This window comes from Prunus avium, chromosome 1, assembly GCF_965620075.1.
Source record: "Prunus avium chromosome 1, drPruAviu1.hap1.1, whole genome shotgun sequence".
Classification (NCBI taxonomy): domain Eukaryota; kingdom Viridiplantae; phylum Streptophyta; class Magnoliopsida; order Rosales; family Rosaceae; genus Prunus; species Prunus avium.
Genome location: NC_142284.1, coordinates 5,645,379 through 5,763,232, shown reverse-complemented (window position 1 = coordinate 5,763,232; position 117,854 = coordinate 5,645,379). Strand labels below are relative to the sequence as shown.

Sequence of the window (117,854 nt, the reverse complement as noted above, 5' to 3'; positions counted from 1 at the left end):
ACTCGTTTTTGAAAATGAGGTCAAGTTTATGTTTAGCCCGGCTTAATTAAAATTGAAAAATAATGAAGCACATGTAAATAAAAATTAATCATCAATATAAAGAAGGAAAAAGAAGAAGAATATTTTTTCAATACTAGCGATTTGATAAAACCAATTTTATAGTTGGATTTAAGTTTCTATGCCTTTTTATTTTTATTTTAAGATTAAACGTCTAACCTTTCTTATTTAAGAATGAATAAATTCATTATCCTCGTCTAAGTACAAAATTTTTAAACAGTATGATATGATCAAGTGATGGAGCTATAAGATTAAATTTGAACTCTAGTGCCCTATTCTTTTCAAGATAGCTATTAGCTAAGAGCATTTACAATCATGCTTCATATTTTTTTTATAGTCAAAATTTAGCTTAAAACACACAAAAGTTATTTTAGGAGCTCTCTATAAAATTTGAACTCCAATCATACTCCCTCCCTAGTTTAGGGAATCATAAATAATATAGTTATTTTTTAATTCAATATGATTAGTTCATCTCTATAAAAAAAAAATATATAAAAATAATAATTAATATTAATTAAAAGTTTAAACTATGCATAAAACAACATTAAATTATAGGAGAAATTATAGAATAGTACGGATGTACCATGTCAGCATGTGATACTTCCATTCAAATATTGCCATGTGTCCATTTTAAAATAGAAATTAAACTTTTTTTTACAGCTGGATTTATTTCTTAATTTTTATCTTATGAAATAAAATTAGAAAATTGAAAAACTTCAGAAAAAGGAAAAAAAAACATGCCATGACCGCCACCCATCTCCACACTACCTGCCATGACTGCCACCCATCTCCCTTCCTCTTCCTCTTCCTCTTCCTTTTTCCTTTTCCTTTTCAAACCTTATAGTAATTGTAGGTAATGGAGTTTAAAGAGAGGTAGAGAAAACTAGTATTGATGATTATGATGATGATGATGATGATGAAATGGAATAGTGGAAGCGGTGGTGTTTGTGTAAATGGTTGGGAAATGTTAGAGTGAATGCAAAATAGAGAGACCCTTTGAGAGAATTGTTGTATTGTATTGATTGAAGTAATTGTTACCAAGGAGTTACAGTATTGGATCTGGGTTTGGAAATACTATGATGATGCCAAAGGTTGTCATGATCAATTTCAGAGAAAGGGGAATTAAGGAAGATGAGGGTTTGGACGCCGGTGTGGTGAAAAGGAGAAGAGACGGGGAGGAAGAGGAAGAGAGAGGGATGGCATCCATGGAACGCAGTGGGGTTTTAGGGGAGGGGCGGTGGTTGTGAATAATTTGTTTTTTCTTTTTATGTTTTTCAAAATATAAGTCCAGCTGTAAATAAATATTTAATTTATGTTTTAAAATAGACACATGGCAATATTTGAATGGGAGTATCACATCCTGACGTGGTATATCCGTACTATTCTATAATTTCTCAAATTATAGGGAGCCACTAGAAGCCCTTTTTCTCTCCTCAGATTTATGAGCTCCTAGAGGTCTCCCTATTTTAAGAGGTAGATAGGGAGCATGGTTGGAGTTGTATTTTTCCAATTCCTCCCTAAAATTTGTCTAAGGAGATGGTTTAGGAAGCCCATTGTGGATGCTCTTAGCTAGATGTTTTGCAACTTCAAGGCTAATGTGGGCGACCCATCTGGCCTATCTTCCTTAAGAATTGAACTTCAGAGATGTGAAGAGCCTAGATGGATTTTGCTATAAAATAAATGAAAAGAGAATAGTTGGAGGCCGAACCATCTATATTATGGAAATGGCCATAATACACTCAGTACAATCACATGCCTAGGAGTGAGAATTTGGGATCATAAGGATTGTGCAATATGCCCATCCTTTATAAGTACATCCCCAATAGGGGCCTTAAAATGGGCCAACCACTATGGGGTTGCTACATATGGAGTCTAATGCAACAAAGGCATCCCAATGGGATGCATTTAGGTCTATAAATCTTAAAGCCCAAACGGAGCTAGCTGAATATATAGAGACCTTCATAGAGCTCAAGTGGGCCCTAATTGCTGCAAAATTGACACTTAAGTTAGTAGTATTGTTTTACTCACCCTCATCTACTGGAAGGGTGGATCTACATTAAAACATTCACACATGTTGGTTAACAGATCCACGAGAGTTCGGTCTAATGTGCTTCAAACTAAGCATGCATGTATGACACATTTACAAGACCACCAGCTCTGGCATGAAATACAGATGAAGAAACTTGTTCGATATTGTCTCTTGGTCATTACCCACCACACGCGCCTTTGGCGAGTCCTTAGGATAACTGAGTGTAACCCATATATTGATTGGGATATTGTAAACATCGCCTTTATAAAAGCATAAATTGTGAAATCAATCACCAAAACCACAAGTTCTCCTATTTGAAACCTACCTCTCGTCAGACCTAAGTAAAGGAACTGAACGAGCAAATAGAAGACATCGTTAATGATCATGGGCTTATGTTGTACGGGCTAACTTAATTCAGTAGTTGCATGCTCAATGAGCTTTAGCTAGCTAAGTTTGGCTCCGGAATAAGAGAGTGAAAAAATAATATTAACAGTTGGTCCGTAGGAAGAGCTAGCCAAAGGAGGAAGATAAGTTTGTTATGGTGACGATGAGAATATAGTGAAATGGCGAGAGATTTATGTTGTTTGAAGTTCTAGATGGATTCTTGGGAACTTTAGGAAGAGAAGCTTGTTATAGTGATGAGGAGAATATAATCAAATGGTGAACGAGTTATGTCACTAGAAGCTCTAAACACAAAGGCATGTAGAAGGCCAGTGAAATGTAGGGTTTTTGGCTGCCAAGACAACAATAATAATCGAAATGATAATGGGTGACTAGTGAGTTAAGTAATACCAACTTTTTCACAATCGTGTTAATTGCGGGTTAAGGACTCAAGAAATTACTCTAGTAAGGTCATCTCCAATGAGGGCCCTAAAAGGGTCTCAACCACCATTGGTTTACTACATATAAAGCCCAATGCGAAAAAGGCATCCCAAATGGATGAATTTGGGTCTCTAAAGCATAGAGCCCAACCGAAGCTAGTTGGATATACGGAGACCCTCATAGAGCCATATAGTAAGAATGAGCCATAGCTGCTGCAAAGCTGATGCAAAAGTCAGCATCATCGTTCCACTCACTTACCCCTGCCCCTTGCCGGAAGAGTTTGTTTACACTAAAACATTCACACATGTTATTTACCAGACCTAGAAGAGTTCGGTCCGAGTGTGCTTCAAACCAAGCATGCATGTACAACACATTTACAAGACCACCAGCTCGAGCATCGATATACAGATGACATAACTTGATTGACATTATAAACGGTGAGAATTATGCCATCGATTACCAAAACCACATGTTCTCATGTCTAAAACCTATCCCTTGTCAAACCTAAGGAAGGGAACTGAATGAGCAAATGGATGATATCGCTGATGATCGTGAGCCTACGTTTTTCAAGGTAAGGAATGTGGCCCTGAGCTATTTCAATAGTTCCATTCTCAATGAACTCTTGATGGAGGAATAAATTTGACTCTAGAATGAGAGAGCGAAAAAAAAATCTTGACGATCAAACCAAGGAAAGAGCTTGCCAAATGAGGAAGATACGCTTGTTATGCCGTTAGAAGTTCTAGAGGGATTCTTGGGAACTTTAGGAAGAGAAGTTTGTTATAATGATTAGGAGAATATAGTGAAATGGCGAATGAGTTATGTCGTTGGAAGCTCTACAAAGAAAGGTAGCTGGAATGTAGGTAAACTTTAGGGTTTTTTTGTTGCCAAGACAACCATAAGAATTCAAATGATAAAGGCTGACTGGTGGATAGTAATGAAGCAATACCAACCTTTTACTAACTTTGTTAAGGACGTGTTGGGGACTCTTGAAATTACTCTTGTAAGGCCATCCCAAATAAAGGCCTTAAAAGAACCTCAAACATCATGATGTTGCTACATATATAGAGCCCAATGTGAAAAAGGTATCCCAAAATTAAGGGCCCGTTTGGTATCTTATTTGGATCCAATTTGTTAAACTCAAAAATAGATTTTAAGTCCAAAGTCATAAAAACCCATTTGGTAGGCCCATTTTTAAAAACTCAAACTCAAGAAAAACTCAAAAACACCCCTATTAATAAAAACAAAAAAGAAGGTTAGGTTTTCCCTTTCTCTCTCTCTCTCTCTCTCTCTCTCTCTCTCTCTCTCTCTCTCTCTCATGCACGCTAGCCTTTGCTTTCTTATTGCCTCACTACTATTACTATAGGTTGTTTTGATTTTTTTTTTTCATGATAAATTTGGGCAGCACGTATCGCTCTATCCTTTCTCATCTCTCTCCTTCCTCTTTCAAATTTTTTTTTGTTAATTTCAATTTGGGAATCTACGGTTTTTATATATTTTAATTTCAAATTTTTTTTTGGATCTTAAAAATAGTTTGGAGTTCAATACCAAACAAGTTTTTAAATCTTAAAATTAGTATTTAAAAACTCATGTTTTAAAAATAAATCATAATTTTTTAGTATGAAATCAAACAGGCCCTAATGCATTTGCATTTCTCAATCTTAGAGCCCAACTTAAGCTAGCTCTGTTTATGCCTAATAAATCTCGGTCGTGAACTGACCGAAAGGACTTCCTCTCGGCCCTCGCACCAACCCATAGATTGAAACGTGGCGGTTCGTTAGGCATTTGCCTTCCTGAAAACAAAAGAAAAGCTGCGAATGCAGGATTCTCTTGGCCTTGCGACCGCGGTATTATAGGCCGAGGCTGAAGGGCGTAAAAGACACGGCTGAAGATATTAAAGTTAAATCACCACGTGGCAATAGGGTCCCACACTTCATTTAATGAAGTAACGCCTCTATTGTTGCAAAATCACTAACCGCAAAAAAGCATTTAATGCACGAGGGAAGATGGGAAGTGACTAAAGTCAAGGTTTGGTGATGGAAATCAGAGTGGTTAGGCGCAAACATTCTCACAAATATTCTTACAACTTGAGAGGTCAGATCACCAACCACTAGACCAGGGCATTAAATGCGTTCCCACGGCTAAAGGCGCAGAACCCAAGATCAGGGCAATGGCCGAGATTTACCGGGATTTAGGGGGGTCACACCACCATGCTTCATGATCCCAAATGCCGATTGGACTACCCACTTGCTTTGATCAGGCTCCACCACGCAGATCTTTCAGCCTCGATTGTCCCTCCAGGGCCTCTCCTATAAAAACCAAGTTCAAGCTACATTCAAAGGGTTCAAACACCAAACCAAAAGCCTCCCACGGAGCAATTTACATTTTCCTATCATTTATCTTCTTGTAATGCACTTTCAATACCTTTACTTGCTTTCCTAGGAGTAGTGATAGCTTGTAAGGAAAATCCATTCATCAAAATATCATACGACCCTTGATCTTCAAGGCGCCGGAGCACCATCTCTGTTACTCTCTCATCCACCCCATATATCATACGACCGTCGCTCTCTGAGCAACGCGTCGGAGCACTGCCCAAAACCCACCATCAACACCACCACCACTAAACGGCCTTGTAGCTCAGGCCGTGAACCTGACGGCCGAGATCAGTTCCTCTCTCGGCCACAATCGTTTGATTAGAAGTCGAACTCAAACAGGCGCACCACTTAACCATTTACCCAAACACATCACCCTCTCAACGCACGGTAGACCGTGCTGGCACGCCCGCGCACAACCGCACCGCATCCAAAAGAAGGACGTCACGTGTCGTCGCATATCCCCTCAGCCCGGAGCACCAGGCCGTGAGATTTGCGATAGCCAAACAAGCTCAATATATGGAGACCCTTATAGAGCCATTGAGCAAGAGTGGGCTCTAGTTGCTGCAAAGTTGATGCAAAAGCTAACATCATTATTCCACTTGCCCGCCACATGTCAATTACCATACCTACAAGAGTTTAGTTCGAGTGTGCTTCGAACCAGGCATGCATGTACTACACATTTACGAGACCACCAGCTCTAGAGTTGACATACGGATAATATAACTTGATCGACATTGTATATTGATCATTAGCCAACATGTGCGCCTTCGACGAGTCTATAGGATAAAAATGGAACCCATATAGTAACTGAGATGTTGTAAACACCGTCTTTATTAAAGGCGAATTGTGTCATCGATCGCAAAATGTACGACATTGCTGATGATCATGGGCCTATGTTGTTCGGGGTAAGGAATGTGGCCCTGACCTATTTGAGTAGTTGTATTCTCAATGAGCTCTTGTTTAAGGGCTAAGCTTTTCTTCGGAATAAGTGAGCAAAAAAGAATATTGTTAGAGCAAAAAGTTACCCAAAGAGAAAAGAGCTAGCCAAAAGAGGAAGATAAGCTTATTAGAGCAACTTTAATGGTTGTATGTATATGGCAATGTATGTTAAATTTAGCTCCAAGTTTACCAGAAAATCCTCCAATATGGAGATGTAAAGGGAATGCAAATATGCATATTCCCCAGAAGTTAAGATGCATAATCGCATCCGAGCTTGTCGGCCCAGCTTAATGGTGCAAAGAGAAAGAGGAGAGAAGAGTTAATAAATCTGGGCAATTGCATAGCACTCAAGCGATTTGACACGCAATAAATGATGTGGTGGTAGACAAAGCCAATGTGTGGGGCCTATTAGAGAAATCTTGTGGGCCTCTAACGTCAACCCATTGAGTGGGTCTTCAATGGCTCCTTTGACTCCCAAACGAGTATTTATCCAATAGTTGTAGTTCATCCAATTTCAAAACAAAAGGCCTAGATTTCTTCTCACTTTCCCTAAATTATAGAGGAAATATAGATTAAATGGCTTATATTTCTTCTTCCAATGGTTTATATTGGATGAAATCATATATTCTCCAAATATAAAATTTTTTTACATCAATTGTTTTTGAAAAAATAAAATAAGCCTACCACACAAAAAAATTTTTTAAAAGAAAAGTGGTCCCAAGTTAAATAGGTTTGAAACTTGCATCAACGAGCTATGTAAAACACTCAAATCCCCCTAGGCAGCACCTTGATTACCCAGATGAATATGTTCGCTTCTTCTAACTTTGGTCTCTGTCTCCTCAATTACCTCCTCATTAAATTCAATAGTAGTCCCATCTTTGGAAGTGTGAATCGGGGAAGCTCTGGGAGAAAAACAAATTTTCTTATCCATGAGATTATGAAGATAAGATCGGCCTGGAGAAAATTCATATGTGGCAGAAGTATCCCTTTGTATCAACTAGCGCCACTGCAGACCAACCACTTCCTTGAGTTTTGGTGCATCAGGGTGGACACTTGGTTCCCAGAGAGTGCCAAGCTCTTTGTATTTGACAGAAACGAACTTAGGTCCTTAAGGGGCTAACCATTGGACATTGGGTAAGTTTTCCATCTCTATTATTTTGGTGATAGTTGAGTAGTCTGTTGCCATAATTGACATTGGTTTCTTTTCATATGAACATGCAGCCTCACCAATCTTTTCTGATGGTGATTCTTATGATGAAAGGAGGAAAAAGAACCAGTAATTCAAACATCTACTTCCCAGCCCTCAACGTCGGGCTTAGCTTCCAAAGTTCCAGTGCAGCTTTCTTTTACCGAAGAGGAATTGGAAAAGGAAGGAGAAATTCCTCTTACTAGGAAACGAAAAGTTCCAGATGCTAAACTTCCATCCAATGACTCAATCGAGATAAGTCAGGATGTTGTAGAACAAGGGGCTGAAGGGGATCTCCCCTATCTTGTTCCAACGGCAGCTATGAAAATCTGCTTGCTTTGGCTTAATTATTTTACTGACAAACACAAAATGTTTTGATATTTGTTTTTGTTTTGTCAATAGAGGTGAGACCAGATAAAGGAAGAAAGCTGATGTTGCCTGCTGACGAAAGTGAAGTTGAAAACAACCAGGTTGTTCCTCCAATTCAGGTTTGTCTCCACCTCGATGAATTGTAGTTTTTGTCCACTTAGTTAGTTTAAAAAGAAACTAACAAAATCTCTTTGCAAACAAACATGTAGGTAATTGCACTGGCTGTAGATCCTATGGAGACTACAGAAGCCAGCACAGAAATACAGTCTCCTAGTGTAATTTTAATATTTGCCTTGAATTTAGTTTTGAAAATTCTTCTGCAAAAAATGACATAGGCTATCATATTTTGACATGTGAATAAAGAAATGGCTGATCAAGGGCCTTCCAAAGTTGGAGAATGACCGTGTTTGGCTCTTGCTACAACAACTGCTGTAGAAACTTCTACACTAACTAGCCAAACAACATGCGCCATCTTGAGCCAGGGAGAGGTTTCTTCAAAAGCGAGTGCCCCCAGTTCTAGTAGTGCATCTCAAGGAATCGCCATGCTTGTTGTTGAGAACAGTGCAGTTGGAAGAACAATCCTGCAAGTCCTCAGAAGTACTGATGAAGTCTGCAAGCCGAATGTGGCAGAATTGGAACAACTATTGACAGTACTAGAAACTCCAGGATTCAAAATTTTGCAGAATTTAGGCATGCTTTTCAAAATAAAGAGTTTGCTTTAACAAATCTATGAGATCAAGCCCTTTTAGGCCTCATCGGGTCATTTTCTGGTGCGGTGGTTAGATAAGATTTTGGACAAAGCTGCCATGGTCTAAAAGTTGCCCGAGAAGCCAAAACTGAACAAGCAAGGCCAAAGCCAAATGTCGATTTGATCGGGCTTCAGAGATGAATACCAAAAAAGCTTACCGGATGCCTCATCGACCTCAGACAGCTCGACTGGGCGAGGGAAGAGCTGATCTTGTTGTGGTCGTGAAGCAATATCGGGCTAAGAAAGCCAGACAAATGGACCTATATGGCAAGACACAAGAAAGCCTCAAGGAGCTAGAAGCCATAAAACAAGAGAAGCAAAGACTTCGGTCATAGATAGAGGCAGAAGAAGAGAACGAGAAGAGGAAGAGGAAGAGGACAACCCAATGAGACCTAAAAGGCTGGACTGGCGAAAATGGAAATGGCAGGGCAAAATCCTAGACTTTTTGGACTCAGATACTAACAGAAAATCAAATATTAAGAAGGCGGCTAAGGATAGCAAACTGAAGTGCAAGTTATATGCTACAGTGGACTCACTCAAGAAGTGAGTGGGCTAGTTAGGTTTGGGGGAGTAATATGTTGTAGATTTCTCTTTCTTGTACTATTGGATGTTTACCTTAGTTTGGTTGGTTTAGATTTGTATTTTCTTTTTCTTCTTAAGTTTTCAGTCTACTCAAGTTTGTATTTTCCTTTTCTCCTTAAGTTTATGTACGTTTGATTTGGTGGTACTAGCTACAATCCATATTTATATATCCATTATAATATATTCATATGGCAGTAATGATATGTTTGTTTTGTTTATGTACTTGAATTGAAACCTAGAAAAGAGATGTGAGAACATAACCAAGCCCAAGATATTAGTTAAAAATAAAAATTTGAGGGTTATAGATATAAGGACAAATATATTTTTTTTTAAAACTGAGTTTTTCTGAACTTGCATGTCAACTTCATTAAATTAATATGTAAGCTGCTTGTACTTAAAGTTGGAAGATATTTTCAATTAATTGTCTTGATTTGTTGACAGGCTAGACGTTATAATATTACAAAAACTTGGAGGTTTTTTGAAAGGAGAGGGTCTGCTAGGGTTTTTCCGAGTCGACTAGGGTTTGAGATTTTGACGGCGCTAGATTCTTGATGTGACCTATTCTTCTTCTGAACCAAAGTTCATGTGCGAGGGAGTCTGTGTGTGCAAGAAGAGAATGGAGGAACTTGAGAAATGTTTTGGCAACCATCTGCATGGATGGAAATTTCCTAATGACTCCACTAACAGGCCTTCTAGGGTCAAATCAAATAGTGATGCTCATAGGCGTAGCTATACCCTTACTAGGGGCTTGGTGGAGGGTACTGGGGGCAGTAGAGCATATTGTAGTAATTAGAGGATAAAACAAAGGAAAAGCGTGTGACTCTACCTTGGTTGAGTGAATTTGTGCATCGCTAGAAGAGGAAGAATGCCGCAAATAGGTTCGAGAGGCTACTTGAGAAGCTAGAATCTTGAAAAGACATGGTGATATTAAGTTTACGCATGCTGAATCTTCGTATATTCCCCAACGTGATGGTAGCGCAATTCAAGTTTTTGCTATAGAGCAGTAGAGCATATTGTAGTAATTAGAGGATAAAACAAAGGAAAAGCGTGTGACTCTACCTTGGCTGAGTGAATTTGTGCATCGCTAGAAGAGGAAGAATGCTGCAAATAGGTCCGAGAGGCTACTTGAGAAGCTGGAATCTTGAAAAGACATGGTGATATTAAGTTTTCGCATGCTGAATCTTCGTATATCCCCAACGTGATGGTAGCGCAATTCAAGTTTCTGCTATAATGAAAAAAAAAAAACTCGAAAACTAACTAATACACAAAATTGAATTTGCTTCTTAAGATTTACATCTCCTCTCATTAGAGGAAAAACCACATTTACATTCCCCGGAGGTGTAAAAGGGATGTAAATGTGGCTTTACATTCCAAATTTACATACAACCATTAAAATTGCTCTTAGAGCATCTCCATTGGACAGAGGTAAATTTGCGGATATAAAACCATCTTTACATCCCATTTATATTAAAAGAAATTATTTTACATCAAGTTAAGGCAAAATGATATTTATGGTACTTTAGTAGCGGTCTCACCTTTTATATGTGTGGAGCTCACCACTTTTCAGCATGAGGGGCCCAACAAATGGGGATGCAAAATCAAATGTAAATGTTCATTTTTTTTACATTTTCTGCCCAAATGCTATATTTTCATTCATTTTCACCTCATCATTGGATCAACTTCCGACAACTTTAGGTGTAAATATCATTTACATCTCCCTTTACAAAATCAAACAATTCTTATTATTATTTATTCGTTTCTTTTCTAACAATTTGGTTTAATATAATGCAAAGTTTGTATTGCCAATGCATATTGATTCACCTATTATTACTTACTTACCTAACTAATAGGTAGTAATTAGTTTTATATTGGTATTAAGGAATTTGCATGCAGAAATTCACTGAGAAAAATATACATTATTCAAATAAAGAAATAATATAATGTATTAAGAATGGAAATTACAACTAGCAGTCAAAATATTGTTACAACCAGTTCTACAACAAGTTAAACTTGTACAAAATCTAATTAGTAGCCATGATCTCATTCTCTATTGATGAGTATATATATGAATGGTTAGTCTGATCCATAAAGGATTTGGACCAGTAGTTCTCCCTACTTTCCCATTATCAACAGCACTGAGACCAGAAGTTGACAATGGCTCTTGTTGGCTTCTAGGGATCTTAGCTTCCTCTACTTCTCTAAATAACTCATCGATGTCAAAGAATAAATTTGTATCCTGATCCGAAGTAGATAAAGGCTCTTGTGCAGTTCCAGCAATCTTAGCTTCTTTTACTACTCCAAAAATTCATCGATGTCGAAGAATAAATTCGGACTCTGATAAGAAGTTGACATAGACTGTTGTTGGGTTCCGGTGATCTTAGCTTCTTCTATTTCTCCAAATAATTCATCAATGTCGAAGAATAAATTCGGATCTTGATCATAGGCATTCATATTATGTGACCATATTGATCCTGCTACTTGATTGCCATTATTCTCTACTGCTCCATAAAATTGGTCAACACATAGCCCAAAAGTTGGCAAAGCCACTTCTTGGTTTTCTTCAATTTGAGGCAGCTGTTGTGCTAGTAACAACGAAAACTCGTGTACTAGTTCTTCAAACAATTCATCAATGATGAAGCTTTGATAATCGGTATGGATCAAATAATCTTGATCATAAGTGGTACTTCTACAATTCTTGCAAGCCTTTTTGAAAATGTTGTATTCATCTAAGCCAGCCATTGTGGTCCTCGGAAGTCTTGCCGTTCTTGTAGTGAAATTTTCGTTTTCTCCCTATAAGATGAGGATTAGGCTTAGGGTTTCCGTTAATCTCATCCCTTACTTGATCATCTTCGTAAGTTTTGGTTTCGATCTAACCACTGTCACGACCAGCCTTGGTTGGATGCGCGAGCCGTTTCTCTGGAGGTGGGAGACGAAGTACTAGTCTTGGTCATAAAGTTGGTCGCCTCCATAATCTTTCGAAATCTGTGAGGGTTCACACATAAAATTCCAAGGCATTTTCACCATCTTGTATGGAAAGAATCTGATGATTTCTTGGGCTATGGGGCGGAATCGGAACTCGACGTCCACCTGTGGCACACCAAAATTAGCCGCTAGCTGGGGAGAGAGAGAGAGAGAGAGAGAGAGAGAAAGAAAATAGACTTTCGCTCTCGTTTAACTGAAGTGCACTATTTGTTTTGTTTCCTTATTTGATCAAATGTTTCGAACAAGTGAAATTAAGTGAACGTAAGAGCAACGAATGGTATATTTATAAGCCAACAGTCTTGGAAACAAAGAATAGTTGTTGGAGGTACTAATAGTCATCCATATCTCGTTTGGAAACTATAGAAATTTGTGAATTTCAACTTAGTCAACAACCATGAAGGAAGTCCTAATAGGCCCAGCCCCAGCCGTTAGATTTAATCTCATCCAACAAATGGGTGCTGTTCATTTTATTATTATGGGTTGATACATTGTTTGTTTAATGTACATTTTATAATTTTATCCCATCCACCCCTTGTTACCTTTCATCGTAGTCACAAATAAATTTCTTTTTGTTAATGTTGTTTTGGTTTACCATTGCTTGAACTAAAAAATGTTCTAGATATTTTTAATTACCATAAAAACCTACCTTGATACTTTTGTTTGTTTAATGTACATTTTATTATTTTATTGCATCCACCCCTTGTTATCTTTTATCGCAGTCACAAATAAATTTCTTTTTGTTAATGTTGTTTTGGCTTACCATTGCTTGAAATAAAAAATGTTCTAGATATTTTTAACTTTCATAAAAACTTACCTAGATACTTTTAAGAAGAGAAACTTGTTATGGTGATGAGAAGAATATTGTGAAATGGTGAACGAGTTAAGTCACTAGAAGCTTTAGAGACAAATGTAGCTAGAACTTTAGGGTTTTTTTTTGCTGCCAAGACAACCATAACAATAAAAATGATAAATGATCATTGGTGGTTAGTAATGAAGCAATACCAAAAATTTATCAGCTATGTTAAAGGCGAGTTGGGTGACTCTGGAAATTACTCTAGTAAGGCCATCCCCAATGAGGGCCTTTAGAGAGCCTTAACCACCATGGGTTTGCCACATATAGCTGGAACATGAATGGGCCCTAGCTGTTGCAAACTTGATGCAAAAGTTAGCATCATTGATCTACTCGCCCGCCCTTGCACCCTATTGGAAGGGTGTGAAGGAAACATGCATCTAATGCTTAGGAAATGAACTCTAGCCACATCCTATATAACAAAAACATTTTAAATGGTGAATTCATTTTATTTATATTAGTTGAGCTAAACCTTTTTCATTTTAAACCAAGTATCTTAGCCTAGTCTCTTTGAACACAAATAGAAAAGGGAATAAGAGAATAGATCTTTACCCTTGATGACATTTTCTTGATTTCTCAAGAATGAAAACCTTTGTTGGAAAGACCTTTTCTTTCTCTTGATTTTGACTCCTTCACCTTAAGGCTCCAAGATTGGAGTCCTCTACCTCACCACATCAAATGCTCCTAGAGATGAAGAGAAGGCAATCAAGAAGTATGGATGCTAGTCTACTTCTTGATTGGACCAATTTTTGGTTTATGGAAGATGAGATACAAAGATGATCACTCATCAACCAAAGTAGGAAACCAAAAACCCTAGCAAGGTTTTTTCCAACACTTAGCTTATATAGGACAATACAAAAAGCAATTGGGTGGGTATTTGGGGCTCCATTTGGTCCATGAGTCATGTCCTCATATGCCACTTATCCCTTGGGCCCAATAGCCTTTTTGGCTATTTTGTCCCTTTCCTTTTAAATCATATTTAAAAGCTCAATCTAATATTTCTATATGTCAGTTGAAACCTTTTAGGACATCCACAAACCATGGTTGTCGCCTAGCAGCAAGTTATGGTTATCCGAGCTAAATGAGACGTTGTGAAAGAACCTATTCAAATTGGAATGACCGTGCAATTGAATCCTTCTCTTATATCAATACTCCTTATTCACATTATTAGATCATGGAATCCGATTGCCAATATCCTAATGAGAATCATTCCTTTTTATATGATTATCCTGGTAAGATTTGAAGACTTCTTCTTTCAAGTCTTATCCACTACTCTGCGAGAGATTTGACTAATCATATGTTGGAGTATTCTCTCTCCTTTACTGAGAGTAGAGATTCTTTGTTGTACATTCATTTGCTTCCATGACTTTTATTGAGAATTCTGATGAGCACCTTTAAGGTGTGCCTAATTTAGCATGACCGTATAGTGCTCTCAAAGATTAATAACATAGCCACAAAACATCTATGATGTCTCAGGTATAAGGATTAGTTTGCACCATTGCAATTTATGAGTTCCAGCTTGACATGTGAGTAACGACTTCCATGCTATAACTCATGTGTTGGATCTTCTACAAGTGTACTTGTTCTTCTACAAGCACCTAGACACATATCGATGTGTCTCCACACTTAATAACTCGAGACCTTGCTATTCCCTACATATAAAGACGATACTGTGTGTATTGGTCTTTGAGGAATATGGACGCTCAATCAATATTCCTATGACCAGGAACATATTTAGGATTTAGGGATGATGAGAAGTCTTCGTGTATGCACTCTCATTACATAGGTCTCATATCCACTCGTGTATTCCTTGGACTATGGTTGTTTTACATATTAAAAGATAATATAGGATGATTTAATGTATAAAACAACCTTTCTTGCCCATTGATAACATAATATATTTTTTTTTGTAAAAAAAAAATCAAGGATTTCATTAACTCTAATTATTACATAATTAGTTGGCTTTAGGGGCATATTTCGAACAGGGTGGGTTTGCACTAAAACATACACATATGCTAGTTACTAGAACTAAAAGAGTTTGATCCGAGTGTGCTTCAAACTAGGTATGCATGTACGACATATCTACGAGACCACCAACTCTAGCGTCAACATACAAATGACTTAACTTGATTGACATTGTCTCTTCGTCATTGGACACCATGCGCGCCTTCAGCGAGTCTGTAGGGTAACCAAGTGGAACCCATATATCTATTGGGATGCCGTAAACATTGCCTTTATAAAAGGTAGGAATTGTTCCATCGATTACAAAAACCACAGGTTATCCTTTCTGAAACCTACCCCTAGTCATACCTAAGTATTAGAATTGAATGAGCAAATGGACATCATTGCTGATGATCATGGGCCTATATTGTTCGAGGTAAGGAATGTGGCCTTGAACTATTTTAGTAGTTGCATGCTCAATGAGCTTCATTGGAGGAATAAGTTTGTTTCCAACATGAGAGAGCAGAAAACAATTTTTACGAATGGTGGAAGAGCTAAGCAAAGGAGGAAGATAAGGTTGTTATGCTATGGTGAGAATATAGTGAAATGGTGAGAGATTTATGTCATTGGAAGTTCTAGAGGGATTCTTGAGAACTTTAGGAAGAGAGGCTTGTTATGGTAATAAGCAGAATATAGTGAAATGGTGAACGATTTATGTCGTTGTAAGCTCTAGACACCAAGGCAGGTAGATGGCCGATGAACTTTAGGATTTTTTTGCTACTAAGACATACGTAACAATTTAAATGATAAAGAGTGATTGGTGGGTAGTAATGAAGCAATATCAACTTTTTACGAACTTTGTTAAATGTGGATTGGGGACTCTTAAAATTACTTTAGTAAGGTCATCTCCAATAGGGGCCGTAAAAGGGCCTTAACCAGCATGGGATTGCTACAAATATAGCCTAATGCAAAAAATGCATCCCTCTAAAGCTTAGAGCCCAACCGTAGCTAGCTGGATATATGAAGACCTTCAAAGTGAAAATCCTAGAAAAGAATTGGAGTGATGTGGTGTTAGCAAAAAGTTATTTTAGAATGTGTTTAGAGTTCAAATGTGCATAATAAGTTTTGTAGCTTTGAGAATTGTCAAATAAGCTTATGTATAGAATTAGATAATCAATTCTCGTTGACTGACCTACGTGAATTTCTCCTTTTGCTCCTTAGTTTATAGGGAATTAGCAATCAATCATTGTTCCCTTCCGAAAGAGCATGTTCTTACACGTTACTTGATATGTTAGTAAAAGGATAGTTTCTCCTAACGAGATTGTCCCCAAATTTATTTAAGAAGGTACCAAAAGATATCAAATACACACTTGTTCGCGATCCTTGTATTTTCTTGTTATAAATTTTAAACATGCACGTACAACACAAATTGTTTCTTTTGATGGGGGTGCATATAGATAGCACATAGCAATTCACATAGAATTGGAAGTCTTGTCTTCTTGGTCTTGGAGTAGGAGAAGTGCGAGCTCACGTGCTCCCGCACGTGCCATCCATATTGATAGTCCATAGTCCAAACAACCGATAGTTTTGTTCTGCAACACCCAGCTGCAATCAGGCATCACTGTCCAATAAAACCTTTTACCCTAACGCCCCCCACCCCCCCTCTCTACAGAACATGGCCACCGCCCAGCCCACCGAGAACGGCTCCGCCAAGGCTACGGAACCCGACCCGCAACAACCCACATCCGAAACCACCACCGCCCCAATTACCGTACCCGAGTCCGACCAAACAGCCACCACCGCAACGGCAGATAACAGTCCGAACCAAAATCCCGAACCCGACTCGGGTCCCCAACCGGAGCCCGGTGCCCAGGAAACTACAACGACCGCTAGCGGCGATGCCACCTCAATCGCCGATAAAAGATGGCCTGGTTGGCCCGGGGACTGTGTGTTTCGGCTAATTGTGCCGGTTCTCAAGGTCGGTAGCATTATCGGCCGAAAAGGCGAGCTCATTAAGAAGATGTGTGAGGAGACCCGAGCTCGCATTCGGGTCCTCGACGGCGCCGTTGGAACTCCTGATCGCATCGTGAGTTGTGCCTGTTTTCTCTCTCTGTCTAGGGTTTACTCGTTTTGGTTCTTCTTGTTGTGTATTCTGAAACGTGCTCTCTTTTGCTGTTGTTGTTTTGAGCTCTAGGGTTTGTGCTTTTTAGCTTCCGTTGGTGCTAGAAATTGTGCTGTCGTCTGTGTAATTGTGGCTTTATGGTTATTTAGGGATTCTAGTTATGCTTCGGGGTTGCTAAAAGTGTTTGAGGAGATTAAAAATTGAAAATTTAAGTTTAAATCATGCAAATTCAATAGTATTTGTGTCATGAGGTAATAGAAACCGCTAAAGTCTAGTGCCTAGTATTTGGTTCTTAGGTGCTTAGGTGCTTAGGTTTTGTTGCTTACAAAATGCTATGAAAGGAATGGTCTTTTGGGAGTGGGGGTTTAAGTTTTGGTTTTTGGTTCTAAAAGACACCCCAAACAATCTGAAATCTGAGAATGGGGCTTAATTAGTATTGCGTATTCTGCTATTTGAAGATGATCCTTTCTCATAGTTTTATTCGAACACTCAATCTATTAGCAACGGGCGTAGGATGAGTAACTGTCTCGATTTTTTTTTTCTTTCAATAAACATCTAGTCTCTGATATCTGAGAATGAGACAATCTGTATCTGGCATTCTGCTATGTGAAGATGACCCATGTTTGAAAAATCCTTTGGATCTGTTTCATAGGCTTATAATGGGCATAAGACAAGTAACTGCCGTGAATATTTATTAAGATCTGGTTATACAATCTCAAATCTGAGAATAAGACTTCTTGAGTATTCTGCTAAGTGAAGATGACCCATTGTCAGCAAAATCCTTTGTATCCCTCTCATAGTTTTATTCAAACATTCAATTTGTTAGTAATGGGCATAAGATGAGTAACAGTCTTAAATTTTTATGAACATCTTGTTATAAAACACTGATTGAAGTGTTGGAACTTCGTTAATTTTTAGTCATGTTTAATGAATTATGCCTGTGGAGATTCGTTAATTTCTGTTGTATTAGTGTTGGATATGTTGTTCAAACTTCACTAGTACTCCATTCGGAGTAGAAGGTGTTTCTTTAATAGGAAACAAAATTTCACTAAGAAAGAGAAAGTACAAAAACAATGGACAAAGTGTCCACAGTAGCAAAGAACAAGAGAGCTCTAAAAAAACACCAAAAACTTTAAAAACAAAAGCGATCCAAGAATAAAAGCCCCCATAAACAGCTGCATATTTTTCAAAAAAATTGCACAGAAAGCAAACAGGGGGATTGAAGTTTCCTTTGCTTTCATTGCTTTCATGTTCTGCTTCTAATGTGACACAGTCCTCCAACCATTCCACACATGCATACCCCTTCAACCAGACATTATGTCTACAATTATCCCTTCACTAGACACGTGTCTACGGTGATACCATTCTATGCTAAAATCTTTCTAACACACTTTTCTTTTTAGGTGCTGATCTCCGGAAGGGAAGAGCCAGAGGCTCCTCTGTCCCCTGCAATGGATGCTGTAATAAGAATATTTAAACGTATCTCTGGCTTAGCTGATAGTGAGGGTGATGCAAAAGTGTCCGGTCCTGCTGGAGTTGCATTCTGTTCCATCCGCTTGTTGGTAGCATCCACACAAGCAATTAATTTAATTGGAAAACAAGGGTCATTAATCAAATCTATACAGGAGAGTACCGGGGCTTCTGTGCGAGTATTGTCTGGGGGTATGCTCTCATTGTTGCATAATACAACTTTTCTCTATTCAGTAGAATATCAATGGTTGGAAATATCTCCATCATCTTATCACCTTTTTCCCGATGCAAAGTATAATGTGTTTGTTGCTGTTTATGTGGTTTATAATGAAATTAAGTTCTCGTGTGTGGGTTTTCCTTTCCAGTTACTTTTATGATCTTACTTTTGGAGGCTTAGATTTTCTATTGGTAATCTAGGTTTAATGATCAAGCTAGTGAAGATAATTGTATTGATGTGCTTAATATAGTGTGTAATTTAGCTATCTCTTTCCTTTCTGGCATCTGAGTTCTAGGTCAGTTTTCCATGTTAGAGTCCTTTAACTTCGGAATGTATGATGGGTATGCAAAATATGTGATTCTAAATCACAGTATGTCTTCGTATCATGTTATGCAGCCACTCTTAAAATATTTGATATAGCTGTTACTTTGAAATACAAGCCTTGATTATATTCGTTATCCCTTTTAGAAATGCTCTACTCATCCTTCTTCAATCAGTGTATTCAGATTCTTTATAATTTGATGCGACTAATGTCTCTGTCCCTTTTTTCCTGTATTCACATTCGTTTTCTTTCTCAAGTGGCCTTACCTCTTTCCATTCTATAAACCTTTCTTCTTTCTCCAAAAAAGGCATCTGATACTTATTTTTGTTCTTGCAGATGAGGTTCCATTCTATGCTGCTGCAGACGAAAGGATTGTTGAATTGCAGGGAGAAGCTTTAAAGGTTCTCAAAGCTGTAGAAGCAGTAGTGGCTCACCTGAGGAAGTTTTTGGTTGATCATAGTGTTCTTCCACTTTTTGAGAAGACGGTAAGCTTAATTCCCATTCGTGTCTGGTGTAATTTTATTTCTTTGCATTGCTATGTATTGATTATTGGAACGTGCATCTTTAGTACAATGCAACCATCTCACAAGAGCGTCAACCAGATACCTGGGCTGACAAATCGTTGCTGCATACTGCTTCTCAAACTGGAGTTAGCACTAATTATTCTCTCTCAGCAAAAAGGGAATCTTTGTTTCTGGATCGTGAAACTCAATTAGAATCACAACTCCCTTCCGCTGGCATTTCACTTTATGGAAAAGATCCTTCTATCTATGGAAAAGATCATTCTATTTATGGAAAAGATCCATCTATTTATGGGCAAGATCCTTCTATTTATGGACAAGATCCTTCTCTTTCTTCTATCCGTTCTTCAGGGATTGGTCGGCCTGGTGCTCCTATTGTTACTCAGGTTGGTTGTTCTAACTTTTTCATATTTTTAGCTGAACTTCCTACCTAATGAGCTCATTTGGGTTTTCACATGCATGCTCAACACACAAAGGCAGTCTAGCTTGGTTGTAACTTGTAATTAAAATAAATGGGGCCAAGTGTGTTTTTTGCTTTGCTAGAAGGATGGCAGGGGATCCGTTACCATCTAGTCCTTGACTTAATTTACTTATAAACAGTAGGAATGTATACAGTTTGTTTAAGACTCTGAATAACTAAGGTTTTATGTCTTACCGACTGACTCGTCTATTTGAGAAATAAATTGTCTTGATGTATGACATATTGTGAAGATTTGTTGTCAATTGGAAACCTGAAGTGTAACAGATTGCATCAGGCCTGTGTTACGTACGTCAGTTTCTGCATGTATACTCTGATTGTTCTTGAAAACAAATTAGAGTGCAATATTCTGCTTCATATTGTTGTACTTTCTTTCTCTATTTATAGTTTTGGTAACAATATTTTCTCTGTTGCATTCTATAATCAGATTGCTCAAACAATGCAAATTCCTCTATCTTATGCCGAGGACATTATTGGGGTTGAAGGTTCGAATATTGCATTCATTCGCCGTAGTAGCGGAGCCATCTTAACTGTGCAAGAGAGCAGGGGACTACCTGATGAAATTACCGTAGAAATAAAAGGCACCTCATCACAGGTTCAAATGGCTCAGCAACTGATTCAGGTACGCTTACCAATGATCTTTCTTTTCCATTTATATATAGTAAAAGGAGGGATTAACAAATTTTTAAATTTATTTTATATAAAATTTCTGTTACATCACTTTGAGATAATTAAAGATGAAAGTTACATTTACCAAAAAAATAAAAAAATTATGAAGGCTTATATAACTACGATGTTTTAGTTATAGAAGGTGGGTGGTTTCCTGGTTTATATGTAAATTTCCCATTAGAAAAAAGTTTGCATATATTTGGCAAGCAAGCAAAAATGAAAAACTTGTGACTTCAATAGGGAAAAAGTGGAACCCCTGCTTGGAAAGTTTAAGCATGCTGGTTTTTTTTTTTTTCTTCTTTATTTTCAGGAAGTTATAAACAGTCGCAAGGAACCAGTTACAAGTAGCTATGGCAGGATAGATACGGGAATGAGGTCATCCTACAGTCAGTTAGGTGCTTCATCTTACCCTTCATCTTCATTACCGTCACAACCGTACGGTGGTGGGTATGGATCTTCTGGTCTAGGAGGAGGCTACAGCACTTTCAGGCTTTGATTTGATTGCTAACCAAAAGACTAATAGTGGCTTCTCTGCTTGGACCAACAAGTTATTTCCAATTAGTCCACATATTTGAGAAAAAATTGATGTCCGGAGTGTAGCATTTGTAAAGTTGCCAGAGGAAAGGGGTCTACAATATCATCTGATATCATCAGATTTGATCTGTTGGGTAGCCAAGCTTGAAAGGATATAGAAGAAGATTGTATTGAAATAGTAGTGATTTTCGTTTTCCTTCATGAATTTGTGCATTAAGCATTAATTTTGAAGTTAGATGAGGCTGTTGCATTTGGTTTTTTTATATTTATACTCTGTTAATTTTCTCAAACTTTGATGTGCAATAGTTTTGCTTTTCTTTAACTCTTGAATTTGTTTGTTACAATCGCAAAACTGATCCTTTCACCCAAATGCCCCCTTTTCATTCCCACAAATTTATCATCGCATAAGAAGAGATGTTAATCATTATCAAGAGAAAGAATTGAAGCATGCTGTTTCTACGAGAAGATGGTTTATAAAGATACTGATGTTAATGTTCTAAAGCATGTTTAGCAAAAGGGGAATGATCGCTACTAGCATAACATGCGTCATCTTGTTCTGTATATGCCAATGGCCATATGGTCTAGTGTCATTCCGTCTTCGTTTTACTAATTCCAAAATTCAAATCTTAGTAACATTCAGTCTTTATTTTGCTAGGTCCTAACCTAAATTCAAATCTTATAAACGATAGTTTGATTGTCGAAACAAGAAGATAAAGAAACATGTAATAACAATCATCCGATCGAGCTAAATTTGAACATTCGGTATTGTACTAAAATGTCTACTCAGAGTCATCCAATAATTTGACTCAATAACATAATCACACTTTGATACATATGTATAAATTATTATTATTTTCAATAATTTTTTTTTTTTTTTTCGGTTGGTTACATTGGAGGAAAGAAACCCCACTGGCGTTCGATCCTGGGTGCCATGGGGGAAGGGGGAATCCACCACCACTGTGGTGGGAACCCATTGGCTTATTTTCAATAATTTCAATATACGCGTCAAGTTTGATTTGCATGTGAGGAGGGATGAGCCCAACAAAGTTCAGGTTATTTATTTAGATTTGAGTGAAGTATGTGACTTATTTGGAAGGTCCTAGTTCAGCGGCACTTGGAGTTGAAATGAGAAGACAACATTCCTTGTCAAGTTGTCATACAACAAGACGATATAAACGGGCGTTATCTACAACCTTCTCTTTTTGAAACCACTCATCCTGGCATTCTAGGAAAGGAGAAAGGCCTTGTTCAAATCACCTGCTCTCAAATTCGACAGAAAAAAGAAATGCCGACGTTGAATTTGTTCACAAATCTGCCAGTGGATGCAGTGGTGGCCTCTGACATTCTCAAGGACGCCACCAAAGCCGTTTCTAAAATCATTGGCAAACCCGAGTCTGTTAAGTCTCTCCCTTTTCCCTCTTCTTGTCATCGTTTTGTTGATGTATTTGGTATGAACATAAACTGTTCGATGAAAATACTCAATGAAATAGTAAACTTTATCAATATGGTATTAGTGGCTTGCATTCTAAATTACATATTCACTTTGTTTTTTGGTTTCATATTCTTCAGTATGTGATGATTTTGCTGAACGGGTCAGTGCCTATGGCATTTGCGGGCACGGAAGAACCGGCAGCCTACGGAGAATTAATCTCCATTGGGGGCATTGGACCGAGTGTTAATGGAAAACTGAGTTCAACTATTGCAGAAATTCTGGAAACCAAGCTTTCCATCGATAGCTCCCGCTTCTATATCAAATTTTATGACGTTGAGGTGAGCCCAATTACTTGTTTGTTACATTAGATTGCCTAAATTTTGCAGCTTCAATCTACTTGTCGTATACTAGAAATGTAGAATATTACTCTTCATATTGCATAAAGCATAAATTACTTTTATCTGGCCTTCCAAGTATTACCCTTTTCTGTGGTACTTCTAGTTCTAGTGGTAGAGCACTTTATCTCCAAACCCGCGAGAACAGTTTGATTATTGTCCTAACCAGTGGTAGAATTAGCTTCCATTTCTTGGGAAGGAACAGAACAATACAGATCTATTGCTTGGGAAGTCAATGATATAGATTTTTCTATATTTTTCAAACAATTAAAGAAGCTTAATATAAATTTTGCATGAAATGCTAGAGTTTAGAAGGGTCACGGCCACTTCGGGCTGAAGTGTGGCTCCTCCCTTGGAGCTAACCCCCCTGTGCACTAACGGGGTGCGGAGATGCCATTTCTCTCAAAGTCCATTCACAACATTTCTCTAAGAAGCTTGGTTTGTCACAAAGCCACCAGCCTGCAAGACGGACCAACTCTAAGAAGCTTCTACCAAATAACTCATTCTATTCTAGTCTTTTGTCGTAGTGAACTCCTGTAGCAAGTATCCACTGAACCTATTGTATCTTCACCTCTCATTGATTTGCAAATTGGTCATAGCTAAAGTAGTTAAAGTTAGTTAAATCACTTTTCACAGAAATTGATGCTTTTATTAGCTCGTAACTTAATTCTTGTAAGCAAGCCTCTGTCATTTGAGAGATTATCGTTTGAGCATGATGTTATTAGTCAGATATGGGTGGTATATTTAAACCGATAATTCAATTAAAATGAATATTTATCTAATGTTGAAATGCTATTTGTAGCAATAATATGTTCATCAACTACTAACTAGTTTGTATAATCATCCCTTTCTGCTCCAGCGGCCCTTCTTTGGGTTTAACGGCTCAACATTTTGATCACCACTGTTCTTGGCTAATGTTTCTATGAAGTGTAGAAGGTGAGGCTGGCTAATGGCTTCTTCTCTCCCTCAGTTGTAATTTTCTTTTACGTAAAAAGAAAACTCTTTAGTCTGTATTCTCTGATGAAATTTGAACTGTTATTTAGATCAGAAATAGCCAGTTGTGTATTATGCCATACATGAAATTTAAACTGATTAAACCGTGATATAGAAGTTAGATGGTGCTTATATGTTATGAGCTCAAGGCTTTGCATTTTAGTAGTGGTCTAAAATTCTCAAGGCTTTTTGCTTTTAGCAGTCGTCTGTAGTTCTCTTTTACTTATTTTATTTATGGCAAGGAGCCATATGGTCCTGGTTAGTGGAGGCGAACCAATCTGGTTCCTCCTCCATTCCAGATCACTGTTGGAGATGGCATGGGCAAAATGAGTTAAATTTGTGAGCTGCTGTAGGGACAAAACTAAAAGGAAATAAATTGAAACCGGCACAGAAGAGAATGTATTTCTTCAACAAGCCCACCCAACAGCCAAGCAGTCATCATGTTGGAGAAGCTGCACCACCTCTTGAACACACCTTGAAAGGCCAAGGTCAATATCCCCAACTTCATCGTCAGATCGCCATGGCTAACGATTTTCTTGTCAGAGTTGTCGGAATTGGGCAAAGTTAGACATGAAAGTGAGGTTTTAGGATGATAAACGAGGCAAAATAAGTTTTGGGATGCAAAGTGAGACGCATTGTTTGTGGGCATGAGCATAATCAAGTCTATTTACATTATGTAATATGGGCTTTGATATATGAAGAAATGTGTACATATTAATTTTAATCTATTCGCGGTAAAGACTACTTTTTATAAAAAAAAATTATCAACAAGTGTCTTCTTGAGATTGGAACACATAACTTTCCTCAATGAATGTAAACTACTAGACTAAATTATACTCTTCGCACACTTTTTAACTTGTCAAACTTTTGTTTGTGTAATTGGACAACTTGCAATACTTTTTTTTTTTTTTTGGTCTGAACCATGAGGTGGTCCTGAATGGGCCTCAACTATGAGTGGCACCTTTAAGCCTTAACCACAACCCAGACTAATCCCCACTCACACCGGGTCAACCCGTAAGGGGTAAAGTGTTGGCCAAAGTGGTGACTCCGTACGAGAGCATGGATCGAACCCCTGACCTCTCTTAAGGAATGAGAGTGCCGAACCACTCACACCAATACTTTTAGTAAAGGAAGAACAACAAACTTATATATATATATATATATATATATATATATATATATATATATATATATATAAACTAGATAATCCCAACCATATGGAGCAATTTATAAAGGGGGACGTAGCCAAAAAAGAAAAGAAAATTACGTAATGACCATAATTAACAACCGGATAGGGGCGGGGACGGTATTGCCATACCCAACCTTGAACCCGTCTTGTACGCACACACATAGGGCTCGTTTGGTATGTCGGACTGTACTGACTAATTTCTATCGGATAATATTAATCTGTTCCGGAGAGTACTGACTGTTTATCCATAATATTATAAGGCGTTTGGTGCTGTTCCGGATAACTAGTCTGACTAAGTTATACTTTGTTTGGCGATGTTCCGGATAACATCATATCAGACTATTTTTTTAATTGACTAGATTGTTCACTCTCCATTCCTATAGCCAATATAGACAATATAATTTGCATATATATATAATTAAGAAGAAAAAAAGTTGGAAGATCAAATAAAATATCTATAGTCTGGAGGATATTTCTACATACGCATAGTTATAAAAAAGCACAGCTCTCATGCCTCGTCTGCCTTAAACAATTCTGTGTTCTTTTAAGCAGTAGCCATGGCAGCCCTATTCGCGAAACCTGTTAGGCTTTTTCTTACTAATTTTGTTATTTTCTTAAATTTGTTATGCTTAAATTCGATTAAAAAAATGTCAAAATAGAAAAATTCATAACCTGATTCCACAAAAATTTAATAAAAAATGAAATATATTAAGAATAGAGAAGAAGCAAGAAGAAGCATATTGGAGAGAGTATGAAAGAGAGAGAGAGTGAGAGATGGATACCTGAAGAAGAGTGAAGAGAATAACCTGTGGAGAAAATAGCAGAGAAGAACCCTAGGGAGAAGAAGATGAAAAGAGCGTCTGATTTTTCTCGTAGAAAGCGTGTTCTTTTTCCCTAGCCGTATAATTAAGCGTGTATTATCTAAACCGGGGTGTGTGGGTTGTATTAATTAGTCAGGTAAGGAGAGTATTAAATGCCCAACCCGTATAAAATAGTCAGGTAATTAAATAATACAAGTTGACACCAAACACCTGACATAGACTATTTACTCCTATCCAGAGTTTAATAGGTGTACCAAACAAGCCCTAGACACATACATGGCGGTTCTTTTGTTGTCAACTTGTTATATAAGACCCAAAGTTCAAACTCATAACAGAAGAGTACCAAACAAGCTTCAAAATGAGTGAGGAGACCAAGTTCAGCGTCCTATGCAGCCTCTTCAACTGGATGCAAAGAAGCAAAACCTCAACCCTAAAGCGCTCCAAATTCCGCAAATTTCTCGACACTTTCTGTAAACCTGCTGATTATTTCGATTCGATTCGCCTAATTCTTCCCAGCCTCGACCGCGAGCGCGGCAGCTATGGCCTTAAGGAGTCTGTGCTCGCCACCTGCCTCATTGACGCTCTCGGCATGGCCAGAGACTCCGAGGACGCTCTTCGCCTCATCAATTGGCGCAAGGGCGGCGCCAAGACTGGTGTCAATGCCGGCAACTTCTCGCTCGTGGCCGCCGAGGTACGCTTTTTGGCTTTTGGTTTTTGTTATTTGTTGTTTGATTTTTTCTGGGCTTGTTTTGGTTTTGTGGAATTTGGGAGTTTTTGGTATCTGGGTCAGTGAAAGTTTGTATTTTTGTGTTTGGAATTTGGCGGGGTATGCTTTTCTAAGCTTCTGAATTTTGTGTGCTTATAATGGTTTGTTGTAAATAAGAGTTCACTTGAATGGATTAGAAGAAATGAAACCAACCAATTTTTTTGAGGATTGATAATCACTTTTCCACACTAATGAAACATGAGACTGGGCCCTAACAACTCATTTGAAATGAATTACAAAAATGATTTTTGAAACGACTTAGTTGCAGTAAATTGTTATCAGTTGATTTTGGACATTAGTGATTCAAAGTCCTCTGGTCTAGTATAGATGCTTTTACTGTATGATTCCTTCGGTTTTATATGTTTATAACTGTTTGGCATTTGTTACTTGTGAACCAGGTGCTGCAACGTAGACAAGGAGTGAGTTCAGGTGGATTAACAATCAAGGAGTTAAATGACTTGCTTGATCGTTTAGCTTCAAGTGAAAATAGGTATATTACTGTAGTTTTCATTTCCTAATTCCTAAAAGGAGCTTGTAAATGCTTAACATCGATTATGAGGCATATTTTAATCAAGTTTTCATTGATATATGCTAAACACAAATCTAGAATTGGCTTTTTCTTCTTCCATTTCCTCTCTCTCTCTCTCTCTCTCTCTCTCTCTCTCTCTCTCTCTCTCTCTCTCTCTCTCACATATATATGTACGTGTGTGTGTACTCTTTGTTTTCAATAATGGTAAAAAATATGCCTCTGAGATAGTAAGTTAGGTTTGGGCAGTGATTGACATCCCTTGACAAACAGAACTTGGTTAACTATGAAATCCTTGTGTATCAAATATTTTTTATGAAAAGTTCTTGTTTGATCTAGATTAGAAATTGGGTTTACTTATTTGCTGTCATGAGGGTTGGCAAACTCAAGTGCACCATGGGAGCTCTAGCCTAATTATACCAGAAAGTCTCTGCCTTGCTTGTGAACATGATTCTCTACGCTGCCACCTTCTTTCTTTTGTCACCCTCACTTTTCTGTGTAGAAGGTCTAAGCTGGTGATGTCGTCTAATGTAACTTGTTATTTTAACTTTTACTAGAAAACATTAGTATAATTTATTTAGGTACTGTTTCTGTTGAGCTTAAGTTAAATAGCCTACTGGGGCAAATAAGTTAGGCCCTCTAGATTGAACCTAAGTGTAAATGTTTAAGTATATTTCTTCCACACTTATTTAGCTCCTTCTCAGTAATCTTTCTTGAAATTTTGTTTGAAGTGTTAATTTAAATTGCTTATATAATATATCTTCCCTGCGTGCTTTAAGTTTATTGTATGAAAACATTGTTTGGCTCTCAAGTCTGTTTATAACACCTAAAATGACACAAGGATGTCAACAGGGCAGAGAAGACTTCAGTTCTGTCTACGTTGATAAAGAAGACAAATGCACAGGAAATGAAGTGGATTGTCATGATTATTCTTAAAGGTGTTGTCTACTAAGGTCATGATATGAATTTTTTAATATCCATTCTGTTAAGCTTCAATTTTTCATGTTTTTATATCTCCTGTAGATCTGAAGCTGGGAACTAGTGAAAAGAGCATTTTTCATGAATTTCATCCAGATGCTGAAGACTTGTTTAATGTCACATGTGACTTGAAATTGGTTTGTGAAAAGCTGAGGGATAGAAATCAGCGTCATAAACGCCAGGTCTCTCATTAAGTCTGAAACAATTTTGTATATCTCTTTAATAATTTTATGGTGTAGCAACATTAATATGGTATTTTCCTAAAATTTACTACTCACTAATTGAAGCTACTACAGGGAAAATTATTTTAAGGTATTGTTGCATGCCAAAGATATGAAAACCTTTGGTCATTTTGGTGATTTGTTTGTGAAGAACATATCTTAAGAACTCGTTTATACAAAGAGCTCTTCTTGAAGTTAATGATCTCAAAATTGCAGTACCTACTAGAGAAGATTTGGTATTCTGGTGTATTGTGTGTGTTTTTAATTTTTTTTAAATTCTAAATTTGCTTATATGTGTGTAAACTACATAGCTTCTGAATTGATGACACTACATTGCATCAATTGCAGGACATTGAAGTTGGAAAAGCTGTACGCCCACAACTAGCTATGAGAGTTGGTGATGCAACTATTGCATGGAAAAAGGTTTTATATAGTAGATAGATACACAACTTATTCACACATATATGTTTGGTGATGCTATTTCATATGTCTAACTCCATTAATATCTCTCTTAATTTCTTTCCCCACATTCTCAGCTTCATGGTAAGGAAGTGTTGGTTGAGTGTAAATTTGATGGGGATCGCATCCAAATTCATAAGAACGGAACTGAAATACATTACTTCTCAAGGTAGAGGCAAATTTAATCAGTAATTGCAAACCTTCGTGGCAATTTTATTAATATTTTCAATCTTTATCTTTTAAGTGTTTCCTTTTATTCTCATGGGCATTATTTAATTTGATTACTAATTTAGGCTCACAATATGGCAGGATTACTCAATAAGAGAATTTGATTTAACCATTGACATTTATGTAAAGCTTGGGTCGTTGTCATATCAGTGGTTCCTTAGGCAAAATATTTTGAAAACTCATAAACTCAACAAATATTTTGGTCATAAGTTGTTTCCCTTGTGCAGGAATTTTCTTGATCACCCTGAATATGGACATGCAATGTCAGACATTGTTATACAAAATGTTCTGGCTGATAGGTAAATTTATCTACATCAAATTGTCATTTCTAGAATTTTGTTATTTTTGGTTTCCTTTATCGTAGCTCTACTATAATCTACACTAGTTATGACATGTCATGGTTTGTTGGCCTTTTCTGTTCTTTTCTTGCTTGGTTTGTGAATGTGAAGCAGGGGCGGAGGCACAGCAGACCCAGGAGGGGCACGTGCCCCTATCAACCCCGCCCTTGTTATTTCTGATTTTGTTTTTAAAAATCATATATATATATATATATTATTGCTTAATGGAGATTGATTACAAAATTGCTCCCAAAACTTGAATCTCATTTCCCTCTTTATTTTTTTCTCTCTCTGTGTCTCACTCACTATCAGCAATAACCCTTTCAACTCTCCCTCCCTTATAACCAGTCTAACACATGCTCTCTTATTTTGCTAGTATGAGTGATTGTTAAATTATTAATTTAACAAGCTACAAAATAGAGAAGATATGCCAAAACTTAGAATTTTGTAACAAGTTAAATTATCACAAAGAAAAAATAGCTTGTACTGTCTAAGGTGTTTCCCGTGTTGTGAAGTATCTTGATAAAGTACTCTGTTATGTGGATAATCCTTCTTTTATTTGTTTGCATAGTTTTGGTATAATTGTACAAAAGGATTTAGAGAAAGAGTGAGAAGAAAAGAATCATGGGGAAAATATGCTGGAGGTACTAGCCAAGAGATATCTTTTTATGCAAAAAACACATACATGCACCCCTGCATGCACACAAATGAGACTAGAAAGATGAATAACTCTTAAATCATTCACAACACATATAGGTTGTACTAATTTTTGTTATTTTGGTGAGGCATAGGTTACCAACTTTTGTCCTGCCATTGCAACCTTTTTAGGTGTCTTTGTATGTTTCTGGGGGAAAAGTACAATGACCATATTAAAATGAGTTCAATGGACATGCTGTCCTTAACATCCATTTGAGCAACCATCACAATCTCAATTTTAGAAAGCTTCGTTCTCTCAAAGGTGTTACAGTTTGTTTTGGTGAACACCAAGAGATGCCTATAAGGGCAACTTTAACAGTGCCCTTATTTGTTAACAGATCAATGTCTGAATACTATGTTTTGAAATTCTTATATGCCTGCAACCTGTGTAGTTTGCGAAGGCCTTTGGTTTAACAATCTGGGTATCATTTACAGTCAAAGCCCTCCCATACATGTTGGTGTGTGAAAATGCACACAGTTGCTTTTCACCTAATATTTTGCAATCAACTTAATCCATATTAATTCTACCCCTTGCAATGTTGGTAGGTGTATTCTTGATGGTGAGATGTTGGTCTGGGACACATCTTCCAATCGTTTTGCTGAGTTTGGTTCAAATCAAGAAATAGGTTTTCTTTTCTAATTAATTATTTTTTTCTTGATATGATCTGTTGACTGTTTGCATTTTTTGATTGTCACTAATAAATTTGTTTTCCTGTTTTATTTTACAGCCAAGGCAGCAAGGGATGGACTTGACAGTGATAGACAGGTTTTCTTTTCATGATATTCTTTTTCTGTTTTTAGAGACTACCAAGTTAGAGTCCAGCTTACACTTTATGCCCCCCTCCTCATGCAGTTGTGCTGTATCCTTTTTGTGTCTGACCTTGCTCAAAGTTGAGGTTGATGTCCGGCTTTGCAAGCACTTCAATGTTATTGGTGGTGGTGATAAATCATAGAAACTGAAAATTAAAAATGTGAAGGACAGTTGAAAAATGTTGACTTTGTGTACCTTGACATGAGATTGACTAGATGTTGCATTCGATATCCTCTATGGTGGAGATACTAGTGTAATTCACCAGAGCTTGAAGGAACGGCATGAGCTTCTCCAGAAAGTTGTGAAACCTTTGAAGGGTCGTTTAGAAATTTTAGTACCTAATGGTGGTCTTAACACTCACCGTTCTGAAGGTAAAAATATTTTTACAAATTTCAGAATTGGTTCCTATGTTTTTTTTCCAATTTAGTAAAAGAATTTATCCTGCGCATTGTGTTTGATTTAGTGGATTTTGTTGGTTTAGTTGGCATTTTTTATATTTTCATTTGCTTGCTAGTGGGTTGATTTAGTGTAGACGAGAACAAGTGATGTGTGCAACCTATGCTCTAGATTGCGTTCTAGGTGAAGCAAAGCTTTAGTCTAAGATATGCAGTTTTAAGGAACCAACCTAAACTAATCCAAATTCTGTTCATCATGACAGATGAGGATTGACACAACTCTGTTTATGATATATTGGACATTCAATGTTTTTTGGTTGTCGTAGTGAAGTCATGAAGTCCTGAGTCCTCACTAATATTTTGACTTCTGTGAAATCCAAATTGACATGTATGAAGTCCAAATCGACACATATGATCATTAGGAGGGTGGAGGTTTGGGGTGATGTGATGGTCAAACTTCTCTCGCGCTAGATTACTCTCATGTCACTGAAGCACAAACAAACATAACCTTATTTCTTTATTGTGACTTCTTATTCCAACTTATTTGATGGAATGCCAGTTTTAATTTTAATACACCATTATCAATTGTCACAACTCACCGCACGTTAACTGATTTGTTGCCTCTATCACTTAATTCACAAAGTAAGCACCCACATCTATTGATAGACTTAATCCTCTATGAAGTCTAGCGTGCGGTGATTGGACTGTCCCCTGCTCTTGCCAGTGAACTCCATCTAAATATCTATTGAATCCTATGGAGGTATAAAACCTCCTAACTATAATGTATCCAGCATTGAGAGAAGCTTGTGAGAATAATCTTTGATGAGAATATCTGTAACCTGTAGAAGTTATGTATGTAAACTTGCTATGTGATTCATCTGGGCTTTTTGGAAATTTTTCATCCAAGTAAAAGATATTTTCTATACGAGATAAAACATTTCACTAAAGAAGAAAGATGAAATACAGAATGAATGACAAGATGCCCATCATTATTGTCTGGTGTAGTACAATGATGGGTTATTATGTTCACCTCTCCACCTTTGGTAATTCCAGGCATATGAATATAGTGCTATTTATTCTTCTCGAAAGCTAATCCTGTCAAATAGTTTAACATTTACCAGTACATCAGTGTCTTACCTGTGTTGGTCATGCAGGGGAACCTTGTTGGTCGCTTATTGCTCGTAGTGTGGATGATGTCGAGAGGTTTTTCAAAGAAACCATCGAAAATAGGTTAGCATAGCTTCAGCATTCTTGTTAGTTTGAGTGGACTATGATTGTTGTTTATCACGTACATTCTTTGGGCATAATTTGTCTACTAAGATTGATGTTATTTTCCTAAACTGAAATTAGACTAATTTGTTGATCACAAAAATTAATCCAAAAATTTTAAATCACGTGTACCATTTTTGTCCGAATTCCACTTTTTACCCTGCAGAAACACCAAGAACTTTAAATTATCAGTTAAGATTCATGGTGATTTAATCCCACACTACTTGCAAATTACCTTCAAAATCATACAAGGATCATACCGATTGATGTCACTCAGGAGTAAAATCCAATACTATAACCTCTTTACCATATTGTAATAGCGTCTTAAAAGGATCATATCCATTGATGTACAGAATCATTGTTCTCTCCTATTCTATGTGTTGAATATACAGTTCTTTGACTAAAATGTCTTATTTGTACTTTATCAAATTGAGTTGTTCATGCATCATTTGGTCAGTTGTTTCCTTAAGCTTATATATCATTTTTATCCTGTTAGAGATGAGGGGATTGTTTTGAAGGACCTTGGTTCTAAATGGGAACCTAGTGATCGGAGTGGAAAGTGGTTAAAATTAAAGCCAGATTACATTCGTGCAGGCTCTGATTTGGATGTTCTTATCATAGGTTTGTAATTTCTTTTTCTTAAACTCTCTTATCTACCTCGAACCAACATATTTGTCATATCTGCTATCGTTTTTAATTAAATGTCTGCACACCTGTATTTAGGCGGATACTACGGTTCTGGACGTCGTGGAGGGGAGGTCAGTTTGCAATGCTTGCTCATATACTAGTTTATTTCCATTCCGACCCAAACATAGGTGTGCATGCGTGTACCAATAACTCTCTTGGGGTCCTCCAATAAGGTTATGTTTCTTGACCTTTTAGATCATGGGTAGACAACTGATATGCATGCACAAGGGTTGAGAAACACGACTCTATTTAAGGACCTTAGGAGAGAAGAATTGTGTGTGTGTGTGTGTGTGTGTGTGTGTGTGTGTGTGTGTGTGTGTGTATATACACACAGAGAGCTTCAGTTGAGGGATCTCTCAAATACTTATTTGAGGGACACCCTTGTGACCCACTCAATATTTTATTTCACTAATTCAAACCGTCTATTTTGTAGATATTCATTCAAAGATCATCTCTACAAAAAATCACTTGAATCCAATATCATTTGACCACTCAATTGAATTATTGAAATTTTAGTACTTTCTTGAAGCATTGCGTTCATTGATTTTGTAAGACACAATTAGATGTCGAAACGGTTTCCGATTTGTCTAATTTTTTGCAAGGATGATCTATGAATGTAGACTTAAGAAATAGATGGTTTGGATCGTTGAAAAAAGATTCGTTGGGTGACCCTAAAGGTGTCCCTCAAATAATATATATGTAGGTATATATGATGGACTTTTAGTACTAGTGATAAATTTATTATTGCAGGTAGCTCAATTCTTGGTGGGTCTTGCTGAACGTCCAGTACCAAATACATATCCTAGAAGGTAAGAATTTTTCAGTGGTTGATCTATACAGATTGGTTGGCTTCAATGAATGAAAATTTTGGAGTAGTAACTTGGATTATGTATTGTCTTATTTAAATGGCTAAATTGTAGCAATGGTCCCTGGACTAAGACCAAACTTTACTTTTCGTCCCTCATATTGTTAAATTGTTACGGTGGTACTTTAATTATGCCTCCACTTTCAGAAATTGTCTTTTCCGTCATCTCAGTCAACTTTTCTGTTAAAAATGATGACATGGCAATGACAAGTCCTACTTGGCATGGGCAAAAATGACTTTTCACACAAAAATTTAAAAATTAAATTAAATCTCTCTCCAGCCCCAATTTCTTCCCCCTGCGATTTCTTCTCCCCCCACCAATTTTTTCACCCACCCAAATTTCTTCCCAGTCCCGATTTCTCTCTCTCCCCCCCCCCCCCAAGGAACCCTGAACCAGAACCCCAACCCAGAAGCAAAAGAGAGAGAGAGAAATGATTAAAACGAACCAGAACCCCAACCCATAGCTACAATTTTGCCAATACACAAACACATAGCTAAAATTCAAGAGTGTATCCCGCCCAGCTTTACGGAAAGTATCAAACTATTCTTTTCTTGCTTGGTATCGTAAAGGAACAAAAAAAAGAAGAATAAGTAGAAATAGATAAGGTTTAGTAACCAAAAAAAATGAAAAACGAAATAAATATTAAGGTTTACAGATAAGTTTTACCATTTCCTCCAACAACCAAAACAGACTATCCTTATTTCACTGGAATTAAATTACTTTTCATTCCTACAATTTCTTATGAGTTTAATTCTAATTTTTATAGCTATATGAGGCTTCTGCAATTTGAGTTTAAAGAAAATACTTCTACTTGCTGGCAGACTATTAATTTGGGAAGAATGTCATTATGAACCATCAATATGTTCTCTACCTAAACGCATTGCTGGAACTGAAAGAACCGAATTACCATTTGGAGAGTGGGATTGGAGAGTGGGAAGGGTGCTGGGTTTCTTCTGAAGTGTGCTCCTCTTCTATTGATATTCAACCAGAGGAAAGAATGTCTTAACTTACTAATGTCATTTCAGCCATCCTCCAACCCTCTATCATTTCAGCCTCCTTCAAAGATTGAACCAATTTCTCTTCACAAATCCAGAAGCAAAAGAAAAGATGCCTCTGCTTCTCTGTTTTAATCAGATCTGGGTGGAGGATGGGGGCTGGGGTTTTGGGTTCGGGGGTGCTGGGTTTGGGGGAAGTGGGAGAGAGAGAGAGAGAGAGAGAGAGAGAGAGAGAGAGAATTATTTATTTTATTTATGAATTACCCAATTCGCCCTTAATTTTGACAGAAAATTTAACTTAGTTGACGGAAAGGCCAATGATACAACATGAGATCTAATTAAAGTACCACCGTAACATTTTAACAATATGAGGGACGAAAAGTAAAGTTTGGTCTTAGTCCTGGGACCATTGCTACAATTTTGCCTATTTAAATAAGGTTAGTCATATTTGTGAGTAAATCAATTATTTGGTAAGTTAGACAAAAAAATAATAAAATAGGCCATCTACGGGTTAATTAAATGCATTTTGTTGAAACTGATTGCCCAAACCATATCTTATGTGAAATGATGGCGCAAAATGACTTGTGGGCAGACGAGCAAAGAGTTAGTTGAATACTTTACAGAGAGAGAGAGAGAGAGAGAGAGAGAGAGAACAGTTAATTTTCTCATTATCTCTTTGACTTTTTTTAAACCCTGATCAAATTAAACACAATAACACTCATAATATATAATATAAAAAATTTGATGTTATTTTCATATTGTGGAATGATGGCGCAAAATGACTTGTTGGCAGAGGAGCAAAGAGTTAGTTGAATACTTTACACAGAGAGAGAGAACAGTTAATTTTCTCATTATCTCTTTGAATTTGTTTAAACCCTAATCAAATTAAACACAATAACACTCATAATATAAAATATAAAAAATTCGATGTTACCAACAATGTAACCATATTGTTTTCTTATGTTTCTCTTGACAGTAAACTTATTGAAGCCATGTTCTGGCTTAATGTGGAAGTTGTGACCTTGAGTTAACAAAATATAAGCAAGCACAAATAGATTACTTGAACCATCGTGAATAGATGATTTCAGTGGTGTATTTAACTATCAGAGTTGCCATGATTGATGCATATACTATTTGTTAATGTGATGGATTCAGATTGATATACATTTTTGGGTCTGTTAACAGATTTGGCTTTTGCGATCGATAATAACTTACAGGCTATGAACTAATATGGTTCTTCGACATGTTCATCCACCATTTTAAAGCCAACCTGATACGACTCTAAATTACTTAACTCTATTTTGGTCAAAAGAGCTTATTCTGAGTTCTAATTCCCCGAATTCTGTTAGCTTGCTTGGTCTACTTTGTTCTGATATCATTGTATTCCTCCGTATTCAGCACGGAATCTATCCAAGCCGGATACGGATAAGGTTTGGTGATCATGTGGTTGTCCTCTTTTAGTCTTTTTTGACCAACTGATTCTTCTTTCTCTATGAAGATTCAAACAAAAAGAAAAAGGGTCAAACCATATCTTACTGAATAATCGGACTGACTGAGGAAGAGCTCTTTATGTGGTCTCACTTTACCACCATCTGAAATGTGCGAAACTTCGATTGGTGGAAGCCAGTCTTTGAAGATTCAAAAGAGCTACTTCAGCGGATTCTCTGACAAATGTTTATCTTAGATTCGCTGCCTTTTGTCTCTTTTTTGTTGATTGACGCAAAGTAAAATCTTTCTAATTTTAATCCAATTTGTTTGTTCTAATCCATTCAATTGATCGCTTCCGTTCAGAATAGATTAGTTGGGAATTGGATGCTCTGCAGTGAAGGGCCTAGCTGCTAAAGCAGTTGATCCACTCGATAGGGCAGGAAAACCAATGAGTACAACTTTTAAACGGAAACTACGAACAAGATCTTAGAGCTTTCTCAATCATCCACAGCTCCAGAATTAATGTGCAGTTTTTTATGCTGGAGTCATGAATCGCCTCATGGCCAATTGCATCCCAACAACTTTCTTGATTGGCTAAAGTAGCGTGGAGAAGTTATCCAAGGTGTGCGAAGGTTAAATTCCTGAGTATGGGTCATGTGTCAATTTGGTGGGATCAAGTCCAAGCAAGGCGGCTCTTATTCTCAGCACATAGGGGGATTTCCCATCCATTTATCTTTCCATTCCTTCCCCTCATTCCAATCTTGAGGTGTACTACCATGATTCCGGGGCCTCTTCCTCTCATAATTCCAATTCTCCTCCAGGGTCAATTGTTTGTCTTCTTTCCTAGGATCCCATATCTGATTCACATCGAAAAGAAGCCCTTTCTAGGCCCTTCAGATTCACTTTCTAAGAGGTCATTCTTTGTCCCTCTCTTGGATTAACTGGGATGAGATCAGCATGTGTTATCCTAGCCTTGATTGCTTTTTTTTTTCTAATTATGTAATTTTGGTTGGTCTTATCTATTGGGTTGGATCAATGCCTGGGTCCTTTTATACTAGAGTGTGATATGAATTAAGCTGACTCTTACGTAGCTTACTGCTACTATCTCTTTAAAAATAAAAAACTTGATTGCTTTCTCTTGTCAACCTTTATCTCTTAGGTTGGATTCTTGCCTGGCCATTTTATAGTAGATTTTGAATATGACTTTGGCTGAATCAGAGTTAGCTTGCTGCTAATATATTGATGCTTAAACAATTAACAAGCCATTGGTTGCATGTGTGTGCCATATTGCTTGTTGGTGCTAATTTTTTGGTAGAGTAGTTTGATGCACCAGAGAGCCTAAATCCTCATTGGTGCTTATAATCCTTGTATCCACAACGGGTAAGTGAATGTTTCTGACTAGGTTTTCATATTGCAGATTTGTATCCTTTTGCAGAGTGGGCACTGGACTTTCTGATGAGGATCTAGAAGCTGTTGCAACCAAATTAAAGCCTTATTTGAGGTATTTTGTTTTATAACTTAACAACACTGTGGTAGCTCCTCAGGGGGGTTTATCAAGAAAATATCCAATGAGCAACATGAAATAGCCTTTAGGGCAACCAGAACAGTTTGTGCTGTGACCATTGCATTGATGGCCATGCAGCTTATGGTTTTGGACAAAAAAACTGTTAGCTTTAGTGATTGTTCAGCCTAGTTTTGTAATTCTAGGACGCATCAGTTTGATTTATTTTATCATGAATGAGAAATGCTTTGAAAACTTGAGATAATGCTTGGACCCAACACCCACATGGGACATGTTTTTACTGATTACTAATTTACTGGTACTGCGAAAATAAGTCTGTTTATATGGTCAAATACAGTACCTTATTAAGCCATTGGGTTTACCTTATTAGGTGCTATTCTTTCCTTATCTCTGCAAATATATGTTGATTTTCTCTCTGTTCTGTCAGGAAATATGAGTACCCAAAAAAGGCTCCACCAAGTTTTTATCAAGTAACAAACAATTCAAAAGAGAGACCAGATGTTTGGGTTGAAAGCCCCGAGAAGTTAGTATGATTTCCTGGATAGGTCTGTGATATATTAATTTTTAGCATATATATCAATTATCTTTTTTTTTCGTTTTGCCCCTTGTATTTTGCAGATCAATAATACTTTCTATAACGAGTGACATCAGAACTATAAGGTCTGAGGTGTGTCCTAACAGCTATAGTATCATTTGTGATTCATTTATTAATCAGATATTTACATGTAGATCTACTAGGGTGTCACAGTATAAGTTGTATTTGTTTGACTTGATGACTTTATTGATTCGTTGGCTGTTGTGTTCGTGCAGGTTTTTTCTGCACCATACAGCCTGAGATTTCCACGTATTGATCGAGTTAGATATGATAAACCTTGGCATGAATGTCTTGATGTGGAATGTAAGAGGATTAAATTTATTCCAAACACATCCTAGGATTCTAGCTCTACATATCAGTGACCAGCATATTTCTAATTTTATAAACTAGGATTCCTCTCTATTTCCTTAGTTTCAGTATTCAAAGATGGGGTAAGCTCTTAACTATCACGTGCTTTAAATTTTGGTTATTTGATTTTCTTCTTTTGCAGCGTTTATAGAGCTTGTACATTCTAGCAATGGGACCACACAAAGGGGAACGGATTACGGTGCTCTGCAGGATACTAAAACGAAACACAAGAAATCCTCTAGAAAGGAAGAAAAAAGAAATCTTTCTGTTGTTCCCTCTCATTTAGTTCAGACTGATGTTTCCAGCATCAAGGAGGACACATTACTATTTTCAAAAATGATGTTTTGTATCCTGTGAGGTTTTCTCAGAGTTACTTGCTTAATATCTGAGTCAATTCATTTACAAAATTGCTTGATCTTTCAATCTGCATTTTGCATCAGATAATAATACTAATAATGTTTTTTTTTCTTCTTCTGGTGTATGTATTATTTCCAACAGTCATACTTTCTGCATTTTGTACTTGTCTCCTTTTTTTGTAAGGGGTTTGGGGTCGTGTATTAGCTGGATGAGAGATGACATGCGTGTGTTTAATAACCTGAAGAAATTTTTGTTTAACATCTTTCCTCAAGGTGTTCACTGTAGATAATCCCCGCAAATACAAACTGAATACAAGAAAAAGGCAATACTATAAGGATGCATTCAGAACCAACAAAATTGGATATTTTGAGCATACTAGTGACCATATAATTGCATCTATTTATTCTGCTTTACCATGTTTTCCTTGACACATCCAGACTTTGTTAATGTGCCTCCCACTAATTCTCTTGATTCCTTGCACAAACTTGTTGTTGAGAATGGGGGTACTTTCTCTATGAATTTGAATAACGCAGTTACACACTGTGTTGCAGCTGATAGCAAAGGTCTCTCTCTCTCTCTCTATTTTTATGTAACTCAGTTACACACACACACACACACACACAATTTCGATTGGCTGTAATAATAATGTTATTTGACAGGGATTAAATATCAGGCAGCAAAGCGTCATGGAGATATAATTCATTTCTCATGGGTATTGGATTGTTGTTCTCAAAAGAGACTTCTTGCTTTACAGCCAAAGTTAGTGACACTATCTAATCTATTCGTATTGAAAAGACATTGTAAAATGTGACTCCTTTTTTTATTGTAAAATGCTTCAAATATTTTTCTCGTGAAGGTACTATCTCTTCATATCTGAATCTTCAAAAAAGAAGTTACAAGAAGAAATTGATGAATTTTCTGACTCGTACTACTGGGATCTTGACCTTGCAGACATCAAGCAGGTAAATGTACATAGCATTCTTAGTTGCTCTCCAAACAGTGAATTTGCTTTATTATATATCGAAGCATATAAGAAAGGAAAAGAAGCAAGTTTTAAGTACTATGTTTACCAGTGAACTATTTAATACTGGTTCTATTGGAGGTAACACAGAGAACTTTTGATAGGCAATGAGGTAATTTGTTTATTTCATTCTTTTCAGCTTTTAAGCAACATGTATGGATCCGAGGATTCCAAAACTATCGACCATTACAAGAAAAAATACTGTCCAATGGAGAAATGGTCTCGCTTTCACGGCTGCTGCATTTACTTTAACCCATCAACTCATTCCTTGTAAGATCTGTTGGCTATATTAGGCTTTCTCAGGACACGGATTATATTAGGCTTTCTTTGTTTTTCACATTCTAAATTTATTATTTATGGATTTCTGATTAACCTTTGCTTAAAGGAAACCGGATTGGGAAGTCCTTTTACGATTCACACTCAGAAGGTTGAAGATTCAAGTTCTCCTAAGTGGTGGCAGAGTCACTGACAGTATTGCTCATGCGACTCATTTGGTAGTCTTGTCAGTGCAGGGTCTTGATGTCGATTTCGAAACTTTATTGCAAAGGTAACCTATAGTTCATAATGTTGTGAGTTACATGAATAATTATTCCCAGTCTCTAATGGAGCATAAGTGCTTGCATCTACTGATCAATAAGATATGTGGAATCATTATTGACGATTAAATCATCACATGATTGTTTTGATTTTTTGTCAAATATCTGACCATACATTCATTGATATGCTTTCCATTGAAGTTGGCAGAGGTGCATTTTCTGGCATGAATTGATTGACAAGATGTTGGTGAGATAGTTGATTATTCAGGATAATTTAAGTATGTTTGTGTAGTACGATTTGCTACAACAAATTGAGGTTGCCATTTTTCTCAACACAGCCATATGCATGGTTTTTATAATAGCCAATGTAACAGTTCAATTATAATTATCAAGTATCATGTTTTGGTTTTATAACAAAACTATCAATTCAAATATGATGCTTGATGGCGCGTGGATTCTGAAATTATCAAGTATCATGTTAAGAAACAGAAAAGAGGACAATTTTAATTTCTTCTTTCAATCTATGGATGAATTACTGCATTTAAAAAAATGCTATGATAAGGCTTTATTCACCTGATTTAGAATGAACATTATAGGAGCATGATTTGTTTGCTCTGTTCTATCCCCCAGTTCTTGGATATTTTTTTCTTATACTACAACAGAAATAGCTTTGCCCACTGTCTGACCCCTTTCCTCATTACAACTGTTATCAACATCAATACATTCCATGAACTTTTCTCCTTTATATTTTCTCACTGCTCTCTCTGTTACAGTTTCACTGAATCAGAGAAACGATTTCTGCATAACAAAAAGTTGCATATCGTTGGATCTCAATGGTTGGAAGACTGCTTGGAAAGGGACCAGAGACTGCAAGAAGAAACATATAGCTTAAAACCCAATGGGTTGGAAGAATTCAGCATTGAAGAGTGGTGAGTTCAATTATTATAATATTGCACTTGGATGTGGTATTCCGCTGAGTTATAATACGCATCTAAAATCAAATCAGTTAATTTGGGTTATGATACAAAATTAGGTATAATAGTAACAAGAAGTTTCACTCATAATTCAATTTCAGATTTACGACATGGAAGCCAACAGTCCCTGATGGGATCACCTATCACTTAAAACCTGTTTTTTAGCAAAAACAAATGCTTAAAATCCAGTTTCTGAAACCCCCATCTTATTCTTTGTCAAGACCATCAAAATTATTTCTTAAGTCCTTGAACACAGGTGACTGATATTGGACTATTATCTTGAGGTATTTATGAGATTTACCTTTGCTCATTAGTGGACGTTGCCAAGGGCAGAACCATAAATTTTTACAGGGGTGGGCTAGTATTTTCAGTTGGTGATTTCTATCTTGAGAACTGCTGGGTTGAGAACTTGAGTGGGAGAATGCAGGCTTTAGATATGGGATGGCTTAATTTCTTCTTTGAGGGGTGGGTTAATTTCTTCTGGGTTGGAGTGGACTTGCTATATATTCATTTTCATTTTTACACTGGGCTAGCCCACCCAAGCCAATGCTTGCTTCTGCCCCCAGCGTAACGTCCTTTTGTGCTGGATGTTACCTGTTCATTATGTAGTGTCTCCATCGTAATCCTTAGAAACTAAAATAGAAAGAATGATTGCTAAAAGCTAGCTGTTTCATCTTTTATTTTTTTCTTAATTTTGTTTTTCCACTGAATGATGGAGACGCTATACTGGGCTAGATAGTCATTCTTGGAAATAAACTACTAAGAGAAAGTAGTAGAAAAATTCCTCATACGAAGGGGAGTTCTGTTTTTTATTGTTTGTTCGGTTCATATCATAAACATAGCAAGGGGAAGAAGTTCTACGGGGAAGGTATTGTACATCTCTGATGGGTGAAGTGCAGACTTGCTAGGGGTGTGCGTGTGTGGGGTTCCCTTTAATATCAATTATGATAACAGAGTACGTAGGGGGGATTTCAGGGTGGTTAACATTTTTGTTCTGCTCCTGTTATTTCTAGGAAAAATGACATGGATCCAGAAGAAGCACCCTCTGATGTGGACACTCTGCAAATCAACAATTCTTCTTCTTCTCCTAACCAAGAAGGAAAAGAGATAGGAGGCAAAGAAGCTCCAGAAAACTATAGGATCTTGGCCTCACCTGAGAGGGAAAGCAAAAGGAAAAGAGGAAGACCTGCTCTCACAAGCATGAACAAAGGAAAAACTGGTGTCAACCAAGCTTGGAGAACACGGGTGCGCATTGGAAGGAAGCCTGCTAAAATATCAGGAAATGAGTCAGATGAAGGTGGCCCTCATGATAACACATTACTTGCGGAAGAGGTTGATAAGGAAGAAAGGAAACATGGAATGATGAGTGACGCAAGTTTAAACATCCAAGAAAATGAAGCAATTAAAGATTCTGAATCATTACAAAGAGAAAATGCAGCTGTGCAAGAGGTTGCTGAAGGCATTTGGTTTGAGGACCATTCCTATCAAATTCCTGATGTCGAAATGATTGAGAAGTGTAATATCGAAAACAGTGGAAAGCCGGAGAAACTTGAAGTTATGGCTGATCCTGTTCAAGCCATGTTTTTTGACATGATTCCAAGTCTTGCTATGAAGAAAGTTGAAACTACAAATACGAGTATTGAAAAGGAAAAACCAGCAGTAGATCTGAATGCAGGACCTTCAAAGAAAAAGAAAGTTAGCTACAAGGATGTTGCTGGTGAGCTGCTCAAGGATTGGTAAATTGTTCTGCATCGGTTTACTGTCTGTTCTGTATATATGTTACAGTCAAGGATTGTGGATTAGTTGGGCTTTTGAATGTCTTGTACCTAAATTATATGTCGATACAAACTGAGACACTCGCCTTTTTCTAGATTCATTTCTAATCAGTTGTGGGCATTGTCGCTTTTTGGATCACAAAAGGCACGGATGATGGATGCGTGTCATCTAATTATGCTGTTTGGCTTGAATTTCCATTATGATTTACTGTGTCCAGGGCTTTGGATTCCTTACTGTCCCCCCCATCCACCACAAGGATGAAAATTCACATAATCTTTCATTTATAACGTTTACACATTATGACGGCATAGAATGTAGCTCCAAGAAACTGGTCTTCCCATTATTGAAGAAATAGGATCAGCTAACAGCCGCCTAAAATTCAATAGCTTCCCACGAAACAAATCCAAATATCAAAGTTTTACAAAATTTGAATGGAAAACATGATTATACTCAGATGATGGACACAAATCTTTAAAAAGAACGGAACTTTGAGCCAGCACTACGAAGAGAGATTTTCCCCTTTTTTATGTCACTATTTTGAAATACAGTTTCAGTGTACAACATATAAAGAATTATCCCAGGATCACCATCCATACTTGGCTTGTGTTTCAGCTTTTGTGAGGAAGCCTTTTGAACGTCGCTCTGCAAGTTCCATCTCCTTCTGCCTCATATCAAAGTATAGAGAACCAATCTGATGCTTCCTCTTATGCAGCTTTGTGGGCTTCCCTTTAGTTGAAACAGGCTGAATGGAACAAACACAAATAAATATGTCAATGCATAAACTAAAACAAATTAGTATATATAAATATGTCAATGCATAAACTAAAACAAATTAGTATATATATACATATATACATATATACATAATCCAAAAAAATAGTAAAGCAGTCTAGTCATTGCCGAAGATGAACAAAACGAATAGTGATTCAGACTTCCTTTCTTTTGAAATGGAACTTGAAATAATGTCCGATTGAAAAGTAGACTGAAGCACTTTCTAAGTTTCAAACAATATCAAGTACTATGAATCATGCACAAGATGTACTATGTGCTCAATCAGGCAGAACTAAGCAACAAATAAGCAAAAAAGAAAAAGGGCAAAAAAACATTGAACCAAGGAAAATGACAGAACACCCAAAAAGCCAGTAACATACATAATTATATCTTTATTTTTTGAAAAATAGTTATATAAAATTCTCTATGCAAACAGCCTCAACAATATTTTCATCTCAACATGATCCCATCTTCTGACACCATAATCTCATTGCTTCCAATCTCGGGGAATCATGAGATACATAGAACTTCATTAAAATGATATATCAACTCCTCATGATGTTTGCAAGCACATTCATTAGGGTGGAGGTTAAGGATTGTTAAGATCTTAGCAAAGAGTATGACCAAAAAATTTCTCTAGGGTGGATTTTGATAATTCAAAGTCAAGTTAGGAAAGGGTCCTACTCAGTGCTTGCCGAGTTCCAATGCAGTTATAGAAGAATTAAAGTTAAAACCCAAGTCCACCTATGGACCCAAGTTCTGCAATGCGCTACTTTAGACCCCAAACATGCTCTATCAGTTTGTTAGCAGATATCAAAACAATACAGCTCTAAGCCAGAATAATTCAACAAAGTAAGTTCCACAGTCCTGCCAGTTCTTCATTCTAAGGAAAACACTCTAGCCTTTATATTGTCTGATTCATGAGAAGCATCATCTTCTGAGATTTCCCATGTGTAAAGCTTCTAAATATTAATTTAAGCCATGCTTTGGAAGGCTGCCTCGGTCTTTTTCCTTTCTGAATAATTTACACATTTTGAGCTAACATCAGTCTTGTATTTGACCATTATCCTGTATGATTCTTGAGTGACATGTTTTCCTCTCTTAGTTTTTCCTTTCAATTGATAATAATCCTTCTCACTTGAGAGTGAGAAGATGGAGAGAAAAAACAAGATTTTTTATCTATTCAATGCCAGTTAAACACGTATGTCTTGCCAAAATCGAGTTGACAGTAACATGACCGTTTATTACATGTGTTATAAGGTCATGCCACTTTTGGCTTCGTGTTGTAATAATCAATCCTAACCTGCTAATTTTCTACTGTATTCATGTCATGTTACCTAGTATTCAAAATTATCACCCCATTCCAAACATCTCCATTATGAAAATGGATTAGATTACATAAAACCAAGGCAGCAAGCTAATCCTATGATAGTAATATATCTCAATGGAAATTGACAGTTCACAGTTCCCACATCCCATTTCATAGACTTTGTTCCACTGATATGACTTAGTGATCGTATTGCTTTTTCTAAAGTACATGCAAAGGTCATTAAACTACCAGGTTATGTTGTCCAAGAGTAATGCACGAAAAGTTTGATATACACAAAAGATAACTTATATATAAAGTGGAACTTTAGTCTTTTTCATCAAGAATGGTTCTCAAAAGAAAAAAGACTGTTTCTTATGACTCTTATCATCTTCTTTAATGGAAAGAATTTAATAAACCGTTTCACAGAGTTTCACAGATATCAAATTCTTCCTAGAAAATTATCAATAACATAAAGCTAAAGTAAAAGATATATCTCACTCAGGTTCATAACACTGGACTAACTGCTAATAATTTCAGTATGCATTAAAACGTAGCAAAACAATGTCTTGAGTTCTCAACGTTATAAATGAATAAAAGGATGCAGACCAGTTAATGAAAAAAAATCAAAATTCATAATCACTATAAAACCAAATGATCAAAAACAGCAAGAACCTATAAGTGGTGATACCTGATAAGAAGGCCCAAAAGCTATTCCGGTTGACTTGGCCTGGTCCTCCCTTGGCCGATTCTTCATCAACTCGTCCTGCTTAACCTCAACTATTTCAGTTGGCACCTCATTCCTCCCTCTCTTTTTATTCACTTTAATCCCACTTACATCTGTTCCTGGAAGCGCCAGCGCTGCAGTTTCAGACCCACCAACCCAATCATTCCCATACTGCCCATAACCACTATAACCAGCATTACTCCCATAAACATCATAACTACCATAATTTGAAGCATCACTACCGCTAATTCCTGCCTGTAATTGAACCCCAACATCCACATGTTGATCAATGCCAGATTGGTAACTCTCATAACCACCATAGCTTTCATAGTTAACTGCATTTTGATCAATACCAGATTGGTAAGTCTCATAACCTCCATAGCTTTCATAGTTAACTGCATTCTGATCAATACTTGATTGGTGATTCTCGTAACTAGCAACATTTTGATCCACCCCTGCATCGCTCTTCACTTTAGAACCAACTGATTCCGTTTCAAGAATGGCTCTTCGGCCCGAACCCAAACCCGAACTCGCACCCAATGTGGCGGAGTACCTAGGCGCTGGAAGAGAAAATATGAACTTCCCGGACGATGTTTGAGCGGAGGATTCAGACGCTTTTCGCCTTCGCCTTTCTTCTTCTTCATCATCATCATCGTCATCTTCGTCGTTCAATTGGGACGACTTCATCGAATAAGAGCTAATGGGAGGCTTGAATTGGACGACCCTTTTAGGGTTTCGGCCTGAGGATGAGATATTGGTAATGGGTTGATTTGGGATTTGGGATTTGGGTTGAGGAAGCGTGGCGAACAAGGGTTTGGAGGTGGGTTTTGAATCTTGGTCTTCATCATCGTCGTCATCATCGTGACGAAGATTTGATGGTTTAGTTTGGCTTTGTTTCGGTTGGGGAAGGGACTGGAAGAGAGAGGAAGTTTGGGGTTTGGGTTTGGGTAGAGAAGAAAAGAGAGAGGAAGTTTGAGGTTTGGGTTTGGGTAGAGAAGAAAAGAGAGAGGAAGAGGAAGAAGGTTCAGAGCTGGGTTTTGAGGGCAAAGCTGCGGGTTTGGGAGGTTGTTGTTGATCTTCTTCTTCGTCAGAAGAGGCGTAATTAGCTAGCAGAGAGTCCATGAGAGAGCGAGAAGAGAGAAGAGAGAAGATGAAAGAGAAGAGAAAAGCTCTGAAATTTTTGGAGTTGAAGAATTTTACGAACGGAATGGGGGATGCTCTGAAATTTTGGGGTTTAAAAACAAAATTGTCCGGCTTTAGCACCAACTCTCATAATTCATATGGACTTTTTACTATCAATAGTCCCTCAACTTTTTAAAAGTTTTCATTTTGGCCCATAAATTAGTTTGCTCTTTGTTGCCATGCCAACTGCGTTTATTTTAGGACCGGTCTTAAGTTTTTGGAGGTCCAGGACGAGAGACTACAAAGAAGTCCTTTTGTATATATTCATAGTTTCCACGTGAAAAAGAAAGACAAGTTTTTCTAAATTGATTTTGGAGTGAAATCTCAACTTTCTTCATAATATTAGAACGGGTTTGCCCACTTATGAAAGCCTAATGACCACACAGGCTTCACGTCACCAATATGTGTTTTCTATTTGTTAGGCTTGAAAATTCACCACATGTACAGGGGAGTGTGAGAATGTGAAGGTGAAAAATGTCCCACATTGAAAAGTTGAGAAACCCAACAACTTATAAGGAGTTGGGCTACTCCCCATGGCGAATTGATTTTGGGTAGAACCTCAACTTCCTTCATATTTTCTTTTTCCCTTAAACATAGTACTTTAATTCAAAATTACAGAGTAATACCACATTTGTATTCATACCCTAGATAATAATCCTCAATTTTCCTTTATTACATCAACTTTCTTGTTTTCTCCTAGTCCCAGCCCATGGATAAAATTGATTGGACCTAAATCAGACCCAAAGTGTTAGCTGAACTAATTGTGCGGGGCTTGCTTTGTGGATTCAACCCAAGACTTTTGAGTGTTGCAGGTTGTGGGCTTGCATTTCTGCCTTCTTTTTTTTCTAATTCTCTTTTCCATTTGATGTTTATAATTGGTTAAATAGTCTTACAAAAGGGGTTTTCTTTGAGCATTTTAGACAACCAATTATTCAATTCAAAGACATGTTTGTTACAACATGATCATGCAATTATTTAAAACTGCCTTTGAACCCAAAAAAAACTATGTTAATTTTCTCAGAAGCTAAACCAAGACCAAAAGGAAGGCCTTTAATCAAGGTAAAAAAAAACCAAATAAAGAGAGATGACATTTCTGTAAGAAGAAGAAGAAGAAGAAGATGGAGATGGTGACAACCAACAAACAACACTAAACAGCAGTGATGTGAAAAATGGAACTTCATTCATGGATCAGTTTGTTGTCATAATTATACGCTCATGGGGCTTTGTGGATCATTCAAAGCTGCAATGGCTGTTTCAATTTTAATCTTCAAATGATCTTTTTCTTCTTCATCTGCCTGCCAAAAAAAAAAAACCACCAAATTCACAAGTTAATTAAAATCAATTAAAGCTCTATGAAGACAAAATTAATGACGTGTAATACGTCTTAGGTGGCCCGGCCTCATCATATCATACGATGATTTTTTGATAAAAAGGCGATAGAATTTTATTATATGATGATGATGATGATGAAGGTGACGATGCTAATAAAACATTTTTGTGTTTGGACATATGGTAAAATTCTAATTTCATGCGTGGACAAAACTTAACATCTTTAAAACATGACTCATTGAAAGAATGATCACAATGGCGTCATCACAAACATAAAGTATTCGAAGCGTGTTTTGATTATTTTCGTCATTTGCCACTTCCAGAAGTTGAATATATATACGAACAAAGACAACGGGGAAAAAGACATGATATTCAAACAAAACTGAGAGAAAATATATAATAATAAATAAATAAAAAGTAAGAGGGGAGATGGTGTGGACACAGAATCATAGTTCTTGTTGCACCAAAATCCATTTAAAAATTTTATAAAAAAAAAAAAAAAAAATTGCGAAAGGAAAATTAGGAGCATAAATGTTCGGAAGTAACCATCATACTTTTAAGGCGTGTCTTGCTTTTGCCCTGGAGAAAAATAAACTGCAACAATAATTCATGTCACAGAAGATACAACTTGGGACCATTAGCAATGTTGTGGCTGAATATTCAAGGATTGGGAAACCTTATCCACCCAGTGGCGGAACTAGGAATATTCAAGAATTTCTTCAAAAATCAGCCTAGGCTATAGCCCACCATAGCCTTGTGGGTGGTTCCGCCAGTGTATCCACCCAAGACATACACAAGAGAGAAAGCTTTCAACACAAAATGTACTTAACATATGATTTTGACACCATCCACCCCTTTTCCTCTTTCCTACTTTGGCGGCTAACCTACTAAGTTGGACGTTCAACATTTTCGATCACGAGACTAGTATACATGATGTTGATATGACTATGCCTTAGATTTTTTATACTTACTTTCATATGTTCCGTGTGAATGATTCTCGATCCAAAATTAAAGGGAACTCTATGTGAATTATCGATTGAGAGTCAATTGTATGTTCCAACAGTATCATATAGTCAAAAGTCTTTTGTGCCAAATATCGCGTCACAAATCTAAACCAAGAGGAACTTAACAAGCAACCCATCTAAAGCAAAATTGGTAGTTGTGATGAACGACAAAAACAAAAACTAGTACCAAAAATTCATAGTGGAACATCATTATTATATGTTAAAATAAGTTCACCACAAGGTCTCCAAATTTGTCCAACCATCCAATTTTTGTTCGGTTGCTGGTATTTTCTAGGAAACTTTACCCATATGGGAAACATGTTTCTTTGTAACCGTTGACCAAAGCTTATCCACTGACCATTGACCATTGACATCACACTTCCACAACAATTTCAAGTACGAGATTTCCTTTTTATTGGCTTTGGGAATAATTGATGTATTCAGCTTCCATTATCAAACATAAAAGTTTTTAAAAAAAAACCATCTTATTGAAAAAAAACAAAAAGTATTTCACGGACGTACAAGAAAACTCGGTTCGATTTCCAAATTTCTATATCTAATAAAAAAGTGCGTTATGGAAATTTTTATATAGATTTTACTAGGAACAGTCGCCCGAACAATGTGCTCATTTTCTGAATTACCAAAATAAAAGGCGATTGACGAGGAGGAGATGAGAGCAAAGAGAGGTGATGAAAATGAAGCTAGAGCAAAAAAAGGGAAAACATGTTAAAGAGAAAATCCAATCCAAATGGGGTCGTTTCCTCACTTTTGTTCCTCGACTGGTATTATTCGGACACTCTGGATTACACCAATCAATCATTGCCCTTAGTAGCCCGTATCATGTAATGGATCATCCACTTTAGTAAAAGTGCTCTCCATTGGGTTCCAATTCTTGTGCCTGTGGACCCTCAAATTCTACCTCTTTATTATTATTATTACCCATTATTTTAATCAACTAATTATTCTTGTTAGTTTGATTAAATATAAGTCTTGTTCTTCATTTAGTTCAAATGAAACTTAGTTTCCTTCTTTTTTTGAAGTTCAAATTTGTTTACGGGTAATACTTAATGAGATTTTTCCATTTTTATACGTTTTCTGACAGTCAATGTGTACTTATTAAACATTATAAAATATGGTCAAACCCAAATACTTAAGATCCGAAATCGAAACCTACTACACACGTAAAGCCCTTGATTTTTACCCAAACCCCTCTTACTTTAGATATTTAAAACATTTCAGAAATTAAATTTAGTCACTAATGTATAAAAAAGAAGGCCCTTTGTTCTCATTCTCCATCTTAAATTCTTGAGAGCACCCTTTTGGGACCGTACCAATCACATGTTGTATTTGGTATGGTGCCTAGGGCGCATATGGAATTAAACCACGCGACATTGCCGCAAAGTCTTTCCATTTTCTAGTGCCAACCAAGAAACCCAACACTAGAAATATTAAACTAAATAAAGGATAAACTCACCCCCCAAAAAAATGTTTAATTAAGTACAAGTAAGAAGTAATTAAGTAAAGTGAGTTTAATTACCTCAATGAAGACTGTCTTCAAGACTCTCCCAGAGAAAGCAGTAATATTTGCTGTAATGATTTTGAGCTTCAAAGATTCGAAGACCTCACACAATTTTACCATTGTGTCCGTTCTTTTGCTGCATGTCAAGCTAGCCACCACTGTCTTTTCCCCCATATATGTAACCCTAAGCTGTAAAGTGTAATACAAAGACCCCGTTAATTAATTAATTAATCAATGGATTACTTATAATATTACATTATTATATAGTTTTAAAAAAGAATAGTGCTATTCACACACCCTCAAATTGTATTATACACTCTTCTAGAAAGTGCAAATGACGTTGTCATATAATGACAGTATACTTGCAGTGCTCCTTTGAGACAAGTGCATGAAGCTTTCGGGAGAAAAACTTGTGTGAAACGGGGATGACATTGTTTCGCTATTCACAATCAATTACGATATGTCAAATAGCGATACAATGCTATCCCGTTGCACACACAAGTGTTTCTCATATGGCGATATATTTAATTGATTAGGATTTAACAGAGAATGATTGACTTACTTCAAGCACTTCAATGGTGGAAGTTCTTGATCCTCCGGAATCATAGAGCTGATCAATTTTCTTCTTCTTTGACCTCAACAAGACTGGTAGCTCTTGATCAAATTCAGAACCCAGATTTTTCTTTGATCTCCCAGATTCTAGCTCCCCTATCTCTGTCTGAATTCTTCTTTCTTGTTCATGAAGCTCCTGGATGTAGTCAATGGCGTCTTTGATTATAGAAGCCTTATCCATCTGTACCCCAAACCCAACAAACCAACCAAATTAAAAAAAAATCCCAAATCATCATGAACACTTTTTTTTCTTCTTCTTGAAAATAAAATAAAACAATGGGTCATATATTAATATTTGATAATATATATATTATAATGGGCAAGCAAACAAGCAAGCAATAATTAAGGAAATAATATTGTATGGCCAAAACCTTGCTTATTTTGGGGACCACTGCTCTAAGAGCAAAGAGCCTTTCATTGAGCTTCTTCCTCCTGTTCCTCTCAGACACAATGTTTTTGGAAGCCATGGAAGAAGCTCCTCCATCTGGTGAGCTGGAATCATAGTACCCAGAAAAAGCCTCATCCAATCCCCAGCTGCCATGACAAAAATTGGTGTAAAAAAACAGCAGATACATATATATATAAATTATGAAAGCTTTTTAGAACACTAAGAGAAATTAAGCTCCATAATTAATAATATATAAACCTGTCAAGCTCTTCAGATTGGAGGAACATATTGGTTTCCCAGTAATGTTTGTACTCATCACCAATGTTGTCCATGACTGCACAGAGAGTCTGATGAGAGAGAGAGAGAGAGAGAGAGAGAGAGAGATGGGATTTGTGTTGTTGATGAAAAAGCAAAGGTACTCGGGTTTTTTAAAGTCACAGTGAGGGGGAGGGAGTGAGTTGAAGGGATTTATATAAGTGGGGAAATAATCTGAATTCACTCACGTGGGAAGAAGGAAGCAGGAAGCTATGATGCTTCTTCCTGGAATGATGTGAACCGTCGATTGAATGGAAGAATATTGAAAATGTTGGTCTACAAGGCCGCGTAGGACACATTAAAAAAAAACTAAACTGCCTTCTCTTTTAGCAACGACAACAACCAAAACGATAAATACATATTAAATAATAATAAATAAATCAATAAATGACTGTGCTGGCTACCTTTACTCTCTCTATCTATCACACATGGCGCGTGCATTCAATCTCCCTAATAATTGGGGTACTTACAAATTTTTGTTCTTTGGGTGCGGAACAGAAGAAAGTCTTCCATGCGCCCGTCACATGAGTGGCTCTTATAAACTTTGTGTGGATCATCATCACCCAAGAAAAACAAAAGGAAAATATTTATTGATATATTACTTGGGTCTACACAAACTGAGATTTATGTTTTTCTCTATATTTAAAAACAAAGGCTTACTTCAATGAAAAAATTCATTGATTTGCAAATCAGTGGTTTTAGATTCAAACTCTCGTAACACCTTAATAGTGTGTGTGAAACCCCTTCTCTCCTTATAGTTAAGACTAGTCTCTTTGCACGCGTTTCTGCGTTTGCAAGAGGCTTTTTTAAAAAAAAATTTAAATTTATTTTAGAATTTTAAAAAAATAATGAGTAGTTGTATTCCATAAAAATAGGATCCATTATCTGATTTTTCTTTTATTTTTAATTTTTTTTAATATGAAAAAGTGTGAATTTACCATATTATCCTCATTTAATTAATAATTTCAATTCTTAATGTTTGAATTAACCAAGGGCATTTTATGGTATTTTGAATGTTTCATCATTCTCTGCCTTTTGCTTTATATATATAGATTATCTCTCGCATTAAAAAAAAAATATACAAAGGCATGAATCATGTACGTAGAAAAAGGACAGAGGAAAAATAGGTATATTAGCCCACCATTTAGTACAAATTCTACTCAATTTGAGTTAACTAGTTCGATTTCACTTATACTTTAAATGTGAGGTTTAAATAAATAAAAAAAATTAAAAAAAAAAAACCCTACAAGTGATAGTCTAAACTAAAAGAGGGAAAGGGATTTCTCAAGGTGTCATGAGATTCAAATTTGAGATTATCAGTCTACATGTGAATGCCCTTTTGCATTGGGCTAAATCTCGTTGACTTTAAATGTAAGGATTTATTGAAACAACTGGATTCGATTTAGACTTGAATGCGAGTCATCATTGAGATAAAATTAAATTCGAGTCATAATATGAACAAACTCCATTTGACTTAGACTTTAACGTAAGTCAATTCATTCCCACTCTAATGTAAAAGTTAGGTCCAATTTTTATTTAATTCTAATTTATTTTCTTCCCTTTCTAGGATTTTTTTTGGTCTAGTTTCTTTTTCGTTTATTGAACAAGGGTAAATTTTGAGGTTTATGTGTCATGATTTTAATGGTGGGTGTTGTTAACGAGGGTCAATAGGCATGAAAGCACATTTTTGCCCATGCAAGTGAGACCCTTCAAAATGTTTACGAAATTGAGACGAAAATTTTCTTACTTCAACAAGACTCCGCCCTCCATTTACAGGCATCATCTCAGGATCCTTCGCCCAAAGGGCTTGGCACAGAGGGGAGTGGTTTCCAGAACAATGACTCTAATATCTAAATAGGATGGTTGCACGTCAACATTAATTTAGTACATGTTGTCTAGTTGTATGAGAGGAGAGGAGCACTTTGGGCCAAGGATAATAAACGGGAAATATTAAGACCCGTTTTATTTGTTTATATATATATATAAAGCAAAAGGCAGAGAATGATGAAACATTCAAAATACTAGAAAATGTCACATTAAGAATTGAAATTATTAATTAAATGAGAATAATATGGTAAATTAACAAATTTTCATATTAAAAAATTTTAAAATTTAAAATAACATTAGATAATATATCCTATTTTTATGGAACACAACTACTCATTTTTTTTTAAAAAATTCTAAAATAAAAATAGAAAGCCAATTGACACACGCGTGCCAAGGGGCTAGTACAGATTAGATTAGGACTTATCATATGAAAGAATTGCAAATGAACTTTAGAAAACAATCAACAAACCTATCTACAATTTCGACCAACCCCTTGTGCAAGGTATACTATTTTAGATAATGAGAAAATGGGAAATTTGAAAATGTAACCTTTTTTCTAACACGTAAAAGACTTTTAACCTTTTTTTTTCCTTTTCAAGATTTAGAAATATAGTAATTCGAGTTCTTCAAGCAATGCACAATCCTTTTCAAGGCTCGTTGAGCAGTGCTCAAACCCCCTCGAATGGTTAAAATTCTCAAAATCTAAAATTTGGGCTAAAAATCTTTGAACTGTCTAAATTTTGGTTACTTTTTAAAATAAATTTTAATTCATGTCTAAAAGTTTTATAATTGAGGCATAGCCAGCCACCATACTATTTCACAAATGGGTAATAATTTTCTGTTTTCTTGTGGGTACTCACGAAATAGTAAAATTGATATGATTGCTTTTGTTATTATTTTTCTAGTCCAAGTGACTAGGGAAGGGAAGTTTACACACAAATATTCATTAGGTGTCTGGGAATTTCGAATTTATACTCATATAACTGAAAATAAAAGAGTTAAATCAACTGTACTCTACCGCACCGACTGATGGTGTGTATTATTACGCATAGCCGCTATACTATTTGGAGGAATCATTGACCATGATTCATAGACGTGAGGACCAACCGACCATCTTTGGTCAAAACAAAAGGATCAAACTTAATTAACGAAGTGAATTATAGCTTCTCTATAGAAGAGATGAGGAGATTAGTGCTGAGAGGAATTTAGCTTCTCTACATCTACAATGGGAATCCAACAAAGTTGTGTGTCAGAATCAAAAAAGATTATAATCATTGATCTAAAAAAAAAACTCTACAATGGGAATCCAACAAAGTTGTGTGTCAGAATCAAAAAAGATTATAATCATTGATCTAAAAAAAAAACTCTACAATGGGAATCCAACGTAGTTGTGTAAATTATATGTAGACAAGAAGATGCACATTGAACATATTTTTCACGATTGTGAAACGATCTTTTATTTCAAGTATCTACTTTCTTGGGTTACACAAAAACTCTCAGAGTATGGAATAGGGACCCCAAAAAAAAAAAAACATGAAGATGCCAATATCTCTATTCTTTCTCAAGCCTTAATAAAAACTTATTTCAAACACATTATAGCATATTAAACTATCTCTTCAATTAATAATTTTGGAATACTAAAATAGGTGAACCACATCAGCTTGTTCACGTGTTATAATATAAATGGATATTGTTTTATACTATTCCCTAAAAGAGGGAAATATCAACTGTGTTATCCACTCATATTACAATAACATTCGTATAAGTTATACCGCATAATCGTATTCCAATACCATTCTATAATATCTCGTATTATCGCGTGTCAAGTATCAATACTAATCCACCTGTTAATTACCATGTTATGGACCTTACATGATAAGATTTAACCCAAACATTTAATTTCTCATACTTATTATGGTACATTAATTTGGCAGGTGTAATTATTTGGGCAGGTGTATATGGACATCTTTAATGGATAACAAAGACGTAGGAACTGGTGAGATAAAATTTCAATTCCCTCTAGAAAAGGGTAAAAAGGCCAAAAGCACATGTTCCGTCTTAATCATTGCTGCCATCTTTATTAGCCCAACCCATGCATGACGACAGCTCTTGTTTTCTTTATGACGTCATAAGCCCGGTGAAATCGTTGACTTTAAAAGGATTGAAGATTCGTCAAGAGTTTGCTGTGCATTCATAGAATGTAGCTTAGGAGATTGCTGCTCTGTTCAAACTTCAAAGCGGCGCGACTTAGGACTCGACCAAATAAAAGCCATTTTTATTCGGCGCAATGGCCACCACTTGGAAATTGCTCACTTTTTGTCTTTCCTTCCGAGGAAATTGCTCTTCGGGGTAGAAAGACAATAATTTCAATGCCCACTAATGGGACTAATGTCTTGGTCGTTGTTTTCGCGACTTAGGACTAGAAACACTGTAAGTGCTTTTTATTTATTTATTTATGTAATAAATGAGAGAAACTCTTGCATAAATGGGACTAATGTCTTGTTCATTGTTTTGGCGACTCAGGACTAGAAATACTCCAAGTGCTTTTTCTTTGATAAATGAGAGAAACTCTTGCATAAATAGGACTAATGTTTCGGTCGTTGTTTAGCAAACTTTAAAATGTTAGGATTGAACTTATTAAATTGGATGCCAACGAGGTCTCTAGTCTAGTAAAAAATGACACTTGCACTAGCTCCTCTCAAATGTTATTGTATATAAAATTTATATTAATGATCTTGTACAAATATATTATAAATTTCTTACATGCGCCCTCTTATTTTTGTTTCTCTTTCAATCTCATGTCTAAATTTCTTTTGAATTGCATGAATTTTATTACTATAGAAGAGTGTTAGGTTCTACATAGAAAAAGTAAATAAATAAATAAACCCATTGACGTTGAAAACTCTCTCTCTGTGTTCATAGAGAGTGAAGTGTACTTATTGTGGGAGTGAATCCTAAGATTCGATTTGTATGTTGCTTCATCAGCCGCTACAAGCCTGCGGTTTTCTTTGAAAAAACTGCAACAAACCCTATGAATTGTCAAACTCATTCCCCACAACATCGTACCAACATGTTATGGCCATGCAATGCTAGAAAAAAATAACCCACGAATAATTATTATATTTTATTTATCAATGGATTGAGAGATTCAAACTAGAAAGAAGCAGCGTTAGATCAAGAGATAATTAATAGAAAACTCACGAATTTGAATTTGCCTATCTCTCGGCGGAAAAAGTTTATAAAACTAGCATTCGAATTAAATGTTCCCACTCGGGTCATTATAATGAAAATAATTGTGTCAAGTACTATAGTTTGGAGTCTATGGAGAAATTATTTTTTGGGGTTTCTCTTTCTTTTTGTTCACATGCATGGAGATTTGAATCATCCTACCATTTGAGTTACGGTTTCTAGAAAAGCTAACAACTGTAATCAATTAGAAAGATTTTGTAGATCTTATTGGATGATGATGAAAGAATTTAACTAAAGCAGTTGTAATTACGTAAATATATATACATATATAGAAAAGTAATAGAATTAGAAATTTTTAAAAAATTAGTTTGATTTTTCATAAAAGGAAGAGTTTGAATTTCCCCTCCCTTTCCCTCACTTTGGCTAAAAAAAGAAAAAGAAAAGAAAAGATAACATTCCAATATATTTGTGAGATGATACATAAGAATATTAAGCATTTTTTGCTTCCTATTTGTATTATTTTGAAAAGGACACATAAAAAACGGACCTTTTAGATATATAAAAACAACACTGCGAGGTATTTTTCTTGGTCAATGTAAAGTTTCAATTAAATACACGGAAGAAAAAACACACACACAATATAATTCCAACAAAGGAGCACACAAAACCGAGATAATTAAGCTGAAAAAGAAGCATGAATTGAGAAAAAGAGATGTGCCGAATCATAGCAAAGTCTCTCTCAGTACTGGTTGTCTGACCACTAGGAAAGAAGTCTTTTTCACTAGAGAAAAAAAAAACCCTAAAACAAAATCTCATTCGATTCTCAGATCAAATTTTCCAATGCCTTGTCTCATCTTTTCTTCGTCAAACCAATGCCTTGTCTTATGGAGTACATCATTATTTAGACATGAAGATGAAGGCATCTTAATTAACTTGTGTTTTAATTAAAGAACCTGCTTTGTGTTCTTAATTGGGTTTTTATTGTAACTAACTAGCAACTTCTGCCCTCTTCTTCTTGTCCTTATTTTTGCAACAATTAATCCCCATGCTTGTCTTCTTCTTATTTCTTAATTACTTTATTTTATTTTTTTTGGAACCTTTTGCTCCCCCATGCTTGATGCTAACGCATGTGTTTTAGATGGAGTTAATTTAGTGTGCTAGTTATTATTGAATCATTTTTGCTTTATCAACAATCAAAGCCAGTTGATTATTGGTTAGGACAACTACTTATTATTTGTTTTCCATTTTTCTTATATATTTTAATTATTAAAAATAAATAAATATTGTCATACTAAAACATTACATGGGGTAGTACGTTCACCTAGTATAACTTGTCCACATGTTATAATATAAGTGGATATTATTGATACTATTCCCTAAAAAAGGAAAATATCAACATTGTCGTCTACCCACATTATAACACGTGTACAAGCTATACCATGTGACCGTACTATACAGTGGCGAAGCCAGGATTTCTTGTGTGTGGGGGCCTCTTACAAATTATAAAAAATCAAAAATTTGAACTCACAATACATATGAAAAATAGTATATATATATCACATATGTCAAGAATTATATTGCTTATTGGTTGCAATCATAATTGTCCTCAACAAAGGGATAGACAAATGCATTATGAACAAGAAAAATTGCAAGAGATAGACAAATAGTAGCGATTTAGCAAATATCTTTAAAGCTTTTCCCCCCATTAAACCCAATAGAAAGAAAAAATCAAAATTTCACAAACTAAAAAAAAAACCTTAGGTCCCTTCATGCATTCATATCATACATGAAAAAATATTTTATGTAAAAATATTGACTAAGTATGAATTTTTTTTTTTGGAATAATCATTTTCTCAAGATAATTTTTGGCAGCTTTTATTCCTTACACATCAAATAAGAAAACTTGATTTTATGGGATTTTAGTATGAAGTATATATTGACTTAATGAGCCATCATTTTTAGCCTAAATCGTATTTTGCACTAAAACCGATTTTTCATATTTTGATTTGGTGGGAATTTGATTTTCTAGTATTTTTATTTGAATCCAAATAGGGGGTACTTCCTAATTTACATTGTAAACTTAAGTAAATGGAATAATATAAAAATAAATTAAAGTAAAAGGACAAAGAAATTTACTTAAATGTTGAAAATGGAAATAAGGTAATCTGTACACCTGGAGTGCACCACTACCAGCTGAGCAAAGGGGCAATTTGAAGCACCTACTTGTGCCTTAAGAAGTCCATCACAACACATGTGGGTACATATCAAAACGTAAAGTATTTGAAATAACACACATATAGAAATACATAACAGTATATTACTTTTAAAATATAAAACAATTGAGTGGGGGCCCGTGACCACACTGGTCCCAGTGTGGCTCTGCCCCTGGTACTATACCGTACTATTCTATCATTTTTCCATGAGATGAAGCATTATTAATTGGTTCTAGTTTTATATAGAATTTTACACCTCTACTGAATGATGTGCTTTTGAATCCTTTTATAGTTATAGCTCAATAGCCTCAATCGGGGTGGTTGGTCGGGGAAATCGCCTCTTACATTGTTATGTTAGTTGTAATTGATTAATGGGATGGCACTAGGTCTATATATATAGTCTTAAAATCCTGATATTATTTAGGGTTTGAAAACGCTATACTATCGAGATGTTATTATTGAGATTTTTTTCTTTTTTTATTATAAAAAAACGATAGTATTTTATTGATGAAGTAAGGTGCCGAATAAGGATACAATTTTTCCAGTGACCAAACACAACAACAAGTTGAATTGATTTGGAGAGAATACACACAATCCAAAAAATGATTAATAAAAATCCCCAAACCAGCAACCAAAAGCACATGTACTCAAACTTGCAATAAAGATTTGCAGCACAACTACAGAAATGACAAGTCTATAATGAAAGCCAAAAGCCAAAATAAAATAAAATATCATAAACAAGAAACAAACCATTTCAAATTCCTAAAGAGTTCATGGGAATTATTAGACTAAAACGAACTAAGAAACAAGACCACCGCTCCACATCCACTTGGGCAATCAGAAGAGAGCCATAGGGCCATACCAGCCATAGTGTTGCACCAACTAAACCTGAACCCGATGCAACTCGACATCACCCCCACTTTGTAGCTCCAAAATGTTTCACGGCGTTTGCTTCTACGTCACAAAAAAAAAAAACAAATATCTAGAGGGAAAATGAATGGAATGAAAGGAAATGGGATGAGAGGAGAAGAAAGAGGATGGAGTAGGAAAGGTGGATGCCACTCCCGACGACGGTAAGAGATTTTCCTTTAGGGTTTTCTCAGGAAACAACGATTAGGTTTTATGGATTAATGAATGTATTATTAGGGTTGTGTGGTGGGATAGAAGCCATATGATTGAGATGGTTTTAAGTGTTAAACTCTTTATCATTTTTCTAGTATTAATAAAGTTTTCTTTCGTAGTGTCGAGGCTAAACGTTAGCCACATCGTCTTACAAAAAACATGGGAATGTTGAGAGTATTTGTCCCACATTGAAATGTTAAGGGACCTAGCCTGGGTTTATAAGGAGTTGAGCTACTCCCCCCATAGCCAATTGGTTTTGGGGTGGAACCTCAACTTCCTTCATGGTATCAGAGCAAGGCTTCACGTGTTGGGCCCAACGGCCACACGTGCTCCCACGTCACCCAATATGTGTTGTCCACGTGTTCAAGGGCGGATCTATTACTAGGCTGGAGTGGGCTCCAGCCTAGGGGAAGATTTTTAAATATTAAATATAGTTAAGTTTATTCCTACTCCAATAAATATTAGCCCACTACACCAAATAAATATAATAAACTGATAATAGCCCAATTTAAGTAAAGTAAATAATAGCTTTGTTTAAAATAAGCCCATTCCTAAAGCATATAGGAAATAATCAATTTGATTAGAAGTAGAACTCATGTTAAGGCTCTACCAACTTGACCTATTCTAATCGTACTGATATTGAACTACACCCACAGAGAGCAAACATCAAAAAAATTCTTCTAGCCACCCAAAACGCCATATTTGAACCTTGAGAGCCTAGAGGAAATAGCTCTCCTCCTCTAAAAAATTGTACCAACCTATCTTCAGTGGGTTCTTCAATCTTGGTAAGTTTTTTTTTTTTTTTTTTTTTAATATATTTAATTTCCAATTTTAATTGTTGTGGTTAAGTTTTTATTTATTTTCCAATTTAATTTCCACTTCACTAGGTAAGCTCTTTAAATTTTTTTTTGCAATCAAACATATTTTTTCGAAGTTGGACAATGTGTTTGATTTTATATTTATTTATATTTTGTACTTTTTTGTGTTATATTTGATTGTAATGTGACTTTGTTTGATTTATAAAATTTTATTTACATTTTTGTTTCATGAGAAAAAAAGCTTATAATATATCTCCTCTATAAAAAAAAAATTATTTAGCCTAGCCCTATAAAAATTCCTGGATCCGCCATTGCACGTGTTAGGCTTGAAAGTTCGCCACACGTGCGGGGGCGTGTTGAGAGTATTTGTCCCACATTGAAATGTTAAGGGACCTAGCCTGGGTTTATAAGGAGTTGGACTACTCCCCCCATAGCCAATTGGTTTTGGGGTGGAACCTCAACTTCCTTCAGGGAAAACCTAATACATATATATATATATTTTTTCTTCAGAAATTATAAGAGCAATATGCTTCATACATAGAGATAGAGTAGTAAATTAATTACTCTTATTTTGGTGAAATAGAATAAAAATAGTAGTGAGGCGGGATCACCTAAGCCGCCATTTTAAGTGTCTATTTTTTCTTTGTTTTCTGTGCAACAACAGAGTTCTTAATTAAGTACTTGTCTATTGAGAACAAGACCAATTTGACTTTCATTAAGGTGACGCGTTTAAACCATTTGACCCACACGACACCACAAAAAAACATCACATATAACCATTTGCTCCTCATTAAGCACGCGTTTAAACCATTAAACCATTTGCTTCTCACTAATTATCCCCATAAATTTACATCCTGATGACTGATCCTTGTGTTTCATGTGACCCTTTTTTCTTTTACTTCTGGAAAAAAAAAGTTGGCAAAACTTTGAATGAAGCCCGGATTCATGAGACATTAGATATATATTTTTGAAGGAGCTAGCACGTGTTACACGATTGCCCACCTTTGGGATTATTGGTCATGAATTCATACCCTATTTCACAGATTAAGGGTTGTGAATGAATCTAACCTACGACTGAATTGCATGGGAACCTTCTTCTTCTCCACGGCACGGACACTTTTTAGTGAAGGCCATCCTTCTTCCTTAATTTGTGGATCCCAATTGCCTAAAATAGTTAGGGAATATATAGTTTGGCACCGAATATTGGTTCACTTATTTCAACATTTGAATAAGGAGATAAAGAAACAAATGAATTTCCAATAATTCCGTATATGTAGTAAATTCAAATACGTTGTATCTAGTTATTAAACACGTTGATCGTATTTCATAGGTTTTTTTTGACAAATCTAATCTTCTTGTCAAATACAAATCATTTCTTTCAAATCACTTTTCAAAGCAATAATTGTCTATAATTTTCATAAAGTCTGTTGGCCATGTCATAATCTCTAGCCATGTTTTGCGACTTAGGGCTAGAAATACTGTAAGTGTTTTTTCCTTGATAAGGGAGAAACACTTGTATACATGGGACTAATGTCTTGGTCATTGTTTGACGAACTTTAAAATGTTAGGATTTGCTAAAATATGAATATGGGTTTGAATATGTTAGGTTCTTATTTTTATTCTTCTCCATAAGGAGGTATATATAAGAGTTTACATGAGTGCTTTACAAGAAATTAGATATAGAAAAGGATTAGGAAAGTATCTCCTAATTATACAATGATTTGACAATTATATAAAATAGGAAAGTAAATCCCTTAATTAACCAAGGAAATAAATCTATAAAATAGGAAAGTAAATCCCTTAATTAATCAAGGAAATAAATCTCCTTGATTAATTAGGAGACTCACTTCAACACTCCTCCTCAAGTTGGTGCATATACGTCAAATGCCCAACTTGGTAAGTGAGTCATGAAATTCGTAGCACCCAAGTCGATAATCCACGCGAATTTTTGAGAGGACATATGAAAAGTAGAACATCAGGATTGACCGCATGCTTTTGTGAGTCTTAAGATTCGATCAACTGCATTCCTATGAGACACATTGTGCCCATGTGCCATTCTTCTGGATAGCTCGCATTTCTTCATTCATGTCTTCTTCCCATTTTTGGTCTTCTAGTGCTTCAGTTACACTGTTGGGAACAGGTATGTCGGCTAACTGCTTCACAAAGTGTACCCGTGACTCTGATAATCTGTTGAGGGATACATAATTGTTGATGGGATATTTCCCCTTTGCATTAAGATCTGCTTCGTAGTGAACTGGAGGTTTACCACGATTCTTCCTTTTTTTGGAATCTGATGTGCAGGCTCTGTGCCTTCTGAATGACGTCCTCAGCAGGTGATTGGTGTAGTACTGGAGCTGAAGCGGACAAAATCTCATAAGACGGTTCAATTTCCTCCTCCTGATTTTGACAGCATGGAGAAAATTGATCGTTTTCCTCTGGTGACCGGTCGCAGGATTTTGGGGACCGGTCGGTTTGAAACAGCTTCTCTGACTACCAGTCGCTTTCCACTGGCGACTGGAAGTTTTGAAGCAGATTCTCCGTGTTCGAAGAACTAAGGGGGGGCCAGTCGCTTTCCACTGGCGACCGACCATTTGATTTGATTTGATTTGATTTTTTTTTTTTTTGAATATGAGAAAGTGGATTCGGTGGTTTTGGAAACGATATCCATGGCAGCGGAATGATTTAAGAATAAGATAAAAAAGATGTGTTTTAGGGTTTCAGGATTCAGGATTCAGGATTCAGAGCTTCAGGATTCAGGGTTCAGAGTTTCAGGATTCAGGGTTTCAGAGCTTCAGGATTCAGGGTTTCGGGATTCAGGATTCAAGATTCAGGATTCAGGGATTCAGGATTCAGGATTCAGAGTTTCAGGATTCAGGGTTTCGAGATTCAGGGTTTAGGATTCAGAGTTTCAGGATTCAGGGTTTCGGGATTCAGGATTCAGGATTCAGGGATTCAGGATACAAGGATACGGGTTCGTGTTTCAAGGAATTCGATACGAGGGATTCGGGTTTAGATCTGAATCTGAAACAAGGAATTTGATTTAGGATACGAGGATACGATACGAGGATATGAGGAATGCGATACGATGATACGAGGATTTAGAGAACACAGAAACCCTGTGAACACGGTTAAAGGACACAGAAACCCTGTGAATACGGCTAAGGACATAGAAACTTCTCTTCAATTCTCTTCTCCCCCTGAAGAGAAGGGTATGTCGGAGTCAAGAAAGAGGCAAAATCTCCATGATAAAGAAAAACATATCCGTTTTCACTCCCCCTCCCCCCCTTGAAGAGGAGGGGAGGAGAAATTTTGATATGAGAATTTAGAGACAACCGAGGATCGATTGCTCTGATACCATGCTAAAATATGAATATGGGTTTGAATATGTTAGGTTCTTATTTTTATTCTTCTCCATAAGGAGGTATATATAAGAGTTTACATGAGTGCTTTACAAGGAATTAGATATAGAAAAGGATTAGGAAAGTATCTCCTAATTATACAATGATTTGACAACTATATAAAATAGGAAAGTAAATCCCTTAATTAACCAAGGAAATAAATCTATAAAATAGGAAAGTAAATCCCTTAATTAATCAAGGAAATAAATCTCCTTGATTAATTAGGAGACTCACTTCAACAGGATTGAACTTATTAAATTGGATGCCAACGAGGTCTCTAGTCCAATAAAAAATGACACTTGCACTGGCCCCTCTCAAATGTTGTTGTATAGAAAATTTATGTTAGTGATCTTGTACAAATATATTATAAAATTCTTAAATGCCCCCTCTTCTTTTTGTTTTTCTTTCATTCTCATGTCTAAATTTCTTTTCAATTGCATGTATTTTGTTACTATAGAAGAGTGCTAGGTTCTACATAGAAAAAGTAAAGAAAAAAAAAAAAGAAGAGAAAAGTGATAGAATTAGGGATTTTTTAAAAACTGGGTTGATTTTTCATAAAAGGAAGAGTTCGAATTTCCCCTCCCTTTCCCTCACTTTGGCCAAAAGAAAAAAGTTATTAATTAGATAACATTCCAATATATTTGGGAGATGATACCCTAATATTAAGCATTTTTTGGTTCCTATTTGTATTATTTTGAATTTAATTACTTCTAGTTTAAACTTCTTCTCTTTTTTCCAATAGATGATCTTGAAAAGGACACATAAAAAAGGGACATTTCAGATATTAAAAAAAAACACTGCGAGCTATTTTTCTTGGTCAAGGAAAAGTTTCAATTGAAGGATGATTAAATACATGGAAGAAAAAACACATACAAAACCGAGATAAGCTGAAAAAGAAGCATGAAAAGAGACAAAGAGATGTGCCAAATCATAGCAAAGTCTCTCTCAATTCTGGTTGTCCGACCACTAGGAAAGAAGTCTTTTCACTAGAAAAAAAAAACCCTAAAACAAAATCTCATTCGATTCTCAGATCAAGTTTTCCAATGCCTTGTCTTATCTTTTCTTCGTCAAAACCAATGCCTTGTCTTATGGAGTACATCATTATTTAGACATGAAGATGAAGGCATCTTAATTAACTTGTGTTTTAATTAAAGAACCTGCTTTGTGTTCTTAATTGGGTTTTTATTGTAACTAACTAGCAACTTCTGCCCTCTTCTTCCTGTCCTTATTTTTGCAACAATTAATCCCCATGCTTGTCTTCTTATTGTTTCTTAATTACTTTATTTTATGTTTTTGGAACCTTTTGCTCCCCCATGCTTGATGCTGACGCATGTGTTTTAGATGGAGTTAATTTAGTGTGCTAGTTATTATTGAATCATTTTTGCTTTATGATGCAACGAGATATAATGGATAGGGAGATTGAAAGATAACCTTACAAGTAATAATGTCAGAATTCACCAACAAACTGGAATTCACCAGAAAAATTGAGTAAACCTCAAATATATTGATTGAAAATAAGATCAATGATTCAGGATGCTCCAATGCATTCCTTTTATACAAGAGAAACCGTAGACTTGCTTGGAAAGCTAATGAGAAACTTTAGACTTGCTAGGAAAGCTAATTAGAAAACAAAAAGGAAATAATAAAAGTTTCCCAATATATTCTAAAAACTTTAAACGTTGAAAAGTCAAAGTAAACGATAAAATTGGGCTAAAATAGCCCATATGTCACATCAAGGCAGTGAGTTGCACTTGTCACGCCGTTCTGTTTGAAATGATAAGTCATTGACTCGATTCTAAGCTCAGGGCCCATACTTGCACAGATTGGGCTTTGCTGTCGCGACGATATGAGTGCCTATTCAGCTGTTCGTCGATTAACTCGGCAATATATGTTCTACGTTAGTCCCTTCCACTTTGGAAGAACTCGACCCCAAGTTATCTTCAGGAGAGAGCGGATCATCTTCATGGAATGCATACAGGTCAGCAACATTGAAAGTGCTTGACATCTCCATGGATGGGGGCAAGTCCACAATACAAGCATTGTCGTTGATCTTCTTTAGAATCTTGTAGGGACCATATTTGCGAGACTGTAACTTGCGATAAGTACCCACTGGAAATCAATTTTGCTTTATCAACAATCAAAGCCAGTTGATTATTGGTTAGGACAACTACTTATTATTCGTTTTCCATTTTTCTTATATATTTTAATTATGAATAGTAAATAAAATATTGTCATTTTAACATTACGTGGGGTAGATTTCTATTTTACCTACTGAAGCTATGTTTGACCAAGGTTAGTGTTATTGAATAAAGACATGAAAGAACTTACAGTAGGAAGGGTGGATGCCGCACCCGATCGGCGGCAAGGAATTTTTCTTTAGGATTTTCTTAGAAAACAACGATTAAGTTTTATGAATTAATGAATATATTATTAGGGTTGTGTGGTAGGATAGAAGCCATATGATTGAGATAATTATTAATGAGATGGGTTTAAGTGTTAAACTATTTATCATTTTTCTAGTATTTAATAAAGTTTTCCTTTGTAGTGTCGAGGTTAAACGTTAGCCACATCATCTTACAAAACAACATGGAAAAACCTACTCTATATATATATAAATTTTGTTTCCAGAAATTATAAGAGCAATATGCTTCATGCATAGAGCAGTAATTAATTACTCTTATTTTGGTGAAATAGAATAAAAATAGTAGTGAGGTGGGATCACCTAAGCCGCCATTTTAAGAGTCTAATTTTTCTTTGTTTTCTTGGCAACAACAGTGTTCTTAATTAAGTACTTGTCTATTGAGAGCAAGACCAAATATAATTAATTTATATAATTACCAACAAAAAAGAGAATAAGACCAATTTGACTTTCACCAAGGTGACCCTTTTAAACCATTTGACCCACACGACACCACAAAAAACATCACATAAAACCATTTGCTCCTCATTAAACACACGTTTAAACCATTAAACCATTTGTTAACCATTTTCTAAGAGCTATTTTACTTTTTCTTTTTTGTCAAGTTTTTTTCTTTTACTTCTTCAGGGAAATAAATCAATGAATGAAGGCCAGATTCTTGAGACATTAGATATATTTTTGAAGGAGCTAGCACATGTGTTACATGATTGCCCACCTTTGGGATTGGTCATGAATTCATTTCATACCCTATTTCACGGATTGAGGGCCTACGACTGAATTGCATGGAAATCTTCGTCATCTCCAAAGGACGACTGAATTGCATGGCCATCCTTCTTCCTTAGAGCAACTCCACCCATTTGCCCTTAGCCATGGCAAGGGGGGAGTTAGGGCAGCAACTATTCACGTGAATAGTGGTTGCCCTTGCAAATAGTGTATTTTGTGTTTCCACCCATTGCCATGGCTAAGGGCAATTACTATTCATTTTTTTGTTTTTTTCACAAATTTTTTTACCTCAATAATTAATTCAGATAATATTTTCGGATAATATTTTGTTTTTAAAATCTAAAGAATTAATTTTGAGAATATTTCGGATAAGATTTCTTTTAATTATATTTTGTTTGATGTATTGAATGTGTTGAAAATTTTGTGTAGAAAATGAAAAATAATAGAAGGAGAAGAAATTATAAGAGGATTTTGTGTTGAAAATGAAGAAGAATGGTAGGTATTTATAGAAAAATAGTTCAGAACTTTTTGGTGAATTTTTAAATAATTATTCGAATTTTTTTCACATTTGTTTTGTAGATTATTTGCAATTTTTTTTGTTATCTCAATCGGATAAAATTTTGGTATTTATAGAAAAAAATTTGGCTGCAGTTGGATTGGAGAAAAAAATTTGATCGGAGAGCCCAGAGCGCGACATGTGGACTTTAGCAACACTGTAGCGCGTAGCACTGTAGCACGTGGAGCACTGTAGCGCGTACTGTAGCGCTAACATCGCGTATGACGTCATCCAACCCGCGAGTTGGACCTCGGGCTGAACTGGCCTTCGGGCTAGCCGGACTTGCTGGGACTCGCACCATGCCCGGGCTTGGGCTCACCGCTGGAAACTCCTTTTTTGGGTTTTCTCCCCCCAGCCTTGGGCTAGGCTCATGGTTGAAACTGCTCTTAAGAGCACCTCCAGCCTTTACCCAAGACTGGGCAAAAGGCCCCCCAAGACAGCTCCAGCGGAAGAAAAATGGCCCGGGCAAATGGTGGGTCCCATCGAACTGGGCAAGCCCACGGGCAGATCTTGCCTGGGCTGCAGCCCGAAGACGCTGACGTCAGCGCTGATGTTATGCTGACGTCAGCGAGTAAAAAAAATTCAAAAAAATTTCAATTTTTTTTTTAAAAATACCAAAAAATTATCGATATTTTCCCTATAAATACATAACAATTTTATTCACTTTCTAAATTGTTTATATTTTGTTGCATAATCTTTTTTTTTTCTTGCCCTTGCCCTAGCCTTCCAAGGGTGGAACCAACAAAGGCAAGGCTGGCACTATTCATGTGAATAGTGGCAGCCCTTGCCTTGCCTTATGATCGGTTCATAATTGTATATCATTTTGTACCCTTCTAGCTTATGATTTGGTTATGTTATTGAGTTAAACTTGTGCTTTTAATTCATTTTCTATTTTGATAAGTCCATAATTTCATACACTTTCTAAATTGTTAAAACTTTTGAGTTATGTGCATGAGTCATCTCTCTTCAGAAAATGTTCGGAAAGATTGTTTTGAGTTTACTTTTTACATTATTTATTTATTTATTTATTTATTTTGGTTTTGTAATTATTTTTATTTTGGATTTTGTGTTTATTTTATTTTGCTTAAGGACTAACAAATCTAATAAGTTTTCTAACCACCTTGTTTTGTAGAGTTAGTAAAACGTTTGTGGGTATCGTTTCTGTTAAACCCTCAGGAGACACAACTCCTCCTACTAGGGATGCCTAGAGGTTTAAAGGCTTGTTGCATACGCTCAATGCAATCGAGTTACCTACGAAAGTGGTCTAGTTAACTTCTTGTTTTGTTTTTAACTTTGTTTTGTGTTGTTTTGCTCGAGGACTAGCAAAATCTAGGTTTGGGGGTATTTGATCGGTTCATAATTGTATATCATTTTGTACCCTTCTAGCTTATGATTTGGTTATGTTATTGAGTTAAACTTGTGCTTTTAATTCATTTTCTATTTTGATAAGTCCATAATTTCATACACTTGCATGCCTTCTTTACTTAGTGATTTTGCTTAGTTTCTCTTTATTTTGAGTCACTTACCTATGTTTGTGTGTTTTGTAGGTTAAGATAGCAAGAGATAAAATTTGATGCAATCCATGCATGTCAAGGGCTGATTGGCATATGAGGAATATGAGCTTAAAGACAAACACATTTTGGCTACAACCCCTTTCCAGCCCAATTTCGTAGGTCAACTTCTTGGCCTTGGATCAGCATGCTATGGGGCTCGAATGAGGTGAAGATCTTCATAAAACTTGTTCCAATGGGTGTCTACTACAACATATCCAAATTTCAGCCCAATTGGACATTTGTGGAGTGCTCAGCCCGTCCAACACTGAACCATGCTGAGGAGGATTTGCAGCTGCCAGCTTTGAGCCTTGTCTCCTCCTTTAAGCCATGTGCCTCACCCATGCTGCAACTGACTTTGGATCCAACATAATGAGTGAAGTGGGGAGGCATTCCAGCTATGAAATTCTAAAGGATCAAGTTGGTACATGCTGGAGTTATTATAGAGAAAGCATGTGCATGCATGTAAAGCAAAGAAATGAAATGAAGTCAATTCCAGTCTCTGTTCGGCTGCCAACTTGCAAGGCCCAAAACGCACACTTCTACTCCTCCGATGGGAATACTTTCTTCATAGAAGTTGTTCCAATGGGTGTCTAGTATAACATATCCAAATTTGAGCACCATTGGATACATTTTGAAACCTCTGGCCTTCCTACACCAAGACTGGTTCAGAAAACTCGTTTTTCAGCAACCAAAAGGCAACCACATGGGTTGGCAACCAAAAGGCAACCACATGGGTTGGCAGCAAAGGCAGCCACAACTGATCACCTTTGAACCCATGTGAAGATGCTTGAGGTGCAGCAAAAGATGAAGGATGGTGTGGGAATCCATCATGATGTTCCTCCCTCTTAGCCCTATAAATAGAGAAGCCTTCAAGCTTCAAATCACACCCCAAGGGGGGGAGCTCTCAAACACTTCTCTAGAGCTCCCTTCCCTTCTCTCCCTCAAATTCTCTTAGTTTACTTTCTAGTTTTCAATTGTTGTAATGAAATATTTGTGCTGAAATTCTCCTTAAGTTTTTCAAGTTCTACTTTACTTTTATTTGTAATGTACATTCTTTCTTAAGTATTCAAGTTTAATTAGTTTCCAAGTTTCAATTATGATTTTTGTTCTTATTCATTATGCTTATAAGTTAATATGCTAGTTTGAATGATTGATCACCATTTAGGCTTGCATGTTAGCTATCTTGGTTTGAATTAAGAGTAGACACCATGCTTTAATTCGAATTGAACTATGAATAGGAAGAGTATGTATGGACATTCGACAACAGGGATTAGATACATGCTTGGTTGTTTAAATTGTTCTTCTATGCTTAATGGGTTCCTAATGCTTAGTTTTAGGTTAGACAACAAATGATCAAATTAGGGAATTAGGAACACAAGGTTATGACCAAACACCATGGCTTAATCATACTTTAGCTAGAATCAATCCGTTAATCTAATTGAACTTGGGAACTTATTTGCTTGAGTTATTTCATTCTTTCTTGTTTTATTTATTTTCTTTTTTTCATTTCTATTTTGTGTAGGGGAAACAAATTGGATCATTCAATCACCAATCCTCGTGGGATCGACCTCGCACTTACATATGCTATACTACCAAACGGCTCGTGCACTTGCGAGTATCACAAGTTGAGGATGCAGCTGAATCCATTTTGATGCAGCTGAATCGAAGCAACAAGTTTTTGGCGCCGTTGCCGGGGATCGGTAACATTGTTTGATTCTATTTGATTTTCCTACTTTTTATTTATTTATAATGTTTAAAGTCTACTCAGTTCTCTATTGTTCATTCCTAATCCTTTTAATTCCATTTCAAGTTTGTGTGTTGGTTTTAGCAATTTATGACAGCTTAATAAAAATGGAGAGAGATGGCAACCTCAATCGTAAGAATGGGAAGTGTGGAGCAATGGGAGAAGTCGACCTCCAAGTGCATCCATGCTCGACCTAATCGCTTCAAGGGGGAGCATTTCAATCCTTTCTCTTCTTTGAATTCTGTTTATTTCTGTTATTGTTTTTGCCTTTTGGTCCGCGTTGGGTTCTTTGTTTTTCTGTGCTGAATCCAACCATATAAAGAACGTGAAATTTGGACTTGCGGTTGGAAAGTTATGGCCTAAAAACTGAACACAGGTCGAAGCTGAAAAACAGAGAAACGAATCTGTCCAAATGGTGATAAATAGGTGATAGAAAGTGTTGTTTGTGTTTTTCTTTGGTTTCTTGGTTTGTTTCTTTTAGTACAACAATTTATTTCGTTTGTTTGAGTTTGTTTAGAGTACTTAGTTCATTTTCATTTATGGTTTGTTGTTTCATTTTATCTTAATTTGTTTTTGTTTTTTTATCTTAAAAATTTAAAAAAGATTTTTCATATGAGCTGACTTATGGTAACCCCAGTGAGCACTTCTATCAATACAGTGTCTAGGAGTTCTTTAGGCGACACCTTCGGTGTCTAAGAAGTTTGGGTTTTAAGCGGGACCATTGTGACCCCTCCAACCTTCCCGGATCCCCTGGCTGTGTTTTCTGAGGCCCTTAACTGGTCATCCGTGAGTTGCTTGTATATTCGTGTGTTTTTAAATTAAGTTTTTTTTATATTTTCTTTGTTATCTTTTCTATTGAGTATTTGTTTTTGTTTTTGTTTTGTTAAGTTAGTTTATGTATTTTATTTACGTGGTATGGTTAGTTAGTTTATTTCTGAGTGTTAAAACACATTTTTATTTTATTTCAAACTCTGCATTAAAAAAAAAAAAAAAAACAAACAAACAAACAAACAAACAAAAAAACAAAAAAACAAAAAAAAACTTCTTCTTCTTCTTCATCTTCTTTATCTTCATCTTCATCATCATCATGGCTTGCTTCTATTGTCTCGCACTTGTAGAATCTGCAGCAGCTCTACATGGTCCTCATTCTTTCTCTGCAGTGCTTCCACATGCTGATTGGCACAGTAAAGCCGCTTCTGCAAATCTGCCACCATAGCCTTCAAGGAAGCCACTTCCTCGTTCAGCGCTGTGCACTCCCGCATCCTCGCCAGTAATCGCATGCCCAAATTGGTAGCCGAGACCGCATGGAGCACAGATAAAGAGTGGGACTCATCCACTGCCATCTTGTCAGACCTACGTGCCACATGCAGATGATCTGCCGGTGTGAGTATACTGCCAATCATGCCACCCAACAGCACTGCTCTGTTCGGCATTGCCTCAGCAAAGTTCGGTATTGCCTCAGCAAAGTTTGAGGCCGTGCCGTGATGATATGTGGAGTTTGGGAAGACAGGAGTTGGAGGAGCCCTTGTCTGGGCATTCGGTGGTGCAAGTGAGAGCTCAAGGTTGAGATCATCAAGGTGAGTGCATGAGGATGCCATTTGTTTTGCTTCTGAATTTTTTGATGTTTTTCCTTGAGTTTGCAGGAAGAAATGCTGGGTATCATCCGCTTGCAGAGGTGTGGTTTAAATAGACATATGCTGATGAGAGAGAGCCAACACCATTTCGGATTTCCCGGGCATGCTCGACCTAATCGCTTCAAGGGGGAGCACATTAACTTTCACTTTACTTTTCTTTTTTCCGTGTTTTCTGGTGTTTTGTGTTTTTGCCCATTACTTTCATTTTATAGAGCTTTGTGTTTTTGCTTTTCCCTTTCGGCTATCATCTTTATTTTATTTTAGTTTGGGAACTGTGCTTTCTTTTCCGTTTTCTTTTTCCTTCTGCAACTTTACTTTTATTTCCGAAATAAAATAACGAAATTACAAAAACAACAAAATAAAATAAAAACAACAATAATGCAGTAGGAAATCATTTCTTCACAGTGCTCGGTGTCTCGACCATTGGAGCTTTGAGTTTGGCCCTCTGGCTGTCCTCTTCCTGGGCTTCATGCACAGCCTCTTGGGGCTCACCACTTGAGCTCCCAAAGATCGCAATCTTAGCTTGAGCGTAACTACTCTCACGATCTGCTTGCTTGCGTTTACCCGGTCGGTCTAGGTCCTCCAGCTGTTTTCGCATGTCGCGAGAGTACAACTCTACCATTTTTGATAGGTTTTTATTCTCGTCCCGCAATACTTCTAGCTGGTGTCGATTCACCTCCACTATTCTTGCCCTCTCCCTTTTCAAGATTTTTATAGCACTCTGGCACTCTTCAACCATACTTCGCTCCGCCGCCAACTGACCTTTTAGCACCTCTACCTCATGGGACTTCGCAAGTAGGCGATGACCCAAACTTGCCACTGTTACCGTACTCTGCACGCTCAGTGCCAGGGCATCGCTCACGACCTGGTTGTCATCTCTTGTCCCAAACACACGTATATCTTTAGGAGTCACCAGATTTCTGCCCACTCCAATGGCAACATCGTTGTCCAGGAGTATTGAGTCAGTTACTGTCACAGGCCCCCGTGCGGAAGCAAAGTAGGGCATCCATACTGGTGCCGCTGCTTGGCCTCGTGTCTGAGTCGGTGGAGCTAGGTTGAGATCCAACGAAAATGGGTAGTTAGAGGCCATTTGATTTCTCACTCTTTGTTCTTCTTTCTTTTCTGTTTTGTGTGTTTCTGAGTTTGTGTTTTTCACCCGTTCTTTTTACCTTTTTATAGACTTAGTCTGCTAAACCCTAGCCGCTGCGGTTCTGGGTTATGTGCGGCCCTTACGGCTTATCTCTATTTGTCGCCGCACCCGTTTCCCAACCCCCCTTAATTACATTTTCACCTTTCACCACCTTCAAGTGAAAAAGTCATCCCGCTTCACCCAAGAGGCCAATAATTCTGGCTTGGGGGATGTGAAAGCGGCCTCTGCGCGCCGACACGTCCCTCACCTCTTTTGCCCGTGGCCTCACAGGAGCCGAGACATCAGGGACCACATTCTCTCTTTTCAAAAATCCCGTCTTTGCACTCCCAATTCACGTGTCATCTTAAAAATTAAAAATTATAAAAATAATAATAAAAAAACGTGTGGGCTTCGGATTTCATTGTGGGTCGGGTTTTCACCGTTGTTTAGGTTTCAAAGTGAGTTAATTTTCTTTTGGGTTGGGCTTTCAATCGTTTGGGTTTTGGTTTGCGTAAGACTGTTTGTTTAGGGCTTTCTGTTTCGAGTGTTTTACTGTTTCGTTTCTTTTGTTTGTTTGTTTTGTAATTTTTATTTTGTAATTATTTTGTTTTTGTATTTTAACTCTTGTGTGTTTTGTGATTTTTTATTGCTTTAATACCTTCATTTGTTATTTTTGACATTGCTTGTGCCTAAATTTTAAACATTGAGGACAATGTTCATTTCTAGGTTTGGGGGTATTGGAGTTTAACATGTAAATTTGGTTTTTCCTTAATTTAATTTTTTTTTATTTGCTTGTTTTTATTTTTATTTTATTTTGTTTAAGTCTTGCTTTTATTTTATTTTTTTATTTTGAGTCTTGTTTTATTTTGATTTTATTTCACTTTCCGAACACATTTGATGAGATTGTGATAAATGTTTGCATGACTTAAATGAAAATTGAATTTTATTTATTTATTATTATTATTTTTTATTGTAAAAAAAAATTAAAATAAAAAATTAATTAATTTGGCATCGTTCTAGCATGATATGTTCGAAACCTTCTTTGCACTTGCCATTTGTTTCATAATTTTCCAATTAAAGGATTTGCATGACCCAAAGAATTGTATCAAGCATAAATTAGACTTATATAACCATATAATGTGAGCTTTTGAGCCGTGTGCTTCATTTCATGAGTGTTATACACATACTCTTATTTTCTTGTCATCAAAGTTGTTGTTTGATCTCATTATTCATTGATTTGGTTGAACACTTAAAAGTCATTCATTCTTTTGCAATTTGATTTCATGACATTTAAGAAATGATATTAAGGCCCTCTTTGGATCGTTTGTGCCTTTCAAGCTAACCTTATGCATGCTTAAGCATGATTTTCCATTGTTAACCATTTTGAGCCTACATGTAAACCTTTTCTTTCATTTTACCAATTATATTTCCTCACCTTAGCCCGAAAAACAAATATTTACCTTTCTAAGGAACTCATGAGCTCTAATTCGGATGTGTTTTTCATGCTAAGTTTGGGAATGGATATTACATAAAGAAAAAAAAAAAAAAAAAAAAAAAAAGAAGAAGAGAAATTCACACAATTGGTGAAAGAAAAGAAAAAAAAAAAAGTTGTGATTAAGTGGTGGTTGATTAAAAATTCATTTTTGGGCCTTCAAAATAAATTGGTGTTTGGAAAGGAGTTTTGATCATGTAAAAGAAAAAATCTAATCGTGATGATTCGAAGTCTTGTAAACTATTATTTTATGCTCTTACATTTTGAGATTCCTTGGACTTTGTATTATCCATACCTTTCATTTCTTACTCACCTTACACCCTTGGCCCCATTACAACCTATAATAAAGACCTAAATTGATCTTAAATGTCATATGGTTGAATTGCATGCATTTTCTTACTTTTAAGTGTTTGGCATCCTTCTTGAGATCATATTAATGCAAGTTCTTCATCTTCGTATTTTTGAGTTAAGTCCCTTATGATTTAACTCTAATCTCATGTTTATAACTGAGTGATGCATTGTAGCCCTCTTCTGAGTGATTCATTTGTGAGAGGACAACTTTGGTGAGATTTGAAGTTGAACTTGTGCTTTGTATGATTTTTGAAATTGTGTGAAAACTAAGATTGGGGAATTTGTTGCATTTGGCTATCACACTACTACACTTTGAGCATGTTGTGTTTTGAACTTTGCCGCCTTGTAAATAATATCTAAAATTGAGCTTTTATTGTTAAAACTTTTGAGTTATGTGCATGAGTCATCTCTCTTCAGAAAATGTTCGGAAAGATTGTTTTGAGTTTACTTTTTACATTATTTATTTATTTATTTATTTATTTTGGTTTTGTAATTATTTTTATTTTGGATTTTGTGTTTATTTTATTTTGCTTAAGGACTAACAAATCTAATAAGTTTTCTAACCACCTTGTTTTGTAGAGTTAGTAAAACGTTTGTGGGTATCGTTTCTGTTAAACCCTCAGGAGACACAACTCCTCCTACTAGGGATGCCTAGAGGTTTAAAGGCTTGTTGCATACGCTCAATGCAATCGAGTTACCTACGAAAGTGGTCTAGTTAACTTCTTGTTTTGTTTTTAACTTTGTTTTGTGTTGTTTTGCTCGAGGACTAGCAAAATCTAGGTTTGGGGGTATTTGATCGGTTCATAATTGTATATCATTTTGTACCCTTCTAGCTTATGATTTGGTTATGTTATTGAGTTAAACTTGTGCTTTTAATTCATTTTCTATTTTGATAAGTCCATAATTTCATACACTTGCATGCCTTCTTTACTTAGTGATTTTGCTTAGTTTCTCTTTATTTTGAGTCACTTACCTATGTTTGTGTGTTTTGTAGGTTAAGATAGCAAGAGATAAAATTTGATGCAATCCATGCATGTCAAGGGCTGATTGGCATATGAGGAATATGAGCTTAAAGACAAACACATTTTGGCTACAACCCCTTTCCAGCCCAATTTCGTAGGTCAACTTCTTGGCCTTGGATCAGCATGCTATGGGGCTCGAATGAGGTGAAGATCTTCATAAAACTTGTTCCAATGGGTGTCTACTACAACATATCCAAATTTCAGCCCAATTGGACATTTGTGGAGTGCTCAGCCCGTCCAACACTGAACCATGCTGAGGAGGATTTGCAGCTGCCAGCTTTGAGCCTTGTCTCCTCCTTTAAGCCATGTGCCTCACCCATGCTGCAACTGACTTTGGATCCAACATAATGAGTGAAGTGGGGAGGCATTCCAGCTATGAAATTCTAAAGGATCAAGTTGGTACATGCTGGAGTTATTATAGAGAAAGCATGTGCATGCATGTAAAGCAAAGAAATGAAATGAAGTCAATTCCAGTCTCTGTTCGGCTGCCAACTTGCAAGGCCCAAAACGCACACTTCTACTCCTCCGATGGGAATACTTTCTTCATAGAAGTTGTTCCAATGGGTGTCTAGTATAACATATCCAAATTTGAGCACCATTGGATACATTTTGAAACCTCTGGCCTTCCTACACCAAGACTGGTTCAGAAAACTCGTTTTTCAGCAACCAAAAGGCAACCACATGGGTTGGCAACCAAAAGGCAACCACATGGGTTGGCAGCAAAGGCAGCCACAACTGATCACCTTTGAACCCATGTGAAGATGCTTGAGGTGCAGCAAAAGATGAAGGATGGTGTGGGAATCCATCATGATGTTCCTCCCTCTTAGCCCTATAAATAGAGAAGCCTTCAAGCTTCAAATCACACCCCAAGGGGGGGAGCTCTCAAACACTTCTCTAGAGCTCCCTTCCCTTCTCTCCCTCAAATTCTCTTAGTTTACTTTCTAGTTTTCAATTGTTGTAATGAAATATTTGTGCTGAAATTCTCCTTAAGTTTTTCAAGTTCTACTTTACTTTTATTTGTAATGTACATTCTTTCTTAAGTATTCAAGTTTAATTAGTTTCCAAGTTTCAATTATGATTTTTGTTCTTATTCATTATGCTTATAAGTTAATATGCTAGTTTGAATGATTGATCACCATTTAGGCTTGCATGTTAGCTATCTTGGTTTGAATTAAGAGTAGACACCATGCTTTAATTCGAATTGAACTATGAATAGGAAGAGTATGTATGGACATTCGACAACAGGGATTAGATACATGCTTGGTTGTTTAAATTGTTCTTCTATGCTTAATGGGTTCCTAATGCTTAGTTTTAGGTTAGACAACAAATGATCAAATTAGGGAATTAGGAACACAAGGTTATGACCAAACACCATGGCTTAATCATACTTTAGCTAGAATCAATCCGTTAATCTAATTGAACTTGGGAACTTATTTGCTTGAGTTATTTCATTCTTTCTTGTTTTATTTATTTTCTTTTTTTCATTTCTATTTTGTGTAGGGGAAACAAATTGGATCATTCAATCACCAATCCTCGTGGGATCGACCTCGCACTTACATATGCTATACTACCAAACGGCTCGTGCACTTGCGAGTATCACAAGTTGAGGATGCAGCTGAATCTATTTTGATGCAGCTGAATCGAAGCAACACCTTAGCCTTGCCTTAGCCTACATGGGTGGATGTGCTCTAATTGTGAAACCCAATTGCCTAAAATAATTAGGGAAGATATAGTTTGGTATATCGAATATCAATATGCAATATTTGATATATTATTTATATTTTGTCGATTCTCAGTTGAGATACACATGTACCCGATACTGTAAATTGGTTCACGTATTTCAATATTTGAATAAGAAGAAAAAGAAACAAATGAATTTCAAATAATTCAGTACAAGTAGTAAATTCAAATATGTTGTATCTAGTTATTAAACACGTATTTCATGGGTTTTTTTTGACAAATCTAATCTTCTTGTCAAATACATATCACATCTTTCAAATCACTTTTCAAAGCAATAATTGTCTATCATTTTCATAAAGTCTGTTGGCCATGTGACAAGCAGGCAGGGACGAACCGAACAGAGGACTGGGTGAGCTACCCGGCCAAATCTGTGGTGAAAACAAAAATTATTAGGCCCTTGCCAGCAAATCTTCTCTCTAGTCTCTAATTAGCTGCCATTTAATTACTTTAGAATCCAATAATTATATATAAAACCATTTCCAAGTCTTCGAAATCAAAGAATAATTCATGCTTGACGGTGCATGACTTCTTGGAATTGTTCTAGTTGTGGTAGAGATCAGTCATGCAAGATTTAGAGCTCATGAGGAAACAAAGAAAATAGGAATTGCACTTGAATCCCTTGTTTTTGAAAACGGCGTGCTCTTTGTATTCGTTGAAAATACGGAAAACATATTTTGAGCGTTTACATTTTTATTTTTTCTTAAAAACAGTATATCGTATTTTTAATAAAGGGTTTTTAACTTTAGAGGTCCTTGACCTTTACCTCGAGTTTCAATTGAGCTCTAGAACTTTTTCTTGAGGCAATTACATCTTTTAACTTGAATATCCGGCTTCCACAATAATCTTAAACCTTCAGCTTGACCAATTGGGTCAACATGAAATCCTTTCGGAAAACCAAGTTGTTGCCTTAAGTGATTCATTCTATGAATGTTTTATTTAGTCTCCATCAAGAACACCATAGAGGGATTTTGAGAGTGAATCAACTCTCTCAAAGATTGGACTATCATAGCAGTCTCCATACTCTGACAATTCTACGAAAGTCTTTTAAAACTTTGCTAAAAGTCTTTAACATGTCCATAATTGGACTACTTTTCAAAATTGTCCTAATTTTCATTTTAGTATTTTGATTTACAATCTTATTATTTTAACCTACAAATCGGAGAAGAGAATTGGAACTCACAAGAACATTAATATGTCTTGCATTTGACCCAAAAAAAAAAAGTGTTGCATGTTTTGTACACGTGATATACCAATGGTTCTAATATTTACATAGGATGGTTGCACGTCAACATTAATTTAGTACATGTTGTCTAGTTGTATGAGAGGAGAGGAGCACTTTCGGCCAAGGATAATAAAGGGCATTAGTGCAAGAAATATTAAGACCCTTTTTATTTGTTTATATATATATATATATATATAGGCTTGTGATTTCTCCTTGACTTAGGATGCCCAACCTTTATAAATACAAGGCTTCTCTTTCTAATGGATCATCAAGATGATTGTAACATGGTTCAATCACAAAGAGATGGGTGTTACTTCTATGAAGATATGGGGATGTTTTTGTATGATTTATTGGTGATTGGGTGTGAGAATGAGTTGTGATTTGGAATGGATCATAGCTAGACACTAGAGCTGACTGAAAATTGGGGCGAGGATGACTGATGGTAGAACCAAGAGGTGAGAATCGATTGATGACTTGGAGAGGTGGGTGACCCGGGTAAGGGATGATTTGGGAAGGTGTATTTTTTATTGTAGTTAATGAGGGAAGCTTTCTAGTTGTTGACTGAGTTTCTTCTTTGACACATTTTTTTATCCGCCATTTTTCTGTCCCTGTAGAAATTCCTTGGTAAGAAAATCAGGAATACTATTTTCACTGCCTTTCAAATATTCAATATCAAAATCAAATATACTTAGTATAGCCTGCCATCTTGCAAAAATCTGTTTTGATGCAATGTTTTGAACATCCTCTTCTAAAACATGCTTTGCACTTTTACAGTAGACTCTTATTAAGAATTTTTTATTAAGTAAATCATCTTGAAATTTTGAAATGCATAGTACAATAGATAAAATTTCCTTTTTTATAATAGTACTATAGTTTTTTTGTGACTGAGTCCAAACTTTGGAATGAAACCGAACAATTTATTCTGATTGACTAGGAGAGATTTTTTTGTCTAAGAATACCTCCGTAACCAACTTCAGAGGCATCAGTTTCAACTATTTTGAACGAGTCATCTATAGGAATGCCAAGACAAGGTAATGTGTTGACATATAGCTTGATTTTTTTGACTATCTCTGTGTGACTAGAAGTCCAAGGAGGAGGATAGCTTTGAAGTCTATCAAACAAGGGTTTGCACTGCTATCTTAGATTTTGATAGAAATTAGCAACATAATTGAGGGATCCTAAGAATCTGTGGAGTTGGTTTTTGTCAAGAATTTCGTTTGGAAATTTGTCAGCAAATTGTATAACTTGATCTATTGGGCTAATTTGTGACTGATGGATGTTAAATCCAAGAAATCTAACATTTGTTTGGAACAGTTTGATCTTAGTGGCAGAAACTACTAGGCCATTACTCTTAACTATTTGAAGAAATTTATTTAAATGTTTCCAATGTTGTTCAATTGACTGGGAGAAAATGAGGACATCATCAATATATACTATAGAAAATTCGCTAAATTGGTTAAAGATTTCATTCATTATATTCTGAAATTTGCTAGGTGCATTTTTTAAAGCCAAATGGCATGACATTCCATTCGTAATGTCCAAAGGGGGTAACGAAAGCAGTTTTGTATCTATCACTTTCTTGGATTTATATATGCCAAAATCCACTTTTCATGTCAAATTTTGAAAAAATGACTGAGTTGCTTAATCTTTTGATTAGATCTCTTTTATTAGGGATTGGGTATATCTCGAGATAGTTTGAGTTCTTTGGGTTGCTTCAGCCGGAAGTTTAGCCTTTTTCAGCTCCTTGACCATCTTGTCCAAGGGCGGATGTATAGCTAGGCTGGAGTGGGCTCCAGCCTAGGGGAAGATTTTTAAATATTAAATATAGTTAAGTTTATTCCTACTCCAATAAATATAATAAACTAATAATAGCCCAATTTAAGTAAAGTAAATAATAGCTTTATTTAAAATAAGCCCACTCCTAATGCATATAGGAAATAATAAACATCAATCCAAACATATATAAATTTGATTAGCAGCAGAACTCACGCTAAGGTTCTACCAACTTGACCTATTCTAATCATATTGATATTGGGCTACAACCACAGAGAGCAAACATAAAAAAAATTCTTCTAGCCACCCAAAATGCCATATTTGAACCTTGAGAGCCTAGAGGAAATAGTTCTCCTCCTCTAAAAAACTATACCAACCTATCTTCAGTGGGTTCTTCAATCTCGGTAAGTTTTTCTTTTTTTTATTTATATATATTCAATTTCCAATTTTAATTGTTGTTGTTAAGTTTTTATGATTTAGGGTTTGGATGAAATTTTTTTGGAGATTGTTGATATATGTTTTATTTTTGCAACTTGAATTTATTTATATATATTCAATTTCCAATTTTAATTGTTGTTGTTAAGTTTTTTGGACAATGTGTTTGATTTGATATTTATTTATATATTGTACTTTTTTGTGTTATATTTGCTTGTAATGTGACTTTGTTTGATTTATAAAATTTTATTTACATTTTTGTTTCAATAGAAAAAAGGCTTATAATATATCTCCTCTCAAAAAAGAAAAAAAAAATTTAGCCTACCCCTATAAAAATTCCTGGGTCCGCCATTGATCTTGTCCATTCTGACATTTCCCTAGCGACGTGGCCTTTGTCACGATTCCAAGCAAGGAGTTCAGGTTCCGTATTCTATCTTTGATCAAAACCTTAGGGCGGTTCGGCTACCCAAGAGAGTCCTACCTTAGGCCCAGGTGATCCATTCTAACACACTATTGAGAGGTTTGTAATTTATGACTAGCCTGGGCCGTCCTCGTTCTAATTCAGCGCTATTTTGAACATAGAAGGCTGGACAAGACCAATGAGATTTGCTTTTTCGAATGATTTTCTTATTTAGTAGTTATGTAATTTCTTTTTTACAAAATTCCATAATCTCTTGACTCATTTGAATGAGTCGGGCCTTGGTAGGAATATTTTTGTCATTAAATTCTTTAATATAAGGAAGGTTGACTACATGTTGTTTTCGGTGCCATAAGGCATTCGGAAGATCTGAGCAGACGTCTTGTTTAATTTTTTTCTTCAAAATTCTTTATTTTTTGTTGTAACTTTGTATCTTTGAGTTGTTGTTCAATTCTTTTGAACTTGACTTCTTCTTCAAGGAAGTTAACATGTTTTTCTTTATTGTGGATCAAATTAATTGTCTTTGAGACTACGTCATTTTGAAAGACTTTTAGGACTCACAATTCGGGTTTCGTTAGAAATTCAAAGATTAACTTTTCTCCCATATGACTAGAGGTGATACCATCATACTCTACTACAAAGGGGTAGAGTAGGGCGATAAATGGCAGTCCTATGATGACTTTGTCTGTTATATCTTTCACTAGAACAAATGATGTTTTGAAGCAAACCTTATTTTGACACATATGAGCTTTAGGGATTTCATACCTTAGTTGAAGTGGTTTGCCAGAAGCAGTTCCTAAGGATTCTTTTGACTTTTTATAATATTTGGTAGGAATTAATCCTTCTTGTATGCAATTTAGGTCTACACCTGAATCAAATAGGGCTATTGTGTTGAATTTAAAGTTGTTGATAGAGATGCTGACTTTCGAATACCATATTCGAAACTTTAATTGTTTAATTAGGTTAACAGTTTTTTGCTTACTTAATCCTTCTTCATCTTCTTCATCAGACGGATATGAAGGTTTCGAATTAGAGGATTGTTCTAGTCTTTCCATCAGGCTAATTAAATCTTGTTTTATCTCATAGTTTTCATTTTGTAGTTCATGACTTATTTGTTTTAAAGTTATAATCTCTTTTTTGACATTCTTTACTTCAAGCTGTAGATCTTGTAAGGTGATTTCTTTCTTGTTTGTATTGAATCTCTCTAAGGTTTGGGCATCCTTGAGACTCGTGGGGCAATGTCATACGCAAGTAGACTTTTCCAAAGGCAACTGAGTTGTCCGAAGACACTTTTATTTCCCGAAGGCAACTAGGATTTCCAAAGACATTAATATTTCTGAAGACATCCAAAATGTTCGAAGACATCAATATCTCTGAAGGCAACCATCTCTTTTTCCGAAGACAACAAATATTTCATTTCCATAACCTATCATTTCTCACACTTTTCAACATATATGAAAATAAACATGTAACCAAACATTTAAAATCAACTCAACCCAAATCTGCACAATAAAACATAAATATATCTTGCTTGGAAAGTAAAAGCGTTAGAATAATAATTCATAAATATGTAATAAAACTCTCATAGCATACTACCAACTTTAAAACAAACATCCAATCACAAATACCTCATAACCAATTAGTCTCGATCGGGCTGGTGAGGCCCACCATCTAGGTCAATTAGGCCAGCGTGGCCCACGACCTCTGATTTCTGATCTGAAAGTTCCTATAGGTTCCGCAAAGTCTACTAAACAAGACTCGACGGTTTGGTCTCGATCAAGCGGTCGGATCTAGGTCAATTGCACGATCGGACGACGATTGGTTCCCCTAACCCTAGAATTATTGACTCAGAGTATCCGAGACTCCAATTCTCAATTCGTAAGTTCCTACAGTATCTTAGAGGTATAGGGAACAACATAATTGAAATTGGAATCGATCTAACGTTCCGAACCTATCGAACCTAGATATCACACGATAGGTGCAATATCCGTTCGATAGTCAAATGGTAACCAACTTCAAGTCCGAGCATAACGTCGTGCTCAAGACGACATGGGGAACATTTTAGGATGACATGGGCTGCCACATAAGGGCCCACGTGCCACCACCAGCTGCAAGCAGGGGTGGGTGTCTTGAGAAAATTCTGACAACATAAAATTCTCAAAACTCCCTACAATACCTATACCAACACGTTCAGACTAATAAGAGGAACAAGTTTTGGTTTCGGCCTCAGCCAAAAAAGGGTCGGAGATGGATGAAAAACAGCCAAAACCGTTGGCCTTATAGGGGTATGTTGGTTGACTTCTAAAACTCTAAAATCGATCCAAACCACCTACATAAATAGCTAGAGCATGGAAAATGGACGAAGAACCATACCTAGATCGACGACAACGGTCACCAGAGTCGATGGAAATGGCGACGGAAAACCTCGAACCCTCTCGACCTTTTCAAGCTCGCGTTGTCGCATCAAAGGGCTAGGAGGGCTGCGCTCTGGCCCAGACACGCTGGCCGGTCGGTGGTCATCATTTTTCGATCAGTCTCGTCATCGGAGGTGGCCGGACGGTGACGTTGTGCCACGTTGAAGTTGAAAAGGCGCTGGAGAGAGAGAGAGAGAGAGAGAGAGAGAGAGAGAGTGATGTGCGTGCGGGCCAACTTGTCCTACTTTAAAAATATATATATGATTTTGAAATATTTATGGTTGTGCCATTGCACTTTTGTTGACCAAAACGTCTTCGTTTCAACTTCGATTTAGGCCCACCACGTGTCTACGAACTTGTGAGCTCGAGCACTATGCAAAGGAACCAAGAAAATTTTCAAAACTAGCGCTGAACAAAAAGTCAACTCTAAATCAACAAGGAATCCTAAGGTTAAAGTCGTCTTTTCACTTTAGAATTTTGAAAATTAAATTAAATATCAGGATGAGATGTTACTAAGGTACCATGGGGGGAAGGCGAGAGATCATTGATGTGCAAGTTAATGTTCTTTTCCACTTAGCTAGATCCATTAACTGCAAGAGATTTAAAATTGAAAATATGGCTTTGCGTTTTAATACCTCATATCTATTGTAATTGCAAAAACAAAAGTTCACAATTTTATTATTTTAGTATGAAGAATTATAAAAAAAATTTGTTTTGTTTTGTTTTGTTTTGTTTTGTTTTTATTAAATTAGTTTTCTCCTCCCTTTTGTCCGTTACCTTTTTCTTCCCATTATTTCTTCATTTGATAACTGTACCGTTATTCTTTTGCAACTGAATCTATATATATAAAGCAAAGGGCAGAGAATGGTGAAACATTCAAAATACTAGAAAATGCCCTTGGTTAATGCAAATATTAAGAATTGAAATTATTAATTAAATGAGGATAATATGGTAAATCCACATTTTTTCATATTAAAAAAATTAAAATTAAAAGAAAAATCAAATAATGGATCCTATTTTTATGGAACACAACTATCCATTATCTTTTTTAATTCTAAAATAAATTTTAAATTTTTTTTAAAAAAAGCCTCTTGCAAGCGCGGAAGTGCGTGCGGAGAGTCTAGTTTTGTATGAAATAAATAAAAAGACTACTACTTTTCTTTCCCTGTTTAACTTATTCTTTTATTTATACAATTTTACCCTCAATATATAGGTATTTTCTGCTAACATAATAATTTTGTTAGGAAAGCTTAACATTTTACAACAATATTTGTTTGAAGAAATTAACAATTTTATTACTCTGTCAACATTTTTTTTTTGGTTAGAAGACGAGGCTATTTTATGTAGTTCATAACTTTAATATTTTATAGAGACCCCTGGAGAAATCAAAAGACCCTAACTTTTACAAAACAGTAGACCGCGGGAAGACAAAAATAAGTCAATAAGCGGTCCGTCTGAACCGGACCGCAACCCCACTGTCTGAAGAATCTGGACCTTCAGCTGAGGCCTTCAATGGAATCGTCCAAAGCAGCAAACTGGAAGCACTCGTTTCTCTATCTGGGTTTTCTCTACTCACTTCTCTGCTTCCTCCACAACCAAATCTCTCACAATTTACTCATAGGCCATCGGCCTGTGAGAGTTAAGAAGACCAGCCCAGATCTTCCCCTTCGCTTCCGCTCTGATGGCACCTTCAAAATCCTGCAGGTACTTCACCTGATGCTTTGATTATGTATGTGATGCTTGAAATTATTGTGTAATTAAGATGTTAAGCAGTTTTTGTCTGTGATTAAGGTGGCTGATATGCATTATGGAAATGGAGCCTTGACTCGCTGCAGAGACGTTTTGGACTCTGAGTTTGAGCACTGCTCTGATCTCAATACGTCTCGCTTCTTGAAGAGGATGATCGAAGCTGAAAAGCCTGATTTCATTGCTTTTACAGGTGCAGTTTTCTTTTTTCTTTTTCATTTCCCGTTTTCCCTGGAAATTTACAGATTGGTTTGGTTTTCTTGTTTTTAGTTTTCAAGTGTTGTTATTTGTTAAGATATTTTCTAGTTTGTTTTTACTCTTTTATTTACTTGGTGGTGGATGTTAATCTTTTGGGGGGCTAGCTATTTTTGCACATTAGGTAATCTAAAAATAAATTCTCATGCTTTGAGCTGTTTAAAAATGAAAAGATTTAAAATTTTACCTGTAAGAATGCTTGTACTCAGTCAGGCTTATTGAAATTAAGAAGTTTATGTATATTAGAACTCAAAGTTTTAAAATCATATATAAGTCAGTGTTACTGGAACACATTCCACATTGTTCTCATCCTATGTGCCATATCCTTTTCATGGAGTTTTCATGTCGAGAAGTTAAACGTGTGAAATTTGCAGGAAATAATAGAAATTAGTTTGAAAATTGAGAAACTAAACCACCTTGACTGGTTACCAAACTTCATTAAACATCTAGACCCAAGATAATATTCATATCAAGGTGCAGAAGCATGATGCTTTAAGCTAAAACTTCTTCAAGTTCTGTATCCTATCTTATTAGGTGCATGCAGCTGTAGCCTCTAATCTTCAGCTATTAGACTCTTTCCTTCTAATTAACCAGGGCCGAAGTTCTTCATACGGCATTTAAGAGGTGGGGAAAAGTTAAAAATGGGCTTAGTTCATTAGTTTGTGCATCCTCTGTATCTGGATGGTTCCAACTTCCAGTAAATTCTAAGTTATGTGAGTGTTTCTGAGTGAATGTAGGCATCAATTATCTGAATATAGGTTACTTTACATGTAGTGTCATGGCCCAACTGTATCTGACATAGTTAAAGTAAAACTAACTAAGTTAGTACTGATCCCTCTCTCTCTCTCTCTCTCTCTCCCCTCCCCCCTCCCCCAAGTATTGATTTTGACTCTGTTTGTGAACAGGAGATAATATATTTGGGTCAAGCTCTGTTGATGCTGCTGAATCCTTGCTTAGAGCATTTGGTCCTGCCATTGAATCAGGACTTCCATGGGCAGCAATTTTAGGCAACCACGACCAAGAATCTACGATGAATCGTGAAGAACTGATGTCTTTTATCTCCCTTATGGATTATTCAGTTTCTCAAATTAATCCATCAGCTGAAGATCTCTCAAATCTTGCCAGAGGAAGCAGGAAAAAAATTGATGGCTTTGGAAATTATGATCTGAGAGTATATGGTGCCCCAGGTTCCCATTTGGCAAACAGCAGCATCCTCAATCTTTTCTTTCTTGACAGTGGAGACAGGGAGACGGTTCAAGGAGTTCGAACTTATGGTTGGATTAAGGAATCTCAACTCGATTGGCTTCATGGCATTTCTCAGGGATATCAGGTATGCATTCGACATATTCAATCAACAAGGATACTATGACTGCATATTGTTGCATTTTATCTGATTGATTTCAGATTGTTCTGATTATTAAGAAACAAATTCAGAAACTTTTTACACTTGCTTTTTGAAGTGGCCTTTCCATTAAAATTCACGTATACTTTTCCCTAATTTAGTGGAAATGAGTTTTATATGTTGTAAAATCATTTTAACCCCACACTTGTAAAATTACAATTCTGCATCAAGTTGTTCGTGCTATATGTGCACCATTGCTCAGCATGTTCTTCCAATTCCCGCAAGGGAGGTTTCATTAGATTTAGATTTCATTAAGATGTTGCAGGTAACACACTAACAGTGCCATAATTGAGATCAAGATCACTCAGAAAACGCTTTTCTGCAGGATAAACCACTGGCGCTTGCATTCTTCCATATCCCAATTCCAGAGGTCCGGCAGCTGTGGTACAAAAAGATTGTTGGTCAGTTTCAGGAGGCTGTGGCATGTTCATCGGTGAACTCAGGAGTTTTACAGACCCTTGTATCCATGCGAGATGTGAAAGCTGTGTTCATGGGACATGATCATAACAATGACTTTTGTGGGGATCTGGAGAATATTTGGTTTTGTTACGGTGGGGGCTTTGGATACCATGGTTATGGAAAGGCAGGGTGGCAAAGGAGAGCAAGGGTCATATTGGCAGTACTCGGGAAGGGGGAGAAAGGGTGGACGGGAGTTGAGAGGATTAAGACATGGAAGCGTCTCGACGATGATAAACTGAGCAAGATTGATGAGCAATTGTTGTGGGAAAATTAGCCATCAGTATAATTTGGGTGTAGGTATATAGAAATTTTGGAATAGGCACTGCACTATGTTGTATATCCTCTTTCAGTTTTTTTGCTGTAAAAGTAATTGTATTTGTGTTGTATGATTATTTTTGATCCTGTAATGTAAGATTCGGGCTAAAAAGATGGGATGATCAGCAGTGGTTGTGTTGCTCAATAATCCCATATTTGAAAGAAAAAAAAGAAAGAAATTGCTCTCTCTCTCTCTCTCTATATATATATATATATAGATTGTTGATCGTTTAGTCATTTAAATGTATCAACTAAATAATGTACGGTTTATCATGAAGGACATCATTGTAGGGTCCACTTCGATTTGTATTTCACTAATCCAAACCGTCTATTTTATAAATATTCATACAAAGATCATTTTTGCCAAAAATACTTGAATTGATATCATTTGACCACTCACTTGAATTAGATATTACAAAGATCATCTTTTAATTGACCTCCTATCCTTTTATTAAAAAAAAATAAAGGATATGAACTCTTTATTTTTGACCAATTTCCCCCCTAATGTTTAAATCCTCAACATTTCATCAAATCTTCCTTTAAATATGAGAGCAAATTGGTCATTTTGTATGTTAAAAATAAATAAATACTGAAAAATAAAATTTAGAACTTTAAAACTTTAAATTTTTGAATTTTTTTCCCTCTCTCTCTCTGTGCAGAGTGGGTTGTGTGTGGTGGTCATGGGGAATAGGAGAGATAAATCGTGGGGGGAGTGGGGGTTGGGTTCTGGGTTAGACGGATGGGTCTGGGTGGCTTGCGATGGGGAAAGGGGGCGAGAAGGGGCACATGTCGGGGAGGAGGGGAATGGGTATAAGTGGGTTGTAGTGGGAAAAAGGGGCAGAGCGGAGAAGAAATCGGGGGAAGGGGGTGGGGGCGTGAGAGGAGGGGGGAGGTGTCTGTTGGTGGTGGTCCTGGGGAATGGTGAAGAGAATAAACGGGGGGATGGGTTTGGGTCAAGGGGTCCCAAGTTTGTTTTTTTGTTTTTTTGGTTCTCTTTTTCTTCGATTGTTTCTTAAAAAATAATTTTTTTAATGATTTAATTGAAAATTAGATGAAATATTGAAGATTTAGACCGTAGAGGGGAAATTGGCAAAAAAGAAAGAGTTCATATTCTTAATTTTTCAAAAAATAAAAAGCATAGGGGGTCAATTGAAAATTAGGCACAAGTGCAGGGGGCATTTCACCAATTTAGCCATTCAATTATTGTAAGTTTAGTACTTTCTTAAAGCACCAAGTTCATTGATTTGTAGGACACAATTAGATGTCAAAACGGTTTTCGATTTGTCTAATTTTTGGTAAGGATGATCTATGAATGTAGCCTTGAAAAATAGATGATTTGGTTTAGGTCATTTCAAATTAATATCCAACCTTTAAAATCTTGCAAACTTGTACACGAACTCACATAAACCTTACATATTGATCTCCCTACTAGTGCATCTGTTAATTTTTTCCGTTAAATGCTTACGTGGCATAGGTGAGTATAACTCTAATGCGGACAAGTGCTCCATGTGGACAAAAAATCATAAGAAATTCATTATGTTTTAAAATAATTAATAAATCAAATTTATAAAAAGATAAGATAACTTAAATTGAAAAATTAAAAATCGAATTAGATCACATGTTGCACTAGTAGTCCTTTTCGGTAAATCTGTCAATTTTTTCATTAAAAATAAGCACGTGACCTACATTTTGGGGGCAAATGTAAGTTTTCTAAGCCAAATTTATAAATAAAATTATTAAAAAAAAAACTAAAAAAAAACTAAGTACACAAAACAAAAAGCAAAAAAAGAAAAGCCACATCCATGACTCTCCCATTACTCATGCTTGAATCCAAATTTTGAAGTTACTCAGGAAGCATTCGTGATGAATGCCTTTTCAAACACGCGGGAGGATTGTAGCTCCGGGGGGTTTGCTCTCCTCCTGACCATCACAAATATCAACCTTGTTGGTTGCGGGTTTAATGGTAAGAGCTCTCCATGATAGAAGTATGTACGTCCGCTGATATTAGTTACTGTAGATTTCTACCAAAAGCTTCTTTTTTTCTACACATCTTTGGGGTGTAATTTATAAACTATAAACTAAACTAGGGCTGTAAACTTGGTTGAGCTGGGCCAGCCCTAGCTTGAGAGGAGTTAGCCTAAGCCCTACCTAGTTGCGGGCTTTTTCAGCCCAAAGGGTTTAATAGGCTGGGTCTGGCCCATCTTATCCTAAATAGGCTAAGCTCAGGTCCTACCCATATAGAAAAACTTAAATGAAATGAGGATAGCACTGTTTAGCTATCAACAACAAATCACGCTATGCCAAATGGAAATGTTATCACGCGTGGCATAGCGTGATTGGCCGAGGATAGCAAAACAATGATATCCCTGTTGCACACAAATGTTTCTCCTACCTAAGGGTCTTGACTTGTAGACTAGTGATTTCAGGTTCAAACCTCCATAACACCTTGGTAGTGTGTGTGTGAGAAACTCAATTTCCTTTTCGTTTAGATTATTACTTGTATTTTAAAAAAATAAAATTAATTAAATAAAAGAGTAATTAATATTAGCTTATTTTATAAATATATGATTTATTAACTTAATTACCGGGCAGGGCTCGCCTTCCCATGGAATAAAATTTAAAGCACATGTCCACTCTTTACACAACGGGCCAGGTTGAGACCGCCCTTAATAACGGGTCAAGCCAACCCATTGCCTAAAAAATAGGGTTGGGGCATTTTTACAGGCCTATTTTGCCCACTGAAGAGGGATATTTTTTGACAGTTCTCAATGAAAAACAACCATATAATTGCATAATCTTAAGAATATAATTTGGTTTTACCAATCATGGAAAGTGCATACTAACAAGAAAAGGAAAAACAATAGTAGGAACCAAAAATCTGAAAGAGCCTAAAAATATTTTTTTAATTTTTTTGAAGTTTTCCCATGATATATGGATTCACATTAATCATTCAGAACTAGGGTTTCAAATTAAAAAATTGAATGCAAAGGTGAAGAGGAAGAAGAAAACTGATAACACCCAAGTTGCCTTTTCTTTCTTTGACTGTTGTTTATAATTCATTAACTCAACAAAACAAATATAGACTAGAGCTATCAGATCCAATCAAACTTAAGATAATATATAGACCCGGCAATATTGCACACGACCCGTTAACACGACACGAATTCGCACGAAATTATCAGTATTTGGGTTGAGCTTATTGGGTCGGGTTGAAAACGGGTGAACCTGTTAGCCACCCGTTAAGCTAACGGGTCGTTTCGGGTCGAAAACGGGTTAACCCGTTACCACCCGTTAAGAAGGTTAATTTTGTAATTTTGCAAAATATTTTTCTTTTCTTTTCTTCTTCCCCTTTTCTTTCTTCTTTCCGTGTCTTTTTCTTCTTACCTTTTTGTCTTTTTCTTCTTTCCCCTTTTCCTTTTTCTTCTTCCTCTCGTTCTTCTCTTCTGCTCTGTTCTTCTCTTTTTCTCTTCTGCTATCTTTTTGTCAAGATTCTCTTCTGCTCTTCTTCTCTTTTTCTCTTCTGCTATCTTTTTGTCAAGATTCTCTTATGCTCTTCTTCTCTCCACTCAATAGACTCCGCCAACCCAGCCACCAGGGATGACTTCGCCAACCCAGCCACCAGGGATCAAGGAGGAGGTATCTAGGTCGGTCCACAGAGGGTGATTGATTCTAGAGTTTTTGGTTTTGGTTCTCTCAGTTAATTTTGAATTTTCTTTCTTCCTCAATTTATTTAGTTGTTAAGTTTTTAAGATATCTGTGAGAGAGAGATATATACTGTTTTGGGGTGAGAGGACTGAAATGAAGAGGGAAAGAGGGAAGAAAAGTTAGGGTTGGGGTTTGGGGGAAAAAAGACAGAGAAGGCGTGTTGGTAGAGAAGCTGTGATAGTTTTTTTTTTTTTTTTTTTCTTTCTGGTTTATTCTTAACGGGTTAACGGGTCGTGTCGGATATTCGCGAATTGTAACGGGTCGTGTTTGGGTCTAGTATTTGTCACCCGTTAACTTAACGGGTCGTGTTCGTGTCAACCCGTTAAGAAAACGGATTAACCCGTTAACGACCCGAAACCCGTTAAAACGACCCGTTTGCCAGCTCTAATAATATATGCGACTGTAGAGTATTTCACTTACTATGGTGGTTCAAAATCAACGGTAGTTAAATACAACAAACGGAGTTATGTTTTTAATCTTCTCTAGGACTAATAAGTTTCTGATAATCGAATTCGGATCATAATCTGATAACATGAATCTAAATGTATTTGGATATAAACCAATTCAATCTGTTTAAAGGTCTGATGGATAATACTTAATCTTAATTCTCCCAGCCTTGGGATCAGCAAGCAATCTGAAACTCTTCTCAGAAGGATTGATGGTTCCACAGCCTCTTCCTCCACAATAATCAACAATTTTAACTTTAATACCGAAATCCTTACTATACTTGCAAGAGTTCGATTTAAAATTAGAACGATAAGCATATTATAAGACAATGATCATGTAGTTTGGTGGCACTCAATTTCTACTTTGTTCGAAGATGTTTTAAATTCAAATCTTATACACGATAAATGCTCATTAATTATTTTTTATTTTTGTTTTTAAAAACATAGACATACTACACAAGATCAGTTAATATCAATAGTAATGCATATACTTAACGAAAATATGGAGATGTATAAAAGGTTGCAGTTCCCCTATACATCTTTTCCAAGACAGTGTTGTACATTATCATTGAAAATGGTCCTTTGATTGAGCGGAAAAGACTTTCCTTTCATTTTCTTGTGCCCTTTGATTACATAATTATCTACGAACTATGTATAACTATTTATCTTAATCTCAGCTTTAATATCTGCGAACCTATTCCCCTACCCTCCCTCAACTCGATCGACGTTTTCTACCACCACCACCACAGTATGTGTATGATTTAGGTATATTCAATTAAGTCCCATGATATATATGTATTTTTGTTTCCAAAACAAGAGGTATTAGTTTTTATAAAAACATTTTGTTTGGCGCAGTTGATTTTTCTAGAGTATTTGGTATATTTTCTTGGGCAGGAGAGCTCAAGTGCAACCGGTTCAGGAAGTTAATATGGAGCTAAGCTAACTAATCATTTGGGCCTACTTCACCATATCATCTTATGATTTGAACCGTTCATTATTATAATTAGGTCATCATTCAAAGATCACCCTGATAAAAAAATTTGTCAAATTAAACAACACTTAGTCATCTAGCTATAAGAAAATACACAGACGAACATAATACTTTCTAAAAACAATGAAAATATTAACGATAATAGTCAAATGGTTAAATAATTTTGATTAATTTGGCTAAACTTTTGCAAGGGTGATCTTGAAATGATGATCTAAAATTTAAAAAATTCAGATAATGAAATGATATTGTGGGGTAGTCCCAAACGAGGAATTAATTAGCATTGTATTGTCAATTAGTACTTGAGCACATCTGCAATTTCTGGCCATTGATACATGTGCGAATCATAAAGTTGTTAGTAAAGTCAAAGACAAAACATAGACATCCCTAAATGGCTTGTCTACCACCTTGTTACTTTTCCTTGTTTTCATATTCCTTGTTTTAGGGATGGAAACTCTCCATGTTTCCCTCCATGTCTTGTGCATTGTTTGTAACTAATAATCACCTTGTATACTTGTATATCTAACCCTTCACTAAGTAAGAAACTCAATTGGCAGATTTGAATTCTCTGCAAAACCTATCTTGTTCTTCTTATTATACATTCTCAACTCTCTCAATTACACTATATTTGGCATGGTATCAGAGCAATCGATTTTGGTTGCCTCTGCATAACCTTGTTCTTGCCTAAATCTCTACCTATCCTTGCCCATAATTTGCTGTTATATTATTCCTACCTCATACTTTGCCTTGCCTCAAAATTGGTCTTGATCACAAGCCCTTTTTGTGCTCTTGTTTGCTGAAGTTTTAAGCTATTTCTTCCTTTACATCCTTTTATATACTTACCTCATGGGTGACACCAACGACTCCATCAACGACTCCACGGACGACTCCTCTAAAATCGACTCCACCAAGATCGACTCCACAACACCACCACCACCCCGGTCCTCTCATGACTACTCTCCAATTACTCCTGATAAGTTGGATGGGTCCAACTATCCTGCATGGTCTCGTAGTGTTCGCTTGGCCATCACTGCTCGTCGTATGGCTGGTTTCATTAATGGTAAAAAGATTGCCCCTGCCATTGATGATCCTAGCTATGAAGCTTGGGATGAAGACAACTGTTTGGTGCAGTCATGGCTCCTCAACTCCATGACCAAAAATGTACGTGCCTTATTTGATCACTGCTCAACGGCTTATGCGGTGTGGGACGCAGCTCGGAAGACATATACTGTCACACAGAATAGCTCCAAGTTGTACCAACTCCGTCGTCAGTCAGTCACCACCTCTCAAAGTGGTGAACCTGTGAATGTATTCTACGAAAAATTACACATAATATGGCAGGAAATTGACAGCCTCCGTCCCTGCAAACATACCAATCCCGATGATGTGGCTCTTCACCAACAAGCACTTGAGGTGGAACGTGTGTACGATTTTTTGGGAGGACTCGATCCCAACTTTGATTCCGTTCGTAGTCGGATTCTTGCCATGAATCCGCTTCCAGCAGTCATTGAAGCTTATGCACTAGTGGTAGAAGAAGATAATCGCCAATCTTCCATGCTTGGCGGTGGGAGTGCAATGGCGGTCAAGCCATATCGGCCACCACACCGTACGTCCTCCGGACTTCCCCCCCGGGGTCCCAAAACTGACAATGCAAAGGGAACTGAGAAGTGCACTCATTGTGGTGGTGATCATCTTGTTGAGAAGTGCTTCAAGCTTCATGGTTATCCTGAGTGGTGGGATGCTTTCAAATCCCGCAACAAAACACCCAAGGCAGCATGTGTTATAACTACCGATGCCTCTCCATCTTCCACCCTACTCTCCGACTCCAAATCAGGTACACAACCCACTACATGGATAATTGACACAGGTGCCACTGATCATATGACTTTTGACTCTACTATGTTTTCCACAATATCTTCTAAGTCTCGTCATCCTTACATCACTAGTGCCAATGGAGTCCCCTCTAATGTTGCTGGTGAAGGAACTATATCACTTTCCCCTTCCTTATCTTTATCTCATACACTACTTGTTCCCTCCATCAATTGCAATTTGCTGTCTGTTGGAAAATTACTTGACTCACATAACTGTTATGCCACATTCTATCCTTCCCATTGTCTTTTTCAGGACCTCACGACTCACGCGACGATTGGGCATGGTAAACGAAGAGGGGGGTTGTATTCCTTGACGGTCTCTTCACCACCAAGGGCAGCTCATACTCAAGGTTCCAGCTCACAAGCTCGCAATCAACATCAGATTTGGCTTTGGCATCGTCGTCTAGGACATCCATCCTTTGGCTATCTTCAACGTTTGTTTCCGTCTTTGTTTCGTGGCCTAGATCATTCTCAGTTTCAGTGTGAAACCTGTGTATTGGCCAAAAGCCATCGAACTGTTTTTCCCTTAAGTGATAATAAAACGGAATTCCCTTTTGATTTGGTTCACTCTGATGTTTGGGGTCCTGCTAAAGTTTCTTCCAATGGCAAAAGATGGTTTATTACATTTATTGATGATTGTACTCGCATGACTTGGGTATATTTACTAGCTCATAAAAGTGACGTTTCCGCTGCAATCCGTGAATTTCATGCTATGATTACCACACAGTTCCAAGCTTCCATCAAAGTATTCCGGTCTGATAATGGTGGGGAATATGTGAACAATGTCTTGGCACATTTCTTTCGAGACCAAGGCATCATTCATCAAACCTCCACATCTTTCACTCCGCAACAAAATGGTGTCGCAGAGCGAAAGAATCGACAATTACTTGAGGTTACTCGTGCTTACATGCTGGATAAATCGGTCCCTCACTACTTATGGGGACATGCCCTTCTTTCTGCAGTATATGTAATTAATCGAGTGCCGAGTAGTGTTTTGAAGTTTGAAACTCCACTGAACACCTTGGCTCGTCATGTCTCTCTTCCTACAGTCCTCAAGCTGCCTCCTCGCATATTTGGTTGTGTTGTATATGCTCATGTTCCATCTCATCAAAGAAGTAAGCTGGACCCTTGTGCCATTCGATGTGTGTTCGTTGGGTATGGATCAACTCAAAAGGGATACAAGTGTTACCATCCTCCTACTCGTAAGCTCTTTGTCACTATGGATGCCACATTTCATGAAGATTTATCCTACTTTAAAGCTGCTATGCCCCCTTCTCTTCAGGGGGAGAGAAGGAATGAAGAGAAGGAAGAAAAGGAAGAAAATATCCAAGTCTGTGACAAAACGACCGGTCGCAACCCAGAAGCGACCGGTCGCTTTCCTGAAACGACCGGTCGCACTGACCACAGCGACCGGTCGCATTGCTCCAGCGATGATGAAGATCGACTCTGTGACAAAATGACCGGTCGCAACCCAGAAGCGACCGGTCGCTTTCCTGAAACGACCGGTCGCACTGACCGCGACCGGTCGCCTTGCTCCAGCGATGATGAAGATCGACTCTATGACAAAACGACCGGTCGTAATCCAGAAGCGACCGGTCGTCGTGACAAAACGACCGGTCGCACAGAATCCAGCGACCGGTCGCCAAGCACCAGTGAACTTCAAAATTTGGACAGCGATGAAGGTATTGGAAAATTGTCGTTCTTATTTGGTGAAGATCCCGGAGGAGACAATTCAAATGGTTGCTGCGATCAACAACAAAATACAACCCCTTCTTCTCAACCATCGGACCAGTCGTCTCGTGATGAGGAAACACTTGAGGTAATTCCCGAAGCACCTAATGCTATACCATACACTCTCCCACCTAGGACCACTAGAGGAAAACCCAAGCCTCAATATTGTCCTGACCTTACTGCCAAATCTAAATATCCCATTAATAACCATGTTTCAACTCATAGATTGTCAAAGTCATATGCATCATTTGTCAATCAATTATCTACTGTATGTGTTCCAAATAAGTGGCAGGATGCTATAACAGATTCCAGATGGGCTGAAGCAATGGCGATTGAAATGGAAGCTCTGGAAAAGAATTCTACATGGGAAATGGTCCAGTTGCCACAAGGGAAGAAACCAGTTGGATGTCGGTGGATATACACCATTAAATACAAAGCTGATGGATCCATAGATCGATACAAAGCTCGATTAGTGGCCAAAGGGTATACACAAACATATGGAATTGACTACCAAGAGACATTTGCACCTGTTGCCAAGATCAATACCGTACGTGTTCTCATGTCATTGGCTGCAAACCTTGATTGGCCACTATTGCAGTATGATGTAAAGAATGCATTTCTTCACGGGGAATTGCAAGAAGAAGTGTATATGGAACCACCACCAGGGATCTCCATGGCACTTGGTCCCAACACCGTGTGCAAGCTGAGAAAATCCTTATACGGGCTAAAGCAGTCACCACGAGCCTGGTTTGGAAAATTCACAGATTCTATGAAGCGCTTTGGGTACACTCAGAGCCACTCGGATCACACTTTATTCTTAAAGCGTCGTGGTGACAAACTTACGGCCCTTATCATCTATGTTGATGATATGGTGGTTACCGGTAATGACAATGAAGAAATGAAGAATTTGCAGAAGCTCCTTGCTAGTAAATTTGAGATGAAGGAATTAGGTGAGTTACAATATTTTCTTGGCATAGAAGTTGCTAGATCAACACATGGCATATTTCTATCCCAACGAAAATATGTGTTAGACTTGTTAACAGAAACTGGAATGCTTGATTGTAAGCCAGCTGACACACCTATTGAGCAGAACCACAAGTTAGGGATGTATCCAGACCAAGCACCCACTGACAAAGAAAGGTATCAAAGATTGGTTGGGCGACTGATTTATCTATCACACACACGCCCCGACATAGCTTATGCTGTGAGTATGGTGAGTCAGTTTATGCATCAACCAAGTGAGGCACACATGAATGCAGTAACTCGGATCATGAGGTACTTGAAGGCTGCCCCTGCCAAAGGGTTGATATTCTCCAAACATACACATATGAACCCAGAAGGATACACAGATGCGGATTGGGCAGGATCCATCACAGATAGACGTTCTACTTCTGGATACTTTACATTTGTGGGGGGCAACTTAGTCACTTGGAGAAGTAAGAAGCAAAAAGTTGTGGCTAGATCAAGTGCTGAAGCAGAATTTAGGGGAATGGCTCAAGGAGTTTGTGAATTGCTCTGGTTACGGAAATTACTGAAGGATCTGGGAATTAAACCATTGAAAGCTACAAACTTGTACTGCGACAATAAATCAGCTATCGAGATAGCACATAACCCAGTACAACACGACCGTACCAAACATGTGGAAGTCGACCGACACTTCATCAAAGAGAAACTAGAAAGGGGTATAATCAAGTTTCCATTTGTAAACTCGGAAAACCAACTTGCTGACATCTTGACGAAGGCCGTATCAAGTAAAGTTTTCCATGACTCACTGGACAAGTTGGGCATGCGTGATATCTTTGCACCAACTTGAGGGGGAGTGTTAGTAAAGTCAAAGACAAAACATAGACATCCCTAAATGGCTTGTCTACCACCTTGTTACTTTTCCTTGTTTTCATATTCCTTGTTTTAGGGATGGAAACTCTCCATGTTTCCCTCCATGTCTTGTGCATTGTTTGTAACTAATAATCACCTTGTATACTTGTATATCTAACCCTTCACTAAGTAAGAAACTCAATTGGCAGATTTGAATTCTCTGCAAAACCTATCTTGTTCTTCTTATTATACATTCTCAACTCTCTCAATTACACTATATTTGGCAAAAGTTTGCCTTGTTTTGAACTTAATTAGAACGGAAAACGTTGGAAATAAATATCTGGGGACTATCAGGTTGGTTGAGAGAGATGGAGTTAGATTTGTGAGAGGTCTTTATGAAACAAGGACTGTGAATGTGAAATGGAGCCAGAACTTGTTGAGTACGTGGTGGATCGATCTTTATATACACTACAAACTCAGTCCAAGTCAAGCAATTTACGAAGACTCAAAAAAATCTTTGAATATCTCACTTGCAATTGTGTCGTGTTTTATACTTTAACACAATTTTCCAAGAAACTTGTTATATCCGCAAGGTTTGAAAGCAGCTAAAGCTTATTTTAGCTATAGCCACTTCTCAAGTGACAACTCCAACACTCGTTTATTCTAGCTAGTCTTAAATTTTTCACCATTGGCTTTTTATTCATGAATGGGATTAGTGTACTTGACAAACGTAGAGAGCTATTTGAAATGAATAATTTTTTCTTATTTAAAAAAGAAAAAAGCTTAGAGTACTTGAGAAAAGTGTAGAGAGCAAATGAAATATTTTAAGTCTCTCCTCGAAACTTAAAAAACTGAAAAATATGGTTTTTAAAATGGATACTCTTTAGTAAGTGGGTAAGAGTACTCACTCATGCATTCGAAGTCGTATATTACCCCATCGCCCAATATATTATATGAAAGATTAAAAATAAAATCAAGAGCCCTTAAAAGGCTGTTGGAGTATGCATTTATCACAATCCTCTCCAATTAGCTAAGGAGCCAAGATAGAGAGGCTCTTTGAAGATACTAAAACCTATAGTTTAAAAAACAAGAAGAAATTTTTTGCTTCCATATTGTATTTGCTTTATCCACTTGCTCATAAAAATTTACTCGTCTCGTTGAGTTATAATATTAGTACCTGAAATGTGATTATGTAAATCAATAGTTCCACAAATTTATCAACAAGCAACGAAATTTTCCACAAATTTCCGCTTTCTGTCATTTCATTGGAAGTTGATCTAAGAGAGAGACTTCATTCCATCACACAAATTGCTTCAAGACAAGTCAAGAAAGTTGAATATTCAATAGAAAGTTGAATATTCAATCTGCTGTATAAAAGTCTTAGTCATGCATTGGGTACATTTCCGTTCAGCTTCGACCATGAAATTTATATTTGGAGTTAGCCCCTCTCATGTTTACATTGCAGCTTAGATTGCGAGACATCTTTACCAATCAAATTTTCCAATTTTCTCTGCCGACATATAGACAAGGGCTGTAAATTTCTGGTCTTCAAAGACCACTAGCACCTTTATGGGACTTAAGATGATTGACCCTTTGGCCCTCGGACCCCAAGAGACGACTGCCCCCTATACATGGACAATGGAAACACAATGTGCATAATTTTTTTGTTTCCCATGTTAATGAAATATGACAAGTTGGTGAAAATAGATGACCCAATGTGATTATGTTCGATAAACATGAGAGAAAAAAAAAGAGTGGATCCAAATTCACCATTTTATGATGATTTATTTGTCCCAATATTAAGTTTGGATGTTGGCGTAGCGTGGAATGCATGACATTGGATCCAATAATTAAGGGTTGTTTGAGACTGTTTGTCGAGATTTTAATTAGAATATTAATGATTATTAGGAATTGATTAGAGAGTAAATGCATGCATATATAGCCAATAGGGTCTAGCCCAATGAAAAAGGGCCTTGATTTGCATACTAGTGATTTTAGGCTCGAAACCTCATGACATCGTGGCAATGTATGTGAGAGAAAAACCCTCTCCTTCTGTTAGAGTATTGCTTGTACTAAAAAAACCATGCATATATATACATGCTTACTAATCTAGTTATTAATAAGTTGCCAACAAGTCCATAGATCGCACCTCCTCTCCCCTTTCCAAACTTTGACCTAATTAACCCATAAAAAAAAAAAACAAAAGTTATTAATAAGTTATATGGTCCCACTCATTAATTCCTCTTTCCTTTCCAAACTTTGACCCAATTGACCAAAAAAAAAGAATAAGTTATATGTTCCCACTCATTAATTCCTCTTTCCTTTTCCAAACTTTGACCCAATTGACCAAAAAAAAAAGAATAAGTTATTAATAAGTTATATGGTCCCACTCATTAATTCTTGATACTGATGGAAGTGCAAGAAAACAAGGGTCAATTGTTGAAGTCAAACCTCCAGGGAAATGGCTATCTTGTCACTACTATTATATAAACGGATGGCCGATCATGCAAATTCACACATGCATCTTTGCAGCACTATCAAACCAAACTTGAGCCTTTACCTTAATATTACATCCAAACTGCCCATCATGTTCATGATGAAATGCCCAAAAATTCTCTTTCTTTTTGGACTTGTATTATTGCACTACTCATGCTTCCTTCAGTCTGCCATATCTTCATCAACTTCCAACTTCACAGACCAATCTGCCCTCCTTGCCATCCAATCTAAACTCCGTTTTGACCCCACCAATATTGTTTTGGGTGGTAACTGGACTACCAAAACAAGCTTCTGTAATTGGGTTGGGGTCTTTTGTAGCAAACGCAGGCAAAGAGTCACAGCCTTAAAGCTTTCCTATATGGCTCTCCAAGGCACCATTTCCCCTCATATTGGCAACCTCTCCTTCCTCGTCTCGCTCGATCTTCGAAACAACAGCTTCTTTGGGCCCTTGCCTAATGAAATCAGCCGTTTACATCGCCTGAGGTCAATTTTATTGCATAACAACCAGCTGCAAGGAAGCATCCCTCCAACTTTGTACCATTGCCAGAAGCTCGAAGTCCTAGTCCTTGAAGTAAACAGGCTAACAGGTCCTATACCTAGGGAGTTGGGTTTCCTACCTAGACTCCGTAGGTTATACCTCGGCCTGAATAATCTCACGGGTACAATTCCTTCATCCTTGGGTAACATTTCAACATTGGAAAGATTGAACTTGGACAGGAGCAGCCTCACAGGTTCATTCCCTTCTGCTCTCCTTAACCTAACTTCTCTAGCAATGATTTCTCTAGTTAAGAACAGCATCTCAGGAAGTCTTCCTGTGGACCTTTGCCATTATTGGCCAAATATCCAATTCATTTCATTCTCTTTCAACAAGTTCAGTGGCAAGATCCCTTCTAGAATTGGTCAATGCAGCGAGCTTACGGACTTATCTCTGTCATACAATAGCTTTGTTGGAAGCATCCCAGAAGAAGTTTGGAGCTTGCAACATCTTCAAACCCTATACCTTGGTGGTAATAAGCTGACAGGTACTATATCTCCTTCAATTGGAAACATGTCCAACTTGAAGAGGTTTGCTGTGTCACACAATAACATTGAGGGAAATATTCCAGGCAATTTGGGACATCTTTCTAATCTAGCTTTTTTGGGCTTGGCTTTTAATAGCCTAACAGGTCCAATACCTCAAGTAATCTTCAACATCTCCTCCTTGGAAGGTTTAGAAATACAATCCAATGCTCTTTCTGGAGAATTTCCATCCTCTGCAGTTTTTCTTCCTAACCTCACTTCCTTACTTTTTTATACCAATCAAATTACAGGACCTATCCCATCTTATTTTTCAAATTTTACTAAGCTCACTCAGCTTGATGCTTACAACAACTTGCTCTATGGACCAATACCCATGAATCTTGGTAGCTTGAAACATCTCCAATTCCTTAATTTGGCAGGAAATCAGCTAACAGGAGAACCCGGGTTCGATGAGCTTAGATTCCTTTCTTCTTTGTTTAATTCTAGTTCACTGGAATATATAATTTTGTCTGAAAATCCTCTAAATGGCATCATACCCGATTCCATTGGAAACTTCTCTCAATCCCTCCAGGTAATTTATGCACCTGCATGCCAAATTAGAGGCCAGATACCCAAGAGCATTGGTTCCTTGAGGAACTTGACCTTCCTTCACTTAGCAAACAACAATCTGAGTGGAAAAATACCATCATCAATTAGAGGATTGGAAACTTTGCAAAGATTGTATCTTCCAAACAATAGGATTGAAGGGTTTGTTCCGAATGAGCTTTGTCACCTGAAGAACCTAGGGGAAATATTGCTATCAAATAACAAAATCTCTGGATTGATCCCAAATTGCATAGGAAACCTCAGGCGCCTTCAAATAGTTCTCCTAGACTCCAACAGCTTTACATCATCGATACCCATGAGCTTGTGGAACCTTGAAAGTCTGTTGGTCTTAAATTTGTCATTCAATTCTTTTAATGGCGACTTACCTCAAGGAAAGTTGAATGCTGTTCAAGTGATAGATTTATCTTGGAACCAAATTGCTGGAAACATTCCAAGCGTCATTGGAGCGTTTCAAAGCCTACGCTCTCTCAATTTGTCAAACAACCTGTTTGTAGGAAACGTTCCAAAAACTTTTGGTGATCTGAAAGGGTTGGAAGATTTGGACCTATCACACAACAGTTTATCTGGCACAATACCAAAGTCTCTGGAAACACTCAAATATCTCGAGCATTTGAATTTCTCTTTCAATCATCTGTCGGGACAGATTCCTTCTGGCGGACCTTTTGCCAACTTCACTGCCCAATCATTTTTGGAGAATGGAGAACTTTGTGGGAGACCAGATTTTGGTGTCCGAAATTGCACCCCTCAAAGCACTCAAAATTCTAAGGCAGCACTACATTTGTTCAAGTATATTCTTCCAGCCATTGCCTCCACGGTGATCCTTGCAGCTCTCGTTTATAGGTTGATAAAGTACCATAAAAAAAGAAATGCAGGCCTTCCAAGCTCAGTTGAACCCACGTTATCGGCGATAGAGCATAGGATGATATCATATCAAGAACTTCGACGTGCTACAAATGATTTCTGCGAAAGCAACGCACTCGGAGTAGGAAGTTTTGGTTCTGTGTACAAGGGGATACTGTCTAATGGAACAACGGTTGCTGTCAAAGTTCTAAACTTGCAAATGGAGGGTGCCTTAAAAGGTTTCGATGCGGAATGTAAGGTGTGGAGAACAATCCGGCACAGAAATCTTGTCAAGGTCATAACTTCATGCTCGAGCCATGAGGTAAGAGCTTTGGTGCTGCAATACATGTGTAATGGCAGCCTTGAGAAGTGGTTATACTCTCACAACTATTGTCTGAATCTTGTACAAAGAGTGAGCATGATGGTTGATATTGCCTTAGCTCTGGAATATCTTCACCATGGCCAAGCAGAAGTTGTGGTGCACTGTGATTTGAAGCCTAGCAATATCCTTCTCGATGAAGACATGGTTGCACATGTGGGTGACTTTGGTCTTGCAAAAATCTTGGCAAAAAATAAAGACGAAACACAAACCAGAACTCTTGGTACACTTGGCTACGTTGCACCAGGTAAAGCAAGTAATTTATTTATTTTAGTTACTAAGATAAACTAATTGTCCTTAACTTATGCAAATCTGAAATTTGATGGTGAATTATTGATCTCTCGTCTTAGATTAATTGATAGGGAATGCTAGCATATCTATTGCTCATGACACAATTTCCAGTGTTGATGTTTATGAGCTAAACAACAGGATTCACACCATCGATTGTGGAGCCCATACTAATCATCAACAACTGAGATTGTGTCACACTCGCGTGAGACTGACTCTAACACTCTAAATTGTTTTACGTGTCCACAGAATATGGTTCTACAGGAAAAGTGTCTACAAAAGGTGATGTTTATAGCTACGGGATTATGATGTTGGAAATAATCACGAGAAAGAAACCCACAGATGAAATGTTTGCCGGAGAACAGACTTTGATACAATGGATAAATGAGTCACTCCCCAACAATTGTTTACAAGTAGTGGATGCTGGTTTATTGAGCATAGAAGAGGGCAGAAACGTAAATGCCACAAAAAATATCATTTTGTCCATCATGGAAATAAGCTTGAGGTGTTGTGAACAAGTGCCAGAGGAAAGAATGGACTTTAAGGATGTGGTGACCAAGCTCATGAAAATAAAATTGGCACTTGGAAATACAAGAAATAGGGTTTAGTGTTTAGTGATTGCCATGGTTGTGCACAATTTCGTTGTTAGTTTTTGTGTATTTTTTGGTACACTTGGCTACGTTGAAACATTTATTTTGTTTGGTTCCAATTTTTTGTTGGGATATACATTGAAACATTTATTTTGCTTGGCATGATTTGATGTGAAGAACTAGTTTTTTTTTTGTTTCAAATTCCTTCCGTTCTTATTTCTTTTGGCCACCAATTGCTTCCTAGAAATTATGTATATTTTTTTCATGTTGGGCTGAGTTCTTGTCCCCTTCATTCTTAGTTTGGGCAGTAATTCCTTATTGTTCAGATTCTCCTAGAACGGTCTCCTAGTTTCTCTTGAGTTCCCCAAACCCCAAACCCTAAACCAATATGCAAAGTGTACCTCATTTATAATCGCAAGTATGGCCACCCATCCCCTTAATATTTCTCAAAAGGCCATTTCTTTTTCTTATGTAAAAGGAAATAATGGTTGATAGCATAACTATTCATGTTTTTGGTTTTATATACAAGCGATATTGGAGAAAGAGAGATTCAAACACTACATGGAGTGACTTAATTGCTGCTGACCATTTGAGCTACAAACCTCGTGCATAAATTTTAACTAACCATTGATTTTAGATAAAATTTTCTCATAAACTGTATATTTTCTTTCATTTATTTTTATTTATTTATTATATTTACATGAAATTTCCTCCACTAATTTTAGCCAAACCCAACCCAACCCAACTCAACCCAGGCCGTATCCAAACATTAAAAACAAAAAACAAAAACAAAAATTAGAAAGAAATAGAAAGGCGCTGAAGTGCAGCAATTGGAAAAGGAGAGAAAATGGCGGCAACCAGTGACGAAGAAATGGATTCTCTGCTTTCCACTTTGAATCAAATCTACCAGGTTGGTACAAATCTTCCTCTTCCTCCTTCCTTCCTGACTATCCTATATACCGATTCCGTTTGGCTGCCTAGAAAACCACGGAAAAAAAATAAGAGAAAACGAGCGTTTCTCGGCAGCCAAACAAACCGATCGATGATTTTCTTTTTCTTTCTTAATTCGAACTCAGAATTCTCAGGATTTCAAGAGTGGCGTGGCGGAGATCCAGTCGGCGAATTCCACGTGTAATGCCGAGGTCAAGAAGCGAGAAGCTCTGGAATTCACCTGCAACAATCTCAAGCAAGGCCTGTCACTTCTTCTTGATAATTAAACGCAGCGTTTTTTAGTTCAGTGTTTCGATTACTGAATTGGAAAGCGTTGATTTGATGTGATAAATGCAGAAAATGAGCGATTGACCAGATTGTACACCGAGTGTTTGAACAATGTTGCCGATCAGCTTGAACGCCGTAGCTCAAGCCAGGGCTTGAAAGAAGAGGTGAAGAGGATGAGGGAGGAGTGCCTCAGTAAAGAAGTAGAGCATAGGAAGGCCATGGAATTGGCTAAGCAAGACTGTGCTGCCAAGGTTGATGACTTGGAGGCTCAAATTAGGTGAGTTTTTCAGTGAATACCAAAATATAGTTTTTCATTGAAAAAGATTGCAACTTTAGCCCAAATTTGATACTTGAGTCTCTTTGAGGATTATTTTGAAACCATTTGAGTATAAAATTTTGGCTGACTAAATTTTGGCTTTTTTTATAGCAAGTATGCGATGTTATCAGACTGTCAAGATGAAATCTTGTCTATGTTACATTGTTAGACCGTGAATTTAAATCATTGAATATAGATGAAATCATGTTTAAAAAGTATGGTTTCAATCCACAGTTTGATGAATTTAGAATGTGTAGCGAAAGAAATTTACTCTACGTAAAATGTTAAAACTGTTTGCTTATATCAGAGGGTTTATGCTTGAGAAGGCGACGTATGAAGCAACTGTTGATCACCTTCAACGGGATTTAGCAGCTCATAAATCCCATCTGCATGTTCTAGCAAGCAGGATGGACCATGTGCAGTTAGATGTGGAATCAAAATGTGAGGTCCCAAGCTTTTATCTCTGTTAGCAAGTACCTACCAGGTGGAGCATGTTCATGTTGATCAATTGGATAATTGTTCCTTTGCAGATATTCTGGAGATTCAGGATTTAAAGGACTGTCTTGCAATTGAACAGGAGGAGAAAAATGAGTTGAGTAAAAAACTCCAGGACTTGCAAAAGGAATGTGAGTGTGAGGTTGCTTTCAGTTTCTCTTGAGTTCCCAAATTATTTTACATGTCATTTCTTGGTGGTTGTTTTGGCCTGCCAAAAACTAATACATGCTAATGATTTGTTTGGTGCTACACTCAGCGCTCGTTAGCAGATCAAAGCTCGTTGAGCAGCAACGAGATTCGAATTCAATTTGGCAGGTTGAAACACTTAAGACCAAGATTATGAAGCTGAGAAAGGAGAATGAGATCTTAAAGCGCAAGCTTCCTCATTCAGATGAGGGCTAGATGTAGATGGGTGGAAACAGTTCATAAGCCTTGTACTGTACTATATGTCAAATGCTAGATTGGTGGTTTTGTGGTGTTTGAGTGGCTCTCTTTGGCCTGCTTCTCTGTTGCACGACTTGGACAATGAGGTTATGGAAATTTGAAGTCTTAACTGGCATATCAGAGAGTAGTTGGCTAAGTGCATTAGTTAATCTCATTTTTTTAATCTTGAATGGTTGCAATAAACTGACTGTCTCTCCAAGAAAATGAACCAACACCGACAATCCCTAAGATTAAAAATGTTGAAATACATTGCAAGTAATGATTTAAAACATGTCTGGAACAAAACAAAGCATATATAGTTAAAGTGGTTAAAGAGTATTTGCCCGTCTATTATGCAGATGTGGAGGCCAGTTGGTCCGGACAATAAACCGCTCCGTTGCACTAAAATTCGAATTCCCTCTCTATAAATTATATTAATTTAGAGCAATTTCGCCATAGCACTAAATGGTGAAAAAGTTTTTAAATATGGGCTAGGAACCAAGTTCAAAGTTTAGTAAGGCCCAAAAGTATTGAGCCCAATCCACGTAGACTCCCTCCGTCCCCCTCAGTACGGCACCATTCTTCCAAGTTCAAAATCAACCAACGACTTTCCATTTCCATTTTGGCAGCCAATCAAAGCTCCAAAAGCAAAAAGCTTTCATTCTCATTTCTCCCTCAAATCTCACTCATTTTTCTTTTAATTTTTATTTTTATTTCTCTCAACAAATAAAAATAAACCCAAAAATGGGAAAAAAATCGTTGTCTTCTTCATCGCAATCGTGGTGGTGGAGAGGGTGGAGATATCTTCACCCGCAGCATAACCTGAGGAGGCCGCTGCTGTTGGCACTCTTCATTATCTCCTTCGTTGCTCTCACATTTCTGCTCTCTGGCCTCGAATCTCTCAGTGTAGAGCACCAGGTTTTTTCTTTTTCTTTTTTGAATCATTTATGTAATTATGCATGTGCACTATGCTCATGCTATATATTCAGCTATTTGTATCAATATTCCAAATTAATTGGATGAAATTACCGAGTAATTTTAGGAAATTGGAAAATGTGTGATGTCTGACGTTTTTATTTGAATAGTTAGTGGTTTCGAGGTTGAATAAGGAACTAATAACTTTGAAGAATCAGGTAAAGATGGGTTAATTAGATTAGAGTGTGGTGGAATTAATTGGAATTGAGAATTTTTTTTAGGGTGATGATTGATGAAAAATGGTAAATTGTAGCTAGAGAATGTGAAGAAGCATATACGAAGTTGGAGCATTGTTGAGGAGGAGGATGATCCTCTCAATGTTGAACGAAGAAGAGCAGTTAAAGAGGCTATGATTCATGCCTGGGCTTGTTACGAGATGTACGCATGGGGTCATGATGAACTCCAGGTATGCTTCCTGCTTTAATGTTCAATCAATGCTCCATGTAACAGATTTCCTAACATATACATTGGTTGATAAATGCGGTAACATAATTTCATTGGTAACATAGCTTCATTATTAAGGGTTTTGTTTATTAGTGGATTCAAATACTACTACTCTAGTTTTGTTTTTTATATAATAAACAAACTTTCATTTAATAAAATTGAAATGCACCACAATGGGGACAACGTGTTGCTGAATGAATACTGCAACTCTAATAACTTAAACTCTCATTCTAAACAGCCACAAACAAGAGATGGTGTTGATAGTTTTGGCGGTCTAGGAGCAACTCTAGTGGATTCTCTTGATACATTGTACATAATGGGTCTTGACGAGCAATTCCAAAGAGCTAGAGAGTGAGTTTTTAACTGATTTAATTTATCTCCCCCACAGATCATAGTTTCTCCATATGTATGGCTGACACTTAACATGTATATAACTGTAACAATACACATTCAGATTGAGAAAACACAATTGTAATTTGCAAATGGTTTTCTTGACAGGTTAGTTTTTTCAACTAGTTTTAGCTGTAATATCTGAATTTATTTTAATTATTCTGGTTAAGATTTTACTTTTTCCATTCTTGAAGTAGTTTCACTTTGAGGTGGCTAATATTGATAATCATAAATAATTTCAGGTGGGTTGCAAATTCGTTGAATTTCAACAAGAATTACGAGGCTAGTGTCTTTGAGACAACCATAAGGTTGCGTTAGAAGGTTTAATTTATTCTATATAAATACCAAGTTACTTATTTCTTTTCTCAGATGTGGGAGAAGGGGTCCTACCTCATTTGGACAAGTTCCAGAATATTGTATTACATGTCCATTGCTCCTGGTCATCTCCAGTGACTTACTCTTTTGTGGCTACTTTTGTGGAATGTAGAGTTATAGGTGGACTTCTTAGCGCATATGATCTCTCTGATGACAAAGTGTTCCTTGAAAAGGCTAGAGATATTGCAGATAGGTTGCTCCCTGCGTGGAATACACCCTCAGGAATCCCTTATAACATAATAAACTTGAGATATGGGGATGCCCATAACCCTCGGTGGACAGGGGTAAGTTCCAAACTTCTCTCTTTGCTGATTGATATTCTTAGGTTGTTCTTCCCAGACCATCTATGGCATTGCTTGCCCCTTTTTGTTTTTACTTTTTAAGTTGAACATCAAATCGTTTGTATCATTTTTATTGTTTGCTTGTGTTAAAAAATTAAAACTATTAGTAACTGAATAATATCATTCACAAGATCAAAGATGGCTCAAGTAAATTTTCAATTCTGTATTTTATATATGCCCGGAGAAGAAATGATCTATCAAATCTATACTCTTTGGTGTCTTCTTCCGAGTTTGAGCTACATGATCTGTTAACTACTAAATCTCTAAATAACCGCAAAGGACCCACTAGTGTAGTGGTTTGGAGTATTTACTCCCTCAGGCAAGGTCCTAGGTTCGAGTCCAAGCATCCGTGTTGTGTGTGTGAGCTTAGTATTGCCCCTCTCAATAGGAAAGGTCCTTAAAAAAAAAATCTCTAAATAACCATACATCTGCTTGGTGTAACCTAGGTTGTAAAGTCTGTATTCACACCAATTACTGTTTAGATTTCTGGGTTGTAACTATATGTTGCTAAGTTGAAGTAGGCATGTAAATGGCATCGGTTAAGAATCTTTTTCTAACATCATCAGATTATCTTTTTTGTTTATTTAAACATTTCCTGTTACTAGGGAAAAAGTATTCTGGCAGATGCTGGTTCAGAGCAGCTTGAATTTATTGCTCTATCTCAGAGGACAAAGGATCCCAAATACCAGCAGAAGGTGCTCTTTATGCTTTGAAAATGTAGCTCAGAACGTAGATTTATTCCTGCCTATTTGATGAATAGCATTATCCTTACCATGGACTTATTATCCTCATATCTCAAGCTAATTTCTTTAGAATGCACAAACATTGTAAATGATAGATAGAATAACCCCTTGCTTCCTTTCCTCACTATAACTGTTTGCATGCTGATATTTCAGGTGGAATATGTCATTGAAGAACTTCATAAAACCTTCCCTGCTGATGGATTGCTTCCCATATATATTGATCCTCACACTGGAATTACCTCATACTCAAAAATTTCCTTTGGTGCCTTGGGTGATAGGTATTGAAACTTAGGAATCATTGTTATCCATATTTGGTAAAAATGATTTTTTTTATTTGAAAATTTATTACTGTTAAAGGAGAGGAATCACAGGTTAGCTATGCCAGGCTTTATATGTGTGATTCAACAATTCTACTATTGATTGAGGCCTTGCAGATTCTGAGAAGAATTGGCTGTTGAACCACAGTTTATGACTCTAGCTCAAGCTAGTGCTTACTTCCCTGACCTTTGATCCTGAAACTGTATTTCGTGAATTAGATTGAATTTTTGGGGCTATTATTGGGATTCAACTGTAATGAGTTGAAATTGAATAATTATTTATAGATAAATTTTTAAACAACGTCAATAGAAGTTGAAGGAAAGTTTTAGGTTATGAAGGTAAAACCATCAATTTTTGATTGATTTGCCTAGTTGAAATATGAAGTCAAATTATGGATTGTTTATTAAAAACTTCATAGTAGAAGACCACGACAGTCATGAGTTTCACATGTCGTGATCTCTAGAATTTTTTTCATGTTTCTCAATTATAAACAAATTACTAGGGAAAAGTATTCTGGTAGATGCTTTTCTACTTTATTTATCTATTTTTGGAGAAGAAAGATTAAAAAAAAATTATTGGAAATAATGGACAAATATAAAGTAACAAAAGGAGGACCAAAAGTCCATTCTATATCTGACATTCTCAAAATTGAAAGCACATATTACCCAGTAACTTTCGGAGGGTTTATATCCATAGGTATGGCTGGCCAATTAATTTGCAAAATTTCTTTGTGGATGCAGCTTTTATGAATATCTACTCAAGGCTTGGATACAAGGGAACAAAACTGAATCCGTAACGCAATACAGGTGGGAAGCTTTAGACATCAGTTAGTATGATGCATTAGAAGTATTTTGAATAACAGTTGATCCTGATGAATAGATGTACACAATTTTGATCATTTCACAGTTGGTAATGCTGAGACATGTCAGTCTTTTGCTTTTGCACATGCCTGTTCATGTGTGCTCTCCTTCTTTTCTCTGATGACTTATGACGATATGCTATGACCTTTATTAATCTCATCTGAGGCAGTTAATTGAATCTCTGTTATGAAAAAATCATTGCCTATCTATATTGGAATCAGAGAAATGTGGGAGACATCAATGAGAGGTCTGAAAAGTTTGATTCGGAGGACAACACCATCCTCATATGCATATATATGTGAGAAGACTGGAAGCTCGCTGTCCGATAAGGTAGTGTATGAATTAGCAGAATGTAGTGTTTGTCAATTAAATTGTGAACACTTTGGAGGGCTGTGCTTGGTGTATGCAGATGGATGAATTAGCTTGCTTTGCTCCTGGAATGTTGGCTTTAGGATCTACCGGCTATGGCCCTGATGAAGCTGAAAAGTTTTTATCCCTTGCTGAAGAGGTACTTTGGAGAAAGTATTTGAGGTCATGTTTTGCTAGAGTAGGCTCAGTTTATCCTCTTATGTATGGAAGTTTTGAAGCACCTGATTAATAATTGTCATGTCACCCAAAAAGAAAGAAAAAACGTATTAAATACTATAGTGTAGTAAACTGATGCTCCATAATTCTGATTAGGTACAGGGTACACTGATTATACAAGGAGCGTAAGGAATAAATTTCTCCTCTGTCTTGCATAAAACATGTAAGAGTTATGCTTTTATTTGAGACTGAATTGAACAGAATATTCAAATATAAGGGCCCATTTGGTAAACTTTTCGTTTTTTTTTTTAGTTTTCATTTTTTGTTAGAGATAGAGAGGAAGTATATGGAAGAAAGAGAGGAATGAAGAAGGGTGAAGGAAGGGTGGTGGGAGGGATGTGGAAGAAGTATGTATGGAATGCCATATAAAATAAAAACAGTTTTGGTTTGGGGTCATATGATGTTGTACAAAAACATTAAGTCAAAAAATAATTTGGTTTAATACAAATAAGTCTACAAAAGGCTGTGTACACAGGAAAATCAAACTGAACGTTTTTCATCATTTAAGGGGGAGATTTTTCTTTAGAATCCCAAAGATTACTGCAAAAAATGATGTTATCGATAGAAAAGAAGGGGAAAAAAGCTGTTCTAGAGTGGACTGAAGATTAAAGGATTAGCAATAGATACAGGAGCGCGAAGTGTGCTTTGTCATACCTTGGCACAGTCTTCCCTAATGTCTTGGATTATCTTACCTTTAACTCTACCCTAATGTCTTGGTATGCAACCAAAATTGTTCGTCTGTATTGATTTCAAGTGTGTGTAATGTTGCATCATTCAGATTCTATCAACCATAACATTATGGATATGGATAAACCCTGCTCTTATTATATCCAATCGTTTATGGATAACTTACCCTTTAGACTGGCGTAAAATTAAAATTTCATTTGCAAATTAAGAGGATTACTTAAAACTTAACTCATAGTGTCTATAACCACCTAAACTATACAGCGCTGCTTTCAGATTGTAATCTAATTTGGCTAACAAAGTTTCACAGCTTCTTAACCTTTACTATTCCAGTTTCGACAATTAATATGCACAATCAAACGATAATTTTATCAGGTATCCAATAGCTTATGTCTTGAATTGCTATTTATCATGTAGCTTGCATGGACATGTTATAACTTTTACCAGACAACACCTACAAAATTGGCTGGAGAGAACTATTACTTCCCTGCTGGACAGGTCTTGTACTTCCATGCTTCTCGTACTTTACACTAAGATGTTTTAGTAATTTTAGCTTGATATCAGAAAATTTTGCAGGACATGACCGTTGGAACATCATGGAGCATTTTGAGGCCGGAGACGGTGGAGTCACTTTTTTACCTCTGGCGTTTAACTGGGAACAAAACTTACCAAGAATGGGGTTGGAATATTTTCCAAGCATTTGAAAAGAACTCTCGAGTAGATACAGGATATAGTGGACTTAAAGATGTAAGAACATGTCATGAAATGAATTTTAAATTATTTTCTTTGAATTCTGAGGCAGGTACTACATACAAACACACGTATAATCAAGACTCACATGATTAAATGATTTTCATCATCTTGCACTTTTATTTTCATTTTGAAAACTTCATTATGTTGCCTCCTACTGCACCCTCACTACGTTCATGCAAAAAATAAATCAAAAGAAAGTAGAAGGAAAGAAAGAAATATAAGGGAAGGTTACATATAAATGTACCGGAACCCTTTGCTACTCCTCACTCCTATGGTGTTGTAAGTGTCCATATATGTGCTATGTGGCTGGCCCCTTGACTAGACCGTGCAGTTTGGGATGGGGTTTTGGTTGCTTGCATGAATTGAATGAGAGTTCGCGCATCTGAGTTGTATTTTCAGCATGTTTAAGAGTACTCTCTTTTCAGATATATGCAGCACTAAGTTAGGTTGTTGGTGAACTTAATATATGCCATGAACAAGAAAATTTTCTCATATACCTTGATGTGCTGCATATATGCCCTGAACCACTTGTATTTCTCATGGGATATATCTTGAGATGGTTGCAAAATAAATAACCAAATTGTTAAGATTTGGACTCTCTCCTTCTGTGTTTATACATGTATATGTTTACATCTACTGAAGTATTTTAGCCAATTTTGCTCAGGTGAGTTCAGGTGAGAAAGACAATATGATGCAGAGCTTCTTCCTGGCAGAAACGCTGAAGTATCTCTATCTCCTCTTTTCACCTCCATCGTTTATCTCTTTGGATGAATGGGTTTTTAACACAGAAGCCCACCCTCTAAGGATCGTGACTCGACCTGCTAATGGAGAGACTTATAGTACAATTGGACAAGGTAGATTACAAGAAAGGTTCCATGGTAGGAAAGGTCGGTCAGGATCTAATTAGTTCCCATACTTGATAAACTTCAAGTCCATAGGTCCCCATTTTCAACCAGATTTGAAGGCAGTCAAGCAATTCAGTTATGTGGGGGTGATGGTGAATGGCTTTGCCGGAAACAGATGGACTGTTCTTCAGCTCCTACTTGGTGTGTAACTATAGACTCTAGAATATTAGAACGGGTTCAATCCTCTGTATTTCTGTTCTGATGATGTGCTTATGGCCAAAATCCATGATTTTGTTTCAGCCCTTCATTCTCTTTTCAATATAAATCCTAAACCCTATAAACCTCAAACCCTTCGATTAAGAGATTTCGTTTCGGCCATAAGCATTGTATCATCACAGAAAATTTGAGTAGATTATCCTATTTCTGTTAGAGTATTATAGCAGCATTGTTGTAGTTGCAGAGGTTTACATCTTAGGATCAGAAACATTAAGGATGCCATGTAATAAACATTCGGATGATTCAATACCATATATAACACGTATTCTGTGATCAATTGGATTCGATCAGATAGATTATGAACACTATGATCCAAACTTATGTAAAAAAAGCAAGGGATCTCAAGGCCAGTTTCTCTCTCTTTTTCTTTTTTTTTCTCTCTCTCTCTCTTTAAAGATCATCACTGTCACCGCCCCGAATAAAATTTGTAATGCTTGATTTTCTGAGAACAAAAGTTAAGAATTTAATTACAAGAAACACATGGTATATATCAATGATGTAGATACAGCTTTATGCATGGCTTTTATGTGTATAAAGTTGTACAAGAATCAAAACTGCTGATTTGTAATCAGTACATAACTGAGTGACTGCATATTTCACTACTGTAACTGCAGCCAGAGAAGTCACTTTGTTTGTTTTTCTCCCCCTTTCTTTTGTAGATAGGAGTCTCTTTGTGCTCATAAA

At 36.7% G+C, this 117,854-nt stretch overlaps 9 protein-coding genes and 1 long non-coding RNA gene across 14 annotated transcripts; 8 read left to right on the top strand and 2 right to left on the bottom strand.

Moving 5' to 3' along the window:
- The first annotated feature begins 16,376 nt into the window (after window positions 1-16,376).
- PEP (RNA-binding KH domain-containing protein) lies at window positions 16,377-21,532 on the top strand. The gene is made up of 6 exons (XM_021960285.2): window positions 16,377-16,963; window positions 18,403-18,661; window positions 19,345-19,493; window positions 19,577-19,915; window positions 20,435-20,629; window positions 20,987-21,532. Exons 1-6 carry the CDS (start codon window positions 16,553-16,555, stop codon window positions 21,170-21,172), a joined length of 1,539 nt encoding a protein of 512 aa, XP_021815977.1. The 5' UTR covers window positions 16,377-16,552; the 3' UTR covers window positions 21,173-21,532.
- A 619-nt stretch (window positions 21,533-22,151) lies between these two features.
- Window positions 22,152-24,754, top strand: LOC110758344 (Tautomerase/MIF superfamily protein). 2 transcript variants are annotated; one of them, XM_088251275.1, is made up of 4 exons: window positions 22,152-22,606; window positions 22,780-22,980; window positions 23,897-23,973; window positions 24,384-24,754. In XM_088251275.1, the coding sequence occupies exons 1-3, from the start codon at window positions 22,496-22,498 to the stop codon at window positions 23,930-23,932; spliced, it is 348 nt and encodes a 115-aa protein (XP_088107401.1). In that variant the 5' UTR covers window positions 22,152-22,495; the 3' UTR covers window positions 23,933-23,973; window positions 24,384-24,754. The 2 variants fall into 2 exon arrangements, with proteins under 2 accessions (XP_088107401.1, XP_021815868.1); XM_021960176.2 differs by lacking the exon at window positions 24,384-24,754 and having other exon boundaries at window positions 22,154-22,606; window positions 23,897-24,169.
- Window positions 24,755-26,361: 1,607 nt separating this feature from the next.
- Window positions 26,362-44,027, top strand: ATLIG4 (DNA ligase IV). Its single transcript, XM_021960301.2, has 27 exons — window positions 26,362-26,731; window positions 27,205-27,296; window positions 28,185-28,270; window positions 28,356-28,492; window positions 28,880-28,954; window positions 29,068-29,159; window positions 29,446-29,517; window positions 30,799-30,878; window positions 30,981-31,018; window positions 31,106-31,112; window positions 31,279-31,434; window positions 32,613-32,688; window positions 33,224-33,348; window positions 33,451-33,485; window positions 34,165-34,223; window positions 38,121-38,204; window positions 38,653-38,748; window positions 38,844-38,892; window positions 39,036-39,123; window positions 39,311-39,514; window positions 39,963-40,088; window positions 40,185-40,284; window positions 40,382-40,487; window positions 40,686-40,816; window positions 40,932-41,093; window positions 41,856-42,011; window positions 43,070-44,027. Exons 1-27 carry the CDS (start codon window positions 26,399-26,401, stop codon window positions 43,794-43,796), a joined length of 3,492 nt encoding a protein of 1,163 aa, XP_021815993.1. The 5' UTR covers window positions 26,362-26,398; the 3' UTR covers window positions 43,797-44,027.
- A 145-nt stretch (window positions 44,028-44,172) lies between these two features.
- LOC110758432 (mitotic checkpoint protein PRCC-carboxy-term protein) lies at window positions 44,173-47,876 on the bottom strand. Its single transcript, XM_021960297.2, has 2 exons — window positions 46,601-47,876; window positions 44,173-44,574 (listed from the first exon to the last, which is right to left on the bottom strand). The coding sequence occupies exons 1-2, from the start codon at window positions 47,756-47,758 to the stop codon at window positions 44,416-44,418; spliced, it is 1,317 nt and encodes a 438-aa protein (XP_021815989.1). The 5' UTR covers window positions 47,759-47,876; the 3' UTR covers window positions 44,173-44,415.
- Window positions 47,877-48,719: 843 nt separating this feature from the next.
- On the bottom strand, window positions 48,720-53,120 carry LOC110758464 (basic helix-loop-helix (bHLH) DNA-binding superfamily protein). Its single transcript, XM_021960333.2, has 5 exons — window positions 52,929-53,120; window positions 52,654-52,816; window positions 52,233-52,463; window positions 51,689-51,859; window positions 48,720-49,113 (listed from the first exon to the last, which is right to left on the bottom strand). Exons 1-5 carry the CDS (start codon window positions 53,000-53,002, stop codon window positions 49,024-49,026), a joined length of 729 nt encoding a protein of 242 aa, XP_021816025.2. The 5' UTR covers window positions 53,003-53,120; the 3' UTR covers window positions 48,720-49,023.
- A 25,987-nt stretch (window positions 53,121-79,107) lies between these two features.
- Window positions 79,108-80,061, top strand: LOC148297189 (uncharacterized). Its single transcript, XR_015836239.1, has 2 exons — window positions 79,108-79,194; window positions 79,676-80,061. It is a non-coding gene; the product is annotated as an uncharacterized LOC148297189 (long non-coding RNA).
- Window positions 80,062-87,552: 7,491 nt separating this feature from the next.
- On the top strand, window positions 87,553-90,541 carry PAP28 (purple acid phosphatase 28). Its single transcript, XM_021960331.2, has 4 exons — window positions 87,553-87,881; window positions 87,969-88,116; window positions 89,084-89,508; window positions 89,906-90,541. The coding sequence occupies exons 1-4, from the start codon at window positions 87,690-87,692 to the stop codon at window positions 90,311-90,313; spliced, it is 1,173 nt and encodes a 390-aa protein (XP_021816023.1). The 5' UTR covers window positions 87,553-87,689; the 3' UTR covers window positions 90,314-90,541.
- A 12,830-nt stretch (window positions 90,542-103,371) lies between these two features.
- On the top strand, window positions 103,372-107,300 carry LOC110758405 (uncharacterized). Its single transcript, XM_021960267.2, has 2 exons — window positions 103,372-106,498; window positions 106,789-107,300. The coding sequence occupies exons 1-2, from the start codon at window positions 103,372-103,374 to the stop codon at window positions 107,145-107,147; spliced, it is 3,486 nt and encodes a 1,161-aa protein (XP_021815959.2). The 3' UTR covers window positions 107,148-107,300.
- A 586-nt stretch (window positions 107,301-107,886) lies between these two features.
- On the top strand, window positions 107,887-109,767 carry LOC110758431 (4/1 protein short form protein). Of its 3 annotated transcripts, none has more exons than XM_021960295.2 (6): window positions 107,887-108,039; window positions 108,215-108,320; window positions 108,417-108,624; window positions 108,971-109,104; window positions 109,194-109,289; window positions 109,415-109,767. In XM_021960295.2, exons 1-6 carry the CDS (start codon window positions 107,977-107,979, stop codon window positions 109,558-109,560), a joined length of 753 nt encoding a protein of 250 aa, XP_021815987.1. In that variant the 5' UTR covers window positions 107,887-107,976; the 3' UTR covers window positions 109,561-109,767. The 3 variants fall into 3 exon arrangements, with proteins under 3 accessions (XP_021815987.1, XP_021815988.1, XP_021815986.1); XM_021960296.2 differs by having other exon boundaries at window positions 107,900-108,039; window positions 108,206-108,320; window positions 109,194-109,300; XM_021960294.2 differs by having other exon boundaries at window positions 107,902-108,039; window positions 108,206-108,320.
- A 421-nt stretch (window positions 109,768-110,188) lies between these two features.
- LOC110758442 (mannosyl-oligosaccharide 1,2-alpha-mannosidase MNS1-like) lies at window positions 110,189-117,443 on the top strand. 2 transcript variants are annotated; one of them, XM_021960309.2, is made up of 14 exons: window positions 110,189-110,499; window positions 110,667-110,714; window positions 110,810-110,962; window positions 111,239-111,351; window positions 111,633-111,698; window positions 111,878-112,049; window positions 112,712-112,801; window positions 113,003-113,127; window positions 113,908-113,973; window positions 114,249-114,357; window positions 114,437-114,535; window positions 115,714-115,794; window positions 115,873-116,043; window positions 116,714-117,443. In XM_021960309.2, the coding sequence occupies exons 1-14, from the start codon at window positions 110,326-110,328 to the stop codon at window positions 116,954-116,956; spliced, it is 1,710 nt and encodes a 569-aa protein (XP_021816001.1). In that variant the 5' UTR covers window positions 110,189-110,325; the 3' UTR covers window positions 116,957-117,443. The 2 variants fall into 2 exon arrangements, with proteins under 2 accessions (XP_021816001.1, XP_021816000.1); XM_021960308.2 differs by lacking the exon at window positions 110,667-110,714 and having other exon boundaries at window positions 110,190-110,499.
- Window positions 117,444-117,854: the final 411 nt, after the last annotated feature.

What these genes read in the sequence shown, in the direction of transcription:
- PEP (XM_021960285.2), top strand. Translation starts at nt 16,553, where the DNA reads ATGGCCACCGCCCAGCCCACCGAGAACGGCTCCGCCAAGGCTACGGAA. An exon ending in TTGGAACTCCTGATCGCATC is followed by an intron (nt 16,964 to 18,402) that starts GTGAGTTGTGCC and finishes TTTTCTTTTTAG; the next exon opens with GTGCTGATCTCCGGAAGGGA. An exon ending in TTCCACTTTTTGAGAAGACG is followed by an intron (nt 19,494 to 19,576) that starts GTAAGCTTAATT and finishes GTGCATCTTTAG; the next exon opens with TACAATGCAACCATCTCACA.
- LOC110758344 (XM_088251275.1), top strand. Translation starts at nt 22,496, where the DNA reads ATGCCGACGTTGAATTTGTTCACAAATCTGCCAGTGGATGCAGTGGTG. An exon ending in TCATTGGCAAACCCGAGTCT is followed by an intron (nt 22,607 to 22,779) that starts GTTAAGTCTCTC and finishes CATATTCTTCAG; the next exon opens with TATGTGATGATTTTGCTGAA. An exon ending in TCAAATTTTATGACGTTGAG is followed by an intron (nt 22,981 to 23,896) that starts GTGAGCCCAATT and finishes TTTCTGCTCCAG; the next exon opens with CGGCCCTTCTTTGGGTTTAA.
- ATLIG4 (XM_021960301.2), top strand. Translation starts at nt 26,399, where the DNA reads ATGAGTGAGGAGACCAAGTTCAGCGTCCTATGCAGCCTCTTCAACTGG. An exon ending in TTAGCTTCAAGTGAAAATAG is followed by an intron (nt 27,297 to 28,184) that starts GTATATTACTGT and finishes GGATGTCAACAG; the next exon opens with GGCAGAGAAGACTTCAGTTC. An exon ending in CTTCTTGCTTTACAGCCAAA is followed by an intron (nt 40,285 to 40,381) that starts GTTAGTGACACT and finishes TTTCTCGTGAAG; the next exon opens with GTACTATCTCTTCATATCTG.
- LOC110758432 (XM_021960297.2), bottom strand. Translation starts at nt 47,758, where the DNA reads ATGGACTCTCTGCTAGCTAATTACGCCTCTTCTGACGAAGAAGAAGAT. An exon ending in CTTTTGGGCCTTCTTATCAG is followed by an intron (nt 44,575 to 46,600) that starts GTATCACCACTT and finishes TGTTCCATTCAG; the next exon opens with CCTGTTTCAACTAAAGGGAA.
- LOC110758464 (XM_021960333.2), bottom strand. Translation starts at nt 53,002, where the DNA reads ATGGACAACATTGGTGATGAGTACAAACATTACTGGGAAACCAATATG. An exon ending in CCACCATTGAAGTGCTTGAA is followed by an intron (nt 51,860 to 52,232) that starts GTAAGTCAATCA and finishes TACACTTTACAG; the next exon opens with CTTAGGGTTACATATATGGG. An exon ending in TGAAGACAGTCTTCATTGAG is followed by an intron (nt 49,114 to 51,688) that starts GTAATTAAACTC and finishes TTTTTTTGGCAG; the next exon opens with GCAGATGAAGAAGAAAAAGA.
- PAP28 (XM_021960331.2), top strand. Translation starts at nt 87,690, where the DNA reads ATGGAATCGTCCAAAGCAGCAAACTGGAAGCACTCGTTTCTCTATCTG. An exon ending in TGATTTCATTGCTTTTACAG is followed by an intron (nt 88,117 to 89,083) that starts GTGCAGTTTTCT and finishes GTTTGTGAACAG; the next exon opens with GAGATAATATATTTGGGTCA. An exon ending in GCATTTCTCAGGGATATCAG is followed by an intron (nt 89,509 to 89,905) that starts GTATGCATTCGA and finishes GCTTTTCTGCAG; the next exon opens with GATAAACCACTGGCGCTTGC.
- LOC110758405 (XM_021960267.2), top strand. Translation starts at nt 103,372, where the DNA reads ATGGCTATCTTGTCACTACTATTATATAAACGGATGGCCGATCATGCA. An exon ending in ACTTGGCTACGTTGCACCAG is followed by an intron (nt 106,499 to 106,788) that starts GTAAAGCAAGTA and finishes ACGTGTCCACAG; the next exon opens with AATATGGTTCTACAGGAAAA.
- LOC110758431 (XM_021960294.2), top strand. Translation starts at nt 107,977, where the DNA reads ATGGCGGCAACCAGTGACGAAGAAATGGATTCTCTGCTTTCCACTTTG. An exon ending in CTGCAACAATCTCAAGCAAG is followed by an intron (nt 108,321 to 108,416) that starts GCCTGTCACTTC and finishes TGATAAATGCAG; the next exon opens with AAAATGAGCGATTGACCAGA. An exon ending in GTTAGATGTGGAATCAAAAT is followed by an intron (nt 109,105 to 109,193) that starts GTGAGGTCCCAA and finishes GTTCCTTTGCAG; the next exon opens with ATATTCTGGAGATTCAGGAT.
- LOC110758442 (XM_021960309.2), top strand. Translation starts at nt 110,326, where the DNA reads ATGGGAAAAAAATCGTTGTCTTCTTCATCGCAATCGTGGTGGTGGAGA. An exon ending in CTCTCAGTGTAGAGCACCAG is followed by an intron (nt 110,500 to 110,666) that starts GTTTTTTCTTTT and finishes TTATTTGAATAG; the next exon opens with TTAGTGGTTTCGAGGTTGAA. An exon ending in GAAGCTCGCTGTCCGATAAG is followed by an intron (nt 114,358 to 114,436) that starts GTAGTGTATGAA and finishes TGGTGTATGCAG; the next exon opens with ATGGATGAATTAGCTTGCTT.